Below are 144179 nucleotides of genomic sequence, written 5' to 3' on the forward strand. Positions count from 1 at the left end.
GAGAAATTGAACTCATGAGATGCATCCCCAAAACTTACAGTAACCGTTTCTTTTTCACAATCAATCTTAGCATTAACAGTATTCATGAAGGTTCTATCGAATATAATGGGACAAAATCATCTTGTGGGGAGCCAAGAACAAGAAAATCAGTAGGATACTTTATTTTCCCACACAAGACTTCAACATCTCCAACAATCCCAACTGGTGAAATAGTATCTCTATTAGCAAGCTTGATGGTAACATCAATTTCCTCTAATTCGGCTGGTGCAATATCATTCATAATTTCTTGGTATAAGGTAAAGGGAATTGCACTTACACTAGCACCCACATCACATAAGCAATGATAACAATAATCTCCTATTTTAACAGAAATAACAGGCACGCCAACAATAGGTCTATGTTTACCCTTAGTATCAGATCTAGCAATTCTAGCGGCTTCATCGTAGAAGTGAATGACATGCCCATCAATATTATTAACCAAGAGAACTTTAACCATAACAATATTAGGTTCAACTTTAATTTGTTCAGGAGGTATAGGTGTTCTAGTACCACATTTGAAGCTTTAGCATATTCCCTTATCCTAATAGGAAAGGGTGGTTTCTCAATATAAGCAGTAGGAATAACAGGATCAGTATTATAAATAGTAGTTTCTTCTTCAACTTTAATAGGTTCTACCACTTTAACTTCAATGGGAGGATGATATTTAAACCACTTCTCCTTGGGGAGATCAACATGAGTAGCAAAAGATTCACAAAATGAAGCTACTACCTCAGAGTCAAGTCCATATTTAGTGCTAAAATCAGGAAAAGCATCGGTGTCTATAAAGGATTTAACACAATAAAACTTAAGGCTTGTACCTGACTCATTACCTTCCTTGAGTTCTCAATCTTCATAGTTGCATTTAATTCTTTCCAATAAGTCCCATTTGAATTCTCTTTCTTCATAAAGGAACCAACACAAGAAGTGTCGAGCATGGATTGATCGTTACAAGAGAGCCGAGCATAAAAAATATGAATAATAATTTCCCTCGGGAGCTCAAGATTGGGGCATGAATATAACATTGACTTGAGCCTCCCCCAAGCTTGAGAAATTCTTTCTTCTTCACTAGGCAAAAAATTATAAATATAATTCCGATCATGATGAACCAGATGCATAGGATAAAACTTCTGACAAAATTCCAATTTCAATCGGTAGTAGTTCCATGATCCAATATCATCACATAGCCTATACCATGCCAACGCCTTTTCCTTCAAATATAAAGGAAAAACCTTCTTCTTGACATCATCCTCGGGCAGACCTGCAAGCTTAAATAATCCACAAACTTCATGCACATAGATTATGTGCAAATCAGGATGTAGTGTTCCATCTCCTGCATAAGGATTAGCTAGCAGTTTTTCTATCATACCGGAAGGAATTTCATAATAAATATTTTTCAGTAAGTGCAGCAGGTTGAGGAGCATCTCTTTGTGCTTCTGGTCGGGGTGAATATACCCCGAACAAGCCCCTCAAAGGATTATTTTCCATAGTGACAAGTGATAGTAAATTTCAGCAGAGTATATAATTTTTTCCTTACCAAGTTCCAATTACCAAAGGCACTTCACTCCCCGGAAACGGTGCCAGAAAAGAGTATTATGACCCACAAGTGCAGGGGATCTATCATAGTCCTTTCGATAAGTAAGAGTGTCGAACCCAAAGAGGAGCAGAAGGAAATGACAAACGGTTTTCAGTAAGGTATTCTCTGCAAGCACTAATATTATCGATGACAGATAGTTTTGTGATAAGGTAATTCGTAATGGGTAGCAAGTAACAAATTTAACAATGGTGCAGCAAGGTGGCCCAATCCTTTTTTGAGCAAAGGACAAGCATGGACAAACTCTTATATAAGGAAAGCGCTCCCGAGGACACATGGAAAATTATGTGAAGCTAGTTTTCATCATGCTCATATGATTCGGGTTCGCTACTTTGATAATTTCATATGTGGGTGGACCGGTGCTTGGGTGCTACCCTTACTTGGGCAAACCTCCCACTTATGATTAACCTCTCTCACAAGCATCCTCAACTATGAAAGAAGAATTAAGATAAATCTAACCATAGCATGAAATATATGGATCCAAATCAGCCCCTTACGAAGCAACGCATAAACTAGGGTTTAAGCTTCTGTCACTCTAGCAACCCATCATCTACTTATTACTTCCCAATTCCTTCCTCTAGGCCCAAATAATGGTGAAATGTCATGTAGTCGACGTTCACATGACACCACTAGAGGAGATACAATATATGTCTTATAAAAATATCGAACGAATACCAAATTCACATGATTACTTGTAACAAGACTTATCCCATGTCCTCGGTTACAAATGTAACTACTCATAAAGCGTATTGATGTTCATGATCAGAGGTGTATTAATAATCATTAAGGATCTGAACATATAATCTTCCACCAAATAAACCAACTAGCATCAACTACAAGGAGTAATCAACACTACTAGCAACCCAGAGGTACCAATCTGACGTTTTGAGACAAAGATCGGATACAAGAGATGAACTAGGGTTTGGAGAGGAGATGGTTCTCATGAAGATGTTGATGGAGATTAACCCCCTCTCGATGAGAGGATCGTTGGTGATGAGGATGGCGTCGATTTCCCCGTCCGGAGGGAAGTTTCCCCGGCGGAATAGCTCCACCGAAGCTCTAGATTGGTTCTGTCGAAGTTCCACCTCGGGACGGCGGCGCTGCGTCCCGAAAGGTCTGATATGATTTTTCCAGGTCAAAATCTTTCATATGGCGGAAGATGGGTACTTGAGGCCTACTAGGGGGGCCACAAGCCTATAGGGCGCAGCCAGCGGGTAGGTCGTGCCCCTTGGCTTGTGACCTCCTGGTGGGTCCCCTCCGGTAATTATTTCACTCATTATTTTTTTTATTCAAAAACAATTCTCCTTAACTTTTTAGGACTTTTGGAGCTGTGTAGAATAGGTCTCTAAGATTTGCTCCATTTCCAGTCCAGAATTCCAGCTGTCGGCATTCTCTCTCTTCATGTAAATCTTGTAAAATAAGAGAGAAAAGGCATAAGTATTCTACCATAATGTGTATTAACAGCCTATAATGAACTAAATATTGATATAAAAGCGTGATGAAAAATGGACGTATCAAGCATCTAATGTCGCCTCATAAGGGAATGGATCTGCTAGTTGTACCACTCCATAGTTCGTTTCCCTTGTCCCTCAACTATTGGTCCACAACACCGACCAGCTTGCGTGGCTCTTTGACTGTCTGCCATTTGACGTCATACCTGCTGTGCACACCCTTCATCTCGGCAGCCATGGATTCCAAGATAGTCAGATCCTTGGCGGTATCAGCAGAATCATCAACCCCTCCGACCTTTTGATTCAGCAACGACAGCACCTACTCGATTTCTTAGACGATGTCTGCGCCCGCTGAGAAGGACATGTCTGGGGTCGGAACGCACAGTCGAGCAGATTTCAAGAGGGACTGCAAAGACGACGACAGAGGATATCGCGGAGGCAAGGGCCCTAGAGACTGAAGAGGGGCTTTCCCCTCTATGACTACGATCAGGAGAGTGGAGGTGCGAGGGTTTGACGTTGTTATCTCAAGGAACTCCTGAAGTTCCTCAGCAACCGAGCCATGACCTGTTGTGGCAGCGATCTTCTCCGCCTCCGCGACAGCATCCTTCCCGATACCAACCACCTCTTCCAACAACTCTAGTTCTTCGGGCAGCGATGCTTCAATCCAAAGCAATAGACAGAAAAATGAAAGTGAAATAGTTGATTAAAATAAAGAGAGAGGACAGGGGAAGTAAAGTCACAAGAAAGTGGTATACCCAATGGAGTTTGTCGTGTAGGTATAGTTGTTTCCCTCACAAGGTTAGCTACCCGCACATGATCCGTCACTACTTCATCAACGGCGGTTTCCGCATGAACAGGATCTTCGGTGGATGCCCTTGCTGGTGAATACCTCCCAATGACGAGGATTGCCGAGAGGTCTTGAAAGGAAGGCTCCTCCTGGTGGGCCTCTCCCTGATGAACCTCTCCCGTTTCCCTGTCGGAGGTAGGAGGAGGCCCTTCTCTGTCCCAGGTACGGAATGGAGATTGCGCTTTGATTTTGTGGTGGGGGCTGGCCCGGGGGCTAGACACGGGGTTCTCCTGCGCGTCTCTCGCCATGCCCGTGTCCATTGCGGGGCCCCGTCTTGCCGCAGATTTGGCCCGTTTGGCCATATGCGCAAGGATTTCCTCATCCTCATCCCTGTGAGGAGATGATCATACAAAATCAGCCAGATTATCAAAAACAAAGAACTTTGACGTCAATTGTGGTCGAAAGACTTACTGTGAAGCAATGAGCATGGATGCCAGCTTGTATGATGTAGGCGGCGGAGTCGATATGTCCCTCTTCAGAGTTGGTGGAGCGGAACTTGGCGACCGAGTTGGGGCTTCAAGCAGAGGTGAGCCTGGCGGAGAAGTTGGGCTTGACGGGGGGCTGGGGTCCACTCCTATGACCCTCCATCGCTTGACAAGAGAAGCTTTGGCTTGGGAAGCGCGGGAGGACTAATGGCTTGCAACCTCGTGTCCTCCTCCCTTGGAGGTCATCTTCTTCACCTTCAGGGGAGGCTGCAAAGACGCAGGAGCCGCCGCTTCCGACCACTGCAGAATCTGGTTCCTGGCAGAGTTAATATGCAAAGGGACAACCCTTGTCAGCAGATGGAACGACCCAAAGACACCAAACAATTGGTCGCACAACCAGCCGTGGACATAGGTCGTCAGGTTGTTACACGTGCTTGGGTACAGCCGCATCCAGTCGGCAGGACCATTGAACTCCCAAGCAAACCTGCCCCTCTTTTGTAGTGGTGCGATGCAACGTCGGAGGAAGTTGGCCCCCATGTGCTGAACGGTAAGCTCGACAGCTTTGAGACATGGGATCCTGTTCAGCACCGGGCGAAGCTTGTTATCAAAAAGGCCTAGTGTGCTCCAGTCGCTTCCGCGTGAGATGCAACTAGTCCGTGCAAAGCAGAATTCGAGGGCTTTTTCATCCTTGATCCAATACCAATCACCCCTCCACTCCTCCCACTTCCCGCGATGTTGGCCACAGAGGTATCCCCAATCCTCTTTCCCGCCCTGAGGAATCCAGCTAACATTCCCCCAGCGGTGATTTTTGTCCTCTATCTAAGGGAGGAAGAACTGCATGAACAAGTCCACGTTGGGGGCAACTCCAACAAAGTTCTCGCACAAGTGGGCAAAGATTGCCATGCACACCATTACATTGGGTGTGAAAAACATACACCGCCATCATGGCAGAGAAGAAATCATAGAAAGGGAGCAGAGACCACAGTAAAAGTACGCACAGAAGAAGCGATACGAATCTGATGGCGTCTTCTCCTTGGGGTTATCCGGAAGAACCACATGTGCCTTGTGCCCCTTCGTCTCCCTCCCCCACATGTAGGCATACCTTTCGATCAAGGTATTGTTTTCCAGATTTGACGGGGAGAAAACAACGTCTTTCCGCTGTAGTTTCTCCGCTTCTTTTGTTTTCCTCCTCCTCTCATCAGTAGCCTACTCCTTCAACTTAGTCGCTTGTTTCCCCTTCATGACAGCCGTCTTCCGCCCCATATCTTTTGAGCAGTGGGCGATCTGGCAATGCTCGTTGAAGGGAATGGCAGCAGCGAAGGCAATTTCTTCGTTGGAGGAGGGAGAAGAAGGGCGGAGGGACAGATGTCAATGAGCAGCTCCCCCTTTGCGAGATCCCTCCTTTATGGGGGGCAAGCATTGGGTTCTGGCTCTTTGCTCTTGCTAGTGTTCAAGGAACTGCCATTTATTTACTGGCAGTTCCCCTTTTTTACTCCCCAACGGCTAGTGTTCAACGGTCCCACGACCTCTGGTAAATGCGCAGATTGGACGTGGGTCGGGCGGATAACAATTTCCCGACGCGTGTCCGTGGATAGAGGGATCCTAACCCGACATGCCCAGCAACATCTATGGCTCGGCCTTGGGGCTTCTGTCGGGGTACGCAAACAGGGGTGTTTATTCCCCCTGACTTGTGCACGAACAGTAGAGCTACATCCCTTACGAGCAGAGCATGTCAAAGGAAAGCATCCAACTACCCAAGCAAGTATCTAGAACCAGGCGCCAGCAAGACCTACACAGCAGCCCATGACAGGCCCAAGACGCATCAAGAACCCCTGGCATGTGTCGGGGACCAAGGCATAGGCATCATCAAGAAGACCTGGCAAGTCACCCCTCCAGCAAGCGCGGGCTAATCTGCCACCGCTCCACCTCATTGCCACACCAGATAGCTAAATGGCTCTCGCTAAGCACGTGTCGACATGCTGGAAGATAGATTATGCCCCCTTGACACCAGTCTAGAGGCGTGTCAAGCTATGGTGCAATAGTTAGCTAGAGCGGTGGAAGGAGCTTGCCGGGGACGCACCCACGCAAGCCACCTAAGGCTGCATTTATGGTATTCTATGTTGAGTGCCACATTTAGGTATGATAGCACTATTAGCTATCTAATCATGTATGTTTGCCACTTTGGACTCCCCTTGAACTATAAAAGGGGGCTCAAGGCAACTTAGCAAATGATTCGGACCCTAGAACATTTGTACGCACGTAGTGGCTCTCCATTGCAACCCTTGTCGTGGGAGAACACTTTGTGAGCTTCGCCTTCCCCGAATCAATCCACCAAAGAAGGAGTAGGGTTTTACGCTTCTCAGCGGCCCGAACCTGGGTAAACACCTCGAGTCCCATCATCGTGCTGCCTCATGGTTTCTCCTATTTGTGCAACGAGATCTCCCCGCCGAACCACGAAGGGGCCAATGGTCCCAAAGGTGATTGAGTGCAACCTGCCCCGACAATGGGTGTGTAGCTCTGCAAGCAGAGAAGAGCCAGGGGCACGGGCTAGGTGGATGCGGCGAGTCGGCGCGGGCGCGTGCAATACACAGGCTATGGCCGTGCCAGAGCACGCGCGCCAGGTGCTCGACTAAATGCCAAACCTCCCTAGGTGGCTCTGATCAAGATGAAACTCCACAGGGGTAGGCTAGAAGGCAAGAGCATGCTAGGGGACATTCTATTTTGGCGAGGAAAGCACACACCTAATGCCAGTATATGAGCTTGCCAAATTTTGCCAGGCACACAAGGTGTTTGACAAAATGCTAGGGTCTTCTAGAAACTTTGTTGGCCATCGAACATACCAAAGCAAGGTCTATCTAGATGATAAAGATGATGGCAAGGTTAGTTTGGGGAAAACATAAACTTGTTAGTGCAAGTTTTACAAAACTTCATTTCTGGCAGGAACACCAGGGGTTAATTGCATGTGCTTAAAATATACCAATGGGTCTAAACTCCTGGACTTAAGATTTTGGTAGGGTGTACTACAAGAAGAAAATTCCCATGGTCATTAGAGCAAAACAAAATAGGGTTGTAGTTCAAACTACTAAACTGAACCAGAATCAAAATGAGGATGGTTTGCTCAAAATTATCAAAAGTTCAAGAAGTATTTCTGCATAAAAGTAATCTATATGCATCACACGACCTCTCAAAATTTTGTGGAATTTTTAAATGAATAATTAAAATAGTTGCAGTGCGATAGGGGCCCTTAAAAGAATGAAAATGCCATTTTAAAGAATTAAAGCTTGGCAAAAAATATTACTTACCGAATTCTAAAAACAAAATGAAATACTTTTAAATCAAACATTACAGCCCCACAATATTTTCGAAAGTTTATATTTGGAGGGAAAAAATTAGAATTTAAAGAAATGGGTGTTTCTGAAACCAACACATAATCCAAAAAATAAGAATTAATATTCCTAGACAAATTTTAATTGATAAAAACATGATAAATTTTTGGGGGTCTTCCCCCTTAAGAAAAATCTCATCCTCGAGACTTGCTAAGATGGTTGCAAAACATTTACGCCTACTACACTTCAGTAATAACATGAAAGTAATTAATCTACTCCCGAGGTTCGACGTGGTTGAAGTGAAAACGCTAATAATTGGTGCAAGTCTAGTGTGGTACTAATGCTGCTAATAAAATCAAACGTTGGGCAATTGAGACGTTGCTACTTAGGGCTACGACAATTTTTGGAAAAAGAGAGATTTCCTAATCCAAATTGTGCTTGCGGTACCAGAGTGTAGAGTGCTCTTTCGGGCTGACCGGGGACCCACTGACAGTCTCTTCTTCTCCCTCTGACTCTCCTCTTTCTTATCTCTCTCGGGCACTTTCCTCCGCTTTCTCCACCTATGGCGCCTAGCGCGTAGGGCACCTGTTAGCCAAAAAGAGGAGAGTGCTAGCTGCCAGCACAGCGTGCACTCACCTCGCGGGCTAGCGCCTTGTCGGCACTGCTCATGGATACGCCTCCGAACACCAGCGATCGAGCGAAGAGCGGTGTTGGTGGTCTTTGCTCAGCTTACACCAAACTCGAACTAAAAAATAATGGCGGCGGCCCTCTCTTCTTCCTCACACCTACCCTCCTTCTTCTTCCTCCTCCTTCTTTTCTACTTGCAGGTGCTCGAGACGAGGCTCTAATGGAGGACGTACTTCCGGGGTGGCTTACGATCCTCCTTGCTGGAGCGGTGGTGGCCTTGGTTGCGTTCTGAATGCTGCTATGCACGAGCATCCACGATGATCACCGTGATGTTGTTGCTCGAGTGGTTACTCTCCGCGGAGGTGGACACGATAACTAGGTATCATCACTGTGCATGAGTGGGTGCTAGTGTGTTGGCAGCAAACTTCATAAAAATAAAATACCTATAAATCCTTCCTTTGAGGATATTGTGGTGTACTAGCAAGGCGATTGGTTAGGTGTTAAATGTGTGCGTGGTTGTGCACTTAGTTCTTGTGGCAGAGTGGGTGTCGTTGGGAGCTGGATGACGCGATGCCATGCAAATTAATTTTTATGTTGGAAAAGAATTATCGCAGTGGTATTTTAATAAAATCTAACTCTTGAATTTGCTACAATGAAAAGCAATTGATTTTTAAATCATAGCAACAAAACAATTGCAATCAACAAAATATATCCATATAGTAAACTATAAAACATAGGAGAGACATCATATCAAGCAATCAAACACTAGGCTAACGAATACAACCATGGAGTCTATGGTACAAGTAAAAATATATAGGTCATGAGGAAATATTCCCGGCAGTGGGATATATCTTTCATCCTCTAGGAAGAGCGGATGGAGGACTCGCAGAACGTGTCCTTCTTGGTCTGTCCTGAGAGGTGTGTGATACTTGTGATCTACGTTTGGTTTTCCGTGAAGAGGAATGGGTTATCGGAGCATAATGTGGGTACGTATTTCCCTTAGTTATGAAACCAAGGTTTATTGAACCAATAGTAATATCAACCACAACTGTCTTCAGTGGCTGCACCCAAAATAACAAACAACTTGCACCCCACACGGACAAGAGAGTTGTCAATCCCGATGAACTTGTTATTTGCAAGCGAGTGAGGTCTGTAGATAATTGTAGATAGTTGTTAATTGAAAAATAAAATAAAAACAATTAAATGGCAGAAAGGTATTGAAGATTTTTTAAATATGTTTTGAATAGACCCGGGGGCCATAGTTTTCCCTAATGGCATCTCTCATGAAAAAGAACATACGGTTGGTAAACAAATTACTGTTGGGCAATTGACAGAAAAGCGGATACTTATGTGATATTCACGCCAACGATCATGTGTATATAGGGATAAAATCCATAAACAAATAGGCCGACTCCTTCCTGCACCTACTACTATTACTCCATTCATCGACCGCTATCCAACATGCATCTAGATTATTAAGTAAAACATAGTAATGCATGTTGAACGATGACATGATGTAGACAAAGTAAACTCAAGCAATATGAATAAAACCCATCCTTTTATCCTTAGTAGCACCAACACACAGACGCATCTTGTCCCCTTCTATCACTGAGATATAGAAATTTGCCAGGTTGAACCTACTACAACGCACCTCTCTCACCGAAGAAATATTAGTCTAGTTGGCCAAAATATTTCAATATATTGAAGAGAATTACGAAGCTATTATAATCATGCACATAAGAGTCATATTAGTATTTAAATAAGACTCAAATATTTATCATGAATAATCTGAACATAAACCCACAATTCGTTGGATCCCAACAAACACACCGCACAAAAGGAATTACATCGTGTGGATCAAAGCGAAGACGCGATGATCATTTGTATTGAAGATCAAGAGAGAGAGAGATATTGTCATATAGGTACTAGCTATGGACCCGTAGGTGTCTAGTGAAGAACTCACACATCATCATGAGGGCAGCAAGGTTGATGAAAAGGCCCTCCATGATTGATCCCCCCTTTGAAAGGGTGTCGGAACAGAGCTCCAGATGGTCTCCCGTTGGAACAAACACTTGTAGCGGCACAAAAAGTATTTCGAGACTACCTCTTGGGTTTTAGGTTATCTAAGAATTTATAACCCAGTGAACGGAGTCGGGAGGGCCTCGAGGGGCCCACAAGACAATAGAGTGCCCCCCAGACCGCGCCGGGTTGGCTTCTGGGGCCCTCGTGTGGCCCCCAGCCCTCCTCCGTTGCTTGGTGGCCTTCTTTTGGTACAGAAAAATCTCCAAAAAGTTTCACGTCAATTGGACTTTGTTTGGTATAGAAAACCTGAAAAGTGAAAAACATGAAGAAAACAACAACTAGCACTGGCAATGGGTCAATAGGTAAGTGCTCAAAAATAATCTAAATTGGTTAATAAATACCCAAAAAGTATTCTAGAATGATAATATATCAGGATTGAACAATCAAAAATTATAGATATGCTAGAGACGTATCAAGCATCCCCAAGCTTAATTCATGCTCGTCCTCGAGTAGGTAAATGATAAAACCAGAATTTTTGATGTGTCATGCTACCCATTATATAACCTTATGCATGTATGCTCACTTAGAAACGATGAATTCGCAAACATTAAAATAGTAATACTTATAAGTATAAGCAACAAAATCATTAATTTTTCAAAGTATATGATCCTCAAAGATTGTTTTACCCCATTCATCTTATTATTTAGCAAGGCATGGATCCATCTTCACCACATTAATACAAACGTCAAGCGCCACGGTGTCCAAGTCAGGCAATTGAATCGTACTTTTTCAATATATATCAACTTTTTATTCTTCACGCAATACATGAGCGTGAACCATTGGACATAGCATATAGGTGGAATATAATATGGTGGTAGGTTTTAAAGGGGTATAAAGTGGAGAAGATAGTCTCACATCAACTAGGCGTACCAACGGGATATGGGGATGCCCGTTGATAGATATTGATGCGAGGAATAGGGATTTCCATGCAAATGATGGACTAGACCTTTAAGTGTATGAAAGCTCCACTGAAGCTAAGTGTGGTGTGCATCCAACTTTCTTGCTCATGAAGACCTCGGGCATTTGAGGAAGCCCGTCGTCGGAATATACAAGCCAAGTTTTATGAAAAAGTGATTCCCACTAACATATGAATGATAGAACATGAGACTCTCTATATGAAGAATAAGGTGCTACTTTGAGGCACAAGTGTGGTAACGGATAGTAGCAAAGTCACTTCTCTCTTTTTCTCTCATTAATTTTTTATTATGGTGGGCTCATTTGGACTCCCCCATTTTTATTTCCTCACTAGGACATGCTCTAATAATGATGATCATCGCACTTTTATTTACTTACAACTCAATATGAAAACTGATAGGACAATATGACTCTGTATGAATGCCTCTGGCAGTGTACCAGGATGTGGAAAGATCTAGCGTGACATGTATAAAAAATATGATGGACAGTGGCTTTGCCACAAATACTATGTGATCTTTATATGATCATGCAAAGCATTATGATGATGAACAAACTAGTCATGTGATGTGCCGATGGAATTTGCATGACAATATATCTCGGGATGGCTATGGAAATGCCATGATAGGTAGATATGGTGGATGTTTTGAGGAAGATATAAGTAGGCTTATGTCCAACAGAGCATGTCATGTCACGGGTTTTGGATGCACCGATCCTCGAGGTGAGAATGGGCAATGCACGACACCGAAGAGGCCAAAAAATTTGAGGAGGTGAGATTGCGTATGTCCATGGTGCCACATTGGTCATAAATAACTCGTACACTTATTGCAAAGTTGTATTAGTTTTATCAAAAATGAAAGTACTACTCGCATGCCTCGAGGGAGAGGGTTGGTTGGAATTAACCATCGTGTGACTCCGACTAGTAACAACACTAGGATTTCAAGGAGGAATAGAACTGCTCACACATCATCACCATGCCCTTTTAATTTTTTAGATGAACAAGAAGTTTAACATCTCTTAATATCGATACCTCTCTGAGTTAATAATAATGCACTTACAGCTATTTCATATCACCACATCAATATCATTAACTCATAATTTCTCTATATGTGCTACATGATGGTTTTAATTATCACTCATTGAACACCTATTATTTTTTATCTAGTCTTACGACCAATGCAAATTACCATCACTATTTACCGTGCTCAAATATATATAAGTGAAGTACTAGAGCAACTACTAAGCTCAAAAGATAAATTGAAGCAGATAGAGTATTCTAACAAATTAAGATGATGGTGTATATATGTCAAATAGGTGTGTCCAACAAACGATGATTGTGGCAAACTTAATGTAACAGCAAACAAAATCAAACGATGCTCCAAGCAAAACTCATATGATGTGATGAATAAAAATGTAGCTCCAACTGACATACCGATGATTTGAGATGAAAGAGGGGATGCCTTCCGGGGAATCCCCAAGCTTAGACGCATGAGTATTCCTAGAATATTACCTTGGGGTGCCTTGGGCATCCCCAAGCTTAAGATTTTTCTACTCTTCATTCCTTAGTCCATCGGGGTAATACCCAAAACTTGAAAACTTCAATCGCATAAAACTCAACAAAACTTCGTGAGATCCGTTATTGTATAAGCAACATATCAAATACTTTTAGGTACTGTTATAAGTTGATTCTTATTTTATTTTAGCATAAGATACTGTAATATAACTTCTCCATGGCTTATACCCCCTGATACAATCCATAGCATCATCAAAACAAGAAAACTATGCAAGCAAAAACAGAATCTGACTAAAACGGAATAGTCTATAGTAATCTATAATGAACCTATACTTCTGTAACTCTAGAAATTCTGAAAAATGAGGACTACCTGAGGAATTTTTGTAGAAATACTTTGTAAACGATTCATCTTAAAAATACATTCCGGTAAAATCAGAGAAATTCTGCATTGGACGTCAAAGTTTCTATTTTTGGACCGTATCAATTCTACTCATCATACAAATCATCCCAAAGGCTTCACTTGGCACAAACACTAACTAAAACCTAAAAACACAATCATTACATAGTAAATGAACATGTTATCACAAACAAACATAAAGTAAAATACAAAAATAATGATAGCTATTGGGTTGCCTCCCAACAAGCGTTATTGTTTTACGCCCCTAGCTAGGCATATTGCATAGTTTCAAGTGTTGTCATCCTTGTTCGTACGGGGTACAATCCCCTTTATAACCATGTTTTCCCAAGCACAAAGAACATCAAGCTTCGTTTCTATGGTATGAAGCCTCCTATTGCGTAGCATGACGTTTCCATGTATTTTAGAGATAGAATTGAACAACCCCCTAAAATTAGACTCCATACTAGTTCTAGCCTCTTTGATTAGCTTGGTTTAGCGGTGGAACACTAGTATAGCAAGTTCAATGGTTTATATTTTAGGTTTCTCTAATATATTTTTCATCTTATCATAGGTTTCACAAGCATTGTTTCCAAGGAAATCTTTTTCGAACACAGAATCCAAGACACGTCTATGGGAAAGAGATATACCAACATAAAAACTTCTGAGAAGCAAATTAATATGACTCTTAGGATTAGCTCTAGCTTGTGATAGAGGCGAGGGTACCAATCTTTAGATAAGATGGTGTCTATAGATTTGGTGGAGATGACTTTGAATATCCGACTGCCAACGTGAACGATGTTGTGCCTTAGCAATCGCTAAACCAACTCAAAAAGGTCAATGACCGCGCCAGAGGACGATCAAATTGACCACGAAGGTCTCTTCTTGCAAGCAATCAAAGAACAAGCAAGAATACGATAAAATCAATCTGAATATTGCGAATATATATGAAGTATTGATAAGGGTGGGGATCCGAAAGCGGTTTTGGTCTGGTCATTGGACACAAATGAAGTACACGAGGTTGCAATGGCTAAATTTTAAATAAACAGATCCCAAGAAAAAAGCTACTAGGTTGATCTACTTATATAGGAGCAAGGGGTGGTGGCCAAGGAGATGGGAGGACATCCCAGGGCAGCCTAAAACTAACTCTAGGTCGTACAAGGCATATGGGCCCAAGTAGAGGTGATGTAACACCTTTGGACTTGTAGTTTGATTTGGATTCTGGTGCAATGTGAGATTGTTACGTTAATATCTCCACACTTTGAACAAATTTTATGGTGATTTCAATTGGGCTGGAACGTAGATAAAATCTACTTTCAAAAAAAAGAATCACCCAATTCGGAGTCCGTATGCAAACGTTGTTACGTTTTGAGAAACGTGTGTCTGTGTAGTCCGAATCTGAGTCCAGAACGCGAGAGACTTGGACTTTATCATCTCTTTGGGTCAGTGACGTGAGAGAACTTCTTGAATAGCAAAAAATCATTTTCTTTGATGTGAGAGGACTTCTTGAACAACACCTAATCATTTCCTCTTCCTTTATCTTCACACGCGGTTCGTGCAAGCATTCGACAATTCTGCATTTAGGCACGGAGTAAAAATAGGTAAAGTATTTTTGTTCCGGATAGCATAAATAAATTATTGCATAATTATTATAGGAAATCACCTCACAAATATGAAAATATGAAATATTTTTGGTCGTATCCAAGGTAGCCATGTCCTCATCATCCTCCCCTTCTTGAAAATAAGTCGTCATCGGTGTTGCTTAATGTGAAATATGCCCAACAAAAGAGACAAAGAATACATGTTGTAAATGTATATGTCATCCATTTTTTACTTCCCTTGTTTTTTGCACATATGACACATGTATACATGAGTAACTTTCATATTTTATGAAATATAAAGCCAAAATATTATCACATGAAGTAGAAGGCATGAAAATATTGCAACTCTTGCACATATAAGTGAAGTCCTTATTCATATCAAAAGGTTGACAATGTTAATCATTAAACCATCCTAACATTGGCGAATACACTTCCATTGTTTCAAATTTACATGCTACAACATGCTTAAATAAACAGACATGCAACAAGTCATTTGGCATAGAATCATCAGCAAGATTAGTGGTCATATCAAAATGATTAAACATTGGCACAATTATTTTCAAAAATATTTGACGCAAATTTGATTTATTCTCTGATTCACATGGTTCTTTCTCATCAGTAGTTAATTCTATGGGTTCACTCAACATTGTTGATATTGTAGTTATTTGATCACATGGCTAAGTCAAATCATGAATATAGTCCTCTAAAATAGGTGGTGTGACCAAAGTAATGGGTGCCTCATCACATAGTACATTGCAATTGACAAGGCACTCATCAAACTCATGTGGGATAAGTATCTTTGTCATTACCTCTTATGATGAACTCAGATAATGTAGGCACTCTCGATGGTAATGTGTCATGTGGTGAAGGTGATGTAGCCCTCACATAAATTGATGTGGTTGTCATCGTACACCAAGTAGTTGAAGGAACAACCATATCAACTCTTAGAATATGCAGCTTGCGCTCATTCTCCTTGTGGACAACACGTCGTTTTATTTCCTGTTCAGCTTTGCAAGCAAGATGAAAAAAACGATCCATAGGATAACACTTTTCGTGAATTAGAATCTCCTGAATAGCAAAGTTTAATCCTCCCCAAAATATATCCATGAAATATTCTTCACTTTCTTCTAATGAGGAATTCAACGAGGTCGTTAGTAAATCATCATAATATTTTGTATGGTGTCGCTACCTTGTTTTAAATGTTGTAACTTTTTAATCATGTTACGGTTATAATAAGCAGGAACGAATGTGTAAGGGCATTCTCCTGTTTAAGTATTTTGGTGATGATGACAACGTACTATGTTATCTAACCGGGTGTCAAGTATGCAGGTATCATTTGTTAAGACACAAGATGGTTAGGCATTTCCTTGATACAAAAAAAATCAAAGACATGGTCCCTACGTGTTTATTTTCTTTGGTTGTAGGGATCCCATACTATTAAGAGCGAATCCACATTGGAAGGCTATGGGTGAATCAATTCTTCTCTAACTCTGTTGCACCCACCGTGTTCCATCGCATCTTGGAGAGAAAGGAATCCGAGTTTTTCTATACTGACCGGTTGTACCGGTGCTATGGGTGGTTGTATCGGTGATGTGGGCGGTTGTACCGCTCAATGGCTGGGCAGTTGTACTGGCCCTACACCAGGTCACCACCGAGCACGGTTCTGTTTCACTGCGGTTGTTGGGCGGTGGTGTCCGGTTGTACCACTATATTAAATATAGCCGGTACTACCAGTGTTCCAAGCGGTTGTACCGCTTGGGACTTTGCCACACCCAGCAGCCATGGTTGGTCACACCCTTGGGCCAACTTCCTGTTTTGGCCCAGTTGTAGGGAGGTGGTTGACCAGTTGTTCCGCTAAAATAGGAACACCGGTTGTACCAGCCCAGCAACCGGTTGTACCGCCCAATGCAATTTTTGTTGTAGCGGTTAGAAAACTAGGGGGCCTATATAAAGGGGGTACTCTTCTTCCTCCCCCTTATCTCTTACCTCTCTCTCTCCTCCATTGATGCACTGAAGCTTTCTTGCCCGATCTCTCTCCCTAGCCACCCAAACTTGTTGTCTTTCTAGGGCTTCAAGAAGGAGACCTAGATCTACACTTCCACCAAAGTAAAATTGATTCCCCCTAGTTCTTGTGTGGATTTTGTTACTCTTGGGTATTTGAGCACCTTAGATAAAAGAGATCACCTCGGAGCCACATTCCATTGTGGTCAAGCTGTGTGGTTTTGTTGGGAGCCTCCAATTAAGTTGTGGAGAGAGCCCCAACCTTGTTGTAAAGGTTCGGTTGCCACTGTCAAGGGCATCACTTAGTGGAATCACGACACCTCGCATTGTGTGAGGGTGTGAGGAGAATACGGTGGCCTTAGCGTCATCTTGGGGAGCATTGTGCCTCAACACCGCTCCAACGGAGACGTACTTCCCCTCAACGGGAAGGAACTTTAGGAACACATCCTCGTCTTGATCGGTTCCACTTGTGGTTATTTATTACCTTTACTTGTATTTATTATTTGCTTATTATTGTTGTGTTAGCATCATATAGGTTGCTTACCTAGTTGCATATCTAGACAATCTATTTGTTGCTAAACCTAATTTGTTTAAATAAAAGCTTAAAATTTGTTAGTTGCCTATTCACCCCCCCCCCCCTCTAGTCAACAATATCGATCCTTACAATTGGTATCAGAGCCTCGTCTTGTTTTTAAGGATTTTACCACCCAAAGAGTATGGTTGACGACGGGGAACGGGTTGATGAGGTGCCCGAGGGGGTTGTTGCTAACTCGATCACCCGAGAGGAATTGAATGAGGTCATGTCCACATTTAAATCTTCTATGGCTATCAAAGTCAAAAACATGCTTAAGGATTTCCTTGATAATTACAAGCCTTCTATCGACCCATTATTGGTGGCGAATGCCACACCTTTGGATTCGGGAGGAAATTCCGAAAAGGGATGCTAGTAGTGAAAAGCATAAAATGCCTGAAGGAACACGTGGGGCCAATGTCTTTACCTTTGTTCCTCCTCCCTTAGTCTATGGAGGACCGGTTCACCCACTGCATATTATTAATCTAGGTCCTCCACCAGAGCTTGTTAAGAATGATTTTTCTAACTGGGTTTTTCATGTCAAGTCTCATTTGAACCACAGCTCAACACAACTTTGGAGAATCATTGAGGAGGGATACTACCCACATGATCCAAGAAATCTCACGCCAAGAGAAGAGGCAGACAATCAGCTCAAACACTCCCCCTTGTTTATTCTTCAAGCACTTGTACCTGTTGAAGAGCTTTCTCACTTGCATCCCTTCACTAGTGCCAAAGATTGTTGGGAGCACATCATCTCCATGTACAAGGGAAGCTCTAGCATTCAGCGGGTCAACTATGAAGTAGTTCTCGATGAGGCCGATGAATTTGATATGATCGAGGATGAGGACCCTCGTGAGCTATATCGGAGAGTTACAACTCTTGTTGTGGCTCTTCAAGATCATGGAAGCAAAGATGTGAATGACACCTAGATTAAGCGCCCGTTTCTCAAGGCCATCATGCCTTTCAACAAGTTCATGTCCTCCATCATTCGTCAAAGGCCAGATTTTTATTCCTTGTCCTCAAGTGATGTGTTGGATGAGTTCGTCACGATGAATATTTTGAGAAAAACCACTGATAATGCTCTTGCCCGAGTTCAACAGTCAAGAAAGGACTCTCCCAACCTTGCTTTGAAGGCCAAGGCTGCTGCAGAGGAAGATGAGGAAGGCGAAGAAGAATCTTATCCTAAAGACACCAAGTATGCTTACCATGAGCATATGGCTCTTGCATCAAGGCAGTTTTGGGGAAAGAAAAACTCAAGACCCAACTCCTCCAAGAACAACTCAAGCGGGTCTAAGGGAAAGCAATGAGTGAGAACTTGCTACAGTTGTGGCAATGTGAGTCACTTTGTGGCAGATTGTGCCTATGAGCAGAGGGAATACAATGGTGGCAAGCTCATTGCAAAGACAAGACCAAGTCTTTCCCAAACAGGAACAAATTCCCCAAGAAGATGCCCCTAAGGGGTTGGTGCCTCAAGAAGAGTACCTCTCCGATGAGGATGATGATGATGAGACAAGTGGTGAAACAATGGTAATGGCCACGGTGGCCATTCCATCCTCTTCTCCAAGCAAGGTTTCTCTTTTCAAGGACCCCAACGAGAACCACATGGCCAAGTGTCTAATGGTCAAGGCATCCGACAAGGTAACATCTATTTCTCAAACTTCCAACATCAAAGCTACCATTTCTGCTACCATGGATAGCGGAGATAAAATGGAAGAGGTAGAGGAGGAGGAAAACTCCTTTGATAAATTCATGAGAAATCTCAAGGGTAAACCCACGAAGCATGTAGTTGCTCTCTTGAAACAACTTGGTGAGGCCAATGACATTATTGAATCTCATGAAGATGCCATCTCTACCCTTCAAGGTCATAGTCGTGACTATGTCGATGAGATTGCGGATCTTTCCATTTCTCTTGAAAAGGAGCAAGGACTTCGTGTGATTCTTGAGGAGTCATTTAATGATGACATTGCTAAGTTAAAGAAAGATCCTGATCATGATCTTGTTCTTACTAGTGTGCTTCAATCCTAAAAGAATGTACTTGGGCTTGATCATGTTAGAATCAAGAAAGAGCTTGCAACACTTGACAAGGCTCAGAAGGCCTTGAAGAGTACTCATGTCTCTTTAAAAGAGTCTCATGCTCAACTTCAAGTAAAACTCACTAAGGAAATAGCCACTTGCTCTCCATTTGTTTTAATTGATAATGTCCATGCTGCTAACCCCTGTTTTGAGCATGCACATCTTGTGGAGGAGAACTCCAAATTAAAAGAGAAGCATGAGAAAGGACTTGTGACATGCATCCAAGGCAAAAAGAATCTTAATGACCTTGTGAGTAGTCAAAAGGAAGTGGTTGCAAAGGAAGGAATTGGGTTTGCACCCAAGACCAAGAAGAAGAACGAGAAGAAGAAGACCAAGCAACCTCCTCAGCTTATGGAAAACTTTGTTAAATCTGGGAAGGATACTCATGGGAAGAAAAATAACCAAGGGTAATGCCGTGAAGGGCAATATCCCTCTACCCAACACAGCCGACGACTTTAATCCCTCCTATGTGTTCTGTCGTGCGAATGATGGAAATGTTTTTGCCAAGTTTGTTGGCTCTTATGATGAGTACATTGCATGGTCTATTTGTGTTCCTAGGACCCTTTTTACTAACATGAGAGGACCCATTAAAGAATGGGTACCTAAATCCAAGCATTGATCTTATGCAGGAGTTTTCTTCTGGTGGGGTGTCATGGTTTCTTGATAGTGGAGCAACAAACCATATGACCGGAAGCAAGGACTTGGTGGTGGATGTTCATCCCGACCCATCCATTTCCACCCAAGTCTCCTTTGGTGATGACGCAATTTTAAAGGTATTGGGTCTCGGCAAGGTGGTAATTTCTCTAGAACTTACCATTGAAAAGGGTATGCTTGTTGAGACACTTGCATACAATTTACTTCCCATTCATCCACTTGCACTTATGGGCTTTAGTACTTTCTTTGGTATTGACTGAGTGGCCCTTTTGTGGAGCAAGACTCTTAAAGTAGCCTTTGTTGGGCATGTCGAGAATGGTCTCTATGTGGTTAACTTTTTGGAGCAACCCACACGGAATGTGACTTGTCTAATGGCTAAAGTTGATGCGGGATGGCCTTGGCATCGTTGGCTAGCCCATGTCAATATGAGATCTTTTCAAAGTCTCCTCAAAGGGGATCACGTTCTCGGACTAACAAATGTGAGTTTTGCCAGAGATCGAGCTTGTAGTGCGTGTATTGTAGGAAAAATTCATGAGACAGCTCACCGCCCCCACGACTATCATCTACTCAAAAAGGACCTTAGAGCTCCTCCACATGGATCTCTTTGGTCCTCCATCCTATGATAGCCTTGGGGGAAGAAAGTACTACTTGTTCATAGTGGATGATTACTCAAGATATACCTGGGTATACTTTTTCAAGAAAAAGAGTGAGACTCAACAAACATCATTGACTTTTCTAATGAAGCTGATACGTCCATTTTGCATCATGCTTTCATGTTGATATTTATCGCTTTTTGGGCGGTTATTTCAATTCACGATACAATACTTATGCCTTTTCTCTCTTATTTTGCAAGGTTTACATGAAGAGGGAGAATGCCGGCAGCTGGAATTCTGGCCTGAAAAAGAAGCAAGTTTGAGATGCCTATTATGCGCAACTCCAAAAGCCATGAAAATCAATGTGGATTTTTTTGGGGATTTATAAAAAATACTAGGCCGAAGAAGTGCCAGAGGGGCGCCAGCAGGTGGCCACAAGCCTGATAGGCGCGGCCACCCCCTGGCCGCGCCTAGGGGGCTTGTGGGCTCCCTGCTGGCTCACTGGCTCCCATCTTTTTCTACAAGAAGGGTTTTGGTCTAGAAAAAATCAGGAGGAGGCTTTTCGTAGGATTCGTCGCCGCCACGAGGCGGAACTTGAGCAGCTCCGGCAGGACGATCCTGTCGGGGAAACTTCCCCCCCCCCCCCGGAGGAGGAAATCGTCGTGATCGTCATCACCAACACTCCTCTCATCGGAGGGGACTCATCACCATCAAAATCTTCATCAGCACCATCTCATCTCCAAACCCTAGTTCATCACTTGTAACCAATCTCCGTCTCGCGACTCCGATTGGTACTTGTAAGGTTGCTAGTAGTGTTAATTACTCTTTGTAGTTGATGCTAGTTGGATTACTTGGTGGAAGAGTTTATGTTCAGATATTTGATGCTACTCATTACCTCTCTGGTCATGAATATGATTATGCTTTGTGAGTAGTTACTTTTGTTCCTAAGGACATGGCATAAGTCATGCTATAAATAGTCATGTGAATTTGGTATTCGTTCGATATTTTGATGTGTTGTATGTTGGTTTTCCTCTAGTGGTGTTATGTGAACGTCGAGTACATAACACTTGACCATTATTTGGGCCTAGAGGAAGGCATTGGGAAGTAGTAAGTAGATGATGGGTTGCTAGATTGACAGAAGCTTAAACCCTAGTTTATGTGTTGCTTCGTGAGGGGCTGATTTGGATCTACTAGTTTAATGCAATGGTTAGACTTTGTCTTAATTCTTCTTTCGTAGTTGTGGATGCTTGCGAGAGGGGTTAATCATAAGTGGGATGCTTTCCCAAGTAAGGGCAGTACCCAAGCGCCGGTCCACCCACATATCAAACTATCAAAGTAACGAACGCGAATCATATGAACATGATGAAAACTAGCATGACAGAAATTCCCGTGTGTCCTGGGGAGCATTTTTCCTCCTATAAGACTTTGTCCAGGCTTGTCCCTTGCTAGAAAAGGGATTGGGCCACTTTTCTGCACCGTTGTTACTTTCGTTACTTGCCACTTGCTACGAATCATCTCACCACACAACTACTTGTTACCGATAATTTCAGTGCTTGCAGATATTACCTTGATGAAAACCACTTGTCAGATCCTTCTGCTCCTCGTTGGGTTCGACACTCTTACTTATCGAAAGGACTAGGATAGATCCCCTATACTTGTGGGTCATCACGAATCTTTTCTAGCACCGTTGCCGGGGGAGTGAAGCGCCTATGGTGAGTGGAATTTGGTAAGGAAACATTCATATAGTGTGCTGAAACTTACTGTCACTTGTCACTATGGAAACTAATCCTCTGAGGGGCTTGTTCGGGGTAGCTGCGGCAACAAATGTCCTTCCTAGGCGCTACGAATTCTTCTTGTTACTCCACACATCGACCGCTATCCAGCATGCATCTAGTGTATTGAGTTCATGACGAACAGAGTAACGCCTTAAGCAAGATGACATGATGTAGAGGGATAATATGAAACCAATGATGAAAAGCCCATCTTTTTACCCTTGATGGCAACAACATGATGCGTGCCTCGCTACCCCTTCTGTCACTGGGTGAGGTCACCGCACGGTATGAACCCAAAACCAAGCACTTCTCCCATTGCAAGAATCATAGATCTAGTTGGCCAAACAAAACCCACAACTCGAAGAGAATTACAAGGATATGAAATCATGCATAAGAGAGATCAGAAGAAACTCAAATAAGATTCATAGATAATTTGATCATAAATCCACAATTCATCGGATCTCGACAAACACACCGCAAAAGAAGATTACATCGGATAGATCTCCATGAAGATCATGGAGAACTTTGTATTGAAGATCCAAGAGAGAGAAGAGGCCATCTAGTTACTAGCTATGGACCCGTAGGTCTATGGTGAACTACTCACGCATCATCGGAGAGGTCATGGTGTTGATGGAGAAGCCCTCCGTGTCCGAATCCCCCTCCCGCAGGGCACCAGAACATGCCCCAGATGGGATCTTGCGGAGACAGAAGCTTGCAGCGGCGGAAAACTGATTTCGATGATCTCCTGATTTTTTGGGATTTTTAGGGAATTTATAGGCGCAACCCCTAGGTCAAGGGGTGCTCAAGGGGCCCACAAGCCTGGGTGGTGCGGCCTAACCCCCTGGCCGCGGGGTGGGGGATTGTGGGGCCCCTGAGGCTCCCCTGCCTTGGCTCCCAAGCTTCCCGATCTTCTTCCGTTCCGGAAAAAACCTTTTCGGGGATTTTCTTCCGTTTGGACTCCGTTCCAAAATCTCCTCTGAAAGGGGTCAAAAACATGGTAAAAACAGGAACTGGCACTTGGCATTGAGTTAATAAGTTGGTCCCAAAAAATATATAAAATGCATGCAAAACATCCAAAGTTTGACAAGATAATAGCATGAAACCATCAAAAATTATAGATACGTTGGAGACGTATCAAGCATCCCCAAGCTTAACTCATGCTCGTCCTCGAGTAGGGAAGTGATAAAGAATGAATTTTTGATGTGGAATGCTACCTAGCATAGTTGCCTTTGCAACTTCTTTCACGTGACATGAATGTTCAGATCCGTAAGATTCAAAACAATAGTTTGCTATTAACATGAAAACAATAATACTTCAAGCAAACTAGCAAGGTAATCATGAACTTTCAAAATAACAAGGCCAAAGAAAGTAATCCCTACAAAATCATATAGTCTGGCTATGCTCCATCATCCTCACACAACTAATGTAAATCATGCACAACCCCGGTATTGTCCAAGTAATTGTCTTTGCACTCTTACTTTCTCAAACTTTTTATAACTATCATGCAATACATGAGTGCGAGCCATGGATATAGCACTATAGGTGGAATAGAGTGTGGTGGTGGTTGTGAGACAAAAAAGAGGAGATGGTCACATTGACTCGGCGTATCAATAGGCTATGGAGATGCCCATTAATAGATATCAATGTAAGTGAGTAGGGATTGCCATACAAAAGGATGCACTAGAGCTATAAGTATGTGAAAGCTCAAAAGGAAAACTAGTGGGTGTGCATCCAACTTGCTTGCTCACGAAGACCTGGGGCAATTTTGAGGAAGCCCATCATTGGAATATACAAGCCAAGTTATATAATGAAGATTCCCACTAGCATATGGTGGTGACGAAGCAAGAAGCTCTCAATCATGAAGAACATGGTGCTTTAATGAAGCACAAGTGTGGAAAAAATAGTAGCATTGTCCCTTCTCTCTTTTCTCTCCTTTTTTCATTTGGGCTCTTAGGCCTCTCTTTTTTTCTCTTTTTTTGGGCTCTTTGGCCTCTTTTTTTATTTCCTCACATGGGAAAATGCTCTAATAATGATGATCATCACATTTTTATTTACTCACAGCTCAAAGATCACAATGATGATGACTCCATAGGGAATGCCTCCGGCAGTGTACCGGGATGCAACGATCTAGCATGGCGTATGACGTTGAAAACATCTCGCTAGCTATCTTACGATCATGCAATGGCAATATGAGAGTGACGACACAAGTCATGAGACGGAACGGTGGTAGTTGCATGGCAATATATCTCGGAATGGCTATGAAAATGCCATAGTAGGTAGATTTAGTGGCTGTTTTGAGGAAGGAATTTGGTGGGTTTGTGCACCGGCGAGAATTGCGCGACACTAGAGAGGCTAGTAATGGTGGAAGGTGAAAGTGCATCTATACCATGTTCTCACATTAGTCATGAAGAACTCACATACTTGTTGCGAAAGTTTTTATTAGTAATCGAAACAAAGTGCTAAACGCATACTCCGAGGGGAAGGGTTGGTAGGTGTTAACCATCGCGTGATTCCGACCTCAACACAAAGGATGATAATCAATAGATCAATTATGCTCCGACTTCCTAACATAGCGGTTCACCATATGTGCATGCTACGGGAATAAATAACTTCAACACAAGTATCTCTAGATCCACAACACCCTACTAACCTAGCTCTCAATATTACCGAATCCACGTCTCAAAGCTAATTGAGAGGAATCGAAACTTCTCTTTCTACTGAATGCACATGAAGATGGTGGTTTTTGCATCCTCTTTAGGTAGCTATCACTTTTCGGACTACTTTCATAGCATAATCCAACTACCAAATCACGCACTGTCGTGCTCTAAAATATATAAGTGAAGCACTAGAGCAAAAGTATCTAGCTCAAAAGATATAAGTGAAGCACTATGAGCATTCTAGCAAAATCACGATGAGTGCATGTCTCTCTCTCTCTCTCAAAAAGGTGTGAAGCAAGGATGATTGTGACACAACAAAAAGAAAAGACTCCTACGATACAAGACGCTCCAAGCAAAACACATATCATGTGGTGAATGAAAATATAGCTCCAAGTAATGTTATCGATGGATTGAAGACGAAAGAGGGGATGCCTTCCCGGGGCATCCCCAACCTAAGGATTTTTGGTGTCCTTGAATTTGGCTTGGGATGCCTTGGGCATCCCCAAGCTTGAGATCTTTCCACTCCTTATCTCATCGTCCATGAGAACATCACCCAAAACTTGAAAACTTCACAACACAAAACTTAAACAGAAACTCGTGGCAATGTTAGTACAAGAAAACAAACTACCACTTCTTTTGGTACTGTAGCAAACTTGAATTCCATCTATATTGGTTTTGGGCTACTGTATTCTCACTTTTCCATGGCTAGTACCCCCGATACTAACCATAGTTTCATCAAAACAAGCAACCAACTCAACAAAAACAGAATCTGTCAAAAACAGACCAGTCTGTAGCAATCTGTATACTTCGTATATTTCTGGTACCTCAAAAAATCTGAAAATTACAACGGCCTGGAAAAAAACGCATATCAACCAGAAGCAAAAAGGATCAACTCAAAATCTCTTTCTCAATAAAAATGAAAAATCATCTCATGAGCGAAACATTTATGTCTTTTTCCAGCAGGATCAAACAACCATTACCAAGACTAGTCATAAAGGTTTTGCTTGGCTCAAACACAAAAAGAAACACACAAAAAACAATCACAACAGAACTGTGATGGTGCAGACGCAACAAAACAGAAAGAAAAAAGATAAATTCATTGGTTTCCACCCAACAAGCGCTATTATTTAACGCCCTTAGCTAGGCACAAAAGCGATAGAATCACGTATCGTCGTCTTTGGTGCTCAAACCATAAGTGGACCTCATCATGGATTCATAAGGCAATCTTATTTTCTTTCTAGGAAAGTGTTCCATGCCCTTCCTTAAAGGTAATTGAAATCTAGTATTCCCTTCCTTCATATCGATGATAGCACTGATAGTCCTTAGGAAAGGTCTACCAAGAATAATAGGACAAGTAGGATTGCAATCAATGTCAAGCACAATGAAATCCACTAGTACATAGTTCCTATTTGCAACAATAAGAACATCATTTATCCTTCCCATGGGTTTCTTGACAGTAGAATCAGCAAGATGCAAATTAAGAGAACACTCTTCAATCTCATTAAAACCCAGAACATCACATAAAGACTTTGGAATCGCACAAACACTAGCACCCAAATCACAAAAAGCATTGCACTCATAGTTTTTGATTTTGATGGTAGGTTCCCACTCATCATGAAGCTTTCTAGGGATAGAGACTTCCAATTCAAGTTTCTCTTCAAGAGATTTTATCATAGCTTCGACGATATGATCGGTAAAGGCCTTGTTTTGGCTATAAGCGTGTGGAGAGTTTAACATGGATTGCATCAAAGAAATGCATTCAATCAAGGAGCAACTATCATAATTGAATTCCTTGAAATCCATGGTAGTAATTTCATTACTACTCAAAGTTTTAACATCTTCTACTCCACTTTCAATGCTTTTAGCATCAAGATAGATGGACTCTGAATCATTGGGGCACTTTTCAACCAAAGTGGATTCATATCCAGCCCCATAATCATTAGGTTTGACACAAGAAAACAAAGATTCAATGGGAGTCACACCAAGCACTTTAAGATCTTCGTGATTCTCATCACGAGAACACGCCTTTTTAAGCCATTCATGTCTAGCACAAATTTTGGCGGTTCTTTCTTGGCTCTCAATCATGGAAACACGCATAGCTTTCAAAGTTTCATCCATGTTGATTTTGGGAGAACCACATCTAACTTTTGAAGCATCAACATCACTAGACATTCTATCAACGCTCTTAGCTAAATCGTCAATTTTGAGTTGCTTTTCCTCTATGGACGTATTGAAAATCTTTTGAGAGTTGATGAACTCTTTGATATTACTCTCTAGATCAGAGGGTAATCTGTTGTAATTTCCATGGGTATTGTTGTAGGAGTTGCCAAAGTTATTAGAGGAGTTACCAGGAAAAGGCCTAGGAACATAGTTTCCTCTAAAAGCATTGTTGTTGCCAAAGTTATTCCTACCAACAAAATTAACGTCCAAACTAGCGTTGCTACTCTCAATCAAAGAACACAAAGGCATATCATTAGGATCCAAAGGAGCACTTCTACTAGCAACCAAATTCATTAACTCGTCCATCTTAGCACTCAACGAGTTAATTTCCTCTATAGCGTGTACCTTCTTACTAGTAGGTGACCTTTCAGTGTGCCACTGAGTGTACTTCGTCATGATGTGGTCTAAGAGCTTTGTGGCTTCTCCTAACGTGATTTCCATGAACGTTCCACCTGAGGCGGAGTCCAAGATATTTCTAGAAGTGAAATTCAAGCCAGCGTAAAAGATTTCAATAATCATCCAAAGACTCAAGCCATGAGCGGGACAATTTCTAATCATTAATTTCATTCTCTCCCAAGCTTGTGCAACATGTTCATGATCAAGTTGCTTGAAATTCATGATATCATTACAGAGAGAGATGATCTTAGCCGGCGGAAAATACTTGGATATATAAGCATCTTTGCACTTATCACTAGAATCGATACTATTTTTGGGCAAAGAAGAAAACCAAGTTTTTGCGCGATCTCGCAACGAGAAAGGAAAACGCTTTAATTTAATCATATCATTATCCACATCTTTTTTCTTTTGCATATCGCAAAGCTCAATGAAGGTATTGAGATGGGATGCGACATCTTCACTAGGAAGGCTAGAGAATTGCTCTTTCATAACAAGATTCAGCAAAGCGGCTTTGATTTTGTATGACTCCGCACTAGTGGCGGGAGCAATCCGAGTACTAATAAAATCATTAGTATTCGAGAAGTCACAAATTTGGTGTTTTCGTTCATGGTGACTTCAGCATGCAAGTAAGCACACAAGAAAACAAAGAGCAGGCAAGAAAAAGGGCGAACGAAAAGGCGAACGAAAAAGGCAAATTGGTGAAGTGGGGGAGAGGAAAACGAGAGGCAACTCGCAAACAAAGTAAATGCAAGAGATGAGTTTGCGACACTTACTTGGATGAGTTCTTGACTTGATCTTCCTCCCCGGCAACGGTGCCAAATATTCTTGTGCTGCGGCAACAAAAGTCCTTCCTTGGCACTAGGAATTCTTCTTGTTACTTCTCTTGTTTGCGTCGGTTTTCCCTTGAAGAGGAGAGGGTGATGCAGCACAGGAGCAATAAGTATTTCCCTCAGTTTGAGGACCAAGGTATCGATCCAGAAGGAGGGCCTCGTCATGTCCAGAGTACCTGCGCAAACACAAACAAGCTTGAACCCAACGCTTCAAAGGGGTTGTCAATCCCTTCAAGATTGTTTGCAAAGTGAGATCTGAAGGCGGAAAGTGCAACGAAGTAAAAAAGTGTAAGGCTGAAAATATGGTGTGGAGTAGACCCTGGGGGACATAGTGTTCACTAGAGGATTCTCTCATAATAGCAAATATCATGGTGGGTGAACAAATTACTGTCGAGTAATTGATAGAACCGCGCTAAGTCATGACGATATCTAAGCGAATGATCATACATATAGGCATCACGTCCGAGACAAGTAGACCGATACTTTCTGCATCTACTACTACTACTCCACACATCGACCGCTATCCAGCATGCATCTAGTGTATTGAGTTCATGACGAACAGAGTAACGCCGTAAGCAAGATGACATGATGTAGAGGGATAATCTCAAACCAATGATGAAAACCCCATCTTTTTACCCTTGATGGCAACAACACGATGCGTGCCTCGCTACCCCTTCTGTCATTGGGTGAGGTCAACGCACGGTATGAACCCAAAACCAAGCACTTCTCCCATTGCAAGAATCATAGATCTAGTTGGCCAAACAAAACCCACAAGTCGAAGAGAATTACAAGGATATGAAATCATGCATAAGAGAGATCAGAAGAAACTAAAATAAGATTCATAGATAATATGATCATAAATCCACAATTCATCAGATCTCGACAAACACACCGCAAAAGAAGATTACATCGGATAGATCTCCATGAAGATCATGGAGAACTTTGTATTGAAGATCCAAGAGAGAGAAGAAGCCATCTAGTTACTAGCTATGGACCCGTAGGTCTATGGTGCACTACTCACGCATCATCGGAGAGGTCATGGTGTTGATGGAGAAGCCCTCCGCGTCTGAATCCCCCCTCCGGCAGGGCACCAGAACGTGCCCCACATGGGATCTTGCGGAGACAGAAGCTTGCGGCGGCGGAAAAGTGATTTCGATGATCTCCTGATTTTTTTGGGATTTTTAGGGAATTTGTAGGCGTAACCACTAGGTCAGGGGGCGCTCAGGGGGCCCACAAGCCTGGGTGGCGTGGCCTACCCCCTGGCCGCGGGGTGGGGGCTTGTGGGGCCCCTGAGGCTCCCCTGCCTTGGCTCCCAATCTTCCCGATCTTCTTCCGTTCCGGAAAAAATCTTTTCCTGGATTTTCTTCCGTTTGGACTCCGTTTCAAAATCTCCTCTGAAAGGGGTCAAAAACATGGAAAAAACAGGAAGTGGCACTTGGCACTGAGTAAATAAGTTAGTCCCGAAAATATATAAAAGGCATGCGAAACATCCAAAGTTCGACAACATAATAGCATGAAACCATCAAAAATTATAGATACGTTGGAGACGTATCAGGGGTATCTTCACCTCGAACGGAAGCACAAAGAGTTGCTCCTCAACCTGCTGCACCTACTGAAAATATTTTCTATGAATTTCCTTCGGGTATGCTTGAGAAACTGCTGGCTAATCCTTTTACACGAGATGGAACATCACATCCAGACTTGCATCTAATCTATGTAGATGAAGTTTGTGGTTTATTTAAGCTTTCAGGTTTGCCCGAGGATGAGGTCAAGAAGAAGGTCTTTCCCTTATCTTTGAGGGATAAGGCGTTGACATGGTATAGGCTATGTGATGATACTGGATCATGGAACTACAATCGGTTGAAATTGGAATTTCATCAAAAGTTTTATCCTATGCATTTAGTACATCATGATCGGAATTATATTTATAATTTTTTGCCTCGTGATAGAGAAAGCATCGCTCAAGCTTGGGGGAGGGTTAAATCAATGTTATATTCATGCCCCAATCATGAGCTCTCGAGAGAAATTATCATTCAGAACTTCTATGCTCGGCTTTCTCAGGATGATCGCACCATGCTTGACACTTCTTGTACCGGTTCTTTTATGAAGAGAGATATTGACTTCAAATGGAATTTATTGGAGAGAATGAAACGCAACTCTGAAGATTGGAAGCTTGAAGAAGGTAAGGAGTCAGGTATGAATTTCAAGTTTGATTGCTTTAAATCCTTTGTTGAAACGAATACTTTTTGTGACTTTAGCGCTAAGTATGGACTTGACTCTGAGATAGTAGCTTCATTGTGGGAATCATTTGCTGCTCATATTGATCTCCCCAAAGAGAAGTGGTTTAAATATCATCCTCCCTTAGAAGTCAATATAGTTAAACCCAATCCAATTGAAGAGAAAGTCATTGCCTATAATGATCCTATTGTTCCCAGTGTTTACATTGAGAAACCTCCTTTCCTTGTTAGGATAAAGGATCATTCTAAAGCTTCAACTGTGATACGTAGAGGCTACATTAGAACACCTACACCCCATGGGAAAATTAGAGTTGAACCTAGCATTGCTATTATCAAAGACCTCATGTCCGACTATGTTGAGGGACATAATATTCACTTCTGTGAAGATGCTGCTAGAATTGCTAAACCTCACAATAGAGACAAACATAGGCTTGTTGTTGGCATTCCTGTCATTTCTGTTAAGATAGGAGATCATTGTTATCATGGTTTATGTGATGTGGGTGCTAGTGTTAGTGCAATACCTCAATCCTTATATGATGAAATCAAAGACGAGATTGCACCTATTGAGATAGAACCTATTGATGTCACTATTCAGCTTGCCAATAGAGATACTATCTGGCATGTGGGAATTGTTAGGGATGTTGAAGTCTTGTGTGGTAAAACGAAGTATCCTGCTGATTTCCTCATTCTTGCTACCACACAAGATAGCTTTTGTCCCATCATATTTGGCAGACCTTTTCTCAACACTGTCAATGCTCATATTGACTGTGAGAAGCAAACTGTCATTGTTGGTTTGAAGGTGTGTCACATGAGTTCAATTTCTCCAAGTTTGGTAGACAACCTCATGAAAAAGAGTTGCCCAGTAAGGATGAAACTATTGCCCTAGATTCTATTGTCGTGCCTCCTACTGATCCTTTAGAGCAATACTTGCTTGAGCATGAAAATGATATGCATATGGATGAAAGGGATGAGATATATAGAGTTTTCTTGGAACAATATTCTATCCTTAAGAATAATTTGCATGTTGAACTGCTTGGGGATCCACCCCCACCAAAGGGTGATCCTGTGTTCGAGCTTAAACAGTTGCCTCATACTCTTAAGTATGTTTGTCTTGATGAAAAAGATATATATCCTGTTATTATTAGTGCTAGCCTCTCAAAGCATGAAGAAAAGAAGTTACTAAAAACTCTGAGGAAGCACCGTGCTGCTATTGGATATACTCTTGATGATCTCAAGGGCATTAGTCCCACTCTATGCCAGCACAATATTAAAACTGATCCTGATTCCAAACCAGTTGCTCATCATCAAAGGAGATTAAATCCTAAGATGAAAGAGGTAGTAAGAAAAGAAATACTAAAGCTCCTGGAAGCAGGTATTATCTATCTTGTTTCTCATAGTGATTGGGTGAGTCCAGTGCACTGCGTCCCTAAGAAGGGAGGCATTATAGTTGTCCCTAATGATAAGGATGAATTGATCCCACAGAGGATTATTACTGGCTATAGGATGGTGATCGATTTTAGGAAATTGAATAAAGCCACTAGGAAAGATCATTACCCTTTGCCTTTTATCGACCAAATGCTAGAAAGACTGTCTAAACACACACACTTCTCCTTTCTAGGCGGTTATTCTGGTTTCTCCCAAATACCAGTTGCACAATCTGATCAGGAGAAAACCACTTTCGCCTGCCCTTTCGGTACCTTTGCTTATAGACCAATGCCTTTTGGCTTATGTAATGCACCAGCCACCTTTCAAAGATGTATGATGGCTATATTCTCTGACTTTTGTGAAAAGATTGTTGAGGTTTTCATGGATGACTTCCCCGTTTACGGGTCTTCTTTTGATGATTGCCTCAGCAACCTTGATCGGGTCTTGCACAGATGTAAAGACACCAATCTTGTCTTGAATTGGGAGAAGTGCCACTTTATGGTTAATGAAGGCATGGTCTTAGGACATAAAATTTCCGAAAGAGGTATTGAAGTCGATAAGGCTAAGGTTGATGCAATTGAGAAAATGCCATTCCCCACAAATATCAAAGGTATAAGAAGTTTCCTGGGTCATGCTGGTTTCCATAAAAGGTTTATCAAAGACTTCTCTAAGATTTCTAGGCCTCTTACAAATCTCTTGCAAAAGGATATTCCGTTTGTTTTTGACGATGATTGTGAGGAAGCCTTCGAAATAGTTAAGGAGGCTTTGATAACTGCACCTATTGTTCAACCACCAGATTGGAACTTACCTTTCGAAATCATGTGTGATGCTAGTGATTATGATGTTGGTGTTGTCCTAGGGCAAAGAGTTGATAAGAAGTTGAATGTTATTCACTATGCTAGTAAAACTCTAGACACTGCCCAAAGAAATTGTGCTACTACGGAAAAGTAATTTTTAGCAGTCGTGTTTGCATGTGAAAAGTTCAGGTCTTACATAGTTGACTCCAAAGTCACTATTCACACTGATCACGCTGCTATTAAGTACCTCATGGAGAAGAAAGATGCTAAACCTAGACTTATCAGATGGGTTCTCTTGCTATTAGAATTTGATTTGCACGTTGTCGACAGGAAGGGTGTTGATAACCCCGTAGCAGATAACTTGTCTAGGTTGGAGAACGTTCTTGATGATCCACAACTTATTGATGATAGCTTTCCCGATGAGGAATTGAATGTCATCAATGCTTCCCGTAGTACACCGTGGTATGCTGATTATGCAAACTATATCGTTGCCAAATATATACCACCTAGTTTCACATACCAGCAAAAGAAGAAATTCTTCTTTGACTTAAGACATTACTTTTGGGATGATCCTCACCTTTATAAGGAAGGAGTAGATGGTGTTATTAGACGTTGTGTACCTGAACATGAACAGGGACAGATCCTACATAAGTGTCACTCCGAGGCCTACGGAGGACACCATGCGGGAGATAGAACTGCACACAAGGTATTGCAATCAGGTTTCTATTGGCCCACTCTCTTCAAGGATGCCCGTAAGTTTGTCTTGTCTTGTGACGAATGTCAAAGAATAGGTAATATTAGTAAACGTCAGGAAATGCCTATGAACTATTCACTTGTCATTGAACCATTTGATGTCTGGGGCTTTGATTATATGGGACCTTTTCCAAAATCCATTGGGTATACTCATATCCTAGTTGCTATTGATTATGTCACTAAGTGGGTAGAAGCTATCCCCACTAGTAGTGCTGATCACAACACCTCTATCAGGATGCTTAAAGAAGTTATTTTCCCTAGATTTGGAGTCCCTAGATATCTAATGACCGACGGTGGTTCACATTCATTCATGGTGCTTTCCTTAAAATGCTTGCTAAGTACGATGTCAACCATAGAATTGTGTCTCCCTATCACCCTCAGTCCTGTGGTCAAGTAGAGCTAAGCAATAGAGAGATTAAACTGATTCTTCAAAAGATTGTCAATAGGTCTAGAAAGAATTGGTCTAAGAAGCTCGATGATGCACTGTGGGCTTATAGAACTGCCTATAAGAATCCCATGGGCATGTCTCCGTACAAAATGGTGTACGGTAAAGCATGTCATTTACCTCTTGAGCTAGAGCATAAAGCTTATTGGGCAATCAAAGAGCTCAACTTTGATTTCAAACTTGCTCGTGAGAAGGGGTTATTTGACATTAGCTCTCTTGATGAATGGAGAACTCAGGCATATGAGAATGCCAAGTTGTTCAAAGAAAAAGTTAAGAGGTGGCATGATAAAAGGATACAAAAGCGTGAGTTCATTGTAGGTGATTATGTCTTGCTATATAATTCTCGTTTAAGATTTTTTGCACGCAAGCTTCTCTCTAAATGGGAAGGTCCCTATATTGTTGAGGAAGTATATCGTTCCGGTGCTATCAAGATCAACAACACGGAAGGTAATTGTCCGAGAGTTGTAAATGGGCAGAGAATCAAGCATTATATCTCAGGTACTCCCATAAATGTTAAAAGCAATATTATCAATACCATAACTCCGGAAGAATACCTAAGGGATACTTATCAACCTGTTTCAGACTCTGAAAACGAAGAGGTATGTGATTCGGTAAGAAAACAGATTCCAAAACCTTTCCAGTAGGAATTTTTCTCCGTTTTGGAATATTTGAAAAAATAGAAAAATTGGAAGTAGTCCGGGAAGCGTGCGAGGAGGCGACAAGCCTGCCAGGCGCGGGCCCCACCCCTGGCCGCACCTGGGGGCTTGTGGCCACCTCGTGAGCCTCCCGGACTCCGTTTTCGTGCAGAGTACTCCTTCTGGTCTAGAAAAAATCATTATATATTCTCCCGAAAGGTCTGACCTTTATATTTTCTGTTGCACATCTAGATCGCTATGACGTCCCCAAAATCCCCGACGGACAAGATCTTCGAGAAGGTCATCAATCCCTACCTCTCGGGTGTGCTACAACACCCTCAATCTATCGAGGTGCGTGAGGGGATGTTGCACATCCGTGATGTCGAGGGGCCCAAGAAGACCGGAAGCATGGAGGCGAGGCTCGAAGCAATGGAGCAACAGGTCTTCAAGTGCCAAGGGATGGTGGAGCGTGGACTCAACGCCAACCACACGACGATCACGGAGTTCACCAGCAAGCACAAGATCGATGCCAATGACATTGGGAAGCACCTCTCCAGGCTTTATGATAGGATTGATCACCTACAGGCCCAGATCTATAACCTGTAGAACCAAAACTGTGAGTATGAGTATAGATTTAAATCAATACGGTTGGCTGCAGATTTGAGGATTCCGGAGACTCGTTCATCTTTCCATGATGGAGCACCTATGCCTTGGAAGACGGAGGATCAAACCCATGTTGCAACAACTACATCACCATCACCTCCAAAGGAAGACAACTAAGCACGGGTATGGGCAATCACCTTGGCTTGTGCCAAGCTTGGGGGAGTTGCCCCGGTATCGTATCACCATCACATGTTTTGCCTTTACCTTTGTTTTAGTTTGTTCCTTTTCAGTTTTCTCTTTCTCTAGTAGAATAAAGGTCTTAGTGTTTTAGGCTTGAGTGTTTCTTTGTGTCACCCCCGATGTATTCGAGCTCGTGAGCCATATAATAAAGAGTGTCTTAGTTGAAGGGATTTGCCTCTTGCCATGATCAAAAGATTGAGAAAGAACAAAAGCATGAAAGATCATGTAAAGATCTGATGGGAAGTGATGGCTTCACATATAAAAAGAATGATGATTGAAACTTGTTGAGGTTAGACAAACGTAGACCTTGGTCATTGTTGCAATTAATAGGAAGTGATAAAGAAGGAGAGGTTCACATATAAATATATCATCTTTGACACCATCTATGATTGTGAACACTCACTAAACTATTGCATGCTTAGAAGTAGATGTTGGACAAGGAAGACAACATAATGAATTGTGTTTGCTTGGTTCCGAACAATGTTATATGATTAGAGATCCCTTAGCATGTGACGATTGCTTCCACCTCATATTAGCCAAAACCTCCCGCACCAAGTAGAGATACTACTTGTGCATCCATAAACCTTCAACCCAGTTTTGCCATGAGAGTCCACCATACCTACCTATGGATTGAATAAGATCCCTCAAGTAAGTTGTCATCGGTGCAAGTAATAAAAATTGCTCCCTAATATGTATGATCTATTAGTGTGTGGAAAATAAGCTTTGTATGAACATGTGATGAGGAAGACATAAAAGTGACATACTGCATAATAAAGTTCTTTATCACAGGAGGCAATATAAAGTGACGTTCCTCCGCACTAAGAGGACACACATCCAAACCTCAAAAGCGCATGACAACCTCTGCTTCCCTGTGTGAAGGGCCTATCTTGTACCTTTACTTTTTGCCCTTGAAAGAGTCATGGTGATCTTCTCCAATTCCTTGTTTCGCCTTTATCTTGGCTAACGTCATATGCTTGGGAAAGATCTATATTCATAGGTCAACTTGGAGGTAAGTATTCATGAATTATTATTGTTGACATTACCCTTGAGGTAAGCAGTTGGGAGGCGAAACCATAAGCCCTTATCTTTCTCCGTGTCCAGCTGAAACTTTGATCTCATGAGTACCATGTGAGTTGTAGCAATTGTAGAGAAGGAAAAGATGATTGAGTATGTGGATTTGCTTTACAAGCTCTTATTTGACTCTTTCTGATGTTGTGATAAATTGCAATTGCTTCAATGACTAAAGGCTATCGGTCGTTAATTATCGGCAAGGTTCTTGATCCATACTTTACTTTGTGAAGGAATTGTCACTTTAGCATGAGAGATTATATGTTTGTATTGCTGTTCTGATCATGATCATGATGCCTGCATGTTCGTATCTTGTTTTGTCGACACCTCTCTCCCTAAACATGTGGTCATGTTTATTGATCTAGGCTTTCGCTTGAGGACAAGCGAGGTCTAAGCTTGGGGGAGTTGATACGTCCATTTTGCATCATGCTTTCATGTTCATATTTATCGCTTTTTGGGCTGTTATTTCACTTCACGGTACAATACTTATGCCTTTTCTCTCTTATTTTGCAAGGTTTACATGAAGAGGGAGAATGCCAGCAGCTGGAATTCTAGCCTAAAAAGGGAGCAAGTTTGAGATGCCTATTCTGCGCAACTCCAAAAGCCGTGAAAATCAACGTGGATTTTTTTGGGGATTTATAAAAAATATTGGGCCGAAGAAGTGCCAGAGGGGCGCGAGCAGGTGGCCACAAGCCTGCTAGGCGCGGCCACCCCCCTGGCCGCACCCAGGGGGCTTGTGGGCTCCCTGCTGGCCCACTGTCTCCCCTCTTTTGCTACAAGAAGGGTTTCGGTCTCGAAAAAATCCGCCACGAGGTGGAGCTTGAGCAGAACCAATCTAGAGCTCCGGCAGGACGATCCTGCCGACGAAACTTCCCTCCCGGAGGGGGAAATCGTCGCCATCGTCATCACCAGCACTCCTCTCATCGGAGGGGACTCATCACCATCAACATCTTCATCAGCACCATCTCATCTCCAAACCCTAGTTCATCACTTGTAACCAATCTCCGTCTCGCGACTCCGATTGGTACTTGTAAGGTTGCTAGTGGTGTTAATTACTCTTTGTAGTTGATGCTAGTTGGATTACTTGGTGGAAGAGTTTATGTTCAGATCTTTGATGCTACTCATTACCTCTCTGGTCATGAACATGATTATGCTTTGTGAGTAGTTACTTTTGTTCCTGAGGACATGGGATAAGTCCTGCTATAAATAGTCATGTGAATTTGGTATTCGTTCGATATTTTGATGTATTATATGTTGTTTTTCCTCTAGTGGTGTTATGTGAACGTAGACTACATAACACTTCACCATTATTTGGGCCTAGAGGAAGGTATTGGGAAGTAGTAAGTAGATGATGGGTTGCTAGAGTGACAGAAGCTTAAACCCTAGTTTATGCGTTGCTTCGTGAGGGGCTGATTCGGATCCACTAGTTTAATGCTATGGTTAGACTTTGTCTTAATTCTTCTTTCATAGTTGCGTATGCTTGCAAGAGTGGTTAATCATAAGTGGGATGTTTTCCCAAGTAAGGGCAGTACCCAAGCGCCGGTCCACCCACGTATCAAACTATCAAAGTAACGAACGTGAATCATATGAACATGATGAAAACTAGCATGACAAAAATTCCCGTGTGTCCTCGGGACCGTTTTTCCTCATATAAGACTTTTTCCAGGCTTGTCCCTTGTTACAAAAGGGATTGGGCCACTTTGCTGCACCGTTGTTACTTTTTTTACTTGCTACTTGCTACGAATCATCTCACCACACAACTACTTGTTACCAATAATTTCAGTGCTTGCAGATATTACCTTGCTGAAAACCACTTGCCAGATCCTTCTGCTCCTCGTTGGGTTCGACACTCTTACTTATCGAAAGAACTACGATAGATCCCCTATACTTGTGGGTCATCAAAGCTCAACACCAACACAATGCAAAGATATTGATGATCAGAAGTGACAATAGCACCAAGTTCAAGAACTGCACCCTAAATGAATTTATAAGTGATGAAGGAATCAAGCATCAATACTCAGCTCCTTAGACTCCTCAACGAAATGGTGTGGCGGAAAGGAAGAACCGGACGCTGATGGATGCATCAAGAACCGTGATAGCGGAGTTTAAATCTCCATATAACTTTTGGGCTGAAGCCATCAACACTGCATATCATGCATCCAATCGGCTCTACCTTCGCAAAGGTTTGAACAAGATTCCATATGAAATTCTTACCGGCAACACGCCCAACCTCACGTACTTCCGGGTGTTTGGTTGTAAGTGTTTCATTCTTAAGAAAGGTGCTCGTTTGTCCAAATTTGAACTCAGAGCTCAAGAGGGCATATTTTTTGGTTATGCTTCAAACTCTCGCGCTTATCATGTCCTCAACAAGTCCTCTGGACTCATTGAGGAGACGTGGTATTTGTGATGTAGGTGATGAAATTCCTCCCCAAGCCATAAGAAGAATGGGCGTGAGATACTTCCTGCCCGTTGAGGAACCCCTTATGACTGAAGGAGAAGGACAATGTTCCACTCACGTGGACCCATCAGTGACGCAAGACCCACATGCTTCTGAAGGACACTCTGACAGCCCTCATCCCAGTAATCCCGATCAAGTAGAAGATCCACCTCAATATGGTCCTGCACCAACTGATGTCCTCGGTCCTGTTCACTCCTCTGAGAATGCTCAAGATCAAGAGCAGGCTCAAGATCAGGACCAACCTCAATATCAAGAGCAAGAACATGAACACAATCAAGCTCAAGATAAACGTCCAAGTCAAAAAGGCAGCAAAGGTCGTTTACAGGCTTGTCAGCTTACCCCTGAGGAGATTCAAGAAAGACGCGCTATCAAGAATACCAAAACGTTCAAAAATCTTTCTAATGTGATGGAGAATTTCTATGGCAACTTACAGAAAGGGGTAACTACTTGTCGTCAATTATTAAACTTTAGTTCCCATCATGCGTTTGTTTCGTGCATTGAACCACGAAAGGTACAAGAGGCTCTCGAAGACATGGACTAGGTTGAAGCCATGCATGAAGAACTCAACAACTTCGAGCGCAAAAAAGTATGGCGACTGGTGCCAAGACCCACAGAGAACCACAATGTCATTGGGACTGAGTGTATATTTAAGAACAAGCAAGATGAAAACGGTGTCATCACTCGGAACAAGGCAAGATTAGTAGCACAAGGCTACTCCCAAGTCGAGGGTATCGACTACGCTGAAACTTTTGCTCCTGTTGCTCGCCTTGAATCTATTCGCATCTTGCTTGCATTTGCATCTCATCATAACTTCAAGTTATACCAAATGGACGTGAAGAGTGCATTTCTTAATGGTCCCCATAAGGATTTGGTCTAGGTCAAACAACCCCCGAGGTTCGAGGATCCCAAGTTCCCTAATCATGTGTATGTTCTCGACAAGGCACTCTATGGCCTTAAACAAGCCCCATGTGTGTGGTATGAGCACCTTACCGAGATGTTATATGATCGTGGATTTGAAGTTGGGAAAATTGACCCCACTCTTTTTACTAAGAAGGTCAAGGGGAACTTGTTCATATGCGAACTATATGTTGATGATATTATCTTTGGTTCTCCTAACTAAGCTTTTAATGAAGAATTTGCTGCTCTAATGACTAAAGAGTTTTAGATGTCTATGATAAGAGAGTTGAAGTTTTTCCTTGGGTTCGAAGTCAAGCAACAAAGTCAAGGCACCTTCATCAATCAAGCAAAATACAATCAAGAAATTCTCAGAAGGTTCAAGATGGATGATCTCAAACCTACCAAGGCCAACACTCCAATGCCTATCAACTTACATCTTGATCTCGATCCCAATGGTAAAGTCGTGGATCAAAAGGTATACCGCTCTATGATCGGTTCTCTGTTTTACCTATGTGCATCTAGACCAGATATTATGTTGAGTGTGGGAATATGTGCACGGTTTCAATCCGCACCTAAGGAAAGCCACTATGTGGTAGTCAAGCGAATCTTTCGAGATTTGGCTCATACCCCAAACTTTGGCTTATGGTATCCCAAAGGGGCTTCATTTGATCTCTCAGGATATTCGGACTTGGATTGGGAAGGAGACCGTGTGGATAGGAAGTCAACCTCTAGAGGCTGCCAATTCCTTGGCCGCTCTCTGGTCAGTTGGTTTTCCAAGAAACAAAATTGTGTTTCTCTCTCGTCCATCGAGGTTGAATATGTGGCTGCTGCAAGTTGTTGTGCTCAGTTACTTTGGATGAGGCAAACTTTAAAGGATTACAGTGTCACATGTGACAAAGTGCCTCTTTATTGTGATAATATTAGTGCCATCTCAATTTCCAACAACCGGGTTCAACATTGTAAGACGAAGCACATCACTATTCATCACCACTTCATCGAGGAGCATATCAAGCGCGGGGAGATTGACCTCATCTACCTCAACACTAATGAACAGCTTGCAGATATCTTCACAAAACCTTTGAATGAAGCAAGGTTTCCCGAGTTAAGGCATGATCTTAATATCAATGATTTGAGCAATGTACATTGAAACCTGGCACATTCCACCACTCTCATCATTATATTGCGTTTAGATGTAGGCATTAATTTAGGGGGAGTCTAGTTTTCTCAATGAACTATCCCACCTCCTATTATGCATAAAACAATCAAATCTTTCACATTCGCCATTTTTAGATGGTACTTGTGCAACAAACACGAGTTTTGGTCATGGGCCCAAGGTTAAAATCTTCACAGTGCCATACCAGTTCACTCAAACATAGGTGGACTCCGCCACCGCCACCTCTTAGTGAGGATTTACCCTTGGTGTTCTTAAAATTTTCGTTGCATCTTTTGCCTCTCTTAAATCTTTTAGGTGTGGAATCCCTCAAGGTGTTCCTTCCTCTTTTTGTGGCTCTTCACAGTCACCTTGGGACTTCCCCACCATACTCCCTTGCCTGCTCCCTGTCCCAAGCCCTCCTCACCCATCAAACCCTCTCCATTCCCTTGTACGCTTTGTTTCTATGTGATGGAGACTTAGGCAGGGCGGTACAACCGGTGGCTCAAGCGGTACAACCTCTATTCCCCATTGCCCTCATCTCCAGCGGTTCAATCGGTGACAGTTAGCGGTTCAACGGCTCACCCCCAGGCTGTACTGGACTGGTACAACCGCTCCTCGGAGCGCTACAACCGGTGCGGCAACCGGCGCTTAAAAGCGATGGTCACGACGAAGGGGTATTCAGTTTCCCCTTTGTGCCCAACCTATCCCCTCGATTCCCTCGTCTCCTGCTACCGTTTCCACCACGCCGGTGTGCCTTCGGCACCCCGGATCTGGTGCCCCCCTGCGGATTCACTCCGTGGAGGCCCTCCCTTCCCTGCTCTCCTCCAATGGACGCCGGTAATGCCTTTCCTCCTTCTTCTTTTGGATCGTCCTCATCGGATCTCCTTCTTCTTAGGGCATTGCTAGGTTTTGCGTTTTTTATGGATAATACTATTGGTAGGAGGATATCATCTATATACTTCGTATTAGTTATGCTCTTAGAACCTCGAACCACTGGCATTGGTCTCAGATCCGGATGAACCGGTCTCCCTCAGTCAGCGGTACAATCACCTTCATTAGCGTACAACCGCCCCCGTGACCGGTACAACCGGCCTGGCTGGTTCCAATGTCATTGCTTCTTTGTTTTACTTTGCATACCTAATATATTCTTGCTTTTGTGTACAATCCTCTAATCTTTTCCAGGTTGCTTTGTGTGTGTTTTTCTGGTGTGTGTGTGTGTAGAAGGCTCTGGCTCTCACTCTGCTCCTCGGAAGAACACCAAGAAGCGTGCACGCAGGTGTAGGCTCATGGATGACTCTGAGCGCGAAGAAGTGGTGATACCTACCAATCCCTCTCACTGTGCAAAATCCTTAGCAGCGAAGAAGAAAACTGCCTAGCTGATTCACAAATGGAAGCAAGTTGATTGGGAGCAGGTTTGATTCCAGAATCCATATGTGGTGCCCATTGTTCACTCCTGGACCACCCCTCAGTTCCGGAATGTGCTTTAGATGTGCATTGTGCATGATCTCTATGACTACCACAATAACAAGTTTGCCAAGAAGTGGATTATTGACATTGAGCACTGGAAGAATAACATTGACTACTTTGGAGAAGCTTATACTCTGTGTGAGGAATTTGACCTGCTGAAGCTCATGACACTCAATTGTCCCTTCGATGTGCATCTCATTCACCACTTCTATGCCATGGTTCATTTTGGCACAGATGACGCTCGTACGCTTACCTTCATGTGTCGTGATGAACTCTTCGGGGTCCCGAGGCGTTCCTTTTGCAATGCTCTTGGCTATGATGATACAGGGCTCACTAGGGATGGCGGCATTCATCCTCATGATCGGCCTCATCCAATGGGTAAGGTGAAGCTTGCTCCCTTATAAATTCCAGGGCGTGGGATTGCTAGCTCCTCCAAGGACTTGTTGCCAGTATATGATATTTTGCACCATGTTTTCTAGAATGCTCTCCTGACCAAGGTGGGCAATCAAGATGAGATTCGTGGTTATTTTTGTTGATCTGCTTGTTTCTATGAAGGAGATGGCTGGCACTGGGGCCACATCTGATGCTTCAAAATGGTTATGGGAAGAGCTTTACTCCATAGTTCACTACAAATTGGTCCCCAAGTATGCTCCATCCATTATGTGCTTCCTCAACTCTAGGTGGGTAGACTGGAGGCCTGGCGAGCCTCTCTCTTCTCCTGTGAGTATTACTGAGAATGAGATCAAGCAACTCCAGAAGAAGAAGCATGCTGCAACCCGCTTTCCCGATGATGCTCCTTAGGATGTCTTTGCTACTTCAATTGACAATGACTTTAAGCTTCCTGCGGCTGCCAAGCCCTCTTGGGTATCCAAGTTCTCAGATAAGTTGAAGAAGACCCTCTGCCTACAAACTCATGCTCAGGAGAAGCTATATAAACCCCATGTCAACGAGAAGCTTGCTCGGTGCTGACAGATTGAGATTATGAGGGCTCTCAAGCTTGAGGCTGCGAGTGGTTTTGAGAAGTCCATCACCCCTGAGGAGAAGTGGATCTATGGTCATAGCTCTTGGACAGATGATGAGGTCTCGGGTTATCCTGCTACCTCATCTGCTACTGCTACTCCAGAGGGGTCTGATAGTGATGATGGTGCTGATGAGGAGCCTGCTAGTGGTGATGATGATGAGGATTCCGAGGACTCAGATGGATCTGATGAGATTTACTGAGTACCGGGGCGCTAGCATCGCCCTTTTCCTTTCTGGTGTCTTGATGCCAAAGGGGGAGAGCTATAGCCTGACGAGATTTGCATGGGGGCTTTGCAGTCATTTAGTATCTTTCGTGTTTTTTTCAAATTTGAACTCTTATTTGCTTGTTAGTTGGTCTTGAATCTATCATCTGGAGACTATTTGCATATTATGGAGACCATGTTTATTATTTTCCTGTATCATTTAAAGCTCTACTCGTTATCTCGTACATATGCTCCTCAATTGTTGAAATTCTGTATGTACCCTGTGTATGGTATCTAACTCCAAGGGGGAGCTCCAATCCTGGCTCTATCTCATCTGAGGCACTCAGTGAGGGGGTGCTTCGCTTCTACTTGAGAGATCATCGATGCAAATTGTGTTGTTGTCATCATCCACCAAAACAGGGAGATTGTAAGGGCATTCTCCTGCTTAATTATTTTGGTGATGATGACAACTCACTATGTTATCTAACCGGGTGTCAAGTATGTGGGTACCATTTGTTAAGACACAAGACAATTAGGCATTTCCTCTAGACGAAAAAGATTGAAGAAGTGGTCCCTACGTGTTTATTTTCTTTGGTTGTAGGGATCCTATACTATTAAGAGGGAATCCACATTGGAAGGCTATGGGTGAATCAACTCTTCTCTAACTCTGTTGCACCCACCGTGTTCCAATGCATCTTGGAGAGAAGGGAATCCTAGTTTTTTCTATATTGACCGGTTGTACCAGTGCTGTGGGCGGTTGTATCGCTCAGTGGTTGGGTGGTTGTACCACCCCTGCACTGGGTCACCACCGGACACAGTTCCATTTCACTACGGTTGTTGGGCGCTGGTGGCCCGGTTGTACCGCTATATTGAATATAGTCGGTACTACCGGTGTTCCAAGCGGTTGTACTACTTGGGACTTTGCCACACCCACCAGCCATGGCTGGTGACACCCGTGGGCCAACTTCCTGTTTTGGCCCGGTTGTAGGCGGTGGTCGACCGGTTGTTCCTCTAAAATCGGAACTCAGGTTGTATTGGCCCAGCAACCGGTGGTACCACCGAGTGCAATTTTGGTGTAACGGTTAGAAAACTAGGGGGGTATATAAAGGGGGTGCTCTTCTTCCTCCCCCTTATCTCTTACATCTCTCTCTCTCCTCCATTGATGCAGTGAAGCTTTCTTGCCCGATCTATGTCCCTAGCCACCCAAACTTGTTGTCTTGCTAGGGATTGAAGGATGAGACCTAGATCTACACTTCCACCAAAGGAAAATTGATTCCCCCAAGTTCTTGTGCGGATTGTGTTACTCTTGGGTGTTTGAGCACCCTAAACGGAAGAGGTCACCTCGTAAGCACAATCCATTGTGGTGAAGCTCTATGGTTTTGTTGGGAGCCTCCAATTAAGTTGTGTAGTGAGCCCCAACCTTGTTGTAAAGGTCCGATTGCCACCTTCAAGGGCATCACTTAGTGGAATAACGGCACCTCGCATTGTGTGAGGGCGTGAGGAGAATACGGTGGCCTTAGTGGCATCTTGGGGAGCTTTGTGCCTTCACACCGCTCCAACGGAGACGTACTTCCCATCAACAGGAAGGAACTTCGGGAACACATCCTCCTCTTCATCGGTTCCACTTGTGGTTATTTCTTACCTTTACTTGTATTTACTCTTTTCTTATTAGTGTTGTGTTAGCATAATATAGGTTGCTTACCTAGTTGCATATCTAGACAACCTATTCGTTGCTAAACCGAATTTGTTTAAAGAAAAGCTTAAAATTGTTAGTTTCCTATTCACACACCCCCTCTAGTCAACCATATCGATCCTTACAGAATGTATGTTTCATGGCAAGTTTCAAATCATCCTAAGTAGTAGGTATATAATGAGGGTGTAACCGACACTATCCGCTCCACCAAACTGAAGCATAACCGATGAAAGAACCAACCACAGCCTTAACTTTCTTATGTTCAGCAAAATTATGGAAATAAAATATATCATTTATTTCAAATTCCCATTCAATATATAAAGCAGATCTAAGACGGCCATTAATGGTGGTATAGAAATATTAACATGATCATGCGCATTTGGATCTCTATGCACCTTTAGTAACGGTTGTTTTGGTGGCACGTCTCCCTCGATCGAAGAAGACCATGAATTGAGAACTCTGGATCCTGTCATGACCAGTAAAAAAATCCAAGAATATTGTTCCTATGAACTATTGGTATGTGGTGATATAACGCTGAGAGTAAAGAAAATATCAATGTCTTACAAATTCTTACCATGCAGCAGGCAAGTGACCGACAGCCGACGGTATCAATATCTCCGAATATTGAGTAAAGTGATTACCAGGTGAACGTATGTATACATGATGTAGAAATATGTGGAGCTTGGAAGGCTTAATATATGATAGCAAAATATGAGCAATAATCAATTCAGAGACGTAATGTTGAATAAACGCTCAATGACGGTATTGTGTTCGTCCTAGGCTAGACCATACTAGAGAGGCGAGCCTAAAACACTAATGGAGTCACGGCATACCATAACTATCAGAAACGGATGATATGAAGTAGCTCAAAATAGCAAGATATAAGTGAAGATCACAATGGCAGTAGGGATAATGATGATAAATGAGCGCTAAGCATGATATACCAAAACTCTCTCTACAACTTTCCCCCAGAAAATATTATGTCAAATTTATGATATTTTTTCTCAATATTTCCACTTACCCAAGCTTTTAAATGCAAAAAGAACCACTCAATTCCGATCTCGTATGAGGAGTCAAAAAGTTCGGGAACGGACCTGAAAACTATTCACAAACTGTGTTCACGACCTTCGGAGGGCAAAATGTCCTATTTATAAGCCGATTTGGATGTGATAATAATGAACATGCTTCATGAACTATTCAGATGCGGTTCGTCGATAGCTCGAATTTGAGTACTCGTGAAGCCAAAATGGATTTCGTATGAGAAAGATACACCTGTTTTACTAAACACTGTACAAAAGCGTTTTCAATCCGAATTCACATACGGGATTGAGTCTAAATAGATCCGAAAATTGTTTTTTCTCTTCTCTTTTTTTTCTCTGACTTTTTTTACCTTTTTCTCTCTATTTTTCTCTCACTTTTTTATTTCTTTTTTTCTCTTTTTTTTGCTCTCACTTTTTTTCTCTTCTCTCCAACAACCAAACAAGATGTGGATTGGATCAAGCACAGATGGGAACGATCTCAAGTATGATAATGACAATGAACAATTGGAGCACCCATTGAATATTGATGGATGGTGGTGGGCGAATATAGAAGGGATAATGATGTAGCGGTGGTGTGATTAACGTGAATAGAACTCAAAACTCTAAAGGAACTAGACACTAAGACGAGCAACTAGACACGACGATGCAACCGATCATTCAACTATGCAGGCACTGGAAAGAAAATTACAAAGCCTCAGACTGGCTTGGACAAAGGATGAATAGAACTAAAAAAAATTGTGTGGCTTTTTCTTTGGCAATAGGTACGAAAAATAAATCTAATCTAGGGATAACTGGTAATTCTCACCGAGCAACCTGAAAAGTGATACCACTTGATAGAGGCGAGTGTCCCGGTGTTTCGATCAGATGGTGGCTAGAGATTTGGTGGATACGAATTTGACGATCTGACTACAAACGTGCACGACATTGCGCCTTAGCAATTCCTAAATCAACTCCAAAATTTTATTGACCACACCAGAGCACGATCAACCTGACCACGAAGGTCTCTTCCTACAAGCAATCGAATAGCAAGCAAGAATATGATGAAAGCAATCTGAATATTGAAAATATATATGAAGTATAGATAAGGGTGGGGATCCGAAAGCGGTCTTTGTCTGGTCGTTGGACACAAACGAAGTACACGAATTTGCAATGGCTAACTTTTAACTAAACAAATCCCAAGCAAAAAAGCTACTAGGTTAATCTACTTATATAGGAGGAAGGGGTGGCGGCCAAGGAGGTGGGAGGACGTCCCAAGGCAGCCTAAAACTAACCCTATGTCGTACAAGGCCTATGGGACCAAGTGGAGGTGATGTAACACCTTTGGACTTGTATTTTGATTCAGATTCTGGTGCAACCTTAGATTGTTTCGTTAATATATCCATGCTCCGAATGAATTTTAGGTCATTCCAATTTGGCTGGAACATAGTAAAAATCTACTTTCAGACAAAAATGAATCACCCAATTCAGAGTCCGTATGAAAACGTTGTTGACGTTTTGAGATATGTGTGTCTATGCAGTCCGAATCTGAGTCCACAACGTGAGAGACTTGGACTTTATCTTCTCTTGGGCTAAAAGTGACGTGAGAGAAATTCTTGAATAGAAAATAATCATTTTCTTTGATGTGAGAGGACTTCTTGAACAACACCTAATCATTTCTTCTTCCTTTATCTTCTTTCGTGCAAGCGTTCGACAATTCTGCATTTAGGCATGAAGTAAAAATATGTGAAGTATTTTTGTTATGTATTAGAATAAATAAAGTATTGTATAATTATTACAATAAATCACCTCATAAATATGCAAATATGAAATATTTTTGGTCGTATCCAAGGTAGCCATGTCCTCATCAACTTGTATTACTAGTAATCTATCCCAAGCTTCTTTCAGTGACTCCTCACCTACTTGCGTAAAATCCAAGATTGGGGAACCCTCTCCAAATTAAGGAGGATGAGGCATATCCGGAGGAGAGCTAGCCATGGCGTCAAACAATAAAACTAGTAACAAGCAAAGATAAATAATTTGTATTTTTATTTTTTGTGAGACAAACAAAATATACCAACAAATAAAAAGCAGAACAAGTGAATGAAAATATTCCATAGAACAAGTGAATCAAAATATTCTAGAGAACACGGTCAGGAGGACATTGAGGGGCCAACAAGCCAATAGTGCGCCTCCAGGCCATGCCGAGTTGGCTTGTGGGGCCCTCGTGTGGCCCCCGGCCTTCCTACGTTGCTTGGTGGTCTTCTTTTGGTCCAGAAAAAATCTCCAATAAGTTTCAGGTCAATTGGATTCGTTTCGTATTGAAAATCTGAAAAGTGAAAAACATGCAGAAAACATCAACTGACACTAGGCACTGGGTCAATAAGTTACTGCTCAAAAGTAATATAAATTGATAAATAAAGACCCCAAAAGTATTCTATAATGATAATATATCAGCATGGAACAAACAAAAATTGTAGATATGTTAGAGATGTATCAGTCTGCCAATGGCGATATGAGGATTCATAACAGCAAGTGTCTAGAGAAAATCTATCACTTGCTAGGTCAAACGCTCTTGAGTGATGACATACTGCACAAGCTTGATTAATGTCGGATCTCTCTCTGCTCGGGTGCTAGGAAATGATGATTCTTCTCCGGTTGCTGCACGGTTGGGGAAGTAATAATACCCATGTTCACTTGCATAGGGTATTGCGAATAGAAGGCGGGTAACTGCTTTGTAGGCAGCAACCTCTATGGCCATTTGTGGAGTCTGCGTAGATTTCCCAATGAAGGAGACTTTGGTAGGGTCTTGGTTTGGGTCTACTGGTGGGATGTGCACAACTGCCCAATATTTCGAGGCGGTGGAAGTGATCCTTGATTTGAACAGGCCGTACTGGGTTGGGTGGGGAGAACCCATTGTACTGCGGGTAAAATCCCATAGTATCGTAGCAAAACTCCATGGGGTTGCATCCGGGGTTCTCAGATGGATCCCATGGCGCGACATGGGGAAATGGATGTGAAGGTAGTGCACAAGGTGAGGGTGCTGGGAATGGTTACGGGGTGACTCCTTATATAGTGTTGAGCTAGGGCACACACTTTAGGGTGGGTCAATCTTGGTTGTCGGCTTTGCTCTAATGTGAGATATATAATTCACAAAATGTGACATATTAGTATGGTTGTCGTCTAGGTTGGTTCCTAGTAGTCACGTCCATAACTTACTCTGTAGTCAAAAAAATATACGCATGGCCACATGTGGTACTATTAAAAATAATGGCACACAAACAGTCTGCCAATTTAATCATGATAATACCAGCTCACAATATTACAGGGCGTAGGAATACTAAGGTTGGTTACTACTCTAGTGGCTTAGATTACTTTGTTGACATCTAGTTAGGTGGGTCTCGCGGATGTCGAGGCTTCTCGGACTATGGTGTCGTGGTTGTTTGGGGTAGAATGCGGAACTACATGGTTGGGGTAGCGATGATTTCTATCGCGGTATGCCGTGGCTACCGTCCCGTTGGCGAAAATCCAAAAGATGCGACTGAGATCCTTCGGGGAGACGGGCACATGATTTGGGTCGGCAGTAGGGGTAGACCTCAAGGCCTTGGTCGATCTCACGAACAACACTACTGGATTGGTGGCATCGGGCTCCGCTGCTCTTCTCCTCGAGGTCAGGCGACCTAGTTCTCCGCGAGTTGCAATCAGGTTGAGGGTGACCTGCTTGAACAGTGCCTCTTGCGTTCTATGTAGCGCACAAAATGCAACATGGTGGGTCCGTCTCATGGTCTCCGTTGGTGATTTGGGGTGGCCTGCTATAATCCTCACGACTAGGGTAGTAGTAAAACAAGCGGCAGTTAACCCTTGACGACAGGTGCCAAAGTTGAACTATAGCCTCTCGAGCTGCAAGCTGATACCAAATGTAACACCCGTTACGTTTGGCGGGATCTAGACTGGCCCCACATACCAACACTAGTCTTTCATGCGCACTTTTTCATCACTTGTGCGCACCCGGGATCAACTTCCCGGTCGGTCACGCATCCTAAAATTGCTCCAAGCTAAGGATGCTTAACTTTGGAGTTCTTTTCAAATGGGCTCCCAAAAAAGAAGGAATTCCTTGTTTATACGAGTAGTCTATCATTCCTATTAAGCCAGGCTCTCATGTACACCCCCACTCGAAGGAACCAAAGTCCTCATCGACCCATCAGGAACGTTCCTTCTTTGTACACATAGGTGCGTCCAGTCCAGCAAATGTGCCATGCAGTGTACCACAACTTGCCACACGCGCCATGCGCCACATACTGGCACAGCTCACTCGTGCATGCTCGTGTAACCGCGAGGGTCGGCTCTGATACCAAGGTTGTCAGGGCCTATTTTCTAGGATATAAATTTCCCAGCAAATGAAACTTGTGCCCACCATCCTCATGATTACTGTTAGCTGGTGGACACATCCTTCATACAAAATATCCAAGCATTTACAAAATTTGGAGTACAAGCGGTTCGTGGATCTCCATCGTCTATGGGACTCCATTTCCCATAGGAACAACTAACCTGGATAACTCCTCCTATGTCGCGATGTTGCTACCTTTGATGCCTAGGTTCCAGAGTTGGCGTCACAATGATCCTCTTCAAATAGAAATCTTGCCAACAATAGCCTGAGACAAGCCAGTGAGTACGTTTGAATGTACTCGCAAACTTCATGAAGACAAACATAATACAACAGATGAGTTGCATGCACTGAATTTAATTACGGATATGCAATTAGTCATAAGATAAATTCATAAATTTGAGTAAGCAGGTAGTTTATCCATACTAAAAATAAATAAACAATCAAAGAATGAGGATACAAATAAAATGGAACATTGGGTGGTAGTCCTCCCAAAGATTCCAAGAAAATAAAATGATCTGATCGAGTGTCTGGAGAGACACCTCAAAAATATACAAATATACAACATGCCTTAGTTGGGCGTCTAAGCGATGCTACATAAAGGACTTATATGAAAATAATAAGAGTTGCCACACTCAGGCGTCTCGAACAACACCATGAAAAGGGCTCATAAAGAAATTAATGACATGCATGCCACAGTCGGACGTCTGAGCGGCACCACATAAAGGGCTTATAATATCAATGAGTAAATAAAATCATGAGGGCCCCAGTCTGGCGTTTGAGCAACACCACATAAAGGGCTTATAAGAAATTAATAATGATGAGTATCCACGAGGTAGAACCATCCCAGGGACACTCAAAATTCATATAAGGGAAGAGGTTAGTCCACAACAGAATGTTAGTAATTATGATCATCCATCATGATTCATGATTATCATCATGGTTTAATTAATTCCTTTAAAGACCAGCACTTGACCTATCCCAGAGTGTAGTCCTTAACCATGGACACGGCTATTCGAATAGATGTTATACTCTACAGAGGGTCTACTCCTTACCCACGACTAACAAATTTCTTTAGTCAACCAGAGATCTAATTTCGATTACGGCCTTTGAGTTGAAAACATACCTAACCCTCACACACCAGTTTAACTTCCCGATGCCTGGAATCACCCACGGCACACATTAATGAAAACTCTAAGTGGGGATACCACAATCTCGATTAGCATGGGATCAACATATTTATATCACGCGCAAACAGGGGTGCTACCCCCTCGGTCCAACCTTAACACCCATGCCCCGGGACAAAGTGGTATGCCTACCAGATGCCTCTAATATCTTCCACTATGGCCTCTCTGTATGGTGTGTGCCAAGAAAGGGGTTGACGACTTACTGAACCGTACGCTACTTGTGGCAGGGACAAGTGGTAGCATGAAGCAAGTATGCGGGTTACTAGAACAAGACTACATCAATGGTTGAATCGGGAGGTTTATGTCTTCCCTGCATGGTTAGCACAACAAATTTTCTTCACAATTTTTCTGATAGAGTCACTCCTATCATGCCCTACCATTCCTCCACTCATCATCCTCGTCACAATGGGATATCCATCCCATGCTCGTGTCTACCTGAGACATAACCTTTCTCTGGATTTCATCCGGCTAGGACTTACATGTGTGGCATGAAGAGGGGACTACTATCACATGCACTTCATGTTTAACATAAATGAAGGTTTGACCACTTGTAATTATGCATGCAATATCTTCATATCAAAATGTTTGTTCCACACTATACCTATGAAAATTATGCACAACCACAAACAATCACTCAACCAAATCATATCAGTGTTCAAGATGCTTGCATTGAGTATGTAGAAAGGCAGAGGGCACTCCAAAACTTTTGAAAGTTTAATCTTCCCTCCATTTCCTATTTTTGAAAATATTCAAATCAACACACAATTCTAAAATAGTACCGGAAAGTTGTTTGTAAAATTTTGAAAGAAATACTAAAATAAACTAGAGTAAATTTGAAGAATGTGGTAAAAGGAATTAAATCATTTGGAGTTATATTTTAAAAGTTAGAGGCAGTCTAAGTTGGATCAACTCTCTCATTTTAAAATAAAACTACAAAAGAAAACGGTTCAGCGATGCTTATGCTTTCCCCTTAAACGAAGACGTATTCCACGGAATATAGTTTTCACTTAAAACCAGCGGGTGCGGCGTGTGGGTCACTGACAGTGGGTCCTCCTAGCCCACTGGTCAGGTTTGACCAGTCCACCCCGCCTTCACCTTCCTGAGGCCGAATGGAGGCGCCCACTCTGGCGATCATTGCCAACGAGCGGCAGCTTGTCACGGGGCCTTGAGTGAGAGAATGGATCCATAGGATCCCGATGGTCCTCCCGATGGTCTGTGCGGTCGGACACGTGGGCAAGGTCATCGGTGACATAGTCTCTGATGGACAACGGCTACGGGTAGGGATGGGCTTCGGCCTATGGTGGTTCCCGAGCTAAGCCATGAGGGGGAAACAATCCATGCGGTCGAGGGAGAATTGTTGTCAAGGAGAGATAGGGTAGAGAGGCTCTAGTTGAGGCGAATTTAACAGGGAGCACCGACGGTCGGAATTGACTGGGAATCGAGGAAGGTGGCTAGCTCTGGTCGATTGGCTGCCGAGAGGGCTCTCTATGGATGAATGGAGGCTAATGGAGTGTGCTGCAGGCTTGATGATGCTCTATTTATAGTGACGGGAGGTCGATTCGGCGATGGGCATGGATAAGCATGACGGTGCACCACCTTTGTTGCACGGGGGCGACGTGGCGAGGCTGGAATGGCGGCAGGAGCTAGGGGACGAGCTCTACGCTACTCTAGGGGCGAGCTAGCAAGCGGAGAAGGTTTGGGCGGCGCTGACTATGGCAGAGGTGAGCGCGGCTGGCGTCTAGCCGCGAAGGGCTACGATGGCGGTGCTTCAAGGAGCCAGTGGGTGGTCGGCGTGATGCTAGCAAACTAGAGAGGACGGGGGCACCGATCTACAAGTAGGGAAGAGCCATGGGGCACGGTGTAGGTGGACGCGGCGACTCGGCACACGCGCGTGCAATACACACGCTCTGGCCGCGCTAGAGCATGCACTTCAGGTGCTCAATGAAATGCCAAACCTCCCTAGGTGTCTCTAATGCAGATGAAACTCCACATGGGTTAGGCTAGAAGGAAAGTGCATGCTAAGGGACATGTTTTGGCAAGGAAAGCACTCACCTAATGCCATACTAAGAGCTTGCCAAATTTTGCCATGCACATGAGGTGTTTGAAAAAATGCCAGGGTCATCTAGAGAACTTTTTTGACACCGAACTTGCCATAGCAAGGTCACTGTAGATGAAAAGATGATGGCAAGGTTAGTTTGGGAACAACAGAAACTTGTTAGTGCAAGTTTTACAAAAGTTCATTTCTGGCAGGAACTCTAGTGGTTAATTCCATGTGCTTAAAATATATCAATGGGGCTAAACTTCTGGACTTAAGGTTTTGTAGGGTGTATTACAAGCAAGAAAATTCCCATGGTCATTAGAGCAAAATAAAATAGGGTTGCACTTCAAACTACTAAACTGAACTAGAATAGAAATGAGGATGGTTTGCTCAAATTTTTCAAAAGGCCAAGAAAGTTTTTGCATAAAAGTGATCTATATGCATCACATGACCTCTCCAATTTTTTGTGGATTTTTTTAATGAATAATTAAAATGGTTGCACTGCAATAGAGGCCCTTACAAGAATGAAAATGCCATTTTACAGAATTAAAGCTTGGCAAAAAAATATTACTTACTGAATTCTAAAAATGAAATGAAATACTTTTAAACCAAATATTCAAGTCCCACAATAGTTTTCAAAAGTTTTTATTTGGAGGGAAATTTTTTTGAATATTAAGAAATGGACGGTTTTGAAACAAGCAGAGAATGCAGAAAATAAGAATTAATATTCCCCGCCAAAATTTTGGGTGTTACACCCCCGGAGACGAATAAGAGGGTCGGGGGTGATGATATCATGGCCGAGGCTAACACCTCGGCCGGCGGAGACCAGGAGGATGCATCCCTCGTGGAAAGAAAAGACGGAGAGCCCAGACAACCCGGGATTTCTCCTGAGACATTTCCGGAGACTTCCCAGCCTCCGGAATCATCTGCACCAGCTTCTTCGAGAGAAGAAACTGCAACGCCGCACGTGGAGCCTCCTGCAAGAGAGCGGCCCCAAACCGGGTGGCCAACTGTGATGGAGGAGGGTTTGAATGACTCCTCCATCCCTAAGGACACTGCACTCTTGTGAGTGCATTTCTACAAAGCATTCAATCCGTTAATAGTGGATTGAAGGGGGTTTTCAACGGCCTGTTGACTGGTTTCAAGGTAATTTGTAATATCTTTTTTACAAACTAGTTGTAATTTATGGGTTTATAAGCCATCCCCATACTTAGTACACCCCAAGCCCTGTGTGAGTTTGGATAAACTCATGCGGGGGTTAAGGTAGTGCAGAAAACACACATATAATTTTTTTAGATGAGTCATAGCCTCCAAGATTGATAGGATGATAGAAATAACCTAGGAGGGGATTAAAGAAATGTGATAACTTGCGAGTATGACACGTATAAATTAATTATGCAGGCCTCGTCTTTGGCAGCAGGCCCCAACTCCGTGGAGTTGGCAAAAATGAATCGGAGCTTAAGAGATCCGAGGAAGAGCTCGACGTGCTTAACAAACGGTTCGACGACGCGCAAGGTAAGTTCGAACTAGACTATTAGTAGTATTTTTCACAACAAGGCGAGGTATTTCTAATTGCATCCTTATGTGCAAAGTGTTTGCATGACAACTGTAGTCGCCGCCGCGGAGGTCAATAAGCTCAAGGCCGAGCTAAACAAGGTGAGGCAAGATGTTTCCGAACAAAAGGCGGCACCCGAACAAGCATCTGCCGAACTGTTGACGGCGAGGTCAGTCGGTGACAAGCATGAGGCCAGGATTCCTTAGGTGCAGCAAGAGCTCAAGGACTCCTTCACGAAATGTGAGGCCATTGAGTAGAAACAAAGGATCAAGCTTCCAAGATGTATTCTTTAACCGCCGCACCCAAGGAGGTGCATGTTGGGGAACGTTGCATGGGAAACAAATATTTTCCTACACACACGAAGACCTATCACGGTGATGTCCATCTACGAGAGGAGATTTGGATCTCCGTACCCTTGTAGATCGCACAGCAGGAAGCGTTAAGAAACGAGGTTGATGTAGTGGAACTTCTTCGCGTCCCTCGATCAGCCCCACGAACCGTCCCGCGATCCGTCCCACAATCTGTTCCGATCTAGTGCCGAACAGACGGCGCCTCCGCGTTCAACACACGTACAGCTCGACGATGATCTCGACCTTCTTGATCCAGCAAGCAAGACAGAGAAGTAGATGAGTTCTCCGATAGTGTGACGGTGCTCCGATGGTGGTGAGGATCTACTCCTGCAGGGCTCCACCCGAGCTCCGCAGAAATACGATCTAGATGTAAAACTATGGTGTCTAGATCTGAGTTGCACGTGGCAAAAGTTGTCTCAAATCAGCCCTAAAACACCACTATATATAGGAGGGAGGGGGGAGGAGGCTTGCCTTGAGGGCCAAGCCATCAAGGGGTGCGCCGGCCAAGGGGGAGGTGGAATCCAAGCCCAATTCGGTTTGGGGGAAGGAGTCCACTCCTTCCTTCCCCCCTCCTCTTTTTTCCTTTTCTTTTTCTTTTCTTTTTGGTATTTCTATAAGTGGCGCCATGGGACTCCTGGGCTGAATCCACCAGACCACCAGGGACTTGTGGCGCTACCCTATGCTCTTGGGCTCACTCCCGGGTGAGTGGGCCCCTCCCGCTGAACTCCCGGAACCCATTCGTCACTCCCGGTACACTACCTGAATCGCCCAAAACTTTCCGGTAACCAAATGAAACCATCCTATATATCAAACTTCGTTTCCGGACCATTCCATAAACCCTCGTGACGTCCGTGATCTCATCCAGGACTCCGAACAACATTCGGTAAACACACATATAACTCAACTATACGAAAACATCATCGAACCTTAAGTGTGCAGACCCTGTGGGTTCGAGAACTATGCAGACATGCCCCGAGGTACTCCTTGGTCAATATCCAATAGTGGGACCTGGATGCCCATATTGGATCCTACATATTCTCCAAAGATATTATCGGTTGAATCTCAGTGTCAAGGATTCATATAATCTCATATGTCATTCCCTTTGTCCTTCGGTATGTTACTTGCCCGAGATTTGATCGTCGGTATCCGCATACCTATTTCAATCTCGGTACCGGCAAGACTCTTTACTCGTTCCGTAATACAAGATCCCGTGACTTACACTTAGTCATATTGCTTGCAAGGCTTGTGTGTGATGTTGTATTACCGACTGGGCCCCAAGATACCTCTCCGTCACACGGAGTGACAAATCCCAGTCTTGATCCATACTAACTCAACTGACACCTTTGGAGATACCTGTAGAGCACCTTTATAGTCACACAGTTATGTTGTGACGTTTGATACACACAAGGTATTCCTCCGGTGCCAGTGAGTTATATGATCTCATTGCCATAGGAATAAATATTTGACACGCAGAAAATAATAGCAATAAAATGACACGACCAATATGCTACATTCATAGTTTGGGTCTAGTCCATCACATGATTCTCCTAATGATGTGATCCAGTTATCAAGTGACAACACTTGCATATAGCGAGAAAACATTGACTATCATTGATCAGCTGGCTAGCCAACTAGAGGCTTGCTAGGGACATTGTTTTATCTATGTATCCACACATGTATCTATGTTTTCATTCAATACAATTATAGCATGGATAATAAATGATTATCTTTAAATAGGAAATATAATAATAACTATTTATCATTGCCTCTAGGGCATATTTCCAACAGTCTCCCACTTGCACTAGAGTCAATAATCTAGTCCTCGCATTGCCATGCCATTTACATTGTAATAAATCGAACACCCATACAGTTCTGGTGTTGATCATGTTTTTCCCATGGAAGAGGTTTAGTCAGCGGGTCTGCTACATTCAGATCCGTGTACACTTTGCAAATATTCACGTCCTCTCCTTCGACGTAGTCGCGGATGAGGTTGAAGCGTCGTTTGATGTGTCTGGTCTTCTTGTGAAACCTTGGTTCCTTTGCTAAGGCAATGGCACCAGTGTTGTCACATAACAGAGCTAATGGATCTAGTGTGCTCGGCACAACTCCAAGATCTGTCATGAACTGCTTCATCCAGACACACTCCTTCGCTGCCTCCGAGGCAGCCATGTACTCCGCTTCACATGTAGAATCTGCTATGATGCTCTGCTTGGAACTGCACCAGCTTACCGCACCCCCATTAAGAATAAATATGTATCCGGTTTGTGACTTAGAGTCATCCGGATCTGTGTCAAAACTTGTGTTGACGTAACCTTTTACGACGAGCTCTTTGTCACCTCTATAAATGAGAAACATTTCCTTAGTCCTTTTCAGGTACTTCAGAATATTCTTGACCGCCGTCTAGTGATCCACTCATGGATTACTCTGAAACCTGTCTGCCATACTTATGGCCAAGCTTACGTCTGGTCTAGTGCATAGCATTGCATACATGATAGAACCTATGGCTAAAGCGTAGGGGACATAACTCATTTGTTCTCTATCTTCTGCAGTTGTTGGGCACTGAGTCTTACTCAATTTTATACCTTGTAATACTGGCAAGAACCCTTTCTTGGACTGATCAATTTTGAACTTCTTCAAAACTTTATCAAGATATGTGCTTTGTGAAAGTCCTATCAGGCGTCTCGATATATCCCTATAGATCTTAATGCCTAGAATGTAAGCAGCTTCTCCTAGGTCCTTCATAGAGAAACTTTTATTCAAGTAAACCTTTATGCTCTCCAAAAGCTCCACGTTGTTTCCAATCAGCAATATGTCATCCACATATAATATTAGAAACGCCACAGAGCTCCCACTCACTTTCTTGTAAATACAAGATTCTCCAACCACTTGTATAAACCCAAATGCTTTGATCACCTCATCAAAGCGCTTATTCCAACTCCGAGATGCTTGCACCAGTCCATAAATGGATCGCTGGAGTTTGCATACTTTGTTACCATTCTTTGGATCGACAATACCTTTGGGTTGCATCATATACAACTCTTCCTTAAGAAAACCGTTAAGGAACGCCATTATGACATCCATCTGCCGGATTTCATAATCGTAAAAGGCAACTGTTGCTAACATGATTCAGACGGACTTAAGCATCGCTACCGGTGAGAAAGTCTCGTCGTAGTCAACTCCTTGAACTTGTGAAAAACCCTTTGCCACAAGTCGAGCTTTATAAACGGTCACATTACCGTCTGCGTCCGTCTTCTTCTTATAGATCCATTTGTTCTTAATAGCCTTGTGGCCTTCAGGTAGTACTTCCGAAGTCCACACTTTGTTCTTGTACATGGATCCTATCTCGGACTTCATGGTATCCAGTCATTTGTTGGAATCCGGGACCACCATTGCTTCTTCATAATTCGCAGGTTTCATTGTTGTCCAACAACATAATTGTTAAGACAGGATTACCGTACCACTCTGGAGCAGTACGTGATCTTGTCGACCTGCAAGGTCCGATAACAACTTGATCCGAAGTTTCGTGATCATCATCAACAACTTGCTCATCAACCAGCGCCGTAGCAACAGGGGTTTCCCCTTGCCCTGCGCCACCATCTAGAGGGATTAGAGGTTCGACAACCTCATCAAGTTCTATCTTCCTCCCACTCAATTCTTTCGAGAGAAACTCCTTCTCAAGAAAAGCACCGTTTTTAGCAACAAACACTTTGCCCTCGGATTTGAGATAGAAGGTATACCCAACTGTCTCTTTTGGGTAACCTATGAAGACGCACTTTTCCGCTTTGGGTTCCAGCTTTTCAGGTTGAAGCTTTTTGACATAAGCATCACATCCCCAAACTTTAAGAAATGACAGTTTTGGTCTTTTGCCATACCACAGTTCGTATGGTGTCGTCTCAATGGATTTTTATGGTGCCCTATTTAAAGTGAATGCAGCTGTTTCTAATGCATAACCCCAAAACGATAACAGCAAATCGGTAAGAGACATCATAGATCGCACCATCTCTAATGAAGTACGATTACGACGTTCGGACACACCATTACGCTGTGGTGTTCCAGGCGGTGTCAACTGTGAAACAATTCCACATTGTCTTAAGTGAGCACCAAACTCGAAACTTAGATATTCACCCCCACGATCAGACCGTAGGAACTTGATATTCTTGTTACAATGATTTTCAACTTCACTGTGAAATTGCTTGAACTTCTCAAACGTTTCAGACTTGTGCTTCATCAAGTAGACATAACCATATCTACTCAAATCGTCAGTGAAGGTGAGAAAATAACGATATCCACCGTGCGCCTCCACACTCATCGGATCGCACACATCGGTATGTATTATTTCCACCAAGTCACTTGCACGCTCCATTGTTTCGGAGAATGGAGTCTTAGTCATGTTGCCCATGAGGGATGGTTCGCACGTGTCAAGTGAATCAAAGTCAAGTGACTCCAAAAGTCCATCGGAATGGAGTTTCTTCATGCGCTTTACACCAATATGACCTAATCGGCAGTGCAATAAAAACATGGCGCTATCATTGTTAACTCTAACTCTTTTGGTCTCAATGTTATGTATATGTGTATCATCGCTATCAAGATTCAATATGAACAATCCTCTCACATTGGGTGCATGACCATAAAAGATATTACTCATAGAAATAGAACAACCATTATTCTCTGACTTAAACGAGTAACCGTCTCGCAATAAACAAGATCCAGATATAATGTTCATGCTTAACGCAGGCACTAAATAACAATTATTTAAGTTCATAACTAATCCTGATGGTAACTGAAGTGAAACTGTGCCGAAGGCGATTGCATCAACCTTGGAACCATTTCCCACGCGCATTGTCACTTCATCTTTCGCCAGCCTTCGCTTATTCCGCAGTTCCTGTTTCGAGTTGCAAATATGAGCAACAGAATCGGCATCGAATACCCAAGCACTACTATGAGAGCTGGTTAAGTACACATCAATAATATGTATATCGAATATACCTGATTTTTCCTTGGCCGCCTTCTTATCAGCCAAATACTTGGGGCAGTTGCGCTTCCAGTGACCCATACCCTTGCAATAATAACACTCCGCTTCAGGCTTACGTACGGCTTTGGGTTTCTTCTTCGAATTTGCAACAGGCTTGCTGCTCTTCTTGGAATTACCCTTCTTTCCTTTGTTGTTTCTCTTGAAACTAGTGGTCTTATTCACCATCAACACTTGATGCTCTTTACGGAGTTCTGACTCTGCGACTTTCAGCATCGCGAATTACTCACCGGGTGACTTGTTCATCCCTTGCATGTTATAGTTCAACACAAAGCTCTTGTAGCTTGGTGGCAGTGATTGAAGAATTCTGTCAGTGATAGCCTCTTGCGGGAGTTCAATCCCCGGCTCAGCTAGACGGTTTGAGTACCCAGACATTTTGAGCACATGTTCACTGACAGACGAATTCTCCTCCATCTTGCAAGCATAGAATTTATCGGAGGTCTCATACCTCTCGATCCGGGCGTTCTTCTGAAAGATAAACTTCAACTCCTAGAACATATCAAATGCTCCATGACACTCAAAGCGACGTTGAAATCCCGGCTCTAAACCATACAATATTGCACATTGAACTACTGAGTAGTCCTCCATGCGTGCTAACCAGGCGTTCTTAACATCTTGGTCAGCCGCGGCGGGTGGTTCATCTCCTAGCGCAGCATTAAGGACATAATCCTTCTTCCCAGCTTGCAGGAGAAACTTAAGATTACGAACCCAGTCTACAAAGTTGCTTCCATCATCTTTCAACTTAGCTTTCTCTAGGAACGTATTAAAATTCACGGTGACTGTCGCGTGAGCCATTGAAAGTGTACTTAGACTATGTTCAAGATAATTAGAGTTTAACTAATCGAATTACTTGCTAAACTCCCACTCAAAATTACATCTCTCTAGTCATTTGAGTGGTACATGATGCAAATTCACTAACTCAAGTCCGATCATCACATGAGTTGAGAATAGTTTCAGTGGCAAGCATCTCTATGCTAATCATATAAACTATACGATTCATGCTCGACCTTTTGTTCTCATGTGTTTCGAGGCCATGTCTGCACATGCTAGGCTCATCAAGCTTAACCCGAGTGTTCCGTGTGTGCAACTGTTTTGCACCCGTTGTATGTGAACGTTGAATCTATCACACCCGATCATCACGTGGTGTCACGAAATGACGAACTGTAGCAAGGGTGCACAGTCGGTGAGAACACAATTTCTTCTTGGAATTTTAGTGAGAGGTCACCTCATAATGCTACCGTCGTTCTAAGCAAAATGAGGTGCATAAAAGGATTAACATCACATGCAATTCATAAGTGACATGATATGGCCATCATCATGTGCTTCTTGATCTCCATCACCAAAGCACCGGCATGATCTTCTTGTCACCGGCGCCACACCATGATTTCCATCATCATGATCTTCATCAACGTGTCGCCATCGGGGTTGTCGTGCTACTTATGCTATTACTACTAAAGCTACGTCCTAGCAACATAGTAAACGCATCTGCAAACACAAACATTAGTATAAAAACAACCCTATGGCTCCTGCCGGTTGTCGTACCATCGACGTGCAAGTCGATATTAACTATTACAACATGATCATCTCATACATCCAATATATCACATCACATCATTGGCCATATCATATCACAAGCATACCCTGCAAAAACAAGTTAGACGTCCTCTAATTTGTTGTTGCATGTTTTACGTGACTGCTATGGGTATCTAGTATGATAGCATCTTACTTACGCAAAAACCACAACGGAGATGTGCAAATTGCTATTTAACTTCTCCAAGGACCGCCTCAGTCAAAACCAATTCAACTAAAGTTAAAGAAAACGACACCCGCCAGTCATATTTATGCAACGAGGTTGCATGTCAATCGATGAAACTAGTCTTTCGTAAGCATACGAATAATGTCGGTCCAGGCCCCTTCAATCCAACAATATCGCCGAATCGAAAAAAGACTAAGGACGGGAGCAAATCGAACAACATCGTCCACAAAAGCCTTTGTGTTCTACTCGAGATAACATCTACGCATGAACCTAGCTCATGATGCCACTGTTGGGGAACGTTGCATGGGAAACAAAAAAATTCCTACGCACACGAAGACCTATCATGGTGATGTCCATCTACGAGAAGAGATTTGGATCTATGTACCCTTGTAGATCGCACAGCAGGAAGCGTTATGAAACGCGGTTGATGTAGTGGAACGTCTTCACGTCCCTCGATCAGCCCCACGAACCATCCCGCGATCCGTCCCACGATCCGTTTCGATCTAGTGCCGAACGGATGGCACCTCCGTGTTCAGCACACGTACAGCTCGACGATGATCTCCGCCTTCTTTATCCAGCAAGCAAGATGGAGAAGTAGATAAGTTCTCCGGCAGCGTGACGGTGCTCCGGTGGTGGTGAGGATCTACTCCTGCAGGGCTCCGCCCGAGCTCCACAGAAATACGATCTAGAGGTAAAACTATGGTGTCTAGATCTGAGTTGCATGTGGCAAAAGTTGTCTCAAATCAGCCGTAAAACACCACTATATATAGGAGGGAGGGGGGAGGAGGCTTGCCTTTAGGGCCAAACCCTCAAGAGGTGCGCCGGACAAGGGGGAGGTGGACTCCCACCCCAATTCGGTTTGGGGGAAGGAGTCCACTCCTTCCTTCCCACCTCCTCTTTTTCCTTTTCTTTTTCTTTTCTTTTTGGTATTTCTATAAGTGGCACCATGGGCCTCTTGGGCTAACTCCACCAGCCCACCAGGGACTTGTGGCACCACCCTATGCTCTTGGGCTCACTCCCGGGTGGGTGGGCCCCTCCCGGTGAACTCCGAGAACCCATTCGTCACTCCCGGTACACTACCGGAATTGCCCGAAACTTTTCGGTAACCAAATGAAACCATCCTATATATCAATCTTCGTTTCCGGACCATTCTAGAAACCCTCGTGACGTCTGTGATCTCATCCAGGACTCCGAACAACATTCGGTAAGCACACATATAACTCAACTATACTAAAACATCAGCGAATCTTAAGTGTGCACACCCTGCGGGTTTGAGAACTATACAGACATGCCCTGAGGTACTCCTTGGTCAATATCCAATAGCGGGAGCTGGATGCCTATATTGGATCCTACATATTCTTCGAAGATCTTATCGGTTGAACCTCCATGTCAAGGATTCATATAATCCCGTATGTCATTCCCTTTGTCCTTCGGTATGTTACTTGCCCGAGATTTGATCGTCGGTATCCGCATACCTATTTCAATCTCGTTACCGGAAAGTCTCGTTACTCGTTCCATAATACAAGATCCCGTACCTTACACTTAGTCACATTGCTTGCAAGGCTTGTGTGTGATGTTGTATTACCGAGTGGGCCCCGAGATACCTCTCCGTCACACGGAGTGACAAATCCCAGTCTTGATCTATACTAACGGACACCTTTGGAGATACCTATAGAGCACCTTTATAGTCACCCAGATACGTTGTGACATTTGATACACACAAGGTATTCCTCCGGTGTCAATGAGTTATATGATCTCATGGTCTGGGTCTAGTCCATCACATGATTCTCCTAATGATGTGATCCAGTTATCAAGTGACAACACTTGCATATAGCCAGAAAACCTTGACAATCATTGATCAACTGGCTAGCCAACTAGAGGCTTGCTAGGGACATTGTTTTGTCTATGTATCCACACATGTATCTATGTTTTCATTCAATACAATTATAGCATGGATAATAAACGATTATCTTTAAACAGGAAATATAATAATAACTATTTATCATTGCCTCTAGGGCATATTTCCAACAGCGCAAATGAAGGTGCAAAGCCATGAGAAGGAGATGCATCAAATCAAACGCATTCCAGATGGTAAGCGATACTTACTCCAATTAATCTTTGGCGAAAAAAAGTTTGTATTGCTTACCCGAGTATGGCATTCTCTAGGAGTGTTTGCGGACCTCCCCAAGAGCGCGATAGAAGCTTTAACGCACTATGCATCCCAGGAAGGAGTTGCCGAGCTGAGGCTGTTGTGGGAGCATTCCAATGCCCCAGTGCAGCCCCTCCTCATCTCCGATCAGCTGAAACAGTTGATGGAGCTTCGTCGGATGGCGGAGCCAACCATGAAGGATCTCTCATCACGATATGGCCTACAAAGCCGCTGCCCAACAACTACTTTGGCCTGGTGCAAAAATTATTTTCCGTTGCACCCTCGATTGACATTGTGAAGCGCTCCGTCTTTATTGAGGGTGCTCGGATGGCATTCGCGAGTACCATGGTGCATTGGCTGAAGTTGAAGCCCACCGAGATGGCAACCACACCTCCGCCACCTGGAAAGCAACATAGGTGCCCCGATCTATATTTCCCCAATAAAATGGAGCGTGCTCGGGCGATAGAAACCTAATGCTCCAAGGATGTAATCTTTGAATGAAAATATGATCCTTTATTAATGGTAAAACATTTGTGAAATACAATGTTTTTTTGCTCTGCATGATATACCATATCTAGCTTTGTTTAATTTTGACTCTTGTGCGGTCATTTTAACTTGAAAGTTTCGAGTCATCGGCTTCAACCCCTTGGTAGACGCTGTCAGGGGTGTTTGCGTCTTCCGCACTATTACCCTTACCTAACGTTGAGGTGCCCGGAGGCGGTAGTGCGAATGGAAACAAGGCGATCAGACTATGCGGCTTTAATGCTTTCACTTAACCATAGGAGCTTGACTCTGGGGACTAGTTACTAGCCTACTAGTCCCCTTGTATTTTGTGATGTTTGGTCATACCGAGGTTAAAAACCCATTACCACTTGGTTCATATAACATCAAACCCTCCGTATAACACGGTGACGCCCCATCTATTCTAAGTTTAACACTTCTCATCGGATCGCAGTTTGGTTCTCGCTTATTATGACAGTTAGTTTTTTATTTTCTCCACTGAGGTACTTAACCACATGAGCTAGAAATACAATCGCAGCTATTCTCTCTTCACCCATTTAGCAGAACAAACAGAACATAAAAGGGTAAGCACAGGAGCCGGGAAAGCCAACTATTAACCCAAGACATAATTTGTAATCGATGCATATAATGCAACATCCAAGACACCGAACACACACCGTAAAAGATGGTATCGGAATGATGCTTCGGGCGAGCGTAATAGCCAAGCCCCCGGTCGATTAGCAATCACATCTAAAATACGTATCGAACAGACTTGCGCTGGTGTTAAAGAGCAGAAAAGGGTAAAAAGGTTATACAATATAAGTGATTGCCATGGGACCGTAAAGATTGGTCTTTATTTCCGATGAACTTGTGATATCTATCTGTACAATCCGATCTGCTCAAGCAACTTTTATGGATAATATAAAAATTAATTTATAGAGGAAAGATTTACACGGGATCTTTTGCGGATGGCTTGTTGTCCTTCACGGTGGCCTGCTGCACGTCTACGCCTTTTCTCTCCATGAAGTACTCATTTATGGGAGGGAATAGTTGGCGAGCGGACCTTTGATAGACATGGTACTGAGAAGTCGCCAATGTGTGTTTAGCTTGACTCTAAGTAAGTCCTTTATGGTACCTAAATTTGTTTGAAGATGGGTAATGACCATAGTTTGGTCAAGCCAGATACTTGGTCGTATGTAATTAGGTCCCCACAGCTGCCCATGGTATTTTAAGCACAAAATTGTGCCTCCAGGGTATGTACTTTATGGCTAGCAAACCCCGGCTTTGGGGAGCATATCCCTATTTATTTTGAACGTGAGAAGAGTCCGAGAACTGCGGTGGGACTCGGGCTTGTTTGTTTGCCCCGCGTTCCTTAACGGTGAGCTGGGACTTTGGAGACATATTGCTAATATGTACGTCGGCTGCGAGAGTCGCGGTATGTTCCTTGATTTGCAGGGATCGCTCAGTGTTACCATTGAGAGTCATAACACCCTTGGGTCCCGACATCTTAAGCTTCAGGTATGCATAATGGGGAATGGCATTAAAGCGAGCGAATCATGTACGACTGAGGAGTTCATCATAGCCGCTGCAAAAAGGGACAATGTCAAAGATCAAGTCTTTGTTGCGGAAGTTGTGTGGCGAACCGAACACTACTTCCAAAGTTATGGTACCCGAGAAGCGGGCCTCGGCACTAGGAATTATTCCTTTAAAGGTGGTGTTGCTGGGTTTGATCCTTGACGGATCGATACCCATTTTCCGCATCGTGTCTGCGTAAATCAGATTGAGGTTGCTGCCTCCGTCCATGAGAACTCTAGTGAGGTGGTACTCATCAATAATGGGGTCAAGTTCTAGGGCCACCGAACCCCCATGCCGAATACCGGTCGGGTGATCCGTGCAGTCAAAAGTGATCGGACATGCCGACCATGGATTATACTTTGGAGCTACTAGCTCTATGGCATATACATCCTAAAGTGCTTCTTTCCTCTCTTTTTTGGTATGTGTGTGACACAGATCATGTTCAAGGTTTTCACCTCAGGAGGGAATTGCTTTTGGCCTCCACTGTTCATAATGCGAGGCTCTTTGTCATCCTTGCTACGGGGACTCTTGCCCTGGTCCTCGGCTATATTTTTAGTCGCCCGTTTGATCACCCAATAGTTATGGTTGGTGTGAGTAGTGGGCTTATTTCAAGTGCCAGATCTGGCAAGGCCTATCCAGTATTTTTTCCAGTGCGACCGGTCCATCCCAGTTCCCGTTAGATGGTTTCTTCCGCGATCTGGACTTGGAGTTTCTGAATCCTGCATAGACCATCATGTCTTTGGCTTCATCCCCATTGTGTTGACTCTTGTTCTTGTTGCATTGTGACTTCTTATTCCAGTCTCTAACTTCAGACATGCCTGGGTTTCCGGAGGGGTTGTTCCGACGAGCTAGCTAGCTGTCCTCGTCCGTGCAACAGCGGGTCATAAGTGATGTAAGGGCTCCCATTGTTCTTGGCCTATCCTGCCCAAGTGTCTGGGCCAACCATTCATCTCGGATATTGTTTCTGAAGGATACTAACGCCTCGGTGTCCGAGCAGTAGGCGATTTTTTTTCTTGGGCAAGAATCGATTCCAAAATTGTCGGGATGACTCTCGGGCTTGTTGGACTATGTGGCTCAAGTCATCGGAGCCCGGCGACCAGACATAAGTGCCTTGAAAGTTAGCTCGGAGAGTGTCTTCAAGATCTTCCCAACTGCCAATGGAGTTTTCGAGGAGGCTATTCAGCCAATGTCGTGTTGGTTCCTTGAGCTTCAATGGTAAATATTTTATGGCATGGAGGTCATCACCTCAGGCCATATAAATGTCGAGAAGAAAATTTTGATCCACACGGTTGGGTTTGTTGTCCCGTCGTATTGCTCTATATTGACGGGTTTAAACTCTTCAGGGAGGTTGTGCTGCATCACCTCATCTGTGAAATACAATGGGTGAGCAGTGCCTCTGGCCCGAGGAACATCATTCCAGAGGTCAGATGAAGTTCTGACCCGATGCGGTTCTCGAACACTATCCTTCGGATCGAGTTGGGATTGGTACTCGTACCATCTAGAGGGAGTGCGTCCTCTGGACCCATAGATGGATCTTGTATGTCCTGCTTTAGCATTCAAGTTGTGTCGCGGGTCAGATGGGTCGCAGGGTTGTGCCGGCTCCTTCCTTCTTCGACGAAGATGTTTGGGTTGGTCACCGGCCTCTCCAGCCGTCCTGTCCCGGCCTCGAGGGGGGCGGTCTGGCTGCTCGCCCTCAGTGCATTTGGGGACTGTGGGCACAAAGGCCTCATCCTCGAACTCTGGCAATAACCGGTGGGGCGTGTAACTTTGATTTCATCCTTGCTGCTACTTGTTGTATCCCTCTTCGGCAGCTAGGACTTGACTCCATATTTCATTAATGGAGTCTTGTTCGGCTTTGATTTGTTGTTGTGTTATTTTGAGGCTTCGAGAAGTGGCTATGAGTTGCCACTTGAATTGTTCCTGATCCAGCGGGTCTTCGGGGACGATGAAATCCTCATCGCCAAGACTATCCTCCTCTTCGGAAGGAGGGAGGTAGTACTGTCTTCGAAGTCATCAAGGTCCTCGTGTTTTTCTAGATCTGTGTGTCCCTTCAAATCATCGAGCTTGTGTTCGGGAGAAGCGTGGTCAACGGGGTTCTCTGGGTCATCCAGGGTAGCGTTTTCTTCGGTTCACGTATTGCTTTCCTTGCCCTTGCACGCCTTGGGACATTTTGCGACGCTGATGCCTTTGGTGTTTATCGTCACTATTTTTATTGGTGGTCGGCAATCCTTCTAGTAAGAAGTAAAATGATCCTAGCTTGTGGGTCTTCAGATACTCCTTGGTAATTGGGTTATACATATTTGCCATAGAGTTGTGATTCGTCTTGGATTCAGAATACACAACAAGATCTCCTTCTTCCACCTTTGGGGCTCCTAAGATGGTAGCCCACTCATCAATTTATGACTAGTATCTGATACCTCGGTCATCCATACAACCTTCCCATCTAGATAAAAATGTGATGTGGAATATAACTGCATAATCATTTCATCGTTTCAAGTTGTCAACTCTCTGCCAACAAAAGCATCAATGTCAATGGCCTTGAATTTTTCTAGCACATGAGGTAAGTAGTCTTCATTCTCCTTGATGAACTTCCAATCGACGTATCGCATGTCACTGACAGCTGGACTCTTGTCTAGGAACAAAGTCTCATAAAAATCTTGTTGCTCCTTAGTGTGGAAGCGAGCATCAACAGTTGTCCTTCTCCTGATAGCATAGGGATCAGCAGCTCTTCATTTTCTGAGCCCTTGATCCTTTCTCTCCTTCATGTTCTTTTTCACTGGATAATCATCATTATGATCTGGCAGGTGAGGCTTGAGCTTCCTGAAAACAGCAAGGTCTTCTTGTTCCTCAGCAGCATCCCTAGAGGTAGAACCCTTGTTCTTATCAGTGGCTAGAATGTCTCTGGTAGTCATGTTAGGCTTGGAGGCTACTGGCTTATGTGCTTTAGGATTGGCCTTGGGAGCTGAGGGTTTAGCCTTTGGAGCAGGCTTGCTTGGCATGGCATCCTTCATAAGCTTCCTTTGCTTGGAAGGAGGTCAGTTAGCAGCAGGAACCTCCTCTTCCTCTTCATCCTCGTCATCACAATATTTTGGAGTAGAAGGGTGCACAATTGCTTTTGCAAACCTTTTTCACTGCCTTTTTTGTACAAACTTCTTTGCCTTTGTTTTCTTGAAGATGTGAGGGGCCTCTAGAGATTTTGTTCCTCCTTTGGCAGACTCAAGGGCCTTCCTAGCATCAGGGCTAGCAGACTCCTTTCTAACGGTTCTCCTCTTGAGCACATTCTCCTCTGGAATGAAGTCTGCATCCTGCTCATCAGAGTCTCTTGCCTTCGTGGTCCTAGTGGTTGCCTTGGGCAAGTCATGGGAGCTAGGGGTGCCAAGGTCTGAAGAGCTAGCTTCTGGACTAGTGCCAGCATCAAGACTGCACTTGGCTCTCTGTAAGCATTCTGATTGTCCTCTAAATCTGAGATAGCTGAACACTGATCCAATGAATAGATATAGATGAGTAGAATGAATGAACATCACAAAATATAGGAACTTTTGCAAAATTTGAACTCAAAAACATAGTTTCAGATTTCCAGAGTATGGTTTTCGGTTCCATCGAGTTCTAAATTCCGGAGCATCTAAGACTGGCAATCTCTTTAACAGAGACTTGGTCACTACTTTCGGTGTCACCGAAAGGTGACTCAGTCTCACTAAGACAGTTCTTAGGAACACTGGAACTCAAAATCGGTTATACCGATAGGCACTTTCAGTTTCACCAAGAAGTCCTTTGTGTTGTGGGTGACCCACATCGGTAGCATCGATTTGTTTCCAGTTGGTGACACCGAAACGCATATGGCGGAAACCTAAACCTAAAATTTCTCGTTCGCCTAACTCTAAAGAATTTTTTGGTGGATGATATTGATGCAATCCGTGGCAAGAATATGAATAAGGCCTAATGTGCATGAATCAGATAGTGGAGCGCAAGAGGGGATGACGATTTACCCTAGTATGGCAGATCTTCGCTACGTCGGCAACGGAGGGGATGATTTCCATTGAAGGCCGCGGAGTCGTGCGGTGAGAGTGCATGAGAGGTGAGGTAGACATACGTAGACATGAGCGGAGGCAATAGTGGGGTGCGGAGTTTGTCATTTGAAGATTTATTTCAAACTTCGGAGTTGTAGGGTACATATACCCTTCTGCTGTCGGTGACACTGATGCAGGAATTTTGGTTCCACCGAGATGGTAAACTTCCTATGGGCATAGCAACTCAATGACACTGAGATTTCAGAATTGGTGGCACCGAGATTGAAAACCTAGATCAACCCTAGTGCTTCGATGGAACCGAGTTTTGAGAATTGGTTACACCGAGTGGCACATGGCAGGTTTTGGAAGTTAGCCTTGTCGAAACGGAACTCCAAGTACTCCGCACATAGAGGGTCCGAAAAGTGCTTGCTCAAATTTTGTGATGAAGCATGAATAGAATGTGAGACAGGAACACATAGATAGCTAGAGGGGGGTACTTAGGCATTCTTGTACATCCAGTTGGCCAATGAAAAAGAACACCAAATAGCAACAATTGGATATACTCGAATGAAGAAAAATATGCATACCAACATGCTCACACACTAATGTGTCAAATAAAACATGGCAAACATGCATCAACCACTCTAGTATCTAGCAAGCACTCTCGCCATGTGGTAGTCATCTATATATGTGTATATTGACTTAGGAGCCAAGTAAGAATACTTGATCATAGGTCATACTCATCGTTTAAGCACAAGTGGGGTTGCCACTTTTACATAAAGCTTTTTAATGTGTTCACACCTTGTGAGATGCTTTGGCTCAAGTCTGAGAGTAAAGCTCCCACTTGATGCGACATCCCCCCTAAGAGGGATAAACTAACCTTGGATTTGTCACTGAAGACTTCATGTATGTGTTGTAGTAGTGTATTCTCATAATTGATGAAGATCATCTTGAGTTGGGATCAATCCTTTTTGTTTTGTACTCTTATCACCTACATGGGTTAGTACCACACAAAAAACACATACAAGGATATCTATGGACATGTAATGAAACACATGCATGATGATGTCCATTGATACATTAATTACCTTGTCCCTTGCTTACCACTGAGGGAATGTGTGACTCCTTGAACTATTACATAAGGTTGAAGTTGATTTCAAATAGTTATTGCCGGTATGAATGTGAGTGAATTTTGTTGGCGGAGTCACCCCTCAAGAACTTCTCTAATTCTTCTTCTTGGGGACGCACATCAACTTGATGGGGATCCTTGGAGTTGAGTTATCACTTTATGAAGTAGATATAGTGGTGGCCTTGGTAACCCACTTTTTTACCGTATACTTTAGGGGAAACCCCCCCCCCTCCCACACACACACACACACAACCTTTAAAAATTTATTAAGGATAGAAAGAAGGGTACAAAATATTTACAAGGTTACCTCGGTAACCAGAGAAACAAGAAAGGAGACCTAGCTACCTAACCTATGAAGGAAGGGAAAGTACAGGAATCGCGGTGGTAAGTATGAAAGCCACCTTACAAGATCATCCTTTAACCTAGGCTTAATTCCGTGAGTCAATGTCTTGACCATGGCTTGGGATTCTTCTTCAAATGAGTCAATGCCTTCTTGAAGCTTACCCTTGCCCTTGATCTTGTGGTCTTGTGGTGGAAGGTCGTCTTGAGAATTTGTTCCCTTGGGGAGAGTAGGATCATACTTCTCCTTTTGGGGAACAAACTTCGTCATGGGGTATTGACCTTCTTCCCATTCAACTCCATTTGCATTGAAATATCCAATGTCTTGGTTCTTCCGGTGCCATCCTTGCTTGCGTACAATCTCCTCAAATTGCTTGCTTCCGACAAGACTCTTGTAGACACATTTTTTCTATAATTATTTTCAATAAATCATTTTCTTGCTCAAGTTTAACTTGGCTAAGATAATCATTATTGGAATCAATAGAACTACTAGAAGCAACATCATTTGATTTAACACTTGTATTGTTGCTACTAGATGAAGAACCTTTCTTGCCTTGTTTACTAGTTTGCTTAGATTTAACTTCTGTAAAAAAAGTAGACAAGAGTAATCATTTGTCTAGATAAAAAGAAATCTTATTTCAAATATCTTCATTGATAGATTCAAGAAACTCGTGTTCTTGCTCTAAGGGTCAGTTCTCTTGCTAGCTTCTCGGATAAGCTGGAATAAGCTGTCCCCTACCCAGCTTATTCTGGAAGCCCAACTAAATTTATTTTTTATAAGCCTATAAAGACTTGAAAAGTAGGTTTATAAAAAAATATTTTTGGTTGGGTTCCTAGAATAAGCTGGGTAGGGGCAGCATATTCTAGAATCCCCAAAAAGCTACCAAAAGAACTGGCCCTAAATTTAGCTTCTCGAAGTGTAACTTCTCATGAATTCTTACAAGCTTTCTATGATCTTATTGAGTAGATTCATGAGCTAACTTAAGAGTGTTAAGTTATTTAGTTAGACACTCAATCTCCTCCTTATCTTCATCACACAACATATCTTGACTAGCATGATTATTATCAAGTTCATTTTCATTGATATCACAAGTTTTATTAAAGATCAAGTAATCATATCCTAGTAAGCCATCCTCATAACTATTAAAGTCAAGGTATTCAGGGTGTGATACCTTGGGACCTTTAGCCATGAAGCAACTTCCAATTCCTTCATTTGGTGAACCAAATAAGTCATAGGAGTTGGAGGAAACAAGTGTTAATCTGGCAACACCTTCATCTTGACTATGGTCGGAGTTGGAGTGGTAGCTTCCCTCAGATTGATTGTCGGATGTGGAGACGGATACTCATTCACCAACATGAGCTTGATTTATTCTTCTTTAGTAGCACTTGGTCTATTTGTCCTTCTTCTCCAAGTCCTTGCTTCTCCTAGAGGGTACTCAGTCATAACAATCCTCTCTACTCCTTCTCTCTCTTTGAGGTGACTCATCTCTTGAGATTCTTCTAGGTGACTCTTATCTTCTTTTGTGGGGGGTCATGCACTCATTGGAGTAGTGTCTGGGCCTTCCACAACTATAACAATTCCGATCATGACTAGATGAGTGCTTCTCTTCATATCTTGAGTTGGAGCTTCTCTCTTCGCCTCTACTCTTGTAGAACTTGTTCAATTTCTTGACCATGAGGATTATCTCTTCATTGGTAACAAGTTTGTCTCTTGAGGTGGTGGAGGTGTCACTTGAAGCTTTGTATGCACCGCTTTACTTGTTATGAAGCTCTTCTTTGTGTTTAAGTGACATTTCATGAGCAACAATCCTTCCAATAACTTCCATAGGCTTGAGATCTTTGTAGTTTGGCATCATTTGGATCAATGTGAACATGGTGTCATACTTTCCATCCAAGGCTCTAAGGATATTCTTGATGATGAGTTTGTCGGTCATCTCTTCCCCTCCTAAGCCGCCAATCTCGTTTGTGATGAGAGCGAGCCTAGAGTGCATTTCAGCGAGTCCTTCACCATCCTTCATCTTGAACTTGTCAAGTTGACGTTGTAGCACACCAAACTTATATTCCCTAACGGATTCAGTACCTTTGTTCATATCGACCAAAGTATCCCCATTTTCCTTTTCATTCTCAAGATGGCTAATCTTTTTGAACTCTTCGGGGCATAGGCAGTTGAATAGAATGTTGCATGCTTGAGCGTTGTATTGCAACATCTTCAATTCTTTCGCAGTCGCTTGACGATACGGTTCCTTTACATCACCAAAGAATTCACCTTGCAATCCAACATGAACAATAGCCCAAACAGCAGTGTTATGACCAAGAATATGCATTTTCATTTTATGCTTCCAACTAGCAAGGTTTGTACCATCAAAATATGGACATCTATGATGACAATTTCCCTCACTAGATGCCATACTATCCTAGGTTGTGAAACCAATGCAATGGAGACCAATGCTCTAATACCACTTGTAGGATCCGAAGTATGTCTAGAGGGCGTGATTAGATTACTTGACCAAATAAAAACGTAGCCTTTTCCCAATTTTAGTAACTGGCAAGTTTTAGCGATTGTACCAAGTCAAGCACACCCTACACATGCAACTCTAAGAGTATAGCAGCGGAAAGTAAAGACTTGCACATATAGGTAAAGGGTAGGGACAAGAGGATCAAACACAAAGATGGAATAGATATTTTTGGTGTGGTTCTGATAGGTGGTGCTATCATACGTCCATGTTGAGGGAGACTTAGACCCACGCAGGGTAACGGTCGCGAGACTCCATGGAGGTCTCCACCTATGAAGGGTCCATGGAGGAGAAACCTTTTCTATTCCATCATGGCTTACGTCCACGAAGGACTAGCCTCACTCAGGGTAGATATTCATGAAGTAGGTGATCTCCTTTCCCTTACAAATTTCTTGGTTCAACTCCACATGAAGTCATAGGCTCCCAAGCGACACCTAACTAATCTAGGAGACACCACTCTCCAAAAGGTAATAGATGTGGTATGTATCATGAACTCCTTGATCTTGTGCTTCAAAAGATAGTTTCCTCAACACTCAATTACTCTCTCACACATTTGCCTTGGGTAGAGGAGATTGATTGGGTGGAAACAAACTTGTGGAGGCTAGAAATCAAGATCCATATGGTTGGAGTGGAATATCTTGATCTCAAAACATGAGCAGGTGGTTCTCTCTTGGAAAATAGATGGGGCAAGTGTTAGTTTGTTTAGAGTGCTTCCTCTACGAGTGAGAGGTAGGTGCGGGCACATATAGGCATCTCCAAAAATCCAACTTTTGCAACATTATTGCACTAGTCGGTGAAAACCAAAGTGAAAACTAGGTTGCACCGACTAGTGCATAATGTGGTAACGTTTGGTGTTTCAGTGAGACCGATATATTGTTGGAAATATGCCCTAGAGGCAATAATAAATTGGTTAATATTATATTTCCTTATTCATGATAATCGTTTATTATCCATGCTAGAATTGTGTTGAATGGAAACACAAATGCATCTGTGGATACATAGACAAAACATTGTCCCTAGTAAGCCTCTAGTTGACTGGCTCGTTGATCAAACATGGTTAAGGTTTCCTCGCCATAGACAAGTGTTGTCACTTGATAACGGGATCACATCATTAGGAGAATGATGTGATGAACAAGACTCAAACTGTGAATGTAGCATATGAACGTGTCAGTTTATTGCTATTGTTTTCTACATGTTAATGTATATGTTCCTATGACCATGAGATCATGCAACTCCCAAACATCAGAGGAATACCTTGTTTTTATCAAACGTCGCAACGTAATTGGGTGACTATAAAGGTGCTCTATAGGTATCTTCGAAGGTATATGTTGGGTTGGGAAGGATCGAGACTTGGATTTGTCACTCCGTGTGATGGAGAGGTATCTCGGGGCCCACTCGGTAATACAACATCACAACAAGCCTTGCAAGCAGTGTGACTAAGGATTTAGTTACGAGATCTTGTATTATTAAAGAGTAAAGAGACTTGGAGGTAACGAGATGGAACTAGGTATGGAGATACCGACGATCGGATCTCGGGCAAGTAACATACCGATGGACAAATGGAACGACGTATGGGATTAACTAAATCCTTGACATAGAGGTTCAACCGATAAATATCTTCATAGAATATGTAGGATCCAATATGGGCATTCAGGTCCCGCTATTAGATATTGACCGGAGAGTGTCTCGGGTCATGTCTACATAGTTCTCGAACCCGCAGGGTCTGCATACTTAAGGTTCGATGACGTTTCGGTAGTATTGAGTTAAGTATGTTGGTGACCGAACGTTCTTAGGAGTCCCGGATGAGATCCTGGACGTCATGAGGAGCTCAGGAATGGTACGGAGGTAAAGATTGATATATAGGAAGCCCTGTTTTAGTCACTGGAAAAGTTTCAGGTACTTCGATAGTGTACCTGGAGTGTCGGGAGGGTACCGGGGGGCATCGGGAGGGGTGTCTCGACCCAAAGGACCTCATGGGATGTGAGAGGAGTCAAACCAGCCCCTAGTGGGCTGGCATAACCACCCACTAAGGCTCATGCGGCTAGGGGTGGGAAAAACCCAAAGGTGGAAAAGGTGGAAAGGGTTTCCAAGTGGAGAGGAGGAATCCTACTCCTAGTAGGATTGGAGTAGGACTCCTCCACCTCCAATTTTGGCCAAACCTTGAGGGTTTGAGACTACCTCCTCCCCTCCATCCCTCCTATATATACTAGAGGAATTAGAGTCAGCCCTAACCCTAATTAGCCACGTGTTTCCCTCTCTCTCTCTAGATCATTTTCTCCTCTAGATTAGTTCTGCAGCGCTTGGTGAAGCCTTGCTGGATTGTCCACCACCACCACCACCACGTCGTCGTGTTGGAGAACTCATCTACCTCTCTGCCCCTCTTCCTGGATCAAGAAGGCAGGGATCGTCATCGAGATGTACGTGTGTTGAACGCGGAGGTGTCGTCCATTCGGCACTAGATCAGGATGGATCGTGATGGGATCGCGGGACGGATCGTAATGAGATCGCGGGACGGACTACGATTTGGATCGAGAAGATGTTCCACTACATCAACCGTGTTATGTACGCTTCCAATTAGTGATCTACAAGGGTATCTGGATCCGATCTCCCCTCTCGTAGATGATCATCACCATGGATAGGTCTTGCGTGTGCGTAGGAAAAATTGTGTTTCCCATGCAACGTTCCCCGACAGTGGCATCATGAGCAAGATCTATGCGTAGATGATATCTCGAGTAGAACACAAAAGAGTTTGTGGGGTATTGTTGGATTGAAGCGGCCAGGACCAACATTACTCGTATGCTTACGAGAGACCGGTTTCATCGACTAACATGCAACTTGTTGCATAAAGATGACTAGCGGGTGTTGATACGTCCCAAACGTATCTATAATTTCTGCTTGTTCCATGATCTTTTGGGTGACAATGTTATATGTTTTGCTACACCTTTATATCACTTTACACATATTTGGACTAACCTACTAACTCAGTGCACCCAGTGCCAGTTCATGTCTGCTGATGTCTTTTTTGCAGGGGCTTTTACCCAATTTTTTGAAGCTCGAAAAATCCCGAGAAAAATATATAAAAAATCAGCGTACCGGAAGCTTCCAGATCACCGAAGATGGGCCAGAGGGGGCTAGGGGCCGCCCAGGCGACCTGTGGGCGCAGCCTACCCCCTAGCCGCACCAAGAGGCCGCCTGGGTGGGTCCCACCTCCTCCGGTGCCCTCCTTTGGCCTATATTTACTCCTCTGCGATAAAACCCTTCCATCACATCCAGAATCACGAATTTCTCCATCGTTCCACCGCCGCAGCGCTTCCGAGATCGGGAGCGTCGGGAGACCTCTTCCCGGCACCCTGCCGGAGGGAGGATTGACCTCCGGGAGCTTCTCCACCGCCATGGACGCTTCCCGGACCTGCCGTGAGTAGTCCTCCTTGGACCATGGATCCATTACCAGTAGCTCTGTGATGTCTTCACTCCAATCTTGTGATTCAATGGTTAGTCCTTGTGAGCTGCCCAACATGATCAAGGCATCTATGTAATTCTCTTGCTATTGCTATGCTCGGTTTGTTGGTATACGATGGATTATGAGATTATGTTCAGATTGTTATGAGTTATATATTTGATTATCCTTTTATATTATGTTCCTTAGTGATTCATGCATGTTCTCCGTTGCTATTTATTGCTTTGGCCGAGTAGTAGATTGTAACTCCAAGAGGGAGCGTTATGCATGATTGTGGGTTCATGCCCCTCGATGTCTAGCTTGAGTGACAGAAACATGAGACTAGGAGATGTGTTGTTGCCACCAGGGAGAAAACAATGATTCTTGTGACCACGGTTGTAAGGATTTTTTACCTTACGCATAGTTCGTTAATGCAGTTGTCCGTTACTTTGGGTTTACACTTTGGGTGGGGCTCGCAACTTAATACTGGCGAGATGTTCTAGATAGATATATCAAGGTGGATGATTAGTAAGTAGATGGTGATGAATAAATGGTCTAATTGTCTTGGCGTACTGCCCATTACTATTAAACCTCTAACTATCAAGTAGCATAATTAGCATTTCTGTGCGTTCATAATTCTGTCAATTTCCCAAATGTAATTTGTTTACCCAAGCATAGTTGTTTATCGTCTTTTGGGAGAGATACATCACTAGTGAACATCATGTGACTCCGGTCCATATCACCATCATTGTTTACACCTCCATCATTTACCGTTTTCATTTACTTTTCCGTTGCAATCACTATCACTTTTCCCGCGTGTGTTTTGATCCTTTGCAAACTACAAGGCCGGAGAGATTGAGAACCTCTTTGTACTCGTTGGGAGCAAAGTTATTTGTTGTGTGTGCAGTTCCACGTCTTCTGCTAGCGCCAGGGTGGAAGACGCCTACTTGTTGATCCTAGGAGTCCTCTTGGTTCGATAAACCTTACAGTCTCTGTGTGATGGAAAACTTGTTGTTGACTACATCTCAACCTTCCACTTGGGGTAACCAACGAGGAGCGAGAAATATATACATCATCTCATCATCAGGTGCCTTTTTCTCCAACTTTAGTTGAATCGGATTTGACCGAGGCGGTCCTTGGATAAGGTTAAATAGCAACTTGCATATAACTGTTGTGGCTTTGCGTAAATAAGATGCGATCATACTAGATACCCATAGCAGCCACGTAAAATTTGCAACAACAAATTAGAGGACATCTAACTTGTTTTTCCAGGGTATGCATGTGATGTGATATGGCCAAAGACATGATATGATATACGAGATGTATGAGATGATCATGTTGTAATAGTTAAATATCGACTTGCATGTCGATGCTACGGCAATCGGCAGGAGCCATAGGGTTGTCTTTAATTATTTGGCGTTTGGTGATGCTTTACTTTATCGCTAAGAGGTAGCAATAGTAGTACGAGCATAGTTGGCGCGACAACCTCAATGGCAGCACGATGATGGAGATCATGGTGGTGTGTCGGTGACGATGGAGATCATACTGGTGCTTTGGTGATGGAGATCAAGAAGCACAAGTTCATGGCCATATCATGTCACTTATGATTTGCATGTGATGCTAATCCTTTTATGCACCTTATTTTACTTAGGAAGATGGTAGCATTATAAGGTGATTCCTCACTAAAATTTCAAGATAAAGTTGTGTTTTCCCCGAGTGTGCACCATTGCAACAGTTCGTCATTTCGAGACACCACGTGATGATCGGGTGTGATAGACTCTACATTCACATACAACAGGTGCAAAACAGTTACACACGCGGAACATTCAGGTTAAATTTGGCAAGCCTAGCATGTATAGACATGGCCTCGGAACACAAGAGACCGAAAGGTCGAACATGAGTCATATAGTAGATATGATCAACATAGAGATGTTCACCATTGAAGCTAACTCAACTCACGTGATGATCGGACTTGAGTTAGTGAATTTAGATCATGTGTCACTCGAATGACTAGAGGGGTATCAATTTGAGTGGGAGTTGATACGTCTCCGTCGTATCTACTTTTCCAAACTCTTTTGCCCTTGTTTTGGACTCTAATTTGCATGATTTGAATGGAACTAACCCGGACTAACGCTGTTTTCAGCAGAATTGCCATGGTGCTGTTTTTGCGTAGAAATAGAAGTTCTCGGAAAGACCTGGAAATTTATGAGGATTTTTTATGCAATATATAAAAAATACTGGCGCAAGAATCAACCGGAGGAGTGGAGCGAGGAGCCCACAAGCCCACGACGCGCCCCCCTGGCCGCACCTAGCAGGCTTGTGGGGCCCTCAGGGATCCGCCGCCTCCAACTCCAACTCTATTTAGTCCCTTTCGTCCGGAAAAAAAATCAAGGACAAGAGTTCATCGCGTTTTATGATACGAAGGCGCCGCCACCACCTGTTCTACCTCTGGAGGGCATATCTGGAGTCCGTTCTGGGCTCCGGAGAGGGGAGATCGTTGCCATCGTCATCACCAACCTTCCTTCATCGCGAATTCCATGATGCTCTTCACCGTTCGTGAGTAATCTCATCGTAGGCTTGCTGGACGGCGATGGGTTGGATGAGATCTATCATGTAATCGAGTTAGTTTTGATGGGGATTTATCCCTAGTATCCACTATGTTCTGAGATTGATGTTGCTACTACTTTACCATGCTTAATGCTTGTCACTAGGGCCTGAGTGCCATGATTTCAGATCTGAACCTATTATGTTCTCGTCAATATATGTGTGTTCTTGATCCTATCTAGCAAGTTGTAGTCACCTACTATGTGTTATGACCCGGCAACCCTGGAGTGACAATAGCCGGAACCACTCCCGGAGATGACCATAGTATGAGGAGTTCATGTATTCACTAAGTGCTAATGCTTTGTTCCGGTTCTCTATTAAAAGGAGAACCTTGATATCCCGTAGTTTCCATTTGGACCCCGCTGCCACGGGAGGGATGGACAATAGATGTCATGCAAATTCTTTTCCCTAAGCACGTATGACTACATACGGAATACATGCCTACATTACATTTACGAACTAGAGCTAGTTACATATCTCTCCATGTTATAATTGTTGCATGATGAATATCATCCGGCATAATTATCCATCACCGATCCAATGCCTACGAGTTTTTCCTACTGGTCCTTGCTGCGTTACTTTGCTGCTACTGTTACTATGTCACTACTGTTGTCACTGCTGCTACTGTTACTCTGTCACTACTGTTGTCACTGCTGCTACTGCTACTGTTGCTACTGTTGCTATCACACTACTTTGCTACTGATACTTTGCTGCAGATACTAAGTCTTTTAGGTGTGGTTGAATTGAAAACTCAACTGTGAATACTTGAGAATATTCTTTGGCTTCCCCTTGTGTCGAATCAACAAATTTGTGTTGAATACTCTACCCTCGAAAACTGTTGCGATCCCCTATACTTGTGGGTTATCAAGACTATTTTCTGGCGCCGTTGCTGGGGAGGCATAGATCTATTCTCTGAGTCACTTGGGATTTATGTCTGCTGGTCACTATGAGGAATCCGAGAGATCCAAAAACTAAAGTCTTGCCCTCAACTACGAGGACAGGTAAGGAACTGCCATCTAGCTCTGCACTTGATTCACCTTCAGTTTTGAGTAAGTTTGCGACACCACCTCCTGCTAGAAATTTTGATATGTCGCATGTGCTTGATGATGCTACTTATGCTATCCATGATACTTGTGATGATGCTATGCTTGATACTTCTTTGCCACTAGGTGCATTCCTTGATGCACAAATTGCTAGAGTTGCTGCTAGATGTGATGATACTTCTGAAACTGCTGAGATTATTGAAGTAGAACCTGCTTTTTCGCCTGTTAGAACTACCTCTCCTAGCTATGAATTGCCTGATATGCCTGAGGGTTATGTTATGGAGGGAGAGATAGCTGAGGACTTTATTGCTTGTAAGGATAGATATGATCTTGAGAAATTACTATGCAAGTGGAAAGAAAAATCTTTGAACGCTAGGATGAAATACGACCCGAAGTTTGCTACTTCGCCTATCTTTGTGACCGGTAAGGATTATGAATTCTCTGTCGACCCTGAGTTAATCACTCTGGTCGAATATGATCCTTTTCACGGTTACGAGTCTGAAACGGTTGTAGCACATCTTACTAAGCTGCACGATATAGCCACCCTATTCACGAGTGAGGAAAAGATCCGCCACTACCATATCCTTAAGTTGTTTCCTTTCTCGCTAAAGGATGATGCTAAGACTTGGTTCACTTCTCTTTCTCCTGGTTGTGTGTGTAGTCCCCAGGATATGATCTACTACTTCTTTGAAAAATATTTTCCTGCCCATAAGAAGCTAGCTGCCTTGCAGGAAATATATAACTTTGCGCAAGTTGAAGAAGAGAGTCTCCCACAAGCTTGGGGGAGGCTTGTCCAACTACTGAATGCTTTGCCCGATCACCCTCTTGAGAAGAATGAAATACTTGATATCTTCTATAATAGACTAACTGATTCTTCTAAGGACCACCTAGATATTGTGACGGTTGTGTTTTTAGGGAACGAACCGTAGAACAAGCTGAGATCCTATTGAATAATATCTTGTGCAATGAGAATGCTTGGACTATTCCCGAACCACCTCCGAAGCCAACTCCTAAGAAAAGAGGTATCCTATTCCTCACTCCTGAAGATATGCAAGAAGCTAAGAAATCTATGAAAAAGAAAGGCATTAAATCTGAAGATGTCAAAAATCTACCACCTATCGAAGAGATCCATGGTCTTGATAACCCGATACAGGTAGTAGAGGTAAATTCTCTTTGTAGATTCGATGAGAGTGATATTCCTTTTGATAAACCTGCTAGCTTATGCCTGGATGAATTTGATAACTTTGTTGCCAAACAACAAAGTTTGAATGATTATGTTAGCAGACAATTGGAACAGAATGCTTGTATGCTTAGTCATTTAAGTGCTTGTGTGGATAGAAACGTCAATGATCTTAAGCTTTTGAGTAAACATGCCTCTATGGTTACTACTCAAGTAGAACAAGTACTTAAGGCTCAAAATGACTTGCTCAATGAGATGAATGACAATTCTGTCAGAGTCGTCACTAGAGGCGGTAGAATGACCTAGGAACCTTTGTATCCTGAGGGTCATCCTAAGAGAATTGAACAAGATTCTCAAGGAGTTAGCGTCGAGGCACCTAGTCATCCTAGAAAGAAAAAGAAAGATGATAGGAACTTGCATGATAGCAACCCTGTTGTTGTTACACCTGAGAATCCAAACTATATCTCCGTTTCTGATGCCGAAACACAATCTGGTGATGAACATGAGCCTAGTGATAATATTGATAGTGATCTTCATGTTGATGCTCAACCTAGCAATGATAAGGATGTGGAGATTGAACCTGTTGATCTTGATAACCCACAGCCTAAGAATAAGAGATATGATAAGAATGACTTCACTGCTAGGAAGCACGGTAAATAAAGGGAACCATGGGTTCAGAAACCTATGCCCTTTCCTCCCAAACCATCCAAGAAAAAGGATGATGAGGATTTTGAGCGATTCGTTGAAATGATTAGACCTGTCTTTCTGCAAATGTGTTTGACAGATATGCTCAACATGTATCCGTATGCTAAGTACATGAAGGATATTGTGACTAATAAGAGGAGGATACCTGAGGTTGAGATTTCCACCATGCTCGCTAATTATACCTTCAAGGGTGGAACTCCTAAGAAACTAGGTGATCCCGGTGTGCCCACCATACCTTGCTCCATTAAGGGAAACTACATTAGAATTGCTTTATGCGACCTTCGATCCGGTGTTAGTGTTATGTCTCTCTCTCTCTCTCTTTATCGTAGACTTGAACTGGATAAGTTGACACCCACGGAAATCTGCTTGCAAATGGCCGACAAATCAACTGCTTTCCCTATCGGCATTTGCGAGGATGTGCCTATTGTGGTTGCTAACTTTACTATCTTAACGGAGTTTGTTATCTTGGATATCCCCGAGGATGATGCCAAGGCGGTCATCCTTGGAAGACCTTTTTAAACACTGCAGGGGCTGTTATTGATTGCAACAAAGGCAATGTCACTTTCCATGTCAACGGTAATGAGCATACGGTGCACTTTCGTAAGAAACAATATCGAGTACATTGCATCAATGCTATTGAAAAAACTTCATCGATTCTTATTGGGAGCTTTGAATGCCCTATACCTACTGTTAAGATGAAGTATGATTTGCTTGTTGGGGATATGCACATCCCCATTGAGGTAACCTAGTGACTATTCGAAAATTCTCTGTTTTTTTACGCGATTCGAAAAAGTTTGCCAAGGAGACTTGATCAACCTGATTGACGGATTTCTTTTGATGACCGTGATGGATGAATCTAAGAGTCACAGCCCTCTGTTCCAAACCTTTACCTTTGGTTGCTTAGAAGAAAAATGATAGATTTAGCTTTAGTTTTTCCTGTTTTCTACTTTTTGCGTCCCGTAGAAAAATGTCCCAAAAATAAAAGTTCTCCGAATGCCGTGAAAATCAAGTATGATTTTTTCTGGAATTTTTGAAAAAATCTAAGACGGAGAGCTAGTCAGGGGGATGCACTAGTGGGCCACAAGCCCTGGAGGTGCGAGCACCCCCCTGGCCGCGCCTACCAGGCTTGTGGGGCCCACGTGTCCCCCTCCACTTATTCCAGCTCCCATCTCCTTCTCCTACCTCTAGAAAAAATCATTTCGCAACTCAAACCCATGTTCTTGCTCTGCTTGCTCCGATTTTCGATCTCCTTGTGCAAAGCCCCATTCACCAAACTGTTTTGGGGAAATTGCTCCTTGGTATGTGACTCCTCCATTGGTCCAATTAGTTTTTACTCTAGTGCCTTATTCGTTGCGTATTTTTGCTGCCTTGGTGACCCTGTTCTTAACCTTTGCATGGTAATTTTAGCTGGTCCCAAGTAGTTTTGATGCGTAATATGGCCTCTAGGCACTTGTCGGAGTAGTTGCTATGAGTTTCGTTGAGCCTTGTTCACTTTTCCTTTGAGTTACTGAAAATTTCAGAAAAGGAAGATGTTCAGGAGAAACTAGATATATTACACACGCTACCATGGGGAGCATTCATTTTCCTGCCTTGCATTACTTTGCCCTCTTCATAGGTAGATGCATTAACGGCAAGATTGAGCATTGTCACCTCTGCGCACCTGACCTTAGTATTCTTAAGAGCGCGGTAACGGGTGATAGAAGTTTCAACATGGGAGCTATAATAGCAAGGAGGATGAATAATAATGCTAATGAAGGGGATTTCTTTGGTAGGATCTATACCACTCGCATAGAAAATTTTCTTGGAGTACCATCCGCGAAGGAGATCCCCGCTCCATACAGCTTTCCTTGATCGCGCCGCTATGACACGCTATCATTTCCTTGAGAGGGATAATCAATCCCTCCTATACAGGTTAATATTTAACCAACAGCGTGTTTTCCATATTACCCTTCCTGCTCCTGCCTTCTTTGACTTTAGGTAAAACGTAGATATTACATAACCAGAGGAGAGGCAGAGGAGTATGAGAGGGAGGCAAAGGCTGCTCGCCTCCGTGAGGCAGCTATTCAGGCAGTGGCTGTCGCGCTCCCGTACAACCCCCATTATGATTTCGGATATCGCCCGGACCAGCCATGGGAGTAGACCAACTTAGGCCAAAAGCCTAAGCTTGGGGGAGTACGTGTTTCTCACGGACTTTATATTCTTGTTCACACTTTCACTTTATTAGTCGGTGCTCACACTTTGCCACTCTATCATCCATGCTAGTTTATTTCTTTTTCTCGTTTTCTTCTCGTGTGTTTGTCTAGTTTGAGAAAGCACAAAAAGATTTCTCGTTCTTCTTTTGCTTGTTGGGAGCTTTCCCGTGTAAATAGTTTTCTTTTTCTTTGGGTCAATGTAGAAGACCATGGTTACAATGTTTAGTGGCTCTCGCATGCATATCTGTTTATGTGTCAAAGAGCCATATTACTTTGTCTTCTCCTTTGTGTTTGCTTACAGATTCCAGCTTAGTCCATTGCACGAACACTCTTATTATTGTTCACATCATTCGGTCGTGCAAGTGAAAGGCAATAATGACGATATATGATGAAAGGACTGAGCCTGGAAAAGATGGTATGAACTCAACCTATTTTGATTTTGTAAATATGACTAGCTCATCGGTCTAGATTCAGCTTTGTTGTGAGAGAAATATGTTTGCAATGACAACTTAGAGATCATAGTTTCTGATGCCATGCTTAATTAGCTAGGAGCTTATAATGGTTTGTCTTGGATGCCAACATGAATTTTGAGATGCTTATGATGTAGTATGATAGGATGGTATCCTCCTTTGAATGATCCAAGTGGCTTGACTTGGCGCATGTTTACGCATGTAGTTGAAACAAAATCAACATAGCCTCTATGATATTCATGTTCATGGTGATTTATGTCCTACTCATGCTTGCACTCAATGTTGGTTAATCTCAATGCATTTTGATGACTGTTGTCGCTCTCTAGTTGGTCGCTTCCCGGTCTTTTGCTAGCCTTCACTTGTACTAAGCGGGAATACTGCTTGTGCATCCACTTCCATAAACCCAAAGTTATTCCATATGAGTCCACCATACCTACCTATATGTGGTATCTACCTGCCGTTCCAAGTAAATTTGCATGTGCCACTCTCTAAACCTTCAAGAAATAATCTGTTTTGCATGCCCGAACTGCTCATGTGGTGACAAGTGGCGATCAGTATCTTCCATGCTAGGCGTGTTATCCTCAATATGTGTTTATTCACTATCATTCGCGAGAAAGGGGACGGTAATTGGAATGCCAAGTTCCATGCTCAAGTCGAAAAGATAATTGCAAACAAAACTCCCCCTGGATTGTTGTTGGTATGGACGGCACCCGAGTATTTGGCTAGTCGTGGAGTGTGATTGATCGGTGGTGGGGGAGTCAAAACTTTACTTTTCTGTTTGGGAACCGCCTATAGTATGTGTAGCATGGAAGATGATGAAAACTCTTGGTCATTGCGTTGACAATGAAAGCATGCCACCCAAAATTATTTATCTCTGTCTTCAAAGCTTGAGCTCTGGCACCTCTGCAAATCAATGCTTCCCTCTGCGAAGGGCATGTCTATTTATGTTCCTGTTGAGTCATCCTCTTCCTATAAAAGCACCAATTAGAGAGCACCTCTGTCATTTTTATGCTTTGCTTTTAATTGATATTGAGTATGACTGTGACTTGATCTTCTTTGCCATGAATTACAATGTTCAGTCAACCCTTGGTATTTGAAGGTGCTCTGCATTTATGTTTTGTGGTCTCAGAAAGAGCTAGCGAAATACCATCTGTTCATACTGCTTCATGATTGTTTTGATTGAAGTGTTGACGTTTGAAACTTATTATTATTGCTCGCTAGTTGATTATGCCATTGATATGAGTTCCTCTTGGGACCTAAATGTCATTGCTTATGTGGTTAGCTTATGATCTTGCTGAAAATCTGAATATGAGTTAGACATAATTGCAACAACAAGATCAAACAGAGTTCGTAAAAGTTTTTCTTTTGTCTCTTTCAGTTTGTCAACTAAATTGCTTGGGGACAAGCAAGACTTTAAGCTTGGGGGAGTTCATACGTCTCCGTCGTATCTACTTTTCCAAACTCTTTTGCCCTTGTTTTGGACTCTAATTTGCATGATTTGAATGGAACTAACACGGACTAACGCTGTTTTCAGCAGAATTGCCATGATGTTGTTTTTGCGCAGAAATAAAAGTTATCGGAATGACCTGGAAATTTACGAGGATTTTTTGTGGAATATATAAAAAATATTGGCGCAAGAATCAACTGGAGGAGTGGAGCGAGGAGCCCACAAGCCCACCAGGCGCCCCCCCCCCCTGGCTGCGCCTAGCAGGCTTGTGGGGCCCTTAGGGCTCCGCAGCCTCCAACTCCAGCTCTATTTAGTCCCTTTCGTCCGGAAAAAATCAAGGAGAAGAGTTCATCGCGTTTTACGATACGAAGGCGCCGCCACCACCTGTTCTTCCTCTGGAGGGCAGATCTCGAGTCTGTTCTGGACTCCGGAGAGGGGAGATCGTCGCCATCGTCATCACCAACCTTTCTTCATCGCGAATTCCATGATGCTCTTCATCGTTTGTGAGTAATCTCATCGTAGGCTTGCTGGACGGTGATGGGTTGGATGAGATCTATCATGTAATCGAGTTAGTCTTGATGGGGATTGATCCCTAGTATCCACTATGTTCTGAGATTGATGTTGCTACTACTTTGCCATGCTTAATGCTTGTCACTAGGGCCCGAGTGCCATGATTTCAGATCTGAACCTATTATGTTCTCATCAATATATGTGTGTTCTTGATCTTATCTTGCAAGTTGTAGTCACCTACTATGTGTTATGACCCGGCAACCCCGGAGTGACAATAGCCGGAACCACTCCCGGAGATGACCATAGTATGAGGAGTTCATGTATTCACTAAGTGCTAATGCTTTGTTCCGGTTCTCTATTAAAAGGAGAACCTTGATATCCCGTAGTTTCCATTTGGACCCCGCTGCCACGGGAGGGATGGACAATAGATGTCATGCAAATTCTTTTCCCTAAGCACGTATGACTACATACGGAATACATGCCTACATTACATTTACGAACTAGAGCTAGTTACATATCTCTCCATGTTATAACTGATGCATGATGAATATCATCCGGCATAATTATCTATCACCGGTCCAATGCCTACGAGTTTTTCCTACTGGACCTTGCTACGTTACTTTGCTGCTACTGTTACTATGTCACTACTGTTGTCACTGCTGCTACTGTTACTCTATCAGTACTATTGTCACTGTTGCTACTATTACTGTTGCTACTGTTGCTATCACACTACTTTGCTACTGATACTTTGCTGCAGATACTAAGTCTTTCAGGTGTGGTTGAATTGACAACTCAACTGCGAATACTTGAGAATATTCTTTGGCTTCCCCTTATGTCGAATCAACAAATTTGGGTTGAATACTCTACCCTCGAAAACTGTTGCGATCCCCTATACTTGTGGGTTATCAAGAGTTCTTAAGTAATATGATTAATTGAACTTATTATCATGAACGTAGTCTAAGTTGTATTTACAATAGCATGTTGTAGATCACTAGCTCGAGATGTAGCTCCCTGGTTTCAATATGTTCCTAGAGAAGCTAAGTTGAAAGACGATAGTAGCAATTATGTGGACTGGGTCCAAAAACTGAGGATTGTCCTCGATACTCACAGAAGGCATATGTCTTTGATGCACCGCTCGGTGTGCTACCCCAAGCGTCGACTGTGGATGTTGTGAACATATGACGGACACGTTTTGATGACTACGTGATAGTTTTGTGAGTAATGATTAAACAACTTAGAATTGAGGCGCCCAAGACGTTTTGAACGTCACGGAACTTATGAAATGTTCCAAGAGCTAAAATTGGGATTTCAGCCCGCCTTGAGAAGTATGAGACCTTCGACAAGTTCTTTGCCTACAAGATGAATGAGAATAGCTCAATCGTTGAGCATGTACTCAGATTGTCTGAGTGCTAGAATCGCTTGACTCGAGTGGGAGTTAATCTTCCATATGAGATAGTGATGGTTCTCCAAAGTCACTGCCACCAAGCTACTGGAGCTTCATGATGAACTATAGCATATCGGGGATGAATATGATGATCCGTGAGTTATTCGCGATGTTTGAGACCGCGAAAGTAGAAGTCAAGTGGGAGCATCAATAGTTGATGGTTAGTAAAACCACTGGTTTCGAGAATGGCAAGGGTAAGAAGGGATAATTCATGAATAGCAAATCAGTTGTTGCTCTAGTGAAGAAACCCAAGTTTGTACCCAAACCCGAGACTTAGTGCTTCTATTATGAAGGGGACGGTCACTGAAGCGGAACTACCCGATATACTTGGTAGATAAGAAGGCCGACAACATCGATAGTAATATATTTGATATATGTGTTATTGATGTTTACCTTATTAGTACTCCTAGTAGCACTTGGGTATTAGATACCGGTTTGGTTGTTAAGTGTTAGTAACTCAAAATAAAAGCTAAAGAATGAACGGATACTAGCTAAGAGCGAGGTGACGATGTGTGTTGGAAGTGATTCCAAGGTTGATATGATCAACATCGCGCGCTCCCTCTACCATCGGGATTAGTGTTGAGCCTGAATAAATGTTATTTGGTGTTTGTGTTGAGCATGAACGTGATTAGATTATGTTTATTGCAATATGGTTCTTCATTTAAGTCAGAGAATAAAGGTTATTCTGTTTACATGAATAATACCTTCAATGGTCATGCACCTAATTTGAATGGTTTATTGAATCTCGATCGTAATGATACACATGTTCATAATATTGATGCCAAAAGATGTAAGATGATAATGATAAGTACCACATGCTTGTGGCACTGCCGCTAAAAGGTCATATTGGTGTAAAGCGCATGAAGAAATTCCATGCTGATGGATCTTTGGACTCACTTGATTTTGAATCACATGAGACATGCGGACCATGCCTATTGGTGTAAAACGCATGAATAAACTCCTTATCGATGGATCTTTGGACTCACTCAATTTTTGAATCGCTTGAGAAATGCGAACCATGCCTCGCGGGCAAGATGACTGAAAGCCTCACTTTTTCTAGTAAGATGGAACGGCCATGTGATTTATTGGAAGTAATACATGTTGATGTATGCGGTCCAATAAAGTGATACAACATGCAATGGATATCATTGTTTTCCAATTTTCACTAATTATTTGAGTAGATATGAGGATATTTACTTAATGAATTACAAGTCTGAAAAATGGTTGAAAAGTTCAAGAAAATTTCAGAGTGAAGTTGATAGTCATCATAACAAGAAGATCAAGTTTCTACAATGTGATCGTGGAGGTGAATGTGTGAGTTATGAGTTTGGCACTCATTTAATACATTGTGGAAATTGTTTCACAACTCATGCCACCTCGAACACCATAGTGTGATGGTGTGTCTGTACGTCATAGTCGTGGCCTATTGGATATGATGCGTACTATGATGTCTCTCATCGATTTGCCACTATAGTTTTGGGGTTATGCATTGGAGACAACCACATTCACTTTAAATAGGGCACCATCAATTTACTTTGAGATAACATGTAACATCCCAAAATTATAAATTTTGGATGTTAATATAAATATTAGATTGATTGTTTGTTTGTTTGCTGAGTGACTGAAACTTGTGTGAAATTTGAAACTTTTTGAAACTTTTGAATGAGAGGGAATAAAATGACTTTCCCCTTCTCCGGTGAATTCAAATTCAATCTTTTAAAAGCAACGAGAGAAGATGACATGACTTCTTCAACTATAAATAATTTGAACGGAGATATTTGCATTTGAATTCTTTTGCATTTCCATTCGTTTTCTTCGTGCAAGAAATGCCGGGAAATACATTCTAAAGAGCGGAGGAACATGACCCTCAAATACCCGGGCATTTTGAAAGTCATTTGAACCCTAAAACTTAGAGTGTCATTTGAAAATTATTTGCAAAAGAAAATAAACCTTTTAGGCAATTTTGTGAAAATATTTTTTTCTGAAGTTTTTATTTTTGCCGTGGAAAAATGCCCATCATCTATATTTTATTTTTCTGATAATTTTAGTATATAAAAACTCTTTATTCCGAATTGATTTGATTTCCTTTTTATCGTTTTAGTTTCCTAGTTTTGAAAATAGGAAAGGAATCGTTTTTATTAGGAAAAACCTGCTGGCCCATTAAGACACTTTCCTATTTGGCCCAACCTACATCATCTCCTACCTCCATCTCTTCTTCACGTGACAGAACTTGCCTTCCATGGAGGGAAGAATCCCCACCTCCGGGATTCGCGAAATCCTTTCCTTCCCAGCGCCTCTCGTCGCCTCTATAAGAAGCCCCTGCGCCTCCTCGTTCCATTCCCGTTGAAAACTTCCCCTCTCCTCGCCTCTAACTCGCGCACCCCTCGCCGGAGTTGTCACCGGAAAACTTGCCAGAAAACTCACAGGAGCTCCACCCTTCGGCCCCCTCCCTGCACCTCCTCCACCTCACCTCCCTCCACCGTGCCACCCCACCACTTCGGCCCCCTTCCCCACCCCTCGCCGGCCCCTCCCCACCCCACCGGAGCTCCACCACGACCAGCCCCATCGGCCACCAGCACGGGAGCAATCTCCCAGCCATGGTAAGGCTCCATCCCCCTCCTGTTTCTTTTTGTTTTATGTAGTAGCCCTTAGATCTTAGATGTAGGGTATAGATTAGATCCTATAGTACCCCTTCGGTTTAGAGTAGAAAACCGGCGGTTTTTAGTTCACTTATGTTTTAACCAGCGAGTTTTGTTAGCCTTAGCCGTTTGCTCCAAACGTTGCAACAAACACACCCCTCGGCCTATCGTAGCACGCCACGTCTACCCCCTATTTGTTAGCTAGTCAACTTCAGTTTTTCTGCCTAAATTGCAAAAACAGAAAGTTTATGTTTTGTTTTGGCCACAACTTTTGATCCCGAAGTCCAATGACATTGATTCTTTTTCGAGTAGCTCACAAATTTCCTGTAGTCTTTAAAAACATATAATTTGTCTATGTTTGAAATTTTCAAATATAAGTTAGATCAGATTTAGTTTAAACCTTGTTTTCCCTATTCCAGGAGTTCAAAATAGCTTTTAATTTGATTCCTTTTGGTCCTGATCACTAGTGATCTTATTTATCAGTGGTAAAAATTTCAGATTTGTTTGAGTATTTTAGCTCACTATTTCATGTGAAACAATTTCTGTTTCACCTCTTTTAGGATTTCGGCTAATTCCTTATCTATTTTTGTTTTAAAATATTTTCTTTATTATTTCAGAAAGATTATTATGTTTTGTTTGTGTTAGTTAAACAGTAGTTTTGCAACAAGTTTTTATTTTATTTTTATTTGTTTTCATGAAATCAATTCTAGTTCCTTAGTAACTTGCAATTGGTTTCTGCACTGTTTCAAATCCCGTTTGGGAATACTTTCAAAAGGTTTTGTGAAAAATACTTTACTTTATCTTTGTTAAACTTATATCTTAGTTCCTTGTTATTATTTTCTGTTAGACAAAAATCATTTAGTGTTTGACGTAGTAGAAGACTCCCTAGTCTTATTTGAAGTTTCTTTCGGATTCCTATTCGCTCTCTCTTTTGTTTTGATTGCTAGAATGATTGCTAGTATGAGTGCTTATGTGAATGATATGTTTGTTATATAGATTTCATCGGAGAGTGACGAGTAGTCTATCAAGTTATTTTTCTCGAGAAATTCTTCTTCGTCAACATCACCAGGCAAGTCACTTTGATCATACTATCACCTATGTTTTATGCATCGTAGTTCTACCATCCTATGCCCAATTGCATGCTGAGTAGGTACTTGGAAATTCTAGTATAAATTGTAGTATCATGTGCTAGGCACACAACAACCCCGATACTTGGCCCTGGGATGACAAATTTCATATTGCTATGCTTGAGTAGACGGGATTTCAGTTGAGTGCATAACACGAGTGATGCGAGGTTGATTAAATAATCAAGACCGGTTAAGACAAGATTTTCAAGACCTCGGACGCAAGGCAACACTGGGTGAAGGACGGTTGATCGGCTCCGTGGAAAACCCAGTGGATGCCCGGGATGCTGGGGACGGCCATGACATCCTGCGGAAAGCTTCACCCAGGCTCAAAGAGACGGACGGATATTTTCAAGACCCAAGGCTTACCTGCACAGCCACAAGTCATTATGGGCTCTGGCTTGGTTGGACAACGCGGCAACTCTGGACAGGCGGTGCTAGCAGATGTAGAAGAACGGTAGGAATGGATGGGCACCGACAGGGATTCAGAGGGACCCGTTGAAAGACCATGTTTTGATCACCCGGTCTTCAAACACCCTGAAGTGCGAGGACATACTCGGAGGCGGTCAAATCTTGTGGGGAACGTGTGCAAAACTCTGCAGAGTACTCAAACCTAATCGATTAGCCGTGTCCACGGTCATGGACAACTTGAGCCAAAGGAACTGAAGTTATCTGGATTTCTCAACACCATTAAATATATTTGATGAGGGTAATTATTGACAACTCGGGTACGAGGATTGGTTGGCGGAACCATCTCGTTAACAACCAACAACGTAGTAACATTTTGCTTTTAGCCCTCTCTTGATGTAGGATAAAACTTGCTTTTCGCAAAAATCTTATAGCCCCACCTGCCATATATGCATATAGTATAGTTGATTACTTTTCACCCCTCTCTTATGTGACTTGCCGGCATATTCAATATGCTGACCTACACGGCTGCAACGTCTTATGTTGCAGATATTTTTCTTCGACGAGTAAGAGTACGATTCAGGGTTACGGTCTACACTCAACTTGCCGTTGGTGTTTATTGGGACTCCACTCCTTTGACTGCTTCCGCTGAGATATTTAAGGTATATATCAGTTTTACGCTATTTACATGTGATTGCACTTTGATATATACATTGATGTACTGTGTGTGCCAGCATACTGATCCAGGGATGGCACAGATACACAGAGGCTTGACTCGTTTTGAGTCGGGTCGCTACATAACACCGTATGAACTATGGTTTCACAAGAAACCTAAGCTATTGTTTCTTAAAGTTTGGGGTTGCGACCCTTATGTGAAAAAGTTTCAACCTGATAAGCTCGAACCCAAAGCGGATAAATGCATATTCATAGGATACCCAAAGGAAACAGTTGGGTGTTCCTCCTATCTGTCGGGACCCCGATCCTAAGCCATAGGAATCCAGCCTGTAACACATTGCATCTCTTTGCAGTCTCACGCACGGTTAACCCCACGGCTGCCACCTTACCTTAGCCGAGACCGCTTGCACCTTTTGACTCATGTATGCATTTGTGTCGCTAGCATTCCAATGTCAAAGAACCCGGGTCAACATAACTAGTCATAAACTCAAGTGGCTCAACTGTACAGAGACAGGTAGTAATAACCCAACAAAGCAGGTGTCGGTCATCAGCGAGTGTAGACGAGTCGTAGCAAGCTACAAGGACTCCATTACACCGTGTGACATTTCCTCATAGGGACAGACACAGCAACTAAGAAGGATACATGCCGGTCAACCAATGTGTCCGAAGCAGTAACGAACTACCAAGGCTCGGTGGAAACACAAAGGGGTATTTCTCTATATAGAGAGCTACTAAGGGCATACGACTAGGTGTCGAATACCATACATATCATAGTACATCGCACGTACGCATGACATACTCGATATGCATAGATACAACAATGGCATCACAACATAACTATACAACATCACAACATTTATTTAGAAGACTCGGAAGAGTCTTGCATAATAAGTTCATATAGGTAGGGGTCACATGACCCGATACTCAAGTCATACAAGCCATGCGGAAGCATTAAAGCTGTCTGAGTACAAACAGTTGAAAGGAAAAGGAATAAAGCATGACTATCTACAGATCCCTTCTGAAAGGGGCCACGCCGTAGCTAGGACACCAACTACTCGTCATCATTGAGGTCTAGATAGAACCCACCTGTTGGCTCGTTGGTATCTTCTGTAGCATTTATTAAACAAACATGAGTACAAAGGTACTCAGCAAGACTTTAGAATAGATCTATCTACATCATGCACATGTATCAATAAGGGGGTTGTGGGGTTTCATGGAGCAAGCCAGCTTTGACTCTTGGCTAGACTATACTGCAATTTTAAATAGTTTTAAACAACTTTGATAAGTCGTACACAAGTCCACTACCACCACAACAATACACTATCATGGATTCATTTCCGTCTCCCTATGGAAATGCCATACATGATACTCACACTTATCTTGATACTTTTATGAGTAGCCATTAAAGTTATCTATGAACAACATATGTCTCCAAGTAGTCCATATCCGCGGACGCGGCTATTCGAATAGACTATAACCCTGCAGGCGTGTACTTCTTCACACACGCTCTTGCCACTTATCGCCATGTGCACGTCATGCACCTCGGCAACCTTCAAGCGGAAGCCCAGCGAGGGAGTCGGCCACGACCGTTAACCATGCTAATACCTAGTCCAGATTTATAGCCTATTTGAGAGTGAACCCGCACGGAAGTCCGGCCGAAGTTTCCGCTACGGCCTCAAACGATGTGCGCAGGGTTCCCAAGCCCACCATCCGGGTGCCACTTGGTACACCATGCCACTGTCCACCGCATCATAGCCCACCTCTAAGGTCAGCACTATGCACGGCCTCCAGCATGACTCTAAACACCAGAAACTACTTGCAACTCCTGGACCGAGTACTAGGCGATTAATGTAGCGACCCGACTCAAAACGAGTCAAGCCTCTGTGTTTCTGTGCCATCCCTGGATCAGTATGCTCGCACACACAGTACATCAATGTATATATCAAAGTGCAATCACATGTAAATAGCGTAAAACTGATATATACCTTAAATATCTCAACGGAAGCAGTCAAGGGAGTGGAGTCCCAATAAACACCAACGGCAAGTTGAGTGTAGACCGTAACCCTGAATCCTACTCTTACTCGTCGAAGAAAAATATCTGCAACATACGACGTTGCAGCCGTGTAGGTCAGCATATTGAATATGCCGGCAAGTCACATAAGAGAGGGGTAAAATGTCATCTGTACTATATGCATATATGGCAGGTGGGGTTATAAGTTTTAGCGTAAAGCAAATTTTTCTCCTACAACAAGAGTGGGCTAAAAGCAAAATGTTACTACATTGTTGGTTGTTAGCGAGATGGTTCCGCCAACCAGTTCTCGTACCCGAGTTTTCAATAATTACCCTCATCAAATATATTTAATGGTGTTGAGAAATCCAGATAACTTCAGTTCCTTTGGCTCAAGTTGTCCATGACCGTGGACACAGCTAATCGATTAGGTTTGAGTACTCTGCAGAGTTTTGCACACGTTCCCCACAAGATTTGACCGCCTCCGAGTATGTCCTCGCACTTCAGGGTGTTTGAAGACCGGATGATCAAAACATGGTCTTTCAACGGGTCCCTCTGAATCCCTGTCGGTGCCCATCCATTCCTACCGTTCTTCTACATCTGCTAGCACCGCCTGTCCAGAGTCGCCGCGTTGTCCAACCAAGCCAGAGCCCATAATGACTTGTGGCTGTGCAGGTAAGCCTTGGGTCTTGAAAATATCCGTCCGTCTCTTTGAGCCTGGGTGAAGCTTTCCGCAGGATGTCATGGTCGTCCCCAGCATCCCGGGCATCCACTGGGTTTTCCAGGGAGCCGATCAACCGTCCTTCACCCAATGTTGCATTGCGTCCGAGGTCTTGAAAATCTTGTCTTAACCGGTCTTGATTATTTAATCAACCTTGCATCACTCGTGTTATGCACTCAACCGAAATCCCGTCTACTCAAGCATAGCAATATGAAATTTTTCGTCCCGGGGCCAAGTATCGGGGTTGTTGTGTGCCTACCACATGATACTACAACCTATACTAAAATTTCCAAGTACATAGGCAGCATGCAATTGGGCATAGGATGGTAGAACTACGATGCATAAAACATAGGTGATAGTATGATCAAAGTGACTTGCCTGGTGATGTTGACGAAGAAGAATTTCTCGAGAAAATAACTTGATAGACTACTCGTCACTCTCCGATGAAATCTATATAACAAACATATCATGCACATAAGCACTCATACTAGCAATCAATTCTAGCAATCAAAACAAAAGAGAGAGCGAATAAGAATCCGAAGGAAACTTCAAATAAGACTAGGGAGTCTTCTACTACGTCAAACACTAAATAGTTTTTTTGTCTAACAGAAAATAATAACAAGGAACTAAGATATAAATTTAACTAAGATAAAATAAAGTACTTTTCACAAAACTTTTTCAAAGTATTTTCCAAACGGGTTTTGAAAGAGTGGAGAAACCAATTGCAAGTTACTAAGGAACTAGAATTGATTTCATGATAACAAATAAGAATAAATAAAATAAAATTTTGTTTTTGTTGAAAAGTTACTGGTAAATATCAAAAAACAAAATATAACTTGTCACAATTACAAAAAAAACAAATTAAGAACAATTAATACAAAAGAAATAGCAAGAAAACAAAAAAGGCTAAAACAGAATCTGTTTTGCTTAAAACCCTAAGTAAAAATATTTAAAAAAAATTAATCTTAAACTACTGAATGATATGATCAATAGGAAGCAGCAGCAAAAAGAATCAAATTAAAAGCTATTTTTAAACTCCCGGAATAAGCAAAACAAGCTTTAATTCAAATCTGATCTAACTCAATTTTTATAAATCCAAAAATAGACAAATTATATATCTACAGAAATTACATAAAATTTGTGATCCAACGCAAAAAGAATCACCTAATTCGGAGTTATAGACAAATAGATATGAATTTTATAAGATTGCAATTTTCTGAAAAAACTGCAATACGGGATTTCGTGAATCTCACCGTGGCTGACACAGAGGAAGAACTCCGGCGAGGTGGCTGGTCCGGCGAGGTGGGGAGGTCGCCGGCGGGGTGGGGAATCGGCGGAGGAGGGGTGGGGCGCGCAGGGGTGTGGTGCAGCGAGGGTAGGGGCCATGGGGAGGTCGGCAGGGAACTCCTAGACTCGACCGGGGCAGGGTTACTCCGGCGAGGTGGGGCGTGAGTTAGAGGCGAGGAGAGGGAAAGGTTTCAACGGGAATGGAACGAGGAGGTGCACGGGGTTCTTATAGAGGCGACGGGAGGCGCTGGGAAGGAAAGAGCTTCGCGAATCCCGGAGGTGGAGATCCTCTGTCCATGGAGGGAAAGCTCCTGTGACGTGGGGAAGAAGAGAGGTAGGAGAAGATCTCCTGTTGGGCCAAGAATAGGAAAGTGCTTAATGGGCCAGCAGGTCTTTCCTAATAAAAGTGATTTCCTTTCCTATTTTTAAAACTAGGAAACTAAAACGATAAAAAGGAAATCAAATCAATTCGAAATAAAGAGTTTTTATATACTAAAATTATCAGAAAAATAAAATATAGATGATGGGCATTTTTCCACGGCAAAAATAAAAACTTCAAAAAAAAATATTTTCACAAAATCGCCTAAAAGGTTTATTTTCTTTTGCAAAAAAAAAAATTCAAATGACCCTCTAAGTTTGAGGGTTCAAATAACTTTCAAAATGCCCGTGGGTTCGAGAGTCATGTTCCTCCTCTCTAGAATGTATTTCCCGGCATTTCTTGCACAAAGAAAACGAATGAAAATGCAAAAGAATTCAATGCAAATATCTCCGTTCAAATTCTTTATAGTTGAAGAAGTCATGTCATCTTCTCTCTTTGATTTTAAAAGATTGAATTTGAATTCACCGGAGAAGGGGAAAGTCATTTTATTCCCTCTCATTCAAAAGTTTCGAAAAGTTGCAAATTTCACACAAGTTTCAATCACTCAGGCAACCAACAAACAATCTAATAATAATTATATTAACATTCCAAAATTTATAATTTTGGGATGTTACAAACTACCACACTTAAAATGAATCTCATCCTCGAGATTCGAAGAGGCTAGAAAGAAAGGTTAGGGTTTTGGGGGTCTTATAACAAATCCAATCTCCGGCAAGGTGGGATGCTACCACACTTAAAATGAGAGATACTGGTCCCTCAAAATGCTTTAACGATCCTCTGGGGTTTTGGCAACTGACATCGCACAGTCTTCATTATAAATCCTTTGGTGATGCTCTCCCGTTGATATAAGCTTCTTCCGTTACTGGGTCTTCTTTAACTGACAGTCTCGTGATCAATTCTAACTAACTTATCGATGATTCTCATGGTGGTCTACCATTTGTGGTTATCCTGCATAGAGAGGGGTCTTGGTTTTATCCTCACCGTAAAATTTCCTACGCGTGACAACAGGTGCCATGTACATGGGCTTTTCTTATACCACTCTAAGGCTTAAACAAAAGCTTCAAAGAACGTCGTCTCTCTATATGGGTAAGTCTCTCAGATTTACCATTCCGAATAGCAAGATAAATGATAAGAGTAAGTCGTCATGGTGATCAATCCATTCCGCACCCAAATCATTTCTCTGTATAAGGTTTAGCGAATCTCGCATTCTAACAGTGGGGCATCCTCACAAGCATTGCAAAATTTCTCTTGTCCACGAACGAAGTTCGGATAATCCATTGGTTCTGCAAGCTGAACGAAACATCTATCGTATCTTCACAACTCTCAAGTTTTCGTATGCTCCTAAGGAAACGTTTGCTGATCCATCATAGCTTCTTTCCATAAATCATATTCATTTCATAATCAATCATTTATTACATCCTTAATTTATCCTCAAAAACTCCAATTCAAAAGTACTCTATTACAATTGCTGCCATCCACATGGTTCGGTATGGTCGAGCATTTCTACCAACTTTATTTATCTGCCTCTCTTGGAGGTACTTAGTTCCACTCGAACTTTCCGAGGTGCTCCTTGAAATCTTCCATCTTTTGCTTCATCATGGTGGTCATGAGCTTCATCTCCATCATTTCTGCACGTACCTCACTCAGGTATTCCTGGGTATGACGGAGTCTTGCTTCAAGTATCTCTCCAATTTGACGTATAGCTTCCATGGCAGCTTCACGAACAGCATCAAAGAAGGTTGCTCGTGGTACACGTGAAATGAAAAAGTATTGCCCCATAGTCTTTGGACAAACTCCTTTCACATGGTGGAGGTGTACTTCCATGTACCAAAGTTCTACTCCACTTTCCATGAATGGATAGCCTTTGTAGACTGCATCTCCTGCAAGATGAATGTGCTTCATCATGTCCTTCAGGATTTTCGGGTAATCATGATCACTGGTCAGGGTCATGATCGTTTCTGGGCCCTTGAGGAATGACTCGTAGAGAGTTGTCATCTGCAGGTGTCAGTAGATAGGTACTCAGAGGAATGTATGTGTCTCCTTGGTAATCATGGTACATTCCTACTCAGTGGATCCTGTGGGTTTACCGAATACTACCACACTTAAATGAATTATACTCATGCCTGCATAGACCATATTTTCTCATATCCTCATAATGTTCAGAGATCTTTGCTCGTAGAGAAACAACGCATACATTTTCAACATAGGCAATCATGAGACAATAAATTCCATTTATTCATGATGTTATTACAATCTTAGGGACTTCTGTTACCAAAAAAAATCACTCCATGATCTTATAAAAACAGGAGTGCTTCGGATTACACTTACTACCACGGTCAAAACTTAACTACTCCTTTTTAGCTTTCTTCCTTTGTGGACAATCGCTGGCAAAATGTCCTGCTTCCTTGCAACAAAAGCAAATGAGTTCTGACAAGTCTCGAGGCGTCTTAGTGTTTGCCTTTGCTCCTTGGGTTCCCAGCTTCCTTCCTGAGCACATGTATTTGTGGTGGCCAAATTTCATACACTTGTAACATCTGACATGACTCAGGTCTATGTCTGTAGAGATTTGGTTCTTCCGAGGGTACTTTTTCTTCTTTTTGGACTCCTTCATTTTGGCCAGTTCTTCTATTTCAAGTGGATCAAACTCCACTTTTTCCTTCGGGAAGTTTCCCAGATACTCTTGGCTTCTCTTCGTGCAATCCTGTGAATAATGTCCTTCTTCTCCACATGAGTAGCATGCATTGGAGAAAAATCTGGACAGACCTTGTCCTTCAGGGTCTTCAATATATTCGTTCATCACCGGTTCTTCTAGAATCTTCTTCTTGAGGGTTTCCTTCACTGCATCTTTCTGCTGCTTGACAACTTGTTGCACCTTGGGGTAAATGTGACACTGAGTTGGGTAGTGGGTGATTCCTTCACACAAGAAACAAGTCACCTGACTACTTGGGCACTCCTCAGTTGGGTGATTTTCTTCACAATGAGTGCATCCATCCGTGTGTTCCTCCTGGGTGTGTCCTATTTCTCCACAGATCTTGCATGCACGAGTCTTCTTCTTCGGGTTATCATAGCACTTCTGAATAAGACGGGATCTTAACAGAGTCTTCTTGAATTCTTCCCAACTTTCTGCTCCACTAAATCCTAGTATGGCATGGTGCATTTTCCACCAGATAGCAGCACTTTGTGTAAAGTACTGAAGAGCGTGTTCCACTTCATACTTCCTTGAGATCAAGTTACTCCCGAAGTGGTTTTCCATGTTCTGAATCCATATCTCAGCTTCCAGCTGGGTCATTGGTCCGGAGACTACAAGTCCAGCTTCATACTCCATTTGGTAGGGTTGAGGTTTTGGGGATGAGACGGGTAAGAGAGGGAGATACAAACAATATTTTTGAGAATAGGTTTTATTTGTGGCCGTCGGAAAACACACACCAATGACGGCTCACAAATCATCGTAACTAATGTGGGTATATAATTGGGGTTTGGACTTCTAATAAACATTGGAACGTTTCGGGGTCTTCGAGTTCTTCGGGTCTTGAGAGTCTTCAATTGGTGTAGCTTCAACTGCATGATGAAATCCTCTTTACTTTGAAGTGGGAGTCGGTTGGTCCTTCACGTGGTCAAAGGGGAAAGGGCGTTGTCTAACTATTTGAGGTGAGAGAGAACGTTTGATGAAATCAGAAGAGATGAGAAGTAAAAGGTGTTGTTGAAAAATAGAAATTTTGTGAGATCCTTTCCTAAGAAATTTCCAGTTTCTAGGGTCACGTCCTACAGTCAACATGTGCTCTGATACCATCTCTGTAGCGACCCGACTCAAAACGAGTCAAGCCTCTGTGTTTCTGTGCCATCCCTGGATCAGTATGCTGGCACACACAGTACATCAATGTATATATCAAAGTGCAATCACATGTAAATAGCGTAAAACTGATATATACCTTAAATATCTCAGCGGAAGCAGTCAAGGGAGTGGAGTCCCGATAAACACCAACGGCAAGTTGAGTGTAGACCGTAACCCTGAATCGTACTCTTACTCGTCGAAGAAAAATATCTGCAACATACGACGTTGCAGCCGTGTAGGTCAGCATATTGAATATGCCGGCAAGTCACATAAGAGAGGGGTAAAATGTCATCTGTACTATATGCATATATGGCAGGTGGGGTTATAAGTTTTAGCGTAAAGCAAATTTTTCTCCTACAACAAGAGTGGGCTAAAAGCAAAATGTTACTACATTGTTGGTTGTTAGCGAGATGGTTCCGCCAACCAGTTCTCGTACCCGAGTTGTCAATAATTACCCCTCATCAAATATATTTAATGGTGTTGAGAAATCCAGATAACTTCAGTTCCTTTGGCTCAAGTTGTCCATGACCGTGGACACGGCTAATAGATTAGGTTTGCGTACTCTACAGAGTTTTGCACACGTTCCCCACAAGATTTGACTGCCTCCGGGTATGTCCTCGCACTTCAGGGTGTTTGAAGACCGGATGATCAAAACATGGTCTTTCAACGGGTCCCTCTGAATCCCTATCGGTGCCCATCCATTCCTACCGTTCTTCTACATCTGCTAGCACCGCCTGTCCAGAGTCGCCGCGTTGTCCAACCAAGCCAGAGCCCATAATGACTTGTGGCTGTGCAGGTAAGCCTTGGGTCTTGAAAATATCTGTCCGTCTCTTTGAGCCTGGGTGAAGCTTTCCGCAGGATGTCATGGCCGTCCCCAGCATCCCGGGCATCCACTGGGTTTTCCAGGGAGCCGATCAACCGTCCTTCACCTAGTGTTGCATTGCGTCCGAGGTCTTGAAAATCTTGTCTTAACCGGTCTTGATTATTTAATCAACCTTGCATCACTCGTGTTATGCACTCAACCGAAATCTCGTCTACTCAAGCATAGCAATATGAAATTTGTCGTCCCGGGGCCAAGTATCGGGGTTGTTGTGTGCCTACCACATGATACTACAACCTATACTAAAATTTCCAAGTACCTAGGCAGCATGCAATTGGGCATAGGATGGTAGAACTACGATGCATAAAACATAAGTGATAGTATGATCAAAGTGACTTGCCTGGTGATGTTGACGAAGAAGAATTTCTCGAGAAAATAACTTGATAGACTACTCGTCACTCTCCGATGAAATCTATATAACAAACATATCATTCACATAAGCACTCATACTAGCAATCAATTCTAGCAATCAAAACAAAAGAGAGAGCGAATAAGAATCCGAAGGAAACTTCAAATAAGACTAGGGAGTCTTCTACTACGTCAAACACTAAATAGTTTTTTTGTCTAACAGAAAATAATATCAAGGAACTAAGATATAAATTTAACTAAGATAAAATAAAGTAATTTTCACAAAACTTTTTCAAAGTATTTTCCAAACGGGTTTTGAAACAGTGGAGAAACCAATTGCAAGTTACTAAGGAACTAGAATTGATTTCATGATAACAAATAAGAATAAATAAAATAAAATTTTGTTGTTGTTGAAAAGTTACTGGTAAGTATCAAAAAACAAAATATAACTTGTCACAATTACAAAAAAAACAAATTAAGAACAATTAATACAAAAGAAATAGCAAGAAAACAAAAAAGGCTAAAACAGAATCTGTTTTGCTTAAAACCCTAAGTAAAAATATTTAAAAAAAATAAACTTAAACTACTGAATGATATGATCAATAGGAAGCAGCAGCAAAAATAATCAAATTAAAAGCTATTTTTAAACTCCCGGAATAAGCAAAACAAGATTTAATTCAAATCTGATCTAACTCAATTTTTATAAATCCAAACATAGACAAATTATATTTCTACAGAAAGTACATAAAATTTGTGATCCAACGCAAAAAGAATCACCTAATTCGGAGTTATGGACTAATAGATATGAATTTTATAAGATTGCAATTTTCTGAAAAAACTGCAATACGGGATTTCGTGAATCTCACCGTGGCTGACACAGAGGAAGAACTCCGGCGAGGTGGCTGGTCCGGCGAGGTGGGGAGGTCGCCGGCGGGGTGGGGAATCGGCGGAGGAGGGGTGGGGCGCGCAGGGGTGTGGTGCAGCGAGGGTAGGGGCCATGGGGAGGTCGGCAGGGAGCTCCTGGACTCGACCGGGGCAGGGTTACTCCGGCGAGGTGGGGCGCGAGTTAGAGGCGAGGAGAGGGAAAGGTTTCAACGGGAATGGAATGAGGAGGTGCACGGGGTTCTTATAGAGGCGACGGGAGGCGCTCGGAAGGGAAGAGCTTCGCGAATCCCGGAGGTGGAGATCCTCTGTCCATGGAGGGAAAGCTCTTGTGACGTGGGGAAGAAGAGAGGTAGGAGAAGATCTCCTGTTGGGCCAAGAATAGGAAAGTGCTTAATGGGCCAGCAGGTCTTTCCTAATAAAAGTGATTTCCTTTCCTATTTTTAAAACTAGGAAACTAAAACGATAAAAAGGAAATCAAATCAATTCGAAATAAAGAGTTTTTATATACTAAAATTATCAGAAAAATAAAATATAGATGATGGGCATTTTTCCACGGCAAAAATAAAAACTTCAAAAAAAATTATTTTCACAAAATCGCCTAAAAGGTTTATTTCTTTTGCAAAAAAAATTTCAAATGACCCTCTAAGTTTGAGGGTTCAAATAACTTTCAAAATGCCCGTGGGTTCGAGGGTCATGTTCCTCCTCTCTAGAATGTATTTCCCGGCATTTCTTGCACGAAGAAAACGAATGAAAATGCAAAAGAATTCAATGAAAATATCTCCGTTCAAATTCTTTATAGTTGAAGAAGTCATGTCATCTTCTCTCTTTGATTTTAAAAGATTAAATTTGAATTCACCGGAGAAGGGGAAAGTCATTTTATTCCCTCTCATTCAAAAGTTTCGAAAAGTTGCAAATTACACACAAGTTTCAATCACTCAGGCAACCAACAAACAATCTAATAATAATTATATTAACATCCAAAATTTATATTTTTGGGATGTTACAATTAATAAGTTGAGCGGGGTCATATTTCAGGGCCCAACATGTGGTAGTAACTAGTCTTGGATTACATACACGAAACTCAGTTCCTAAGGACGGTTCCAATGAAACAACCCGCCATGTACTCCTACATAGCCTTTCAGCGGTACCTTTACCAAATCAGGTTCCACACTTATTCTTTGTCATTAAAACACATTCATCCATTCTTGTTCATCACCCAGATGAAACAGACCTGACACAACTCTAGGCATAGCAAGCATAGTAGGATAAGACATATCATGGCTCAAGCAACTACCAGGTATGCTAGGTTGCAAGGTTTGCCTATTTATTGTGACAATGACAGGTCATGCAAAGGAATGGGTTCATCTACCGAAGTAAAGCATTTCAAATATTTTGTCCTAATGCAATAAGTGAGAGCAGGAGCGGGAACATGGGATTATATCAGGATGATCAAAAGGGTGCTTGCCTTGTTGCTCAGTGGAAGGATTAAATCCGTCAGTCGGATAATCGGACATATCCGGAGGGGCAGAGCCTACCGAAATAATAGCGAAAATCAATATCATACAAATGCAAAAATATGATGCATGATCAGGCATGAAATGAAATGAAGTATGGTTTAATGTGAATAACAGCACCATAGAATGATCCTGATTTGAATTCGGAATTCAAATAGTATTTGAAATAGGATATTGATCAAATTCATTTAATTTATTTGACCTGATGCTGTTTCACAACTTTGTTTGTCATGCATGAATGTAGCACCATTGTGTTCATTGAATTTTTCTGATCATTTTACATATATTATTTGTCAAATTAGGAGTTATATTTAATTTTCTATGAATTTCCAAAGTTTCCAGCATTTCCGAAATTATTTAAATCACAGAAATATATTTACTGCATCATGGTGACGTCATCAGGGTCAACAGCGCCTGGGCTGGTCAAATTGACCAGTGGGGGCCACTGGTCAACGTCACACGGGCTAATCCCGCGCTGATCAGCCCCTAAGTGGGTTTGACCCGCTCCTGGCGCCCACTATCAGTGGCTCTAAGGGCTAATTAGCGGCGGATTAGTGCGGCCACGTCATCCCCACCGGAGTTTCACCGGCAGCGACCACGGGTGCGGCGGAGGCTCATCGGAGTTGCTCCAAAATGCGATACGGGGCTCGGTTGGATGCGCTGGAGGCACTGGGACGAAGCCCATGCTCGGCCACATCGCGCAGGGGGCTCGAGGGGGCGCTAGGTCGCCGGAGTAGCGCCGGCGACGGGCCACGGCGGCTGTCGAAGCTCGGCCACGGCGGGCGGTGGCTGCAGGGCGCGAGAAGGCAAGGGGAGCGGGGGAAAACCATCAGGAGCTCACGGTGCTTCGCGTGGAGTCGTCGGCGAGGTCGGGGAGGCGTTGTGGTGGCCAGAGTCGCGGGCGACGGCGGCGGCCATTCTCAGATCCAGAGCGGGGGAACGAGCTCGAGGAGGCCGGGAGGGAGGCCAGGGAGGAGGGAAATGGAAGGAGGACGCCTCAGGGCTTCTCATCGCGAAGAGATAGGGTTGGGGCGGCCAGCAGGAGGTGGCCGTGCCTCCTGTTCGGGTGCCACACCCTCGTGCCTACTCGCACGAGGTTGAAGAAGGCGGCACGGCAGATGGGTTGGGCCAGGGTGACCGACTGGTAAGGTTTTCCTATTTTTTTCATTTCTGCTTTCTGTTAAACAGTTCTGACATTTATTTGTTTTATTTTTGGCTCCAAACTATTTTTATAAATAGGGAAAATAATTTTGGGGTGTTACTTGGAATATTTCCAAGTCAATAAAAATAGTTCAACATTTTATAATAACGAGAGATATTTAAAACCCCTTATTTGGATATTATCAGTGGCTTTTGTGGTTTAAATAAAATGCCAAATGTATTTTGAAAAACAAATCCACCCCTGAAATATTGTTTCCAATATTTATCAAAAAGGGTGAGCTTTTATGAAGGCCGTTTTGGGTTGATTGAACTCACACTCTATTTATTTTGGTTTAAACAAGGTGGGTGCTAGGGTTTCTTTAATCCCTATTTCATTTTCAATGCAAGAATAAAAACATGAGCACAATCTTGCAAAACACCAAATGGAAGCTAGGGATGTGACACTATCTCAGATCCCAAGGCAAAATGTTTGTTTCTAAGAACGGGTCATTTCTCGAGAAAAAGTTTCTCTCAAAATAAATGAGTGGGATGATGGTGGAACTTGATGAGGTTACTGAACCGTCACTTCAACCAGTGTGTAGCAGGGCGCAGGAAGTTGTTCCTGTGGCGCCTACACCAATTGAAGTGGAAGCTGATGATAGTGATCGTGAAGCTTCAGATCAAGTTACTACAAACCTCGTAGGTCGACAAGGTCACGTACTGCTACAGAGTGGTACGGTAAGCCTGTCTTGGAGGTCATGTTGTTAGATAACGATGAACCTACGAGCTATGGAGAAGCGATGGCTACCCGGATTCCGACTATGGCCGGAGGCCATGAAATCCGAGATAGGATCCATGAATGAATACAAAGTGTGGACTTTGGAAGAACTACTTGATGGTCATAAGTCTGTTAGATACAGATGGATCTTTAAAAGGAAGACGGACGATGATGGTAAATGTCACCATTAAGATAGTTGGAATTGTCGCAAAGATGTTTCCGACAAGTTCAAAGAGTTGACTACGATGAGACTTTCTCACCCGTAGTGATGCTTAAGTCTGTTAGAATTATGTTAGCAGTTGCTGCATTTTTCAATTATGAAATCTTGCACATGGATGTCAAAACATTGTTTCCTCGACGGTTTCCTTGAGGAAAGGTTGTATGAGATACAACCAGAAGGTTTTGTCGATCCTAAGGATGCTAACAAGTATGCAAGCTTGGGCGATCCTTCTATGGACTGGAGCAAGCATCTCGAAGTTGGAATAAGTACTTTGATGAGTGATCAAAGCTTTTGGGTTTATACAAAGTTTATGAGAAACTTGTATTTCCAAGAAAGTGAGTGGGAGCACTATAGAATTTCTAATAAGCATATGTGGTTGACATATTGTTGATCGGAAATAATGTAGAATTTCTAGAAAGCATAAAGGGTTTTTTCAAAGGAGTTTTTCAAAGAAAAACCTGGATTGAGCTACTTTAACATTGAGCACCAAGATCTATGGAGATACATCAAGACGCTTGATAAAACTTTCAATGAATACATACCTTAACAAGATTTTTGAAGGAGTTCAAAATGGATCAGTTAAAGAAGGAGTTCTTGACTGTATTGTAAGGTGTTATTTTGAGTAAGACTCAACAGCCCGACCACAGCAGAAGAAAGAGAAAGGACGAAGGTCATCCCCTATGCCTTAGTCGTAGGCTCTATAGTATGCCATGTTGTGTACCTCACCTGATGTGTGCCTTGCCATGAGCCTGTCAATGGGTACTAGAGTGATCTAGGAATGGATCACTGGACAACGGTCAAAGTAATCCTTAGTAACTAGTGGACAAAGGAAATTTTTATCAATTATGGAGGTGATAAAAGAGTTCGTCGTAAAGGGTTGCAACGATGCAAGCTTGGACACTAATCCGGATAACTCTAAGAAGTAAACCGGATTCATATAGTGGAGCAGTCAGTTGGACTTGTTCCAACTGGAGCGTAGTAGAAACATCTATAGTATGACATAGAGATTTGTAAAGTAAACATGGATCTGAAAGTTTCAGACTCGTTAACTGAAAACCTCTCTCACAAGCAAGATATGATCAAACCCCATATTTGTATGGGTGTTAGATTCATTACAATCACATAGTGATGTGAACTAGATTATTGACTCTAGTGCAAGTGGGAGACTCTTGGAAATATGCCCTAGAAGCAATAATAAATTGGTTATTATTATATTTCCTTATTCATGATAATCGTCTATTATCCATGCTAGAATTGTATTGAATGGAAACACAAATGCATGTGTGGATACATAGACAAAAGATTGTCCCTAGTAAGCCTCTAGTTGACTGGCTCGTTGATCAAATATGGTTAAGGTTTCCTGGCCATAGACAAGTGTTGTCACTTGATAACGGGATCACATAATTAGGAGAATGATGTGATGGAAAACAACCAAACTGTGAACGTAGCATATGATTGTGTCACTTTATTGCTACTGTTTTCTGCATGTTAATGTATCTGTTCCTATGACCATGAGATCATGCAACTACCGAACACCGGAGGAATTCCTTGTGTGTATCAAACGTTGCAACGTAATTAGGTGACTATAAAGGTGCTCTACAGGTATCTCCGAAGGTGTCTGTTCGGTTGGCATGCATGAAGACTGGGATTTGTCACTCCGTGTGACGGAGAGGTATCTCGGGGCCCACTCGGTAATACAACATCACAACAAGCCTTGCAAGCAATGTGACTAAGGATTTATTTATGGAATCTTGTATTACCGAACGAGTAATGAGACTTGCCGGTAACGAGATTGAACTAGGTATGGAGATACCCACGATCGAATCTCGGGCAAGTAACATACCGATGGACAAAGGGAACAACGTACGGGATTAACTGAATCCTTGACATAGAGGTTCAACCGATAAATATATTCGTAGAATATGTAGGATCCAATATGGGCATCCAGGTCCCGCTATTGGATATTGAACGGAGAGTGTCTCAGGTCATGTCTGCATAGTTCTCGAACCCGCAGGGTCTGCACACTTAAGGTTCGGTGACGTTTCAGTAGTATTGAGTTATGTATGTTGGTGACCGAAGGTTGTTCGAAGTCCTGGATGAGACCCTGGACGTCACGAGGAGCTCCAGAATGGTCCGGAGGTAAATATTGATATATAAGAAGTCCTGTTTTGGTCACCGGAAAAGTTCCAGGTACTTCGGTAGTGTACCGGGAGTGTCGGGAGGGTACCGGGGGCCATCGGGAGGGGTGTCTCGACCCAAAGGACCTCATCGGCTGTGGTATGAGTCAAGCCATCCCCTAGTGGGCTGGCCTAAGCACCCACTAAGTCTCATGCGGCTAGGGGTGGGAAAAACCCAAAGGTGAAAAGGTGGAAAGGATTTCCAAGTGGAGAGGAGGAATCCTACTCCTAGTAGGATTGGAGTAGGACTCCTCCACTTCCAATTTTGGCCAAACCTTGAGGATTTGAGGTTGCATCCTCCCCTCCCTCCCTACTATATATACTAGAGGAAATAGAGGCAGCCCTAACCCTAATTAGCCTTCTTAATAGTATTGGTTTACTATGGACTCAATTGTGATTTTTCACATAAAAGCAAATTGTAGAGTCTTGAAGCTTGTTGCCAATAGATGTTCCTTGCATCTAGGGGATATCCTCTTAATCCTTTGCCAATCCGTTCATTGAAAAATTCCTAGAATATACTTGGTAGAATCATTAGTCCAATGAAGTATATATTGTTATTAATTACCAAAACAACCTAGGGATAATTTGTGATTTAACTCATACAACCCATGGAGGAGGACATCAAGTGGTGATCATCATCAAGGTTGTGGTGTGCAAGTTCAAGTGGAGGATCATGAACAGATCGTGCTTCAAGCTTTCCGTCCATTATGGTGATAATGTATATGTGAAGATGTGCCGAAGAGAGGCTCACCCATAGTGGAGTATTGGGGGCAATCTACAAGTCTTCATCGAGATGACTCAATTGAAAGGACGTGGATGTCGTCTAGAAGGGATGTCGTCTAGAAGTCTTCAAAATAATTACGGTTTAGGCTTGAACAAATGCAGAATAAAACTAATGTTTAATTAGTCAAGCACAAAACCTAAAACAACTAGGCTCACCTATGTGCACCAACAATGTATGCTAAGCAAGTAAAACAACAAAGTGATAGCAAGATATATAACAAGAAACAACATGGCTATCACAAAGTAAAGTGCATAAGTAAAGGGATCGGGTAACAGATAACCAAGGCACGCGGAGACAATGATGTATCCCGAAGTTCACACCCTTGCGGATGCTAATCTCTGTTTAGAGCGGTGTGGAGGCACAATGCTCCCCAAGAAGCCACTAGGTCCGCCGTAATCTCCTCACCCCCTCGCACAATGCAAGATGCCATGATTCTACTAAGGGACCCTTGAGGGCGGCCACCGAACCCATACAAATGGCAACCCTTGGGGGTGGTCACCGAACCCGTACACTTTGGCAACCCATGGGGACGGTCACTGGTACCTGTACAAATTGCTCGGGGAAATCTCCATAACCTAATTAGAGACCCCGATGCTTGCCCAGATATTACACCATAATGATTGAGCTCCGAGGCACCACCAAGAATATAGGACGCCAAAGCACCCAAGATGAACAAGCTCTAGGGTACCAAGCACCCAAGAGTAATAAGCTTATCAACTTCACTTCCACGTATCACCATGGAGAACTCAAACCTATGCACCAAATGCAATGGCAAGGGCACATGGAGTGGCAAAGTCCTTATCTCCCAAATCACACCACAACAACTAATGCTACAAAAGAAAATGAGAGGAAGAATGAAGAAGAATACGAAGAACTCCAAGATCTAGATCCAAGGGGTTCCCCCACACAAAGAGGAGAAAGTGAATGGAGTAAATGTGGATCTAGATATCCTCTCTCTTTTCCCTCAAGAACTAGAAAGAATCATTGGAGGGATTGAGAGTCAGCAAGCTCGAAGAAGGCCAACAATGGGGGAAGAACACGAGCTCAAGAATTAGGAACCATTGTGAAGAAGACCCCCTTAAATAGGTTCTCCAAATCCAACCGTTATGCACTCAGCCCGTGCATAAGAAGTAGTACCGCTTAGGTGGGCGGTACTTTCGCTTGCACGAAAGTTTCAAACCACAGCATGTAACAGAGAGACTCTAGGAGGTGGTATAGCCGTCGGAGCGGTACTACCGCTCCCACAAGTGGTACTGTCGATAGGTGTTGCAAGTGCGGGTGAAACTAGGGCAGTAGAGAAAGACAGGGCGGTACTACCACCCATTACTGTCATTCTACTACCGCGCGAAGGAAATGGCTATCCATAGAGAAAATATAAGCGGTAGTGAGACGGAAGTGGAGGGCGGCAGTACCGCCCAAGCAGTACTACCGCTTCCACCGCAGCGGTACGTCCCCTTAAGTGAGAAAAACTTCCCTCGCACTAAAATTACTATAACTTTCGCATACGAGTTCCGAATTGAGCAAACTCAAGCTTGTTGGATAGCACACGACGAGTACAATCTTAAGAAGAGGCGGTTATGAAAATGCCAATGATATAGAGATGTGAAACCTCTATAAATGAAGAACCGATAAAAACTCCAACATCGAAAACATCATAGAAGATGCACATGAACTCTGTTTTCGATGAACTCGAGCTTGTCATGAAGATGACCATAAGATCAAGAACCCACATAGAGAAAATCCAACCAAGAACCAAATAATATGATGATGCCAAGAATGCAATGGCTTGAGCTCTCAACGAGTGATATGATCAAGCTACTCACTTGAGAGCCCCCCTTGATAGTATGGCAATCGATCCTATAACCCGGTCTCCAAACTACCACCATGAGACTGGTAAAATAGAAAACCTATCAAGGGAAAACCTTTGCCTTGGGCATAGTCCACTTGAGCTATATGATGACGATGTTGTCATCTTCAAGATGGACCACCTTTCTTGATTGTGCCGGCTCGATGAAGACTAGTAGATTGCTCCCCCATACTGTACTATGGGCTAGCCACTCTTCAGCACATCTTCAGAAGTACATTGCCACCACAATGGATGGCAAGCTGCAAGAATGATCTCTTCTTCATGCTCCACTTGAACTTGCACACCGCAATCTTGATGACAGTCACCACTTGATGTCATCCTCCATGGTTCATATGAGATCTTCCTCTTGACGCAAGCCCATGGAAACATACCTAACCCCACATAGAACTCTCACGTAGACCATGGGTTAGTACACAAAGATTAATGGACAATGCTTACCATACCATGGGATCACTTGATCCCTCTCGGTGCATCCTGTATGATTTGTGTGTTTATCAACTTGATTCGCTATTTGACTTAGTCTTAATCAACCTTGTATCTTATCTTATCTTTTCATAAAGATGATGTCTTGAAGGTAAACATGAATGTTCACACAATCTTCTTCTTCAAGACATGCTTGCAATAAGCTCAACTCTCACATGACCAATCTCTGTATAAAACCTTTAATACCACCTTGGTCACCATATAAACTCCTTGAAACCAACAGATGGACTTTAAGAAGTGCCTATGGACAAATCCTTCGAATATAACTCAAGGCCACCATTAGTCCATAGGGGTTGTCATCAATTACTAAAACCACACATGGAGAAATATGCTCTAACAGCAATCAAGATAGGTAGTCCAACTTGATGAGCACAAGATCATCATCATCTATCTCAAGTGTACTATGCGCAAGTTTAAGGTTTGTCCTTAATAGGTTTTATATTTTATCGGTCTCATGGTGTTAGTTTGGAAATTGGGTTATAGGGTCGATTTTCATACTATCAAGGGGGCTCTCGAGTGAGTAGCTTGATTGTATCATTCGTAGAGAGCTCAAACCACTGCATTCTTGGCACCATCATCTTTCTTGGTTCTTGGTTGGATTTTAGCTATGTGAAATTTTGGAGCTTATAGTCTTCATCTTGATAAGCCCAAGTTCATCAAAAACAGATTTCGTATGCATCATCTTTGTGTTTTCGGTGTTGGGAGTTTTTGCCGGATCATATTTTGGAAGGTCGTCTTCCTTATGCTATTGGCATTTATTCTCCGTTGCTTGTTCTTAATATAACAAACAAGCTCGAGTTCCCTCGTTTTGGAGTGTGTATGCGAAAGTTATGGCAGTTTCAGTTTTCATGCATCCATTGATTTTGCTTGGGGCTTGCTTCAAGCACCCAAGAGGTAGTACCGCTCCAAGAGGTAGTACCGCTCCAAGCGGTACTTCTACCCTCTAGCGATGGAGGCATTTCCGATGGGTCCATGCAGACTTTTTCGCATCGGCAACACAAGGGTGCGGTAGTACCATTTCAGGCGGTAGTACCGTTCCGGCTCCAGCGGTGGTACCACTTTTAGCGCTACTTCTGCTTCATACTTCTGCTTCTTCTATTGTTTGAAGCGATAGTACCGCTCCCCGAGCAGTAGTACCGCTGTGACTGCTCAATCGCCCTTGTTTTCTGTCTTGTTGGGCTGGTTTGACTGTGTTAAGCGGTAGTATCACTCCCCTAGTACCGCTTGAGCACGACCAGTGAGCATAATGGTTGGATTTTGAGAGGCCTATTTAAGGGGTCTTCTTCCTTAATGGTTCTCACCCTCGAGCTCATGTTTGTCCTCCCCCCATTGTTGACCTTCTTAAAGCTTGATAACTCCCAATCCCTCCAATGATTCTTACTCCTTCTTGAGGCGGAAGAGAGAGGATATCCAGATCCACATCTTCATCTATCATTTTCTCCTCTGTGTGAGGGGGGTCCCCTTGGATCTAGATCTTTGAGTTCTGTGTGTTCTCCTTATTTTTACTCTCATATTCCTCCATAAATTTTGTTGTTATGGAGGGATTTGGGAGTGAGGGACTTGACCACTTCGTGTGTTCTTTCCATTGAATTAGTTGCATCGGTTTGAGTTCTTCATGGTGATAGGTGGAAGTGAAAAGTTAAGAAGCTTATTTTTTTGGTGTTTGGTCACCCTAGAGCTTGTGCCTCTTGGGTGCCCTAGATGGTTGGTGGTGCCATGGAGCTCAATCATCATGGTGTAAAGATTCATGCAAGCACACGGGTCTCCAATTAAGTTGTGGAGATTGCCTCAAGCAATTTGTACGGGTTCAGGTGACCATCCCCGAGGGTTGCCAATTGTACAGGTTCGGTGACCGCCCCCAATAGTCTCCATTTGTACGGGTTCGGTGACGCCCCTCAAGGGTCCCTTAGTGAAATCACGACATCTTGAATTGTGTGAAACATGAGGAGATTACGGTAGATATAGTGGCATCTTGGGGAGCATTGTGCCTCCACACCGCTCCAAAAGGAGATTAGCTTCCCCAAGTGTGTGAACTTCGGGATACATCATCGTCTCTGTGTGCCTCGTTTATCTCTTACCCGAGCCCTTATGCACTTTACTCTATGATAGCCATATTTTTTCATGCTATATATCTTGCTATCACTTAGTTGTTTATATTACTTAGCATAAGTTGTTGGTGAAAATAGGTGAATCTAATTCTTTTAGGTTTTGTCCTTGACAAATTAAACGCTAATTTTATTCCACATTTGTTCAAACCTAAACTGTAATTATTTTAAAGCACCTATTCACCCTCCTCCCTTCACACCCCCTCTAGGTGACATCAACGTCCTTTTAGCAGTGTGTAATGCCACACACATAGCCACCGGTTCCCGACCGTTACACTTGGCGAGATCTAGACTAGCCCCACATACCAACACTAGTCTTCGTACGCACTCTGTCCTCACTTGCGCGCACCTAGGGTCACCCGTCCTCAAGTCTCTCCAAGCCAAGGACACTTAGCACTTTGTCCTCACTCGTGCGCACCTAAGTCACCCATCCTCAAATCACTCCAAGCCAAGCATGCTTAATTTTAAGGTTCCTTGCGAACGGTCTCTCAGAAAAGAAAGAACTTCTTGTTGATATGAGTAGTCTATCATTATTATTTAGTCAGGATGTCACGATGTTGAATTATCAAAATAATTATACACATCAAGAAGCCCAATAAAAAACACGCAAGTCTATGACCATTTTAGATGAGATTGTGTGATCACTTGAAACACTGGTACAAGAAAGAACTTGAGTTGTTGTAGTAGATATAAAATGAAGACCTCGTGAACCAAATTGGATCAAGATTAATACCAACTAGAAGGCTAAGGCCCGCTTTGTTGCGCCGTTGATCTCGTTTAAGTTACAGAGATAATACTTTGAACGTTGTTATTTTTTACTCTGAACTTGGTCAAAGTAAAAGAAATTTGACTTTTCAAACATGTAACATTTTGGAATTGAGGGAATATTTGGTTTACCAAGTGACCGAGATGAAAAAGTATGTTTTCTCTTTATTTAATGTGGTGTTTTGGTTGGTATTCCATGGTGTGATTTTGTATTATATGCTAATCAATCAATATTTATGTGGAAAAAATGTATCGGTGAGTGCATGTACTATATTGGTGCTACAATATTACATGTTGGTGCTACTTTTGTCTAGGTGGTGAGGGGGTGCACTAATTTGATATGTTTTTATTGGTCGGTTGTTGCCGGTTAATTTGAGTAATCATTGATCCCGTCAAAATATGAACTAAATTCAAAATTATGTATGTCGATCAAATGTGAGAGCTCCAAAAACAGGAAGCATGTGAATTAGAAGAATTGAATGAGAATGCTCATTGAGAGATTGTTGACCCGGTCAAAATCGGGTGACCCAATTCTAAATTGAAGCCTTAATTAGTTGTGAAGATTTAAAAATTAGGAAGCATAATGTATTCTATAAAAATTTCAATGAGAGAGTCTTGAGAAATTGTTGATCCTGTCAAAACTAGGTGATCAAATTTCAATTGGAGACCTCAATTGATTATGAGGCCTTCAATCCTAGGGAGTTTAGTGATATAGTATATATATGACCCCACTGATGTGGTTTTCGAGAGAGGGGAAATACTATAGGAAGGGATCATCTCAGAAATTTTTGGGCAATGGCTGGTACTCGATATAATCATGGCATGGATCCCGTGTCGATAGAGCTATGGGCTTCTCACGATGCAGTCATTTTCCCTTGAGAAAGGGGGCTTTAAAGCGTGCACATGGAAACCGATTGTCAAGAAGTTCAGAAGATCGGCGACTTTCCATATTTATGTGAAATGGAGGAGATTGGTAGAACATTCCAGGGATTTAACATTCACTTCATTTGTCGGCACGCTAATGAGGCAGCTCATAGGACAGCCAAGGATGCTTTTAACATTGAGTCTTGTAATAAATTATGATGCAATCCTCGGCTTCCCGATTTGTATTTTGTAACTAGATGTGCTTTCGCCAATTGGATAAATAGCCAAAGAAGCGAAAGTGCCCTTCTGCTCTCGAGCTCAAATGAGCTTAATGAATAATAAAGCAAAACAAAAATGAAACATATTAAAAAAATATGATTTTTTTAACAACACTCACAGAAGTTTTAGTTACGTGCAAAAATTCAGCATGAAATAACATTCCCATAAGGGGTGGCAAAAAAAACCAATACTCTCAAAATGCGCATACTGATTTTTTTTCATGCCTTATAGGAATGTTGTTTCATGCCAAATTTTAGCATGCACTTAAAAATTTTGTCAATGTTGTTTTTAAAAAAAACAGATTTTTTTGATTTTTTTTATGTTACTGTTCACCGAGCTCATTGAGCTCCGGAGCAGAAACTTTGCGCCCTCAAAGAAAGTTCTTTTAAATCCCTAAACATATTTCGAGGCAATGTAGTACCAACATGTAGAGTTACCTAACGTGTCCCACGTTTTTTTATTTGTCAAATCATGATGATTCTTATTATGTTACGAGTACGGTCAAAACATGTTTTGAAATTGTACGTAGGAATGTATAGCGGAACCCGAATCCAACCCGCTTCTAAGTCAAAATATCTCACGTTTAGTTATAATTCTTCCGACCAGATTTAGCTTAATTTAAACTAATACTTCCTCCGTCCCTAAATATAAGTCTTTTAGGAGATATCACTAGGGGTCTATATATGAAGCAAAATAAATGAATCTATAGTCTAAAGTATGTCTATATACATCCGTATGTAATCCACTAATATACATCTAAAAAGACTTATATTTAAAAACGGAGGGAGTATTATATTTATACATGCTTATGTGGGATGCCCGCCTACATCCGTACTTTACGTTAGAAATTGCCAATGATCGGTATAGGCTGAGACTATACTAGGCCATACCTCAAGCCGGGCCGGGCTTTACACCAGGCCTGACAAAGCCCATGGTATAAAAAACCAGGTCAAAGCTTGACCCAGCCCAATTGTCGGGCCTGAATTTGAAGCCCAAACCTGGCCCATCAGTGCAAAAGCCCATCAGGCCTCAGGTCGGACTTCTTCCTTAAATCATAAGAACACTAAGCCCAGGCCCAGCCCAGCCACCAGGCTCAGTATCTCATCAATCGATCCAACTTAGACACCAGAATAGCATCGGCATCTATCTCTATACTTTCGTTTTCCACATGACAATGGCGATCCAGTACCACAAAACTAAAATAAAAGGTAAAAAAAATTGCCCACCATTTGACTGCACATTTTGTTAAACTGCTGTCGACCATGCCTCGCACATGCACAGCTACTACAGTAATTGGTTGAGATGCTTGGGTAAAGAAGAAAGTACATTCTGTCAGTGAGATTTCCCAAACATTGCTGATACTTTTTCACTAGTCAGTCAATATGCAACTTACAGAGTATAGTAAGGCTACAAAGGGAAAATTCTCAAGCAAAGAGAGATATCAGCACATATGATTGCTACAGCAAGGGGCGACGATAAGTTACAGTTGGATGCCACAAGTCAAGAGAGAGAAAAAAGAGGAAAAACTTCTTCTCTGGGTGAGAAATAACACCATACACCAGTGCCCACAACTGCCCGTACAGGCAGATTCTAACCCTCTTATCATTCAGTAAGATGATTGAGGCAGGTAGCTCAGGGTCATAGTTGCATAATACACAGAGAACCAGCTACACAAACTGATGCACCATAACAGTTACCAGCCTTATGATTCCTTTCCATAGCACCATTAGAGCAAAGCCCATATGATTTTGGCCCAAGGGGGGTTTATGGCTCTGCGCTGATGGTCCATAAGAGATGAGCCCAGTGAGGATAGCTGTGTCATCATCATATTGAACTCAAATGTTTCCAGTCACACTATTGAGAGGGTTTCCAATCATATTGAAGATTATTAAAGCTATTTCCTGCTCTAAGTCCACCCAACAGCTGATTTCCTATGTCATGCTGCTGCTGCTGCTGTTGCTGCTGCTGCTGGCCCAACTGTGATAGGTCATGTGCACTGTGATGCATTCCCATCCTCCCGTTCATTGCCATTGCATTGTTCGGCATTGCCATTCTCAGTCCATTAGCTGTAGGATTTGAACCGAACCCGCCCACAGCCCCCAACCCCATTCCTCCAATTCCAGAGTGATTCGTGACAGCATTACCAACTAAGCAGTTAACCCCATTAATACCAGGGGTAAATCCGTTTGGTCTCTTCATGTCATTCCCTGCATGGCCAACACCATTCATTTGTGATGACATCATCTCTTGCAAGATTCTCTCAACCGAGCTTTGGGTATCACTTTGATCAGGCTCCTGAGGTCGAGTTGCAGGAGGCTGCATTGGAGGCAAGTTTGATGATACTGCTGGGGAACTGAGTTGGTTTGTGTTCTGAAGGGAAGGCATCGTGTTGTTATTGGATGATATAGGTACCTGGGAAGCGAAAGAGGCAGAAGGATTTGACTGTAATGAGCTTGCGGAGTTCACCTTGGGAATTGCACCGTTATTCCCACTGTTATACTGACCATTTGCGCTGCTCATTAGATGATCTTGGCTAGAATCCATTGAACCTTGGAGGATCCCCATAACTGTTGGTGAGGGTGCAGATGTAGAGGGTGCACAATTGAGAGAATTGTTTGATGTCACGTCTGCATTGGCAGAGGCAGAAGCCTGCGCACCAGCCATAGGGGCAGAATTTTGACCACTCTGGTTTGAACTCTGCGGAACAGGCTGCTGCTCTTCAGGCTGTTGCTGCTGTGGTTGAAGAGGGTTGATCCCTGGTGGAGTCCTCCGAGGAAATTTATGCAGGCTATCTGAAAAAAAAAAACTGGGTATTACAGATAGACAAATCATATAAAACAGCAAATAGCACGCCGACAGGCTACTGTTCTTTGTGCCCAAAAATTAGAAAAAATTGGCAGAAACCAGCTTGTTCCCAGCGATCCCCGTAAGGGAAAGATTAAAATCTCATACCGATTGGTCCAGATCCAGTCTGCTTGCTGTGGTCAATCAAATCTTTCATGCAGTTTACCACCTCCGCAATCTGGGAATATCAATGAATTACATGAATTAGTAGAAACAAAAATCAATTTCAATCATACCTACAAAACTAAAATGCTCACAAAAATTCTAACAATAACTTAAACTAATGGGAGCTTCAAAGTTATAACAGGTGGATGGAAACTACAGTATATCAGACCAGAGTGTACCTGAAGGCAGCGGACATATCGTTTTGTGTATCCTAAATCATTTACCAAAGGCACCTCCAGAGCTTTAGCCAATTGGCGGGCACATCCAACAAACCTAATGGTACAGATTGATACATAAGTACAGATTGCATGAACTAAAAAAAAGTACTAGTTACTAAAAGAAACATTGAATTGGTGAATGGTGATATAGTTACTAAAAAACAGTCAGCAAGCAAAGTAAGAATGCTGTGAATAACATGCAACCCTGAAACAGCATAAACTGTTAACTATCAAGACTTGTTAACCATTATAGGTTCTTGCAGAGATAAGAGTTGTAAACAGTGAAGCAAAAGATAATGCTTTTTAAAGTCAAAACAAAGAAGTTCAATACAGAGCACCTATTGTGCATATGAGGCTTCCATTTGTTTATGAACCTTTGATGATTCTTGAACATCAATATATGGTGGGCTGTTGCCAACCGATTGTAAATTGGAAATGTAACACTAATTGCTAACAAAATACAATGTGAAGCATCTTCTTGAGCTTCTTACACGTAAATTGGAAATGTAACACTAATTGCTAACAAAATACATGTGAAGCATCTTCTTGAGCTTCTTACTCAACCACACAATATCATAGTTACTGAAACCAAACCGGTTTACCCGGTGAAGCTTCTGATTCACCTGTCCGCTGGTCTAACCAGTGACTCTGTTGTGCTCCATTAAGCTTGGTTGGACTAGCATAACACGCATAAATAAAACCTATGTGTGGTGTCCTCTTTCCATATCTACTCCATGTTGTTGGTATTGTTCTCTTCTACTCCCTCCGTTCCTAAATATAAGCACTTTTAGAGATTGCACTATGAACTACATACGGATGTATATAGACATATTTTAGAGTGTAGATTCATTCATTTTGCTCCGTATGTAGTCTCCTAGTAGAATCTCTAGAAGGTCTTATATTTAGGAACGAAGGGAATACCTATTAACGAAAAGATACGCAAGCTTTGAGTATTCGCGGAAAAAAAACATGTCCTTTTGGCACAGGACCAAACCAACAGTCGACAGGCTAGCACCATACATTTTTGTCACCAAACTATGACATCTATTGCTAGAATCCTATCCCTCCTTAATTTTTGTAGCTTGTCATTACCTAAACCGGGCAAAGCTCTGCCTCCAGGGTTTTTGTGGTCAAACAACCAAGGTTTCCATAACAGAGCATAATATCCAATATCTTGCATGTAATCTGGAGTCTACTCAGCTAAAATGAAAATTATTTCTTAGGCAACTGCATTTTTCTATATACCCGTTCTACAGCCCTAGAACCATCAGGATATTCAGCTAGATCCCATCTCCATTGCATTAATAAGCAAGTATTAATTTCGGTCCGTTCCAGCTAATCAAGATATCTCTCTCCCCCTACTTAAAAAGTATGTATGGTTCTGCCTTTGTTCCCTTTTTCCTCCACCCTCTTGCTCCTGACCCCACCTCCTCCGTTTCCAGTTTTGCTGGTTTTCTCCGGCCGGTTTTCCTTCAAAACCGCCTCAACTGTCCCACATCTTATGACTTACCAAATAAAATCATGTTGGTTGGCTAAGCCAACAAGTACTGATCCAATTGACAACAAGAGCCCATTTTTGGTACGTAAACACATTTAACAGTAAAATGGCAGGTAAATCACAGTGATTGCGTACAAAATATTTGTACCCCCGTTGCAACGCACAGGCCATTACCTTGTAAGAGATAAACAATCACGCCTAAGATGAGATTGCCTTGTTATATAAGTGCACAAATGATGTTGGTTGGCACATGAAAGAATATAGTGGTGGCCTTGGTAACCCACTTTTTTACCGTATACTTTAGGGGAAACCCCCCCCCCTCCCACACACACACACACACAACCTTTAAAAATTTATTAAGGATAGAAAGAAGGGTACAAAATATTTACAAGGTTACCTCGGTAACCAGAGAAACAAGAAAGGAGACCTAGCTACCTAACCTATGAAGGAAGGGAAAGTACAGGAATCGCGGTGGTAAGTATGAAAGCCACCTTACAAGATCATCCTTTAACCTAGGCTTAATTCCGTGAGTCAATGTCTTGACCATGGCTTGGGATTCTTCTTCAAATGAGTCAATGCCTTCTTGAAGCTTACCCTTGCCCTTGATCTTGTGGTCTTGTGGTGGAAGGTCGTCTTGAGAATTTGTTCCCTTGGGGAGAGTAGGATCATACTTCTCCTTTTGGGGAACAAACTTCGTCATGGGGTATTGACCTTCTTCCCATTCAACTCCATTTGCATTGAAATATCCAATGTCTTGGTTCTTCCGGTGCCATCCTTGCTTGCGTACAATCTCCTCAAATTGCTTGCTTCCGACAAGACTCTTGTAGACACATTTTTTCTATAATTATTTTCAATAAATCATTTTCTTGCTCAAGTTTAACTTGGCTAAGATAATCATTATTGGAATCAATAGAACTACTAGAAGCAACATCATTTGATTTAACACTTGTATTGTTGCTACTAGATGAAGAACCTTTCTTGCCTTGTTTACTAGTTTGCTTAGATTTAACTTCTGTAAAAAAAGTAGACAAGAGTAATCATTTGTCTAGATAAAAAGAAATCTTATTTCAAATATCTTCATTGATAGATTCAAGAAACTCGTGTTCTTGCTCTAAGGGTCAGTTCTCTTGCTAGCTTCTCGGATAAGCTGGAATAAGCTGTCCCCTACCCAGCTTATTCTGGAAGCCCAACTAAATTTATTTTTTATAAGCCTATAAAGACTTGAAAAGTAGGTTTATAAAAAAATATTTTTGGTTGGGTTCCTAGAATAAGCTGGGTAGGGGCAGCATATTCTAGAATCCCCAAAAAGCTACCAAAAGAACTGGCCCTAAATTTAGCTTCTCGAAGTGTAACTTCTCATGAATTCTTACAAGCTTTCTATGATCTTATTGAGTAGATTCATGAGCTAACTTAAGAGTGTTAAGTTATTTAGTTAGACACTCAATCTCCTCCTTATCTTCATCACACAACATATCTTGACTAGCATGATTATTATCAAGTTCATTTTCATTGATATCACAAGTTTTATTAAAGATCAAGTAATCATATCCTAGTAAGCCATCCTCATAACTATTAAAGTCAAGGTATTCAGGGTGTGATACCTTGGGACCTTTAGCCATGAAGCAACTTCCAATTCCTTCATTTGGTGAACCAAATAAGTCATAGGAGTTGGAGGAAACAAGTGTTAATCTGGCAACACCTTCATCTTGACTATGGTCGGAGTTGGAGTGGTAGCTTCCCTCAGATTGATTGTCGGATGTGGAGACGGATACTCATTCACCAACATGAGCTTGATTTATTCTTCTTTAGTAGCACTTGGTCTATTTGTCCTTCTTCTCCAAGTCCTTGCTTCTCCTAGAGGGTACTCAGTCATAACAATCCTCTCTACTCCTTCTCTCTCTTTGAGGTGACTCATCTCTTGAGATTCTTCTAGGTGACTCTTATCTTCTTTTGTGGGGGGTCATGCACTCATTGGAGTAGTGTCTGGGCCTTCCACAACTATAACAATTCCGATCATGACTAGATGAGTGCTTCTCTTCATATCTTGAGTTGGAGCTTCTCTCTTCGCCTCTACTCTTGTAGAACTTGTTCAATTTCTTGACCATGAGGATTATCTCTTCATTGGTAACAAGTTTGTCTCTTGAGGTGGTGGAGGTGTCACTTGAAGCTTTGTATGCACCGCTTTACTTGTTATGAAGCTCTTCTTTGTGTTTAAGTGACATTTCATGAGCAACAATCCTTCCAATAACTTCCATAGGCTTGAGATCTTTGTAGTTTGGCATCATTTGGATCAATGTGAACATGGTGTCATACTTTCCATCCAAGGCTCTAAGGATATTCTTGATGATGAGTTTGTCGGTCATCTCTTCCCCTCCTAAGCCGCCAATCTCGTTTGTGATGAGAGCGAGCCTAGAGTGCATTTCAGCGAGTCCTTCACCATCCTTCATCTTGAACTTGTCAAGTTGACGTTGTAGCACACCAAACTTATATTCCCTAACGGATTCAGTACCTTTGTTCATATCGACCAAAGTATCCCCATTTTCCTTTTCATTCTCAAGATGGCTAATCTTTTTGAACTCTTCGGGGCATAGGCAGTTGAATAGAATGTTGCATGCTTGAGCGTTGTATTGCAACATCTTCAATTCTTTCGCAGTCGCTTGACGATACGGTTCCTTTACATCACCAAAGAATTCACCTTGCAATCCAACATGAACAATAGCCCAAACAGCAGTGTTATGACCAAGAATATGCATTTTCATTTTATGCTTCCAACTAGCAAGGTTTGTACCATCAAAATATGGACATCTATGATGACAATTTCCCTCACTAGATGCCATACTATCCTAGGTTGTGAAACCAATGCAATGGAGACCAATGCTCTAATACCACTTGTAGGATCCGAAGTATGTCTAGAGGGCGTGATTAGATTACTTGACCAAATAAAAACGTAGCCTTTTCCCAATTTTAGTAACTGGCAAGTTTTAGCGATTGTACCAAGTCAAGCACACCCTACACATGCAACTCTAAGAGTATAGCAGCGGAAAGTAAAGACTTGCACATATAGGTAAAGGGTAGGGACAAGAGGATCAAACACAAAGATGGAATAGATATTTTTGGTGTGGTTCTGATAGGTGGTGCTATCATACGTCCATGTTGAGGGAGACTTAGACCCACGCAGGGTAACGGTCGCGAGACTCCATGGAGGTCTCCACCTATGAAGGGTCCATGGAGGAGAAACCTTTTCTATTCCATCATGGCTTACGTCCACGAAGGACTAGCCTCACTCAGGGTAGATATTCATGAAGTAGGTGATCTCCTTTCCCTTACAAATTTCTTGGTTCAACTCCACATGAAGTCATAGGCTCCCAAGCGACACCTAACTAATCTAGGAGACACCACTCTCCAAAAGGTAATAGATGTGGTATGTATCATGAACTCCTTGATCTTGTGCTTCAAAAGATAGTTTCCTCAACACTCAATTACTCTCTCACACATTTGCCTTGGGTAGAGGAGATTGATTGGGTGGAAACAAACTTGTGGAGGCTAGAAATCAAGATCCATATGGTTGGAGTGGAATATCTTGATCTCAAAACATGAGCAGGTGGTTCTCTCTTGGAAAATAGATGGGGCAAGTGTTAGTTTGTTTAGAGTGCTTCCTCTACGAGTGAGAGGTAGGTGCGGGCACATATAGGCATCTCCAAAAATCCAACTTTTGCAACATTATTGCACTAGTCGGTGAAAACCAAAGTGAAAACTAGGTTGCACCGACTAGTGCATAATGTGGTAACGTTTGGTGTTTCAGTGAGACCGATATATTGTTGGAAATATGCCCTAGAGGCAATAATAAATTGGTTAATATTATATTTCCTTATTCATGATAATCGTTTATTATCCATGCTAGAATTGTGTTGAATGGAAACACAAATGCATCTGTGGATACATAGACAAAACATTGTCCCTAGTAAGCCTCTAGTTGACTGGCTCGTTGATCAAACATGGTTAAGGTTTCCTCGCCATAGACAAGTGTTGTCACTTGATAACGGGATCACATCATTAGGAGAATGATGTGATGAACAAGACTCAAACTGTGAATGTAGCATATGAACGTGTCAGTTTATTGCTATTGTTTTCTACATGTTAATGTATATGTTCCTATGACCATGAGATCATGCAACTCCCAAACATCAGAGGAATACCTTGTTTTTATCAAACGTCGCAACGTAATTGGGTGACTATAAAGGTGCTCTATAGGTATCTTCGAAGGTATATGTTGGGTTGGGAAGGATCGAGACTTGGATTTGTCACTCCGTGTGATGGAGAGGTATCTCGGGGCCCACTCGGTAATACAACATCACAACAAGCCTTGCAAGCAGTGTGACTAAGGATTTAGTTACGAGATCTTGTATTATTAAAGAGTAAAGAGACTTGGAGGTAACGAGATGGAACTAGGTATGGAGATACCGACGATCGGATCTCGGGCAAGTAACATACCGATGGACAAATGGAACGACGTATGGGATTAACTAAATCCTTGACATAGAGGTTCAACCGATAAATATCTTCATAGAATATGTAGGATCCAATATGGGCATTCAGGTCCCGCTATTAGATATTGACCGGAGAGTGTCTCGGGTCATGTCTACATAGTTCTCGAACCCGCAGGGTCTGCATACTTAAGGTTCGATGACGTTTCGGTAGTATTGAGTTAAGTATGTTGGTGACCGAACGTTCTTAGGAGTCCCGGATGAGATCCTGGACGTCATGAGGAGCTCAGGAATGGTACGGAGGTAAAGATTGATATATAGGAAGCCCTGTTTTAGTCACTGGAAAAGTTTCAGGTACTTCGATAGTGTACCTGGAGTGTCGGGAGGGTACCGGGGGGCATCGGGAGGGGTGTCTCGACCCAAAGGACCTCATGGGATGTGAGAGGAGTCAAACCAGCCCCTAGTGGGCTGGCATAACCACCCACTAAGGCTCATGCGGCTAGGGGTGGGAAAAACCCAAAGGTGGAAAAGGTGGAAAGGGTTTCCAAGTGGAGAGGAGGAATCCTACTCCTAGTAGGATTGGAGTAGGACTCCTCCACCTCCAATTTTGGCCAAACCTTGAGGGTTTGAGACTACCTCCTCCCCTCCATCCCTCCTATATATACTAGAGGAATTAGAGTCAGCCCTAACCCTAATTAGCCACGTGTTTCCCTCTCTCTCTCTAGATCATTTTCTCCTCTAGATTAGTTCTGCAGCGCTTGGTGAAGCCTTGCTGGATTGTCCACCACCACCACCACCACGTCGTCGTGTTGGAGAACTCATCTACCTCTCTGCCCCTCTTCCTGGATCAAGAAGGCAGGGATCGTCATCGAGATGTACGTGTGTTGAACGCGGAGGTGTCGTCCATTCGGCACTAGATCAGGATGGATCGTGATGGGATCGCGGGACGGATCGTAATGAGATCGCGGGACGGACTACGATTTGGATCGAGAAGATGTTCCACTACATCAACCGTGTTATGTACGCTTCCAATTAGTGATCTACAAGGGTATCTGGATCCGATCTCCCCTCTCGTAGATGATCATCACCATGGATAGGTCTTGCGTGTGCGTAGGAAAAATTGTGTTTCCCATGCAACGTTCCCCGACAGTGGCATCATGAGCAAGATCTATGCGTAGATGATATCTCGAGTAGAACACAAAAGAGTTTGTGGGGTATTGTTGGATTGAAGCGGCCAGGACCAACATTACTCGTATGCTTACGAGAGACCGGTTTCATCGACTAACATGCAACTTGTTGCATAAAGATGACTAGCGGGTGTTGATACGTCCCAAACGTATCTATAATTTCTGCTTGTTCCATGATCTTTTGGGTGACAATGTTATATGTTTTGCTACACCTTTATATCACTTTACACATATTTGGACTAACCTACTAACTCAGTGCACCCAGTGCCAGTTCATGTCTGCTGATGTCTTTTTTGCAGGGGCTTTTACCCAATTTTTTGAAGCTCGAAAAATCCCGAGAAAAATATATAAAAAATCAGCGTACCGGAAGCTTCCAGATCACCGAAGATGGGCCAGAGGGGGCTAGGGGCCGCCCAGGCGACCTGTGGGCGCAGCCTACCCCCTAGCCGCACCAAGAGGCCGCCTGGGTGGGTCCCACCTCCTCCGGTGCCCTCCTTTGGCCTATATTTACTCCTCTGCGATAAAACCCTTCCATCACATCCAGAATCACGAATTTCTCCATCGTTCCACCGCCGCAGCGCTTCCGAGATCGGGAGCGTCGGGAGACCTCTTCCCGGCACCCTGCCGGAGGGAGGATTGACCTCCGGGAGCTTCTCCACCGCCATGGACGCTTCCCGGACCTGCCGTGAGTAGTCCTCCTTGGACCATGGATCCATTACCAGTAGCTCTGTGATGTCTTCACTCCAATCTTGTGATTCAATGGTTAGTCCTTGTGAGCTGCCCAACATGATCAAGGCATCTATGTAATTCTCTTGCTATTGCTATGCTCGGTTTGTTGGTATACGATGGATTATGAGATTATGTTCAGATTGTTATGAGTTATATATTTGATTATCCTTTTATATTATGTTCCTTAGTGATTCATGCATGTTCTCCGTTGCTATTTATTGCTTTGGCCGAGTAGTAGATTGTAACTCCAAGAGGGAGCGTTATGCATGATTGTGGGTTCATGCCCCTCGATGTCTAGCTTGAGTGACAGAAACATGAGACTAGGAGATGTGTTGTTGCCACCAGGGAGAAAACAATGATTCTTGTGACCACGGTTGTAAGGATTTTTTACCTTACGCATAGTTCGTTAATGCAGTTGTCCGTTACTTTGGGTTTACACTTTGGGTGGGGCTCGCAACTTAATACTGGCGAGATGTTCTAGATAGATATATCAAGGTGGATGATTAGTAAGTAGATGGTGATGAATAAATGGTCTAATTGTCTTGGCGTACTGCCCATTACTATTAAACCTCTAACTATCAAGTAGCATAATTAGCATTTCTGTGCGTTCATAATTCTGTCAATTTCCCAAATGTAATTTGTTTACCCAAGCATAGTTGTTTATCGTCTTTTGGGAGAGATACATCACTAGTGAACATCATGTGACTCCGGTCCATATCACCATCATTGTTTACACCTCCATCATTTACCGTTTTCATTTACTTTTCCGTTGCAATCACTATCACTTTTCCCGCGTGTGTTTTGATCCTTTGCAAACTACAAGGCCGGAGAGATTGAGAACCTCTTTGTACTCGTTGGGAGCAAAGTTATTTGTTGTGTGTGCAGTTCCACGTCTTCTGCTAGCGCCAGGGTGGAAGACGCCTACTTGTTGATCCTAGGAGTCCTCTTGGTTCGATAAACCTTACAGTCTCTGTGTGATGGAAAACTTGTTGTTGACTACATCTCAACCTTCCACTTGGGGTAACCAACGAGGAGCGAGAAATATATACATCATCTCATCATCAGGTGCCTTTTTCTCCAACTTTAGTTGAATCGGATTTGACCGAGGCGGTCCTTGGATAAGGTTAAATAGCAACTTGCATATAACTGTTGTGGCTTTGCGTAAATAAGATGCGATCATACTAGATACCCATAGCAGCCACGTAAAATTTGCAACAACAAATTAGAGGACATCTAACTTGTTTTTCCAGGGTATGCATGTGATGTGATATGGCCAAAGACATGATATGATATACGAGATGTATGAGATGATCATGTTGTAATAGTTAAATATCGACTTGCATGTCGATGCTACGGCAATCGGCAGGAGCCATAGGGTTGTCTTTAATTATTTGGCGTTTGGTGATGCTTTACTTTATCGCTAAGAGGTAGCAATAGTAGTACGAGCATAGTTGGCGCGACAACCTCAATGGCAGCACGATGATGGAGATCATGGTGGTGTGTCGGTGACGATGGAGATCATACTGGTGCTTTGGTGATGGAGATCAAGAAGCACAAGTTCATGGCCATATCATGTCACTTATGATTTGCATGTGATGCTAATCCTTTTATGCACCTTATTTTACTTAGGAAGATGGTAGCATTATAAGGTGATTCCTCACTAAAATTTCAAGATAAAGTTGTGTTTTCCCCGAGTGTGCACCATTGCAACAGTTCGTCATTTCGAGACACCACGTGATGATCGGGTGTGATAGACTCTACATTCACATACAACAGGTGCAAAACAGTTACACACGCGGAACATTCAGGTTAAATTTGGCAAGCCTAGCATGTATAGACATGGCCTCGGAACACAAGAGACCGAAAGGTCGAACATGAGTCATATAGTAGATATGATCAACATAGAGATGTTCACCATTGAAGCTAACTCAACTCACGTGATGATCGGACTTGAGTTAGTGAATTTAGATCATGTGTCACTCGAATGACTAGAGGGGTATCAATTTGAGTGGGAGTTGATACGTCTCCGTCGTATCTACTTTTCCAAACTCTTTTGCCCTTGTTTTGGACTCTAATTTGCATGATTTGAATGGAACTAACCCGGACTAACGCTGTTTTCAGCAGAATTGCCATGGTGCTGTTTTTGCGTAGAAATAGAAGTTCTCGGAAAGACCTGGAAATTTATGAGGATTTTTTATGCAATATATAAAAAATACTGGCGCAAGAATCAACCGGAGGAGTGGAGCGAGGAGCCCACAAGCCCACGACGCGCCCCCCTGGCCGCACCTAGCAGGCTTGTGGGGCCCTCAGGGATCCGCCGCCTCCAACTCCAACTCTATTTAGTCCCTTTCGTCCGGAAAAAAAATCAAGGACAAGAGTTCATCGCGTTTTATGATACGAAGGCGCCGCCACCACCTGTTCTACCTCTGGAGGGCATATCTGGAGTCCGTTCTGGGCTCCGGAGAGGGGAGATCGTTGCCATCGTCATCACCAACCTTCCTTCATCGCGAATTCCATGATGCTCTTCACCGTTCGTGAGTAATCTCATCGTAGGCTTGCTGGACGGCGATGGGTTGGATGAGATCTATCATGTAATCGAGTTAGTTTTGATGGGGATTTATCCCTAGTATCCACTATGTTCTGAGATTGATGTTGCTACTACTTTACCATGCTTAATGCTTGTCACTAGGGCCTGAGTGCCATGATTTCAGATCTGAACCTATTATGTTCTCGTCAATATATGTGTGTTCTTGATCCTATCTAGCAAGTTGTAGTCACCTACTATGTGTTATGACCCGGCAACCCTGGAGTGACAATAGCCGGAACCACTCCCGGAGATGACCATAGTATGAGGAGTTCATGTATTCACTAAGTGCTAATGCTTTGTTCCGGTTCTCTATTAAAAGGAGAACCTTGATATCCCGTAGTTTCCATTTGGACCCCGCTGCCACGGGAGGGATGGACAATAGATGTCATGCAAATTCTTTTCCCTAAGCACGTATGACTACATACGGAATACATGCCTACATTACATTTACGAACTAGAGCTAGTTACATATCTCTCCATGTTATAATTGTTGCATGATGAATATCATCCGGCATAATTATCCATCACCGATCCAATGCCTACGAGTTTTTCCTACTGGTCCTTGCTGCGTTACTTTGCTGCTACTGTTACTATGTCACTACTGTTGTCACTGCTGCTACTGTTACTCTGTCACTACTGTTGTCACTGCTGCTACTGCTACTGTTGCTACTGTTGCTATCACACTACTTTGCTACTGATACTTTGCTGCAGATACTAAGTCTTTTAGGTGTGGTTGAATTGAAAACTCAACTGTGAATACTTGAGAATATTCTTTGGCTTCCCCTTGTGTCGAATCAACAAATTTGTGTTGAATACTCTACCCTCGAAAACTGTTGCGATCCCCTATACTTGTGGGTTATCAAGACTATTTTCTGGCGCCGTTGCTGGGGAGGCATAGATCTATTCTCTGAGTCACTTGGGATTTATGTCTGCTGGTCACTATGAGGAATCCGAGAGATCCAAAAACTAAAGTCTTGCCCTCAACTACGAGGACAGGTAAGGAACTGCCATCTAGCTCTGCACTTGATTCACCTTCAGTTTTGAGTAAGTTTGCGACACCACCTCCTGCTAGAAATTTTGATATGTCGCATGTGCTTGATGATGCTACTTATGCTATCCATGATACTTGTGATGATGCTATGCTTGATACTTCTTTGCCACTAGGTGCATTCCTTGATGCACAAATTGCTAGAGTTGCTGCTAGATGTGATGATACTTCTGAAACTGCTGAGATTATTGAAGTAGAACCTGCTTTTTCGCCTGTTAGAACTACCTCTCCTAGCTATGAATTGCCTGATATGCCTGAGGGTTATGTTATGGAGGGAGAGATAGCTGAGGACTTTATTGCTTGTAAGGATAGATATGATCTTGAGAAATTACTATGCAAGTGGAAAGAAAAATCTTTGAACGCTAGGATGAAATACGACCCGAAGTTTGCTACTTCGCCTATCTTTGTGACCGGTAAGGATTATGAATTCTCTGTCGACCCTGAGTTAATCACTCTGGTCGAATATGATCCTTTTCACGGTTACGAGTCTGAAACGGTTGTAGCACATCTTACTAAGCTGCACGATATAGCCACCCTATTCACGAGTGAGGAAAAGATCCGCCACTACCATATCCTTAAGTTGTTTCCTTTCTCGCTAAAGGATGATGCTAAGACTTGGTTCACTTCTCTTTCTCCTGGTTGTGTGTGTAGTCCCCAGGATATGATCTACTACTTCTTTGAAAAATATTTTCCTGCCCATAAGAAGCTAGCTGCCTTGCAGGAAATATATAACTTTGCGCAAGTTGAAGAAGAGAGTCTCCCACAAGCTTGGGGGAGGCTTGTCCAACTACTGAATGCTTTGCCCGATCACCCTCTTGAGAAGAATGAAATACTTGATATCTTCTATAATAGACTAACTGATTCTTCTAAGGACCACCTAGATATTGTGACGGTTGTGTTTTTAGGGAACGAACCGTAGAACAAGCTGAGATCCTATTGAATAATATCTTGTGCAATGAGAATGCTTGGACTATTCCCGAACCACCTCCGAAGCCAACTCCTAAGAAAAGAGGTATCCTATTCCTCACTCCTGAAGATATGCAAGAAGCTAAGAAATCTATGAAAAAGAAAGGCATTAAATCTGAAGATGTCAAAAATCTACCACCTATCGAAGAGATCCATGGTCTTGATAACCCGATACAGGTAGTAGAGGTAAATTCTCTTTGTAGATTCGATGAGAGTGATATTCCTTTTGATAAACCTGCTAGCTTATGCCTGGATGAATTTGATAACTTTGTTGCCAAACAACAAAGTTTGAATGATTATGTTAGCAGACAATTGGAACAGAATGCTTGTATGCTTAGTCATTTAAGTGCTTGTGTGGATAGAAACGTCAATGATCTTAAGCTTTTGAGTAAACATGCCTCTATGGTTACTACTCAAGTAGAACAAGTACTTAAGGCTCAAAATGACTTGCTCAATGAGATGAATGACAATTCTGTCAGAGTCGTCACTAGAGGCGGTAGAATGACCTAGGAACCTTTGTATCCTGAGGGTCATCCTAAGAGAATTGAACAAGATTCTCAAGGAGTTAGCGTCGAGGCACCTAGTCATCCTAGAAAGAAAAAGAAAGATGATAGGAACTTGCATGATAGCAACCCTGTTGTTGTTACACCTGAGAATCCAAACTATATCTCCGTTTCTGATGCCGAAACACAATCTGGTGATGAACATGAGCCTAGTGATAATATTGATAGTGATCTTCATGTTGATGCTCAACCTAGCAATGATAAGGATGTGGAGATTGAACCTGTTGATCTTGATAACCCACAGCCTAAGAATAAGAGATATGATAAGAATGACTTCACTGCTAGGAAGCACGGTAAATAAAGGGAACCATGGGTTCAGAAACCTATGCCCTTTCCTCCCAAACCATCCAAGAAAAAGGATGATGAGGATTTTGAGCGATTCGTTGAAATGATTAGACCTGTCTTTCTGCAAATGTGTTTGACAGATATGCTCAACATGTATCCGTATGCTAAGTACATGAAGGATATTGTGACTAATAAGAGGAGGATACCTGAGGTTGAGATTTCCACCATGCTCGCTAATTATACCTTCAAGGGTGGAACTCCTAAGAAACTAGGTGATCCCGGTGTGCCCACCATACCTTGCTCCATTAAGGGAAACTACATTAGAATTGCTTTATGCGACCTTCGATCCGGTGTTAGTGTTATGTCTCTCTCTCTCTCTCTTTATCGTAGACTTGAACTGGATAAGTTGACACCCACGGAAATCTGCTTGCAAATGGCCGACAAATCAACTGCTTTCCCTATCGGCATTTGCGAGGATGTGCCTATTGTGGTTGCTAACTTTACTATCTTAACGGAGTTTGTTATCTTGGATATCCCCGAGGATGATGCCAAGGCGGTCATCCTTGGAAGACCTTTTTAAACACTGCAGGGGCTGTTATTGATTGCAACAAAGGCAATGTCACTTTCCATGTCAACGGTAATGAGCATACGGTGCACTTTCGTAAGAAACAATATCGAGTACATTGCATCAATGCTATTGAAAAAACTTCATCGATTCTTATTGGGAGCTTTGAATGCCCTATACCTACTGTTAAGATGAAGTATGATTTGCTTGTTGGGGATATGCACATCCCCATTGAGGTAACCTAGTGACTATTCGAAAATTCTCTGTTTTTTTACGCGATTCGAAAAAGTTTGCCAAGGAGACTTGATCAACCTGATTGACGGATTTCTTTTGATGACCGTGATGGATGAATCTAAGAGTCACAGCCCTCTGTTCCAAACCTTTACCTTTGGTTGCTTAGAAGAAAAATGATAGATTTAGCTTTAGTTTTTCCTGTTTTCTACTTTTTGCGTCCCGTAGAAAAATGTCCCAAAAATAAAAGTTCTCCGAATGCCGTGAAAATCAAGTATGATTTTTTCTGGAATTTTTGAAAAAATCTAAGACGGAGAGCTAGTCAGGGGGATGCACTAGTGGGCCACAAGCCCTGGAGGTGCGAGCACCCCCCTGGCCGCGCCTACCAGGCTTGTGGGGCCCACGTGTCCCCCTCCACTTATTCCAGCTCCCATCTCCTTCTCCTACCTCTAGAAAAAATCATTTCGCAACTCAAACCCATGTTCTTGCTCTGCTTGCTCCGATTTTCGATCTCCTTGTGCAAAGCCCCATTCACCAAACTGTTTTGGGGAAATTGCTCCTTGGTATGTGACTCCTCCATTGGTCCAATTAGTTTTTACTCTAGTGCCTTATTCGTTGCGTATTTTTGCTGCCTTGGTGACCCTGTTCTTAACCTTTGCATGGTAATTTTAGCTGGTCCCAAGTAGTTTTGATGCGTAATATGGCCTCTAGGCACTTGTCGGAGTAGTTGCTATGAGTTTCGTTGAGCCTTGTTCACTTTTCCTTTGAGTTACTGAAAATTTCAGAAAAGGAAGATGTTCAGGAGAAACTAGATATATTACACACGCTACCATGGGGAGCATTCATTTTCCTGCCTTGCATTACTTTGCCCTCTTCATAGGTAGATGCATTAACGGCAAGATTGAGCATTGTCACCTCTGCGCACCTGACCTTAGTATTCTTAAGAGCGCGGTAACGGGTGATAGAAGTTTCAACATGGGAGCTATAATAGCAAGGAGGATGAATAATAATGCTAATGAAGGGGATTTCTTTGGTAGGATCTATACCACTCGCATAGAAAATTTTCTTGGAGTACCATCCGCGAAGGAGATCCCCGCTCCATACAGCTTTCCTTGATCGCGCCGCTATGACACGCTATCATTTCCTTGAGAGGGATAATCAATCCCTCCTATACAGGTTAATATTTAACCAACAGCGTGTTTTCCATATTACCCTTCCTGCTCCTGCCTTCTTTGACTTTAGGTAAAACGTAGATATTACATAACCAGAGGAGAGGCAGAGGAGTATGAGAGGGAGGCAAAGGCTGCTCGCCTCCGTGAGGCAGCTATTCAGGCAGTGGCTGTCGCGCTCCCGTACAACCCCCATTATGATTTCGGATATCGCCCGGACCAGCCATGGGAGTAGACCAACTTAGGCCAAAAGCCTAAGCTTGGGGGAGTACGTGTTTCTCACGGACTTTATATTCTTGTTCACACTTTCACTTTATTAGTCGGTGCTCACACTTTGCCACTCTATCATCCATGCTAGTTTATTTCTTTTTCTCGTTTTCTTCTCGTGTGTTTGTCTAGTTTGAGAAAGCACAAAAAGATTTCTCGTTCTTCTTTTGCTTGTTGGGAGCTTTCCCGTGTAAATAGTTTTCTTTTTCTTTGGGTCAATGTAGAAGACCATGGTTACAATGTTTAGTGGCTCTCGCATGCATATCTGTTTATGTGTCAAAGAGCCATATTACTTTGTCTTCTCCTTTGTGTTTGCTTACAGATTCCAGCTTAGTCCATTGCACGAACACTCTTATTATTGTTCACATCATTCGGTCGTGCAAGTGAAAGGCAATAATGACGATATATGATGAAAGGACTGAGCCTGGAAAAGATGGTATGAACTCAACCTATTTTGATTTTGTAAATATGACTAGCTCATCGGTCTAGATTCAGCTTTGTTGTGAGAGAAATATGTTTGCAATGACAACTTAGAGATCATAGTTTCTGATGCCATGCTTAATTAGCTAGGAGCTTATAATGGTTTGTCTTGGATGCCAACATGAATTTTGAGATGCTTATGATGTAGTATGATAGGATGGTATCCTCCTTTGAATGATCCAAGTGGCTTGACTTGGCGCATGTTTACGCATGTAGTTGAAACAAAATCAACATAGCCTCTATGATATTCATGTTCATGGTGATTTATGTCCTACTCATGCTTGCACTCAATGTTGGTTAATCTCAATGCATTTTGATGACTGTTGTCGCTCTCTAGTTGGTCGCTTCCCGGTCTTTTGCTAGCCTTCACTTGTACTAAGCGGGAATACTGCTTGTGCATCCACTTCCATAAACCCAAAGTTATTCCATATGAGTCCACCATACCTACCTATATGTGGTATCTACCTGCCGTTCCAAGTAAATTTGCATGTGCCACTCTCTAAACCTTCAAGAAATAATCTGTTTTGCATGCCCGAACTGCTCATGTGGTGACAAGTGGCGATCAGTATCTTCCATGCTAGGCGTGTTATCCTCAATATGTGTTTATTCACTATCATTCGCGAGAAAGGGGACGGTAATTGGAATGCCAAGTTCCATGCTCAAGTCGAAAAGATAATTGCAAACAAAACTCCCCCTGGATTGTTGTTGGTATGGACGGCACCCGAGTATTTGGCTAGTCGTGGAGTGTGATTGATCGGTGGTGGGGGAGTCAAAACTTTACTTTTCTGTTTGGGAACCGCCTATAGTATGTGTAGCATGGAAGATGATGAAAACTCTTGGTCATTGCGTTGACAATGAAAGCATGCCACCCAAAATTATTTATCTCTGTCTTCAAAGCTTGAGCTCTGGCACCTCTGCAAATCAATGCTTCCCTCTGCGAAGGGCATGTCTATTTATGTTCCTGTTGAGTCATCCTCTTCCTATAAAAGCACCAATTAGAGAGCACCTCTGTCATTTTTATGCTTTGCTTTTAATTGATATTGAGTATGACTGTGACTTGATCTTCTTTGCCATGAATTACAATGTTCAGTCAACCCTTGGTATTTGAAGGTGCTCTGCATTTATGTTTTGTGGTCTCAGAAAGAGCTAGCGAAATACCATCTGTTCATACTGCTTCATGATTGTTTTGATTGAAGTGTTGACGTTTGAAACTTATTATTATTGCTCGCTAGTTGATTATGCCATTGATATGAGTTCCTCTTGGGACCTAAATGTCATTGCTTATGTGGTTAGCTTATGATCTTGCTGAAAATCTGAATATGAGTTAGACATAATTGCAACAACAAGATCAAACAGAGTTCGTAAAAGTTTTTCTTTTGTCTCTTTCAGTTTGTCAACTAAATTGCTTGGGGACAAGCAAGACTTTAAGCTTGGGGGAGTTCATACGTCTCCGTCGTATCTACTTTTCCAAACTCTTTTGCCCTTGTTTTGGACTCTAATTTGCATGATTTGAATGGAACTAACACGGACTAACGCTGTTTTCAGCAGAATTGCCATGATGTTGTTTTTGCGCAGAAATAAAAGTTATCGGAATGACCTGGAAATTTACGAGGATTTTTTGTGGAATATATAAAAAATATTGGCGCAAGAATCAACTGGAGGAGTGGAGCGAGGAGCCCACAAGCCCACCAGGCGCCCCCCCCCCCTGGCTGCGCCTAGCAGGCTTGTGGGGCCCTTAGGGCTCCGCAGCCTCCAACTCCAGCTCTATTTAGTCCCTTTCGTCCGGAAAAAATCAAGGAGAAGAGTTCATCGCGTTTTACGATACGAAGGCGCCGCCACCACCTGTTCTTCCTCTGGAGGGCAGATCTCGAGTCTGTTCTGGACTCCGGAGAGGGGAGATCGTCGCCATCGTCATCACCAACCTTTCTTCATCGCGAATTCCATGATGCTCTTCATCGTTTGTGAGTAATCTCATCGTAGGCTTGCTGGACGGTGATGGGTTGGATGAGATCTATCATGTAATCGAGTTAGTCTTGATGGGGATTGATCCCTAGTATCCACTATGTTCTGAGATTGATGTTGCTACTACTTTGCCATGCTTAATGCTTGTCACTAGGGCCCGAGTGCCATGATTTCAGATCTGAACCTATTATGTTCTCATCAATATATGTGTGTTCTTGATCTTATCTTGCAAGTTGTAGTCACCTACTATGTGTTATGACCCGGCAACCCCGGAGTGACAATAGCCGGAACCACTCCCGGAGATGACCATAGTATGAGGAGTTCATGTATTCACTAAGTGCTAATGCTTTGTTCCGGTTCTCTATTAAAAGGAGAACCTTGATATCCCGTAGTTTCCATTTGGACCCCGCTGCCACGGGAGGGATGGACAATAGATGTCATGCAAATTCTTTTCCCTAAGCACGTATGACTACATACGGAATACATGCCTACATTACATTTACGAACTAGAGCTAGTTACATATCTCTCCATGTTATAACTGATGCATGATGAATATCATCCGGCATAATTATCTATCACCGGTCCAATGCCTACGAGTTTTTCCTACTGGACCTTGCTACGTTACTTTGCTGCTACTGTTACTATGTCACTACTGTTGTCACTGCTGCTACTGTTACTCTATCAGTACTATTGTCACTGTTGCTACTATTACTGTTGCTACTGTTGCTATCACACTACTTTGCTACTGATACTTTGCTGCAGATACTAAGTCTTTCAGGTGTGGTTGAATTGACAACTCAACTGCGAATACTTGAGAATATTCTTTGGCTTCCCCTTATGTCGAATCAACAAATTTGGGTTGAATACTCTACCCTCGAAAACTGTTGCGATCCCCTATACTTGTGGGTTATCAAGAGTTCTTAAGTAATATGATTAATTGAACTTATTATCATGAACGTAGTCTAAGTTGTATTTACAATAGCATGTTGTAGATCACTAGCTCGAGATGTAGCTCCCTGGTTTCAATATGTTCCTAGAGAAGCTAAGTTGAAAGACGATAGTAGCAATTATGTGGACTGGGTCCAAAAACTGAGGATTGTCCTCGATACTCACAGAAGGCATATGTCTTTGATGCACCGCTCGGTGTGCTACCCCAAGCGTCGACTGTGGATGTTGTGAACATATGACGGACACGTTTTGATGACTACGTGATAGTTTTGTGAGTAATGATTAAACAACTTAGAATTGAGGCGCCCAAGACGTTTTGAACGTCACGGAACTTATGAAATGTTCCAAGAGCTAAAATTGGGATTTCAGCCCGCCTTGAGAAGTATGAGACCTTCGACAAGTTCTTTGCCTACAAGATGAATGAGAATAGCTCAATCGTTGAGCATGTACTCAGATTGTCTGAGTGCTAGAATCGCTTGACTCGAGTGGGAGTTAATCTTCCATATGAGATAGTGATGGTTCTCCAAAGTCACTGCCACCAAGCTACTGGAGCTTCATGATGAACTATAGCATATCGGGGATGAATATGATGATCCGTGAGTTATTCGCGATGTTTGAGACCGCGAAAGTAGAAGTCAAGTGGGAGCATCAATAGTTGATGGTTAGTAAAACCACTGGTTTCGAGAATGGCAAGGGTAAGAAGGGATAATTCATGAATAGCAAATCAGTTGTTGCTCTAGTGAAGAAACCCAAGTTTGTACCCAAACCCGAGACTTAGTGCTTCTATTATGAAGGGGACGGTCACTGAAGCGGAACTACCCGATATACTTGGTAGATAAGAAGGCCGACAACATCGATAGTAATATATTTGATATATGTGTTATTGATGTTTACCTTATTAGTACTCCTAGTAGCACTTGGGTATTAGATACCGGTTTGGTTGTTAAGTGTTAGTAACTCAAAATAAAAGCTAAAGAATGAACGGATACTAGCTAAGAGCGAGGTGACGATGTGTGTTGGAAGTGATTCCAAGGTTGATATGATCAACATCGCGCGCTCCCTCTACCATCGGGATTAGTGTTGAGCCTGAATAAATGTTATTTGGTGTTTGTGTTGAGCATGAACGTGATTAGATTATGTTTATTGCAATATGGTTCTTCATTTAAGTCAGAGAATAAAGGTTATTCTGTTTACATGAATAATACCTTCAATGGTCATGCACCTAATTTGAATGGTTTATTGAATCTCGATCGTAATGATACACATGTTCATAATATTGATGCCAAAAGATGTAAGATGATAATGATAAGTACCACATGCTTGTGGCACTGCCGCTAAAAGGTCATATTGGTGTAAAGCGCATGAAGAAATTCCATGCTGATGGATCTTTGGACTCACTTGATTTTGAATCACATGAGACATGCGGACCATGCCTATTGGTGTAAAACGCATGAATAAACTCCTTATCGATGGATCTTTGGACTCACTCAATTTTTGAATCGCTTGAGAAATGCGAACCATGCCTCGCGGGCAAGATGACTGAAAGCCTCACTTTTTCTAGTAAGATGGAACGGCCATGTGATTTATTGGAAGTAATACATGTTGATGTATGCGGTCCAATAAAGTGATACAACATGCAATGGATATCATTGTTTTCCAATTTTCACTAATTATTTGAGTAGATATGAGGATATTTACTTAATGAATTACAAGTCTGAAAAATGGTTGAAAAGTTCAAGAAAATTTCAGAGTGAAGTTGATAGTCATCATAACAAGAAGATCAAGTTTCTACAATGTGATCGTGGAGGTGAATGTGTGAGTTATGAGTTTGGCACTCATTTAATACATTGTGGAAATTGTTTCACAACTCATGCCACCTCGAACACCATAGTGTGATGGTGTGTCTGTACGTCATAGTCGTGGCCTATTGGATATGATGCGTACTATGATGTCTCTCATCGATTTGCCACTATAGTTTTGGGGTTATGCATTGGAGACAACCACATTCACTTTAAATAGGGCACCATCAATTTACTTTGAGATAACATGTAACATCCCAAAATTATAAATTTTGGATGTTAATATAAATATTAGATTGATTGTTTGTTTGTTTGCTGAGTGACTGAAACTTGTGTGAAATTTGAAACTTTTTGAAACTTTTGAATGAGAGGGAATAAAATGACTTTCCCCTTCTCCGGTGAATTCAAATTCAATCTTTTAAAAGCAACGAGAGAAGATGACATGACTTCTTCAACTATAAATAATTTGAACGGAGATATTTGCATTTGAATTCTTTTGCATTTCCATTCGTTTTCTTCGTGCAAGAAATGCCGGGAAATACATTCTAAAGAGCGGAGGAACATGACCCTCAAATACCCGGGCATTTTGAAAGTCATTTGAACCCTAAAACTTAGAGTGTCATTTGAAAATTATTTGCAAAAGAAAATAAACCTTTTAGGCAATTTTGTGAAAATATTTTTTTCTGAAGTTTTTATTTTTGCCGTGGAAAAATGCCCATCATCTATATTTTATTTTTCTGATAATTTTAGTATATAAAAACTCTTTATTCCGAATTGATTTGATTTCCTTTTTATCGTTTTAGTTTCCTAGTTTTGAAAATAGGAAAGGAATCGTTTTTATTAGGAAAAACCTGCTGGCCCATTAAGACACTTTCCTATTTGGCCCAACCTACATCATCTCCTACCTCCATCTCTTCTTCACGTGACAGAACTTGCCTTCCATGGAGGGAAGAATCCCCACCTCCGGGATTCGCGAAATCCTTTCCTTCCCAGCGCCTCTCGTCGCCTCTATAAGAAGCCCCTGCGCCTCCTCGTTCCATTCCCGTTGAAAACTTCCCCTCTCCTCGCCTCTAACTCGCGCACCCCTCGCCGGAGTTGTCACCGGAAAACTTGCCAGAAAACTCACAGGAGCTCCACCCTTCGGCCCCCTCCCTGCACCTCCTCCACCTCACCTCCCTCCACCGTGCCACCCCACCACTTCGGCCCCCTTCCCCACCCCTCGCCGGCCCCTCCCCACCCCACCGGAGCTCCACCACGACCAGCCCCATCGGCCACCAGCACGGGAGCAATCTCCCAGCCATGGTAAGGCTCCATCCCCCTCCTGTTTCTTTTTGTTTTATGTAGTAGCCCTTAGATCTTAGATGTAGGGTATAGATTAGATCCTATAGTACCCCTTCGGTTTAGAGTAGAAAACCGGCGGTTTTTAGTTCACTTATGTTTTAACCAGCGAGTTTTGTTAGCCTTAGCCGTTTGCTCCAAACGTTGCAACAAACACACCCCTCGGCCTATCGTAGCACGCCACGTCTACCCCCTATTTGTTAGCTAGTCAACTTCAGTTTTTCTGCCTAAATTGCAAAAACAGAAAGTTTATGTTTTGTTTTGGCCACAACTTTTGATCCCGAAGTCCAATGACATTGATTCTTTTTCGAGTAGCTCACAAATTTCCTGTAGTCTTTAAAAACATATAATTTGTCTATGTTTGAAATTTTCAAATATAAGTTAGATCAGATTTAGTTTAAACCTTGTTTTCCCTATTCCAGGAGTTCAAAATAGCTTTTAATTTGATTCCTTTT

At 42.7% G+C, this 144179-nt stretch overlaps 1 protein-coding gene across 1 annotated transcript; it reads right to left on the reverse strand.

Annotated features, from left to right (window-relative positions):
* Positions 1-119731: 119731 nt before the first annotated feature.
* On the reverse strand, positions 119732-122083 carry LOC123447895 (transcriptional corepressor SEUSS-like). The gene is made up of 3 exons (XM_045124610.1): positions 121579-122083; positions 121343-121412; positions 119732-121182 (listed from the first exon to the last, which is right to left on the reverse strand). The coding sequence occupies exons 2-3, from the start codon at positions 121389-121391 to the stop codon at positions 120245-120247; spliced, it is 987 nt and encodes a 328-aa protein (XP_044980545.1). The 5' UTR covers positions 121392-121412; positions 121579-122083; the 3' UTR covers positions 119732-120244.
* Positions 122084-144179: the final 22096 nt, after the last annotated feature.

Source organism: Hordeum vulgare, chromosome 4H (assembly GCF_904849725.1).
Source record: "Hordeum vulgare subsp. vulgare chromosome 4H, MorexV3_pseudomolecules_assembly, whole genome shotgun sequence".
NCBI lineage: Eukaryota > Viridiplantae > Streptophyta > Magnoliopsida > Poales > Poaceae > Hordeum > Hordeum vulgare.

Bases quoted from the DNA above. Each gene is read 5' to 3' on its own strand.
- LOC123447895 (XM_045124610.1), bottom strand. From the start codon at position 121,391: ATGAAAGATTTGATTGACCACAGCAAGCAGACTGGATCTGGACCAATC. The intron at 121,183-121,342 runs GTATGAGATTTT...TTTTTTTTTCAG, and splicing joins GACTGGATCTGGACCAATCG to ATAGCCTGCATAAATTTCCT.